Source organism: Leucoraja erinacea, chromosome 26, assembly GCF_028641065.1.
Source record: "Leucoraja erinacea ecotype New England chromosome 26, Leri_hhj_1, whole genome shotgun sequence".
NCBI classification, from domain to species: domain Eukaryota; kingdom Metazoa; phylum Chordata; class Chondrichthyes; order Rajiformes; family Rajidae; genus Leucoraja; species Leucoraja erinaceus.
Window position 1 is genome coordinate 28549459 of NC_073402.1, and position 139186 is coordinate 28688644.

The following is a 139186-nucleotide window of genomic DNA, read 5'->3' on the forward strand; positions in this document are numbered from 1 at the left end:
TCTTCTGACGTACGTTGTGACCCTCTACACTTAAGTCACAAGAGCTTCCAGTTTAATCAAAAAATATTTAGCTTAAAAAATAGATTTAAATTCAAACAGGAACAATAATCTGTTGTAACAGCAATGACAGATATGTGAAGTATAAATAAACAAATAACACACAGTCATGGCCAGGATATTAAGGTCTGAATCCAGCTCTTTTCCCCTTATCTTTAGTTTGGTTTAATTTAGAGACACAGGGCGGAAACAGGCCCTTCTGCCACCGAGTCCGTGCCAACCAGCAACACGCTGACTAGTGCTATCCTACACACAAGGGACAATTTACAATCTTTACCAAAGCCAATTAACTTACAAACCTGTACTTTTTTTTGGAGTGTGAGAGGAAACAGGAGCACCCGGAGAAAACCCATGTGGTCACAGGGAGACGTACAAGCTCCATACAGACAGCACACAAGTATATTGGGGGGTCCATGGTGAGGACTGGGAGATGGAGGAGAGGCAGGGAACTGAAGGACCATGCAGACAGCTTGACTTGGAGGGATTTGAATAAATGAATGCATGCATGAATGTATGATTGAATGAATGAATGGATGATTGAATGAATGAATGAATGGATGAATGATGAATGAATGATATTTTACTCAGTTGGAGGGATTTGAATGAATGAATGAATGAATGGATGAATGAATGATGATGATTGAATGATTGAATGTGAATGAATGAATGAATGAATGATTGAATTAATGAATGGATGAATTAATGCATGAATGAATGATATTTTACTCAGTTGGAGGGATTTGAATGAATGAATGAATGAATGATATTTTACTCAGTTGGAGGGATTTGTTAACATTATAGTTTAAACATGTGAATGAAATAAAATACCAGAGCTAAAGGAGGCTACAGACTTTTGGTTATTGAGTAGAGTTACTGCTCGTGGAAAAAAACTGTTTTACTTCACTTTTACTTCACTGATACAAAGAAATAGTTTTATACAAATGATAATTGGCCATAGATGTTTATGGGGAAAATTCTATCCCATTCTGAAATTTCATTGACATCACAATTCAAACAAAAGACAAAATGTTCTTCTAGTTTCAAGATAAGTACTGCTGTGTCAAATAAATTACTCCACCAGATAGCTAATCAATTGCGAACAATGCATAAGTGAATTAGAGATGAACAGGGTCACAGTACTACATATGCTTTATGCTGGATGATGGAAACTGCAGCTGAATGAGTGGCCATGGGCAGTGCTGTAGGAAGCAGCATAACCTCAGATAGACAGAAAATGCTGGGGTAACTGAGCGGGACAAGCAGCATCTCTGGAGAGAAGGAATGGGTGACGTTTCAGGCCACTTGGTCCAGTAACTTTTAAGAGCCAATTGAACTGTCCGTCTGTGGAATTCTGTGGAATTCTCTGCCTGAGGAGGCCGGTTCTCTGGATGCTTTCAAGAGAGAGCTAGATAGGGCTCTTAAAAATAGCGGAGTCAGGGGATATGGGGTGAAGGCAGGAGCGGGGTACTGATTGGGGATGATCAGCCATGATCACATTGAATGGCAGTGCTGGCTCAAAGGGCCGATTGGCCTACTCCTGCACCTATTGTCTATTATCTATTGAACAGGTACTTGGATTGGAGAGGTTTAGTGGGATATGGGCCAAGCACGGGCAGGTGGGACTAGTGTAGATGGGGCATGTTGGTTAGCATGAGCAAGTTGGGCTGAAGGGCCTGTTTCCACGCTGTATGACTCAATGACACCATAAATAGTCGCTGTAAATTGCCTCCAGGTTGTGTAGAGGTGTGATAGAATCTGGGGGTAATTAAAAAAAAAATTAGATTAGTGTAAAAAAGTGGACTGAGTGATCAGTGTGGGCATGGTGGGCAGAGAGTTCATGTTCCTTCCAGCTCTCTACGACTGTTACTTTTAGTTTTAGTTTCGTGATACGTCCCGTAAACCAGCCCTTCGGCCCACTGGGTCCGCGCCGACCAGCGATCCCCGCGTATTAACACTCTCATACACACACCAGGGACAATTTTCACAATTACACCAAGTCAATTTACCTACATATCTGTACGTCTTTGGGGTGTGGGAGGAAACCGAAGATCTCGGAGAAAACCCCACGCAGGTCACGGGGAGAATGTTACAAACTCCGCACAGACAGCGCCCGTAGTCGGGATCGAACCCGGATCTCCGGCCCTGCAAGCTCTGTAAGGCAGCAACTCTACCGCTGCGCCACCGTGCCGCATTACTTGTGGGGAGGAGGGGAGATTGGGGAGAGGGGGGGGGGGGGGGGAGGGGGACAATGAGGGTGCGTCCGAATGGCAGGGGTAGAGATGGGAGGGGGGGTTGGTAGTGGCAGGGGAGCAGATTCGAGTACGAGGGCCAAGACTGATAGAAGGGCTACCGGGAAAATATTTGTCACAAATGGCTTTATGTCCAACACAAAAGATGAAAAGCCTTATCCGATTAAAACCAGAAAAGCAAATCGCTTAACACTTCGAACGTTAGCAAATTGCAACCTGCACATTTTCCCAAGGATATGTCAACGGCGTAAAAGTAAACAGGTTTACACGGACAACATGTGTTAGAGGAATTCTGCCCCGTGGAGTGAAATGTGTCGGTCAATGAATGATGCATTTACGTAAGTAAAATAGGAAACGGTGGAAAGAAACTATGGCCAGCAAGTCTTTGTGGAGAGACAAACTGCGCTAACATTTCATGGTGATAATCTATGGTGAGATCTGGTCAAATAGGATCTGTAACGTTGACTCAGACCCGGCCCATTCAACACTCCATTATATTTTGTTTTCCAGCAGCTGCAACTCTTTCTGATTCATTCAGCTACTGTGAAATGATGTTAAAATTACATACAGATAAGATTTCCAGTGGATAAAACATAGATAAAATGTGCTTTCAATTTTTCAAGCAGGCTGGGAAGCAGGTCACGTGAAGATAATTATGCAGTGTTAACCAGATGCACCATCGAGTTGAGGGCATGGCACAAAGCTCCTTGCCAGGACTGTGGGAGCACAGGGTGGAACCTTGCACTGAAGTGCTCTCCACTGTATTGGGTGGCATGACCAATATGCTTGAGGGAATTGATTCAGATTGGGCATCCATGAAGAGCTGCGGGCTATTTCAACAGAATTATTCACGGCATACAGTTATAAATCAGGCATTCGCCCAACCCTTCCATTTCACCCAAAGATCCAAAATAGATCATAGCGCTTCTGGATATAGGAGAGAAAACCGGACCAAATAATGTTCACATCCAGATGTGGAGGATAGATCTGCAGATGTTGGTTTAAATCGAAGATAGACACAAAATGCTGGAGTAACTCAGCGGGGCAGGCAGCATCTCTGGAGAGAAGGAACGGGTGACGTTTTGCGTCGAGACCCTTTTAGTTTAGTTTAGAGATACAGCACGGAAACAGGCCCTTCGGCCCACCGGGTCCGCGCCGACCAGGGATCGCCACACATTAACACCATCCTACACCCACTAGGGACAATTTTTTACATTTACCAAATGTAATTTGGTGAGGCTGCATTTGGAATATTGTGTTCAGTTTTGGGCCCCATATCTGAGGAAGGATGTGCTGGCTCTGGAGGGGGTCCAGAGGAGGTTTACAAGAATGATCCCAGGAATGAGTGGGTTAACCTATGCTGAGCGTTTGTCGGCACTGGGCCTGTACTCGCTGGGATTTGTGAAGAATGCACAGAATAGTGAAAGACTTGGATAGAGTGGGAGAGGATGTTTCCACTAGTGGGAGAGTCCGGGACTGGAGGTCTCATCCTCAAAATTAAAGGATGTTCTTTTAGGAAGGAAATGAGGAGGAATTTCTTTAGTCAGAGGGTGGTGAATCTGTGGAATTCTTTGCCACAAACGGATGTGGAGGCCAAGTCGGTGGATATATTTAAGGCAGAGATAGATAGATTCTTGTTTAATGCGAGTGTCAGAGGTTATGGGGAGAAGGCAGGAGAATGGGGTTAGGAGGGAGAGGTAGATCAGCCATGATTGAATGGCGGAGTAGACTTGATGGGCCGAATAGCCTAATTGTGCTCCTATCACGTATGATTTTAAGCTCTTAAACTCTATTCACCATTACTCAGCCCACCTGCACAATGCACAATAAGTGTAACTCCATTGGAACTGCTGAGTCAGACGGACTGTTGAAATAGCTGGGTGCTCTCCAGGTATTCTGGGCTGTATCATTGCTTCTCCATTTACCAAAGAGTTCCAGGAAAATCTTTTGTGAAGCAATATTTCATAAATCAGAAAGGCCGGGCAAGGAAAGGACATTGAGGGTGATTTCTATCGTATCAGGGGCAAAAAGTGTCATATCATCTGACATAGTGAAAAATAGATTTATATATTATTCCAAACATTATGATTTTATGGAGTAAATGGAGGAATATTGGCTTTTATCCACCAGGCAACATCCAAACCAGATAGAACACAGAGTGCCAGCGTAACCAGTGGTAGAGCTGCTGCCTCACAGCGCCAGAGACCCAGGTTCGATCCTGACTACAGGTGCATGTCTGGGTGGACTTTGTACATTCTCCCCGTGACCTGCGTGGGTTTTCACCAAGGTCTTCGGTTTCCTCCCACACTCCAAAGATGTACATGTTTGTAGGTTAATTGGCTTGGTGTATATGTAACACTAGTCCCCAGTGTGTGCGGGGGGAGTGTTAACATGCGGGGATCGCTGGTCGGTGTGGATTTAGTGGGCCTGTGTCTCTAAACTAAACTAAACCCAGTGGGTCAGGCAGCATCTCTGGAAGACATGGACAGGTAACGTTTCCAGTCAGGGCCCTTCTTCTGTTCTCCCTAGTCTACCCCCTTCCCCCATTTTCCCTGCAACATAAATTCTGCTTCATTTTTTACTTTTGCCAGCTCGGACAAAAGAAATGTTAACGCTGCTTCTATCTCCTCAGCTCTTGTCTGACCATTTGCTGCGTTTATTTCAGGTGGCCACCTTGTCAGTTTTTTTTTGGATGCCATCTTAGGGTCCCGATCCGGAATGTCACCTGTCCATGCCCTCCTGAAATTTTGTGTAAACCAGCATCTGCAGTTCTTTATTTCTAGATCTAGAAGTGGCTTGACGGGTCAAATGCCCCAAACCTTGCACTTGGTTTGTATGTTGGTGTGAAATTTCGGTTCTCATAGAAACATAGAAAATAGGTGCAGGAGTAGGCCATTCGGCCCTTCGAGCCTGCACCGCCATTCAATAAGATTGTTCCCGATGTTGGGGAAGTCCAGGACAAGGGGTCACAGCTTAAGGATAAGGGGGAAATCCTGTAAAACCGAGATGAGAAGAACTTTTTTCACACAGAGAGTGGTGAATCTCTGGAACCCTCTGCCACAGAGGGTAGTTGAGGCCAGTTCATTGGCTATATTTAAGAGGGAGTTAGATGTGGCCCTTGTGGCTAAGGGGATCAGGGGGTATGGAGAGAAGGCAGGTACGGGATACTGAGTTGGATGATCTGCCATGATCATATTGAATGGCTGTGCAGGCTCGAAGGGCCGAATGGCCTACTCCTGCACCTAATTTATATATTTCTATGTTTCTATGTTCAGTATGATCATTGCTGATCATCCAACTCAGTATCCTGTACCTGCCTTCTCTCCATACCCACTGATCCCTTTATCCACAAGGGCCACATCTAACTCCCTTAAATATAACCAATGAACTGGCCTCAACTACCTTCTGTGGCAGAGAATTGCACAGATTCACCACTCTCTGTGTAAAAATCACAACTCGCTGTTGGCCCCTCAGTGCAGTAGTGAGGCCAACCTGACCTGGCGAGCTGCCAAGATCATTTTCCTTTCTCACGTCATATTATCACCCATTCACATTCACTCTGGCCAAAGCTGTACTATTTATAAATATAAATTAGCTACTTATCTGTGACGATCATGTGCGAGTCAAGAGATTAGCTGTTTCAAAAATAAAACTGATTGAGACAGTTAGAGGGGAGGAGGAGGGTGTGGGGGGGGGGGGGGGGGGGGGGGGCGGGGGGAGGGGGCAGGGGGGGGGGAGAGAGGAGAGAGAGAGAGAAAATAACGAGAAAGAGGGAACAATGGGACAAGAGAGCAAGATTGGATCGAGAGTGATAGAAAGAGAGAGCAAGGGAGATATAGAGAGAGGGAGCAATAGAAAGAGGAAGAGAGGGGGGAAGAAGGAGGGAGAGGGAGAGAGGGGAGATAGAGGGAGGGAGGGAGGGAGTGAGGGAGGAGGGAGAGAGGGAGGGAGGGGGAGGGAGAGGGAGGGAGGGAGGGAGAGGGAGGGAGGGAGGGAGGGAGGGAGGGAGGGAGGGAGGAGGAGAGAGAGGGGAGAGGGGAGAGGGGAGAGAGGGAGGGAGGGGATAGTGAGAGGGAGGGAGGGAGGGAGGGAGGGGGAGGGAGGGATGGAGGAAGAGGAGGTGGCCCTTGTGGCTAGGGGGATCAGGGGGAGGGAGGGAGAAGGGAGTTGGATGATCAGGGATGATCATAGAATGGAGGTGCAGGGAGGGAGAATGGAGGGCACCTAATTTCTATGTTTCTATGTTTCTATGTAGAGAGGGAGAGAGGGAGGGAGAGGGAGAGAGGGATAGACAGAGAGAGAGAGGGAGGGAGGGAGAGAGAGGAGGGAGGGAGAGAGAGGAGGAGGGAGAGAGGGAGAGAGAGAGAGAGAGGAGAGAGAGAGAGAGAGAGAGAGAGAGAGAGGGAGAGAGAGAGAGAGAGAGAGAGAGAGAGAGAGAGAGAGAGAGAGAGAGGGAGAGGGAGGGAGAGAGGAGGGAGAGGGAGGGGAGAGAGAGAGAGAGAGGGAGAGAGAGAGGGAGAGGGAGGGAGAGAAAGAGAAAATATAAAATAAATAAATATCAAAAGAGGGAGAGAGAGAGAGAGAGATGCCCACGTAGCAACCAAGGTAAATGCCAAGCAAGTTGTTTTAATCTTCAGTTAGACTAGCTCTTGTGTGTTTTCAAAGTCTTCATATGTGGGACACAACTTTTGAAGAACAATCATTGTCTGGCTGTTGTTCAAGAAGGAACTGCAGATGCTGGAAGATCGAAGGTACACAAAATTGCTGGAGAAACTCAGCAGGTGCAGCAGCAGCATCTATGGAGCGAAGGAAATAGGCAACGTTTCGGGACGAAACCCCTTGGGTTTCGGCCCGAAACGTTACCTATTTCCTACCTGAAGGGTTTCGGCCCGAAACGTTACCTATTTCCTTCCTGAAGGGTTTCAGCCCGAAACTTTGAAGGGTTTCGGCCCGAAACGTTACCTATTTCCTTCCTGAAGGGTTTCGGCCCGAAACTTTGCCTATTTCCTACCTGAAGGGTTTCGCTCCATAGATGCTGCTGCACCCGCTGAGTTTCTCCAGCAATTTTATGTACCTTTCATTGTCTGGCTGTTGATGTTTCTGCATTGGTCAGTGACAGGACCATTGGCTGAGTAACTAAATGGCCCTGTCCCACTTAGGCGCTTATTTCGGCGACTGCCAGCACCTGTCACAGTCGTAGCAAGTGGCCGAAAAAACTGGCGACTTGACCCCCCCCCCCCCCCCCCCCCCCCCCCCCCCCCCCCCCCCCCACGACAATGTCTACAACAACCTACCACCCAGTGGACGTTAGCTACGGCAAGCTACCGACAACCGGCGACCCATTAGGACGTCCACCTACAAACACACCTACGACAACCTACATCCACCCACGACACACTACGACAAGCTACAACCCTGTTGGTGACAACTGAAGGCAATTCAGTCGCCGGTCCCTGTCGCCGGTTGATGTACGTTGACCCAGGTAGTTGCCAATGGAATTCACCAGTCAGCACCGGCCACAACCTACGTCATCCTGGTGACAACTTAAGACAAGCCGACTGTCACCGACTGTCGCTGAAACGTTTTGAACATTTCAAAATCCAGCGGCGTCCAGAAAAACGCTACGATTCCTTCGGCGACTGAGGAGACGACTCACGACCGTACAGGCGACACCCCGGTGACCATATGGCGACAGCCTAGTCTCCGGCAGTCGCCTAAAAAATCACCTACGTGCAGCAGGGGCATATGTAGATCCATTTTTGACTGGCATGGACATGTGGGCCAAATGGCCTTTCCTCTGCAGCAGACAAAACCAATAATAATAATAATAATAATATAATAATGTTTATTTATATAGCACTTTTCAACAAAACCAGTATTTGAACCAAAGTGCTTTACAGAGATTGATTAAATTAATTGAACAGATCAAATGTCAATAAATCCATACAAAACAAAAAAGAGAAAAAGAAAAAAAGACACAGAACAGTACACTATAGAAATCAACATGAAACGTCCCCCCACAGCAGAATTCACTGTGAGGGAAGGCACTAAAAATATCCAGTTCTCCCCCTCATAGTCCACCCGAGGTCGGGGCCTATATCTGGCCTCTTCAGCCAACCCGGTGTTTTCAGGCCCTCTGCCGCGAAGCTGGATCATCGGCGTCTGGTGAACATCCTTCAGCGGCTTGGACTGAAGCGGCCGCTTCCTCCCCGAAGACTGCAATGACCAAAGTTCACAGGCCGCGCCGGCCGAACCTCCGACTCTGGCGATCTCGGATCCCAGGCTCCGCGGTGTTGTAAATCCAGTGCCGCCCGCCCGCGGCTGGACGCTCTGTAGCCGCAGCTCAACAATGTCGCAGTCTTATATGTTACAGTCTGCCTTCAGTAATGGGTGCAGGGATGCTGCCAAAATGGGCAGGTGAGGTTTACCTGGAGGGGTTTACCAGAAATCCAGCTGCCTGGATTCGAGAATATTAGCTGTACGGAGAGATTGAACAAATTGGATTGTTTACTCTGGAGGCTGAGGGGAGATGTAGATAGGGTAGACAGTCAGAATTTTTCCAGGTGGATATATCATAGAGTGTTTAGCTTTAAGATGAGAGGGGGGAAACCATAACAAGGGAACAATCCTGAACTACTATCTAGCTCATTGGTGACCCTCTGACTATCCTTGTTGGCTTTACCTTGCGCTAGACGTTATTCCCCTCTCATGTATCTGTACACTGTAAATGGCTCGATTTGTAATCATGTATTGTCTTTCCGCTGACTGGTTGGCACGAAACAAAAGCTTGTCACTGTACCACGGTGTACGTGACAATAAACTAGACTGAAACTGAAACTTAAAGGCGATAAAATTAGAACAAAATCCTCACCAATCGCTTAAGGGAATGGAGCGGTATGTGGAATGGGGAGAAAAGAGCAATATTGGATCAACCATCATCCAAATAAATGGAGCCCATGTCGATGGGCTGAATGGCCTACATCTGCTCCTACTTTTTATGGTCTTATGATCTGAATAATTCTTGAAGTAATGTCTAAAGGTTGATAGACAAAAAAATGTCAAGACCCGAAATATCACCCATTCCTTTTCTCCAGAGATGCTGCCTGACCCGCTGAGTTACTCCAGCATTTTGCGTCTATCTTCGGTTTAAACCAGCATCTGCAGTTCCTTCCTGCACGTTATGGCTAAAGGTTGTTTTCTGTAGTCCAACTGTTGCCTGAGCTCTAGTTCTTCGATGGCTTTCTAGCCAAACAATACTTACTGAAATTGTGCTCTGATAAAATTATACAGCGCACAAAGAGGCACTTCAGCCTGACATCCATGCCGACAGTTGCCCAACCCTCTTGCAGTATCTCCATCGGTGGTGCTGGCATGCAGGACCCATTCTTATCTCATGCATATACGTCAGACAAAGATAGCATGGTGCCATTCGTGGGGCATTGCACTTTCATATAAGATCAATCATACAATTTGAAAGGCTGACATATGAGAGCAGTACTTTACATTTCAATGCTTGTCACGTAATCGCAGCGAAGGAGCTAAGGATACCTACTGAAATAATAATGAGGGTTCCTGTAACACTTCTTTCTGGAGAATGAATGAGTCTTGCATAATAGAATTGCATATTGGTTACAGCACAGAAATAGGCCATTTGATTTACTGGAAGCTGGAAGTCAAACAGGGCAGGATCTGCACAGCAGGGCCCTGGGGAGTGTTGTGGAGCACAACAAGTATGTTTCAGAAAGAACCGCAGATGCTGGAGAAATTGAAGGTAGACAAAAATGCTGGAGAAACTCAGCTGGTGAAGCAGCATCTATAGAGCGAAGGAACAGGTGATGTTTTCGGGTCGAGACCCTTCTTCAGTCTGAAGAAGGGTCTCGACCCAAAACGTCACCTATTCCTTCGCTCCATCGATGCTGCCTCACCCACTGAGTTTTTCTCCAGCATTTTTGTCTACCTGGGAGTACAAGTACATCGTTCTCTGAAAGTGGCATCACAGGTAGATAGGATGGGTCCCTTCATCAGTCAGGGTATTGAGTACAGACGTTGGGACGTGACATTGCAGTTATACAAGATGTCAGGTCAAGAGTCAAGAGCGTTTTATTGTCATATGTCGCAGATAGAAGAATGAAATTCTTACTTGCTGCAGCACAACGGAATATGTAAACATCGTACACTGTAAACAATATGATAGAGAGAGAAAGAAAAGTAGTGTGTATTTACAGTATACACATACTCACAAGTACACACATACATTAAAAAAATATATATATATACACACATACACATCCTCAAAAAACAATAGTATAATAGTGCAACAATAATAATAATAATAATAATAATAATAATAATAATAATAATATTGTAGTTCAGAGATTATTTGAGGTTAGTGTTTAATAGCCCGATGGCTGTAGGGAAGAAGCTGTACTTTCTTCCTGATTCCTGATGGCAGGGGTGAAATGAGTGTGTGGCCAGGATGGTGTGGGTTTCTGATGATGCTGGCTGCCTTTTACATAGAAAATAGGGGCAGGAGCAGGCCATTCGGCCCTTCGAGCCTGTACTGCCATTCAATATGATCATAGCTGAGGCAGCGACTGTGATAAATCCCTTCGATGGTGGGGAGGTCAGAGCCGGTGACGGACTGGGCAGTGTTCACAATATTTTGCAGTCTTTTCCGCTGCACTTGGAGTATTGTGTTCATTTTTTGTCACCCAGCCATAGGAAATATGCTATTAAACTGGAAGGAGTGCAGAGAAGATTTATAAGGATGTTGCCAGGACCTGAGGGCCTGAACTAAAGGGAGAGGTTGGGCAGGTTAGGACTTTATTCCATGGAGCACAGGGGTGATCTGATAGAGGTGTATGAAATGATGAGGGGGATTGTTAGGGTGAATGCAGAGACTTTTACCCAGAGCAGGGGAATCCAGAACTAGAGGGCATGGGTTTAAGGCGGGTGGTGAAAGATTTAGTACAAGCTGTGGGGTGACTTTTTTGCACGGAGGCTGATGGGTTTATGGAACGAGCTGCCATGGAAGAGATGGGTGGAATAACAACATTTAAAATAAAATTTTAACATTACATAGGAGAAGTTTAGGTGGATATGGGCCAAAAGTGAGCAAAAGGAAGTAGGCTTGATGAGCATGGATGAGTTAGGTCAAAGGGATTGTTTCCATGCTGAATAACTCTGGAATGAGGGAATTCCGCCTGCACTGGGGTTGGTAGGATTATTCCTCTTGGAGTAAAGAAGGTTGAGAGGAAATGTGATGACGTGCAAGATCGCGACGAGGTAAAAGGGAGAAGCTATTTCCGTTCATGAATAGTACACTGACTGAGGTGAGATGATTTAATGTTTGGGGCAAAAGACACAACAAGCATGTGAGCCAAAAATAATTCACGCTGAACGGCTCTGATCTTGAAGCCACTCCAGATAGGGATAGTGAAAATGGAGTCTTTAAAGATTTTCAAAAGAGAAATATAAATAGAAGGCACTTGAGGAAAAATAGCTGGTGGGGTTATGGATAAGACTGATTGAATTGCTCCATAAAGAGATGGCATTAACTCAATGGGCCAAATGGCCTCCTCTGCCTTTGATCCTATCATTATATGCCTTGATCCAATCAATTTTGTCCGAGCCTCCTTCTGCCCATTTCACCTCAATCTATCTATTCCCCTCATCTTTGTACACTTATATTAAAGATTACCCTTCTTGTGGCATGGTCTTCACATCCTCACTGCTTGCTGAGGATAGTTTTCACGTAGGGAACTGCAGATGTTGGTTTACAAAAAAAAAAAGACACAAGTGCTGGAGTAACTTAACGGGTCAGGCAGGATCTCTAGAGGACATGGATAGGCCTGGTTTTGGGTCGGGAGCCTCCAGAAATATCCATTGAATTCTGCACTGAATTTATCTGTGACTCTCCTTCCATTTATGTTCTACTTTTGATCGCTACTACAGAAGACAAATACCTCACTTCATCCACTCTATTAAACCTCTTCATGGGTTTAAAGATTTTTCAGCAAGTCATCTTTCAGATTTGCCAGAACAAGAAGCCCCACCTCTAAATCCCGCCAAAATTATTGACAGGATTGGTTTATCGTTTCCAGAACTGGTTGTAACCATTTTACAGTACTGTAGCTTCATTATTTTAGATTACACTTCCTTCCAGTTATATGTGGTCAATTGAGAACATATTACTGCTCAGCCTTAGAGTATACTCCTCCTGCTGCATTAAAATATAGGTTCACATCATGTTTGTTCACTGTTTAATTTGTGCCTGTTGATTTTTTGCCCTAATTTTCAATAACTGTTTCTAGACAAAAGTGCTGGAGAAACTCAGCGGGTGCAGCAGCATCGATGGAACGAAGGAAATAGGCAACGTTTCGGGCCAAAACCTTTTCTTCTGAAGCTTCATGTGTTCTTGGAAATGTTCAACTATCTGTCTTTCTGACCACTTGCTGTTTGATTCTGACTAGCTTGGTGTTCATAAATTCTAGGAGCGGAATGAGACCATTCGGCCCATCACGTCTACACCGCCGTTCAATCATGGTTGATCTATCTCTCCCTCTCAGCCCCATTCTCCTGCCTTCTCCCCATAAACCCCCCGACACGCGTACTAATCAAGAATCTGTCAATCTCTGCCTTAAAAATATCCCATGTCTTGGCCTCTGCGGCAATGAATTCCACAGATTCGCCACCATCTGAATAATGAAATTCCTCCTCATCTCCTTTTATTCTGAGGCTATGGCCTCGGGTCCTAGACTCTCCCACTAGTGGAAACATCCTCTCCACGTCCACTCTATCCAAGCCCTTCACTATTCGGTACGTTTCAACTTTCAGCATTCTCCTCCCACACAGCACTGGGACTGCACATCCTAAACCCATGCTCAGCTTCGATGATACTAAACTCCAGAACACCTTCCACTTTTCCACATCTCTCCCATCTTTAAGGACACTAACTTTCTCTCGGACCACACTGCTAATCTTTCCTCCCTACCTCAGTTTCTGGCAGTCTGGGTCTTCGTCAGGAGACATTCATGAGAAGACCTCGGTGATTTCTCACTGCATTGGAGTTGCGCTGTTAAGCAGGCCATTCATCAGTGCCAGCTCCCAGGAGATCAATGCCATCAGCTCCCTTCGCCTGCTCATTTCCCTGGGCCCCCACCATTAATTTCCCTTCGCACATGCCCATTAAATCTGAAGAAGGGTATCGGCCCGAAACGTTGCCTATTTCCTTCGCTCCATAGATACTGCTGCACCCGCTGAGTTTCTCCAGCTTTTTTGTGTACCTCCCATTAAATCCTCTTTCTTTTGGCCATTTTGCCTAAGGAGTCATTTACATTTGCCAATTCTGCTAATAGTACATCTTTGGGATATGTGAGGAAATAGACAGAGCAGCTTTCTTATATGGCCCAGAGAGTTCTGTCAGTATAACAGTGAGGCCAGTGGAACTCACTCTAATTTGAAAATGAATTACATTGTTGTTTCTGGCGAGGGAATGATGCAGCCTTACAATCTACAGCCTTACTACTAATGAGTGGGGCGACCCGACGTGGGGGCGCCATCGAGAACTAAAGGGGACCCAGCCCGAAGGGGGGGGGGGACATTGGGTACTAAGGGGGGGGGGGGGGGGGGGGGGGACCATTGGAACAAAAAAAGAGTACTTTGTAACTTTGTAGGAAGGAACTGCAGATGCTGCTTTAAACTGAAGATAGACACAAAGAGCTGGAGTAACTCAGCGGGACAGGCAACATCTTCGGAGAGAAGCAATGGGTGACGTTTCAGGTCGAGACCCTTCTTCAGACGTTGCCCAAATTAACCTGAAGAATGGCCTTGACTCAAAACGTCACCCATTGCTTCTCTCCAGAGATGCTGCCTGTCCCGCTGATTTTGTGCCAATTTGTAACTGTCAGCTTTGGCCCCTATGTGCTGACTCTTTCTATGCCTAGGTACGCAAAAAAACATCTCACTACTGTGACTTGTCACATGTGACAATAAAGGTATCTCAAATCCTAAAGCTGCTTCCAGCATCACAGAGCTTACCACTAGCTGTATAACAATTCCCTCTTGCTATGCACCCCAGCATTGTAATGCATTGACCGGTGTGCGATTGCTGAATTGGTCTGGTAAATAATGTCCCCCCAATTCATTCTCCAAGAAGCTGGAAATGATCCGCAACTTAAACTAGCACCAAAGGTACATTATTCATACATGGAATCAGCCAGCTTCCTTTCTTCACAACCAGACTTGTGTGGAAACTTTCGTCACCAAAGACTGTTGCGACATCAGCATTCTCATGAAACAATCCTTAAAGAGATGACAACATTTAGGAAGCAAATCTTTCCCACAGAATAATGTTACACTAAAGGCACACTTGTTGCAGATAGGAAATGTGCCGCAGGGAATTAATGTTAGTTTAGGAATACAGCGCGGAACATGTTGCCCTTCGGCCCAGCATGTCCATGGCAACCAGCGATCCCCGCACATTAACACTATCCTACAACACACTAAGGACAATTTACACTTATACCAACCCAATTAACCTGCAAACCTGTACGTCTTTGGAGTGTGGGAGGAAACCGAAGATCTCGGTGAAAGCCCACGCAGGTCACGGTGGGGAACGTACAAACTCCGTACAGACAGCCAGCCCCATTTGGCAGGTTCGAACCCGGGTCTCCGGCGCTGCAAGCACAGTAAGGCAGCAACTCTACCGCTGCGCCACCGTGCCGCCCTTGTAAATCAAGAATGTAAATCAAAAGAAAATCTGCCGATGCTGGAAATCTGAAACAAAACCAAGGCACATGCAATTAAATGCTGGCACAGCCTGCAGAGTCTACATCCCTTGAATGGATTTATAAAAGAAAACTTAAGTTACTGAAACATAAATATCGCAGGTTGTGAGGAGAGAGCACTAACTCAAAATGTTTTTTGTTTCTTCCACAGATGCTGCTTGACTGGCTGAGTTCTTCCATCATTTCTATTTTTTGTTCACCATTACTTGTGCGGTAACTCATCCCAGTGTCATTAATTATTGGCACCTTTCGGTCTCTTAATTAATCTTCCTTTACCGTTCATCTATTCAACTTTCATCTATTTCTTTCCGCCATCCTCCTGTCTGTGTTACACGATTAAAAGAGAATTGGTTAAGGAAAAGTAATTGTACAGAGAGATCTTGGGGTGCAAGTTGATAGCTCTTATTGGACATTGATTGGGTCGAATATGGAGTGTTTTGTGCAGTTCTAGTGGCCCCTTCGCAGGAACGGTGACGAGGCTTTGGAGAGGGGGTGCGGAGAAGGTTTACTAGAATGCTGCCCGAATTGGAGGGATTATACAAACTTGGATTGTTTTCTCTGGAGCATCGGACGCCGAGGGCAGTCACGGTGGCGCAGCGGTAGAGTTGCTGCCTTACAGCGAATGCAGCGCCAGAGACCCGGGTTCGATCCCGACTACGGGCGCTGTCTGTACGGAGTTTGTACGTTCTCCCCGTTACCTGCGTGGGGTTTTCTCCGAGATCTTCGGTTTCCTCCCACACTCCAAAGGCGTACAGGTTTGCAGGTTGATTGGTAAATGTAAACATTGTCCCTAGTGTGTGTAGGGTAGTGTTAACGTGCGGGGAACGCTGGTCGGCGCAGACCCGATGGGCCGAAGGGCCTGTTTCCATGCTGTATCTCTAAACTAAACTAAACTAAACCTTGAGAGAAGGATATGAAATGATGAGAGACAGAGATCGGGTAGACACATAACCTTATTCCCATGGTGGAAATGTCAAAGACTAGAGGGCAAAGCTTTAAGTTGAGAGGGTCAATATTTAAAGATGTGTGGGGCAAGATTTTTTTACATGCTGCCAGGGGAGGTGGTGGAGGCAGATATGACAGTGGCATTTAAGAGGCTATAAATAGGCACTTGGATATGCAGAGATTGGAGAGATATGCAACACATATAGGCAGAGGAGATTAGTTTAATGCAACATTGTATTCAGCACGAACATTGAGGGCCGAAGGGCCTGTTCCCCTGCTGAACTATTTTAAGTCCCGTTGGCCTCACTCTATCACACATAAATAATTGCTATTTCAAATGATATAAAATGTTAATAAGGGCAAATCTGATCAATGGCCAATGTAACAAAATCCAGGTCAATGTACTGAGCTAGCTAAGCTCCATTTCATTGTTATTTGTGAGCTGCAAGCAGATTTGGCCAGCATATTGTTGCTGCCCAAGGAATTTATTTCTGAGCGTGATTAAATCTTAGTGAATACCTTCTGTTAGATGGTTCATAAAAAAAAAGGGTGCACCGATTGTATGAGGAAATTATATCTTCATTTCACTTCCTCCACACCTTCTACAGACAAGACTTTCATTGTCACTTGATAATGGAGAGCGCCACAGCTTAAAGGGAACATGGGCAACGCTGTTATCGGAAACTTGCCCAATGTCTTTGTTATTCTTCCCTGAATGCTCAAGGTGGGAAATCCCCAAGTCCCGTCCCTACTCCCCAAAACACCGATGTTCCCGATGTTGGGGAAGTCCAGAACAAGGGGTCACAGTTTAAGGATAAGGGCAAAGTCTTTTAGGACTGAGATGAGAATTTTTTTTTTCACACAGAGAGTGGTGAATCTGTGGAATTCTCTGCCACAGGATGTAGTTGAGGCCAGTTCATTGGCTATATTTAAGAGGGAGTTAGATGTGGCCATTGTGGCTAAAGAGATCAGGGGGTATGGAGAGAAGGCAGGTACAGGATACTGAGTTGGATACTGAGTTAACGCTGCTTCTATCTCCTCAGCTCTTGTCTGACCATTTGCTGCGTTTATTTCAGGTGGCCACCTTGTCAGTTTTTTTTTGGATGCCATCTTAGGGTCCCGATCCGAAAGGTCACCTGTTCATGCCCTCCTGAAATTTTGTGTAAACCAGCATCTGCAGTTCCTTATTTCTAGATCTAGAAGTGGCTTGACGGGTCAAATGCCCCAAACCTTGCACTTGGTTTGTATGTTGGTGTGAAATTTCTGTTCTCATAGAAACATAGAAAATAAGTGCAGGAGTAGGCCATTCGGCCCTTCGAGCCTGCACCGCCATTCAATAAGATTGTTCCCGATGTTGGGGAAGTCCAGGAGAAGGGATCACAGTTTAAGGATAAGGGGGAAATCCTTTAAAACCGAGATGAGAAGAACATTTTTCACACAGGTGAATCTCTGGAACCCTCTGCCACAGAGGGTAGTTGAGGCCAGTTCATTGGCTATATTTAAGAGGGAGTTAGATGTGGCCCTTGTGGCTAAGGGGATCAGAGGGTATGGAGAGAAGGCAGGTACGGGATACTGAGTTGGATGATCAGCCATGATCATATTGAATGGCGGTGCAGGCTCGAAGGGCCGAATGGCCTACTCCTGCACCTATTTTCTATGTAAAACACCGAATAATTAGATTAAATGTAAGTCTAGATGCTAAAAGTGCTGGTGAAACTCAGCGACTCAGGTGGCATCCCTGCAGATAAAGGATTGGTGACGTTTCGGGCCGAGACACAGTGGGTCAGGCAGCATCTCTGGAGAAAAAGGAGGAGCGACGTTTCATTTCAGACTGCTGACGAAGGGTCCCGACCCGAAACGTCACCCATCCTTTTTCTCCAGAGATGCTTCCTAACCCGCTGAGTTACTCCAGCACTTTATGCCTCTCTTTGGTATAAACCAGTATCTGCATTTCTTCGAGGAGAAGGGTTTCGGTCCGAGACATTGCCTATTTCCTTCGCTCCATAGATGCTGCCTCATCTGCTGAGTTTCTCCAGCATTTGTGTCTATCTATAGTTCATGTTCATATGTTCATAAACGATAGGAGCTGAATTAGGCCATTCCGTCCATCAAGTCTACTCCACCATTCAATCATGGCTGATCTATCTCTCCCTCCTAACCCCATTCTCCTGCCTTCCTTTCCCCCATAACCCCGACACCCAGCTTCCTCATCCAGCCTCCCCTTATATCCATCGCTACTCATCGCCTCAACCATTCCTTGAGGTGGAAACTTCTATGTAGAGGTCTCTCCTTGAGTAACAGTTTCTCGTGAGTTGCCCGTTTCATTCACGGAAAACTCTCTTATAATGATGGGCGACATAATCTTGTTCTGAACCTTCTCCGAAAGAGGTAATATCTTCAGTATGTCCAACCTTGTCATTTTGCCATCAGCTAAATGATTGTTTTTTCGCATGCAAAACAAAATAGTGATGTCAGCGGGAAAGTTGCTGACCATCCCAAATCTTACTGTCGTTACTACTTAGTGCATGGAAGAACCTTGCCCTTTTCTTGCTCCCGAGGCAGTGGATGTAATCCAGGAGGCGCTGAGAACATTAGTGACTCAGGCACACACGCTCAGTTATGACAGGATGTCATATAGGTGCGCCATCAGATGGGACAAGAACAGTCTTGAAATGATAACAAAATGGACATGCAAACTGACTTTAAACATATGAATTCAATTTGTAGGAAGGAACTGCAGATGCTGGTTTAAACCGGAGAAAGACACAAAATGCTGGAGTAACTCAGCGGGAGAGGCAGCATCTCTGGAGAGAAAGAATGGGTGACGCTTCGGGTCGAGACCCTTCTTCAGACGGACTAATATTTGAACTAAAATCCTTACAGCTAACAGGCGACACGGCGGTGCAGTGGTAGAGTTGCTGCCTTACAGCGCCAGAGACCCAGGTTCGATCCTGACCAGGGGTGTAGTCTGTATGGAGCTTGCACGTTCTCCCTGTGACCTCGTGGGTTTTCTCCAGGTGCTCTAGTTTCCTCCCACATTCAAAAGACATGCAGGGGTGTACAGTAGGTTCATTTGCTGCTTTAAATTGTCTCTGGTGTGTAGAATAGAACTAGTGTATGGGATTGCTGGTCGGCACGGATTGTATTGGTTGAAGAGCCTATTTCTAAACTAAACTAAACTAAACTAAAAACAATGATCAAGTCCATCAAGTTGCGGCATTGGGATAAAAAATGTCCTAAAATGTCACTAATGTCCTTTTGCTGTTTCCCAAGCTGGGTTTTATGAGATTCCAGACACAGCAATTTAACTGAGTCCTAACACCACTCTGAAATGGTGTTTAAAGGCATTTAATTGAACAGATATTTAAAGATGGACTATAAATATCAATGATTCTGATCTTGTGGATATTTGCAAAGCAAACCACTGGTCAGCAGAAGTGATAGGTGAAAGTTGACTGTAGACAAAAAAGCTGGAGAAACTCAGCGGGTGAGGCAGCATCTGTGGAGCAAAGGAATAAGTTGGCTAATGCCTCACGAACTACGACTTGCAGTGGAAAATGAGCGGGGTTGTGGGTCAATACCTGGATTCCAATGCGGCTTTAATACAAACAAGCATTTGTTTTCTTAAAGCTGCTGAGTGTTTCTCAGAAGAAGGCAGGATTTCATGGAGCTATTCATCACGCTGTGTAGGATTTCAATGATTCGAGGAACATTCCTGAAGTGTTTACAAATGTACCTTTGTGTCTCGTTTCACCAGAGCTGCTAACGTTTTGGCTTTGAAGACCAGGCACCCAGTTCCGCTCACTCACCATGCACTCTGCTAAAAGCCCTGTCCCACTTAATTCAAGAGTTCTCCCGAGTTTGCCCTGATTCGAACTCAGAGATTTACGGTAATGGCCGCTCGTCGGTACTCGGGGCTCTCGTGGACATTTTTCAACGCGTTGAAAAATCTTCACGAGTCTTCCCGAGCTTACCGCGTTCCCCGAGTACCTACCGTTAACGTTACGAGCCGCTAAGAGACGTCCCCGAGCTCCGACGTACCCGCTACGTGCTTCCACGAGTTAGATTTTTTTTTAAACTCGGGAGAGCTCTTGAATGAACACGTACAGTGGGACAGGGCCATGTTGATACAATTTCCTCTGAGCAGAATCACACGTCTTATTATGGATTCAAAATGCTGGAGTAACTCAGCGGGTCAGGCAGCATCTCTGGATGGAAGGAATAGGTGATATTTCGGGTCGAGACCCTTCTTCCAACTGAGAGTCAGGGGAAAGGGAGACACAGAGATATGGAAGGCGAAGGTGTGAAAATGAGACATCAAAGGGGACGATGTTTCAAGGAAGATGTAGAATAGTCATTGTTAGCTTGGGGGAACTTGACAACAAAACACACAAAGATAACATTTTCATAACGCATCTGCAGTTCCTTCCTACACACTTCCTTTTGCCAGCTTTGGGAAGAAGTTACAGAGGGCAATGTCCCGAGAGAATAGTTTGTTCAAATCTGTACATATATCTTGAAATTAAAGTCAACCAAAACAAAACCCATGCTGATTGTTCCCCTGATAAAAAGCAACAATAATTGAAGGTAGAATGCTGAAATAAGGAACTGCAGATGTGGATCAGGCAGCATCCCTGGAGAACATGGATAGGTGATGTTCTGGGGTTCCACGGTGTTGCCTTGGCCAGAACTTATCTTCACTAAACTTAAAAACAACTGATCTTGTCATTACCCCGGCCACTCCCTCTTCACCCCTCTCTCATCAGCCCAGAGGTACAGAAGTGTGAAAACACACACCTCCAGATTCAGGGACAGTTTCTTCCCAGCTGTTATCAGGCAACTGAACCATCCCACCACAACCAGGGAGCAGTGCTGAACTACTATCTACCTCATTGGTGACCCTCGGACTATCTTTAACTGGACTTTACTGGACTTTATCTTGCACTAAAGGTTATTCATGTTATTCCCTTTATCATGTATCTACACACAGTGGACGGCTCGATTGTAATCATGTATTGTCCTTCCTCTGACTGGTTGAGGGCCTGTCCTACTTTCCCGAGTAATTCGCAAATTCTCCCGAGTTTTCAAACTCGCAGAATGTTCGTAACGAGGCCGTAGGAGTTCGTGGATGTATCGTAGCGGCTCGTTATGCCAGCCGTAGGTACTCGGGGCTATTTTTTTTACTCGTGGACGTTTTTCATCGGGCTGGAAAAATCGCCCCGACTTACCTGATGCCCTGAATACCTACAGCTGGCATAACGAGCCGCTACGATATATATACACAAACTCCAATGGCCTCCTACAGACACGTTACAAACATTCTGCGAGTTTGAAAACTCGGGAGAATTCGTGAATAACTCAGGAGACTTCGTGAATAACTCGGGAATGTGGGACAGGCCCTTTTGCAGAAAACCTTTTCACTGTATTTCAATACACATGATAAACTAAACTAAACTAAACCAAACCACCATAATGTTTTCTTCATCTTGCAGATAGATTTCCACGCCATTCTTCTATGAAATATTATTTTATGTCACCAATCTCATCGTGTAAGCCTCATTACCCCGACACGTTCACTCCCACGCAAGAGTGTGTGTATGATTTCCCGAACTGTATCTGCTTTCACTCTCTGACTCATCCGTTGCCAGTGGCATTGCCTGGGAAGACCATTGTCGCACAGAAAAATCTCATGGAAGCATGAAAGGCTGCCCTTATGAAATTTATTCACAAAATATCCTATTGTCCTGCTATAAGCTCTGGTAACAGTCTCCCGTGTATCTACATAATAAGAAAGAGGCAAATTCTCGAAGAACAATACAGGCTCGCCCTGATTCTCACCATTGCTCTCAGCAGAAATATTTAGCAGAGGGGTGGGAACATTTTTGTTGCACGTGGCTGCCATTGACTGAATGTGTCTCTCTCTCAAACGTAGTCTACACCCATGCCTTTAGGACAGGTATTTGTACATGGGCGTTTCTGTAAATACAGCACTCAGTAGAATATTATCTAAATGGTGGCCGATTGGGAAAGGGGGAGATACAGCGAGACCTGGGTGTCATGGTACACCAGTCATTGAAGGTAGGCATGCAGGTGCAGCAGGCAGTAAAGAAAGCGAATGGTATGTTAGCTTTCATTGCAAAAGGATTTGAGTATAGGAGCAGGGAGGTTCTACTGCAGTTGTACAGGGTCTTGGTGAGACCACACCTGGAGTATTGCGTACAGTTTTGGTCTCCAAATCTGAGGAAGGACATTATTGCCATAGAGGAAGTGCAGAGAAGGTTCACCAGACTGATCCCTGGGATGTCAGGAGTGTCTTATGAAGAAAGACTGGATAGACTTGGTTTATACTCTCTAGAATTTAGGAGATTGAGAGGGGATCTTATAGAAACTTACAAAATTCTTAAGAGGTTGGTCAGGCTAGATGCAGGAAGATTGTTCCCGATGTTGGGGAAGTCCAGGACAAGGGGTCACAGCTTAAGGATAACGGGGAAAATCCTTTAAAACCGAGATGAGAAGAACTTTTTTCACACAGAGAGTGGTGAATCTCTGGAACTCTCTGCCACAGAGGGTAGTTGAGGCCAGTTAATTGGCTATATTTAAGAGGGGGTTGGATGTGGCCCTTGGGGCTAAGGGGATCAGGGGGTATGGAGAGAAGGCAGGTACGGGATACTGAGTTGGATGATCAGCCATGATCATATTGAATGGCGGTGCAGGCTCGAAGGGCCGAATGGCCTACTCCTGCACCTAATTTCTATGTTTCTATGTTTCTATGAAACTGAAATTCTTCAAACTTCCAAGTTATTTTCATGTTTTTTATTTTATTTATTTTTTGTTAGAAGTACAATAATATGGTACCATAGATACCTAGTATATATTGACATGTTACAGTTCATGTACAGCTTCTTCTTATTTTATTTATTTTTAACAAGAAAAAGGAGACAGAAAAAGAATAGAAATGAAATAGAGACGTGTGTGATATCAGAAAGTGAGAAAAGAAAGAAAATGAAGAGAAAAGAAGCAGAGGTAAAAAGCAGAAGAATAAAGGAGAGATAGCTATTTGTTATTCTTTGCCACCGTTCACCCAGTCCTGAAATGGATCATTTCTACGTTTGTGTTGCACCGTATGCTTGTAAGAAGTCAACAAATGGAGACCAAATCCTTAGGAATTGTCGGTTAGGAGGAATCCTACTTTATCGATTAGGAGGAATCGCATTTCTTCAAGATGTGAGGTTTCCAATATGTTTGAGATCCACATTTTAAGCGTTGATATCACTGTATTTATTTTCATGTCTTTTTAACGTAATATTCCCATTGTTTCATATCCTGTATTATGTTTGTGTTCAATTTTTATTGTGTTTTTAATGTGTTCTTTATCATTGTACCGCTGCTGGCAAATTCATTTCACTTGCACTTTATGTGCAATGTGGCGAATAAAACTGATTGATTGATTGATTGATTGATTGATTGATTGAAGTAGTATAGATCATGATGTACAGGTTCACAATCTCTTATCCGAAAACCTTGGGACCAGACACTTTTCGGATTTCGGAATTTTTCGGTTTTCGGAATGGAAGATTTTTAGCGTAGATTTTAACCTTTAACGGGTGGCTCCGTGGTAGAGTGCTCGGCTCGTGGCCCCAAGGTCGCGAGTTTGCGCCTTGATCCCGGCAGTTAAAAATGTTCGGTTTTCGGAGCTTTTCGGTTTTCGGAATTTCGGATAAAAGATTGTGAACCTGTATAGCCAAAACAATGAGATGAAGCAAAAATAAAATGGTATATGGACACACTGATCTGTTCTGTAGTCAATGCCTACTATGTTCTGTTGTGCTGAAGCAAAGCAAGAATTTCATTTTCCTTATCAGGGACCCATGACAATAAACTCTCTTGAATCTTGAAATAAATAAATCTGTTTTTACCAAGAAAAATATCAGATGTGTCCCTGTATTTTCTTGCCTATTTTTGGTGACATTTGTCAAGCAGGATTTCATCAAATCCTTCGGCTAACTTATACCAGAAAGATGACATTAATTTTGCAATTAAACAACTCCACACGCCAAATTCTGATTATGCTTATGATTTGTTTTTGTCATTTACCACCCGATAAGATGGTATACTGATGCCCCAAGATTTTGCAGCAGAACGCGAATGGCAGTGTCCATTTGGTCACATGTGTGAAATGTGTGATGAATGAAAAGCAGAGTAACTGTTTTTATAGCTAGACAGCAGCATCTATGGAGCGAAGGAAATAGGCAACGTTTCGGGCCGAAACCCTTCAGGGTTTCGGCCCGAAACGTTGCCTATTTCCTTCCTGAAAGGTTTCGGCCCGAAACGTCACCTATTTCCTTCGCTCCATAGATGCTGCTGCACCCACTGAGTTTCTCCAGCATTTTTGTCTACCTTCCATTTTCCAGCATCTGCAGTTCCTTCTTGAACACAACATGTTTTTATAGTTGCTGGTTCTTTTTTTTAAAATTATTTATATTTTGTGTTTAAACTTTCCATTGACTTAATAATGAATAGGACGAAAGATAATGAAATATAAATCAAGTTTGCTCACATATTTTAGCGATATCTAATTCTGTAGACCCACCCGTTGTCTAATGTTGTCAGTGCAATCTATAGCTCTATAACATGGGGTTTTTTTTCTTTTTGCATTCGTCGCGATTTTATTAAAAATTCAAACAACGTGATTATAATTACCCTGGTGTGAACTACGGGCCTCGTGGTGGGTTAAGGGCCTGTCCCACGAGCATGCGGCAAGCACGACCAAACCGGAAGCGGGGGCCGCGCGGAGGTTGAGCGAGTGACGTGAAGTTCGAGCGAAGTTCGCGGGAAGTTCGCGCATGACGTACGCCGTCAAGACGCTGCGTCCGGCGTTGAGTCGCTGCTTATGCCCGTCGAGTCAGCTGTTTAGGTGCCGACATTTTGTAAGGGAGCTTAAACATCAGTAAGTGTCCCATATGTCTTATAAATATTTTGTTTTTCTAATGCCGTGGCATTTCATTATGTTTCCAGTTTGATGACCTCGAAAAGATCATCCAACACATTCATCTCCTCCCGCCTAGATTACTGCAACTCTCTTTACACTGGCATCAGCCAATCTTCCCTGTGCCGCCTGCAACTGGTCCAAAACGCCACAGCCAGACTTCTGACGGGCACCCGAAAAAAAAAGGGACCACATCACCCCGATCCTGGCCTCTCTTCACTGGCTCCCTGTGCGGTTCCGAATAAATTTCAAGATCCTCCTTTATGTCTACAAAGCCCTTAACGGGCTTGCCCCCACCTACAACAAAAGTCTGCCTACCCACCACACCACCTCCAGGTCCCTCAGATCGGCCGACTTGGGGTTACTGAACATCTAGGCATAAGCTCAGGGGCGACCGTGCCTTTGCGGTTGCAGCTCCTAGACTGTGGAACAGCATCCCCCTTCCCATCAGAACTGCCCCCTCCATCGACTCCTTTAAGTCGAGACTAAAAACTCATCTTTACTCTCAAGCCTTTCTTGACGTCCTCTGAGTGAGGACTATATGTATGTATTTATGTATGTACTTAATCTATGAACCACTGTTGTATAACATTGGTACCTCCACCAAGTAAAGCACTTTGGCCAACGAGAGTTGTTTTTTAAATGTGCTATAGAAATAAAAATGACTTGACTTGACTAATAACTTTCAAGTTTGGTCACACATGTCACAGGCTGGTAACCTTATTTACGGAAACACCCACATTTACTAGATTCAAAAGCCACCGCCTTTCCTGATAGAATCGTCCGTACCCTCTTGTTTACATTCACTTCATATTTCTTTGCATTTCGTTATTCGTCACTTGCCTGGCAGCTCTTGGGGAAACTTTTGAGACACTATCTGCAGGAAATCCTTGAGTTCAGTCAACCTGTGCTCACAAACATACCGTGACAAAACCACAATTATAGAATATTTCTAAGAATATATTTGCATATCATTCTCTGCCAATCTTCAAAGATATTTATGTTGTAGGAAGGAACTCCAGGAGCTGGTTTAAACTGAAGTTAGACACCAAATGCTGGAGTAACTCAGCGGGTCATGCAGCATCTCTGGATAGAAGGAATGTTTGACGTTTTGGGTCGAGAGCCTTCTTCAGACAAAGAAGATTGGAGATGCTGCCTGTCCCACTGAGTTACTCCAGCATTTGGTGTCTAACTTCAGTTTAAACCAGCTCCTGGAGTGACTATCTTCAGATATTTCTGTTCCTCTAATTCTAACCTCTTGGCATCCTCCACTGGCAGTTGTGTCTTCATATACCAAGCGTCTACAATCTGCATACCTCCAATTTTTTTCCACTGCTCTCTCTACTTTACAAAGATGCAAAGTGCTGGAGTAACTCAACAGGTCAGGTGGCATCCCTGGAGTACATGGATAGGTAACGTTTCGAGTCACAAAACCATTTTCTTTCTCCTTTAAGATACTTCATAAGACCCATATTTTTGAACAACATTTTTTGTCCTAATCATCATTGTCAATGTTATTCCCAGAAGAACGTTGGAAAGCAAACCAGCAACTGCAGCTCCTACCTACACAATCCAGAGTTTGCCAGGTTGGCACTACCAAAATTTTGAGTATGCTGGACTATCTGAATTTTCCTTATAATTTGGTACTGGCATTCATTTATTATTGTCACGTGCACCAAGATACAATGAAACTCATCGCTTTGCATGTATGTGTTTGTACCATCGCCCGGTGGGGAATTGCCTCAGCGCAGAGGGAGAAGAGGGAAGAGACTGCAGCCCTAAGATTTTTGCCTCCACCACAGTGAGGAGGTGTTTGGAGGATTCACTGTGGTGGATGTTAATTTGTGTTTATTGTTGTTTATTATCGTATCATTGTATGTATGACTGCAGGCACGAAATTTCGTTCAGACCGTAAGGTCTGAATGACAATAAAGGAAATTCAATTCAAATTCAATTCAATTCAATTCAATTCAAAAGTTATGAAGGTAAATCATACCATACAAAATTGATAATCAACTGGGCACCCATGATCCCAGCGTACGATGTACGATTAGAGGATGTACGATGGTACATGATTCTGAAACTTGGAAGAACTACATAAAGGCATCTCAACACACTGAAAAAAACACCACCAACACTGTCTCCATAAAATCATCCAAATTCACTGGAAGGCAAAGCGAACTGACATCAGTATCCTCATCCAGGCCAACATCTCCAATATCGAGGCTCCAGTTAGACTCAGGCAGCTACATTGAAGTACTTTGGAGGTTTTCGCCACAGCCCATCTAGATTTGGCAAGTTCCCAGGTACAAGAATTTGACAATCAGTACATTGTTTCAGTGATGTTGCCTGAAGGTTAAACATCTTCCCTGCTTGTCTTCAAAATAATTCCATGAGATCTTAGCTAACAGGTGAACTCCTGTGGCCTGATGCAGAAGATAACAAGAATTCCGTAATGGGTTCAGAATAGTTATATTAAATACTTAATTTATTAACAGTTTACAATGTGTTTTGTTACTGTTATGCAAATAAGTGCATTAAACAGATTAATTCAATTTGGTTTGCTACAGTGATTTGTCACATGACGGGAAATTGCTTGACCATGTATATTAAATCATGAGAGGAATAGATCAGGCAGACGGATAGTCTCATGCCAAGAGTAGGGGAATCGAGAACCCGGAGGGCATCGGTTTGTGAAGGGGGAAAGACTTAAGAGGAATCTGAGGGGTAACTTTTTCACACAAAGGGTGCTTGGTGTATGGAACGAGCTGCCGGGGGAGGTAGTTGAGGCTGGGACTATGACAACGTTTAAGAAACAATTGGACAGGTACATGGATAGGACAGGTTTGGAGGGATATGGGCCAAAGGCAGACAGGTGGGACCAGTGTCGATGGGACATGTTGGCCAGTGTAGGCAAGTCGGCCGAAGGGCCTGTTTCCACACTCTATGCCTCTATGTGTATAACAGATTTTTCACTGATGCAGCAGACTTCACATTTCAATTGGGATTGTGCGTGGGGCCAGGGCAATAAAGTGAAGATACGATTATATTTGCTGTTGCAAGTTGCAAGGCCAGCAAAAGGGATGTGGGAATATTTTTGCTTGAGAACAGTTGGGTTAATTGAGCAGACTTCCCATTTGAAGTGGTATTAAAGGCTATTGACACTTTGCTCCTTTATGATTCTGAATGGGTTAATAGACAATAGGTGCAGGAGTAGGCCATTCGGCCCTTTGAGTCAGTACCGCCAAGTCTACCTCTACTATCAAAGATAAACGTCTGAAGGGTCCCGAACTGAAACACCACCTATCCATTCCCTCCACAGATGCTGCCTGTCTGGCTAAGTTCTCTTGTTTTTAACTCAAGATCCAGCATTAGCAGCATTACCCCTCTGATCTATTACACTATGATTTAAATACAGAAAGACACAAGAAACTGCAAATGCTGGAATCTTGAACAAAACGCTGACAGGACTCAGCCAGTCAGACGGCATCAGTGGAGGGACCGGCCAGACGACATTTCAGCTCGAGACCCTTCTTAAGACTGTAGAAGGGTCCCAAACTGCAACGTCAACTGCCTGTTCCCTCTGCACATGGTGCCTGACCCACTGAGTTATTCTGGCATTTTGTAAATCGCAATAAACCTGTGTTTTGCAACACGTCTTCATTCCGCATATTATAAAACAATGAGGTCGGTTGGATCATCTGACCTGCAGTACAACAGTACCCTCCCTCATTTCCCAGTCAAAAAGACTTTGAATAGATTCCCAGGTGACAGTTGAAACACCAACCTTCCACCCATTGGCAACTCAATGGTGATCCAAGAGCTGCTGAGTATTCTTTTGAACGAGGGCACATCGGCGAGACCAAACGTAGACTGGGCGATCGTTTTGCTGAACCTACCTGATCTCCCGATTGCTAAACACTTTAATTCTCCTTCCCATTCCCACACTGACCTTTCTGTCCTAGGTCTCCTCCATTGTCAGAGTGGGGCTAAATGCAAATTGGAGGAACAGCATATCATGTTCCCCTTGGGCAGCTTACAACCCAGCGGCATATTGATTTATCCAACTTCAAGTAACCCCTGCATTCCCTCTCTCTATCCCTCACCCGCCCAAGTTGCACCAACTTCATGTTTTCATCCAGCAGCTAACAATGGCCGGTTTCCTTTATCATCGTTACTTGTTTGCATATCTTTCATTCATTGTTCTTTATCTCTCTACATCATCGTCAATCAATGTCTCTCATTTCCCTTTTCCCTGAAGAAGGGTCTCGACCCGAATCCTTCTCTCCAGAGATGCTGCCTGTCCTGCTGATTTACTCCAGCTTTTTATGCCAATCTTCGAGTATTTATTTGATGCAGATAAATGACGCATTGGCACGGGTACGGCTCAATTTTCACCCTGGAGGTGGAGGGAGAGCACGAACACGGAGCATTGACCCATTTTAGAATTAAAGGCAAACTATTTATTTGACGTTTGAAAAATATTGTAGCTATTTTATACTCTTTGATGTTGATTTCACATCACACCGCAGGACTCCTCGTAGAAAATCACAACAGCTTTGGGTTTTGACCCAAAATAGCCCGTAAAATTATTTCATCCTTTGAAACCAAATTAGTCTTCCACGGTGTGGAAACAAGGAACTACAGACACCGGTTTACTTAGAAGGGCACAAAGTGCTGGCGTAACTCAGCAGGTCCTGCATCTCTGGAGAACATGGATAGGTGATGATTCAAGGCAGGACCCTTCTTCAGTCTGTAGAGTGGGTTATGGGGTAATATCATTATTATCGTCCATCTATTTAGAGATGCCACATAAAAGACACGTTAATGGGATCAGTATTTATTTCAATCACCCTTTTTTTTTTAAATAGTAAGTTACACATTCTAAACGCATTGGGTAGAGAAACGTGGCAAACATTCAATATTAGGTTTGTAAAGTAATTGATATACTAAATACAAAACTACTTATCATTAATATAATTGGCTTGAGGCATCTGGAACGATTAGTTTGAATGGGATTGTTTGATTAATTCCTGCTCCCAATACCCTGACAATCCTGCCACAAAAATAATTTATGAGATTTATTAACGGAAGGTCTACAGTATATCAGTTTAGTTACAATGCAGAATATTTGCAATGAATAATTCCAATTGATTTCAATTTAATTTAGTTTTAACCATGAGTTTTATTTCAGTTAGAATAGAATTGAATTTCAGGCTTCCAGTTTTTATGCACAAATATTTCCCATTAACTAGCCCGAAGCTCTTTTTTAGTTTTATACCCCAAATGAATGCGTTTGGGACTTAAGACAACTGGACATTTATTGTGGGTCTGACTGAAGAATGTCTGGATATTGATAGTAATTCTACTATTTAGTATTACTGACAATGTTCCTTTTGTTCAAGTTTGTTGACTAACCCTATCGACTGCATCTACACTTCATTCTGCCCCAGGAAAGCGGCCATTAGAATCAAGGACGATTTTCTGCTTGTTCATCACTTCTGCTCCCATCCCCCATCAGGCAAAAAGATACAAAAAGTTGAAAGTATCTTGTACCAGATTCAGGAATAATTTCTTCTCCACCGCTATCATTCTAACATCGCTAACAGTCTTCCCTTAAGCTCGGGTGTAGTCTTGATCTTCCAACCTACCTCATTGCGGCCCTTGCACTTTATCTGCAACTTAGAAGCTACAAGACTGTACCACTATATTCTGCACACTGGTGTTTTTCTCTTTGCACTTTGTTGTACTACGGGGTAAATTTCACCTACCCAGGGGGTAAATTTGTTGATACTGGACTTGTACATATTTTTTCTCATGTGTTTGGTTTTGATATTTCATCATTAGTTGTTCAAAAATAAGTGAAATAACATTGTTATGTGCTATTAAAGTTGCCTGGGGGTAAACGGGACAAAAAAAGGTTGGGAACCCCTGTACTAGTGTATGGTTGGATTTCAGTCTTGTATAATATGATTTGATCGGATAGCATGCAAAACAAAGGTGTTTCACTGCATCTCAGTACACATGGCCACAATAAACTAATACCAATGTTATTTTGATAGAATGTCTATCGCTTGTTGGTGCAAGATTGTCAAGTCAGGTTTATTGTCACATGCACAAACACGGTGAGGTTCAGGTACAAAGAAAACCTTGCAGCAACATCACAAATAAACACCCAGGAACAAATCATACATACATTCACACAACATTTCTAAAACTGTGCAAAAAGGACATTAGAGCAAAACATAATAAGAAAAAACCCCAAAACCATGGTTGTGCAAGAGTGGGCGGTCGTGTTCTGTTGTCCAAATAGATACTTCAACAACAGGAAGTAACACCAGAACACACAATGTTCTATAGAATGAAAAGCAGGGAGGGAGGAAAAAAAACCCTACAAAAAATGTAAAAGGTAAAACAAAAATGCTTGAACTACTCAGCAGGACTGCCAGCATATGTAAAGGCGGAAACAAACCTAATGCTTTAGGCCAATTTGTCATTTCTAAGACCTTTGTCTTGAAATATTTTCTCCTCTCAACCTCCTCTTACCAAGGAAGGCAACCACAACTTCTTCAATCTATGCAAGTGATTAAGAATCGCCCATCCCTGGATTTGTTTTTGTAAATATCTTCTGTCCGCGAGCAAAATTGGACACCATATCTGAATTCTTTGAACCAATTAGCTAAACAATCGGATTCAAAATTGGCCTGGAGGAAGGAATCAGAGGAGAATTATGGGGGGTTACATTTCTGATTGGCGGTCTGTCTAGTGGACTGCCTCAAGAGTGGGTGCTGGGTCCACTATTTGTATATATAACTAAATGAAATGGATGACAATGCAGTTAGCGTTGCTAGTGAATTTGCAGGTGACATCGTAATAGCAGCGATAGTAGACAGTCAGGACTGTTTACAAGTGGACAACAAGATCTAGATCAGTTGGGAAAGTAATGCCCCTGTCCCACTTAGGAAACCTCTGGAGACTTGGCGCCCCACCCAAGGTTTCCGTGCAGTTCCCGGAGGTTTTTGTCACTCTCCCTACCTGCTTCCACTACCTGCAACCTCCGGGAACCGCACGGAAACCTCCGGTGGGGCGCAAAGTCTCCAGAGGTTTCCGTTCAGGTTTCCTAAGTGAGACGGGGGCATTACTTTCAATTTCAACTCTGGCAAGTGCGAGCTGCTGCACTTTGGTACGTCAAACCAGGGCAGGACATGCACAGTAAATGGTGGGGCCCTGGAGAGTGTTGTAGAACTGGGAGGACAGGTTCATGATTCCCTAAAAGACTCAGGTGGGCGGTGTGGAGGAGAAGGCTTCTGGCATGCTTGCCTTCATTGGGAAGGGTATTGAGTACAAAGGTTGGGACATCATGATGCAGCTGCACAAATCGTGGTGAGACCACACTAAGGGTACGTACAGCGTGCCGTTTTGGTCACCCAGTTACAAGAAGGATGTCATTAAGTCATGTGTAGTATGATTTGACTGGATAGCATGAAAAACAAAATATCTCCCAGCTGCATGCATATCAGAACTGTGGCTGAACCAAAGTCTTGTGGCTTCCTTCCTTTTGAACTCTAACTGTTTTTTCCAATCTGCTTTGCTACTTTCGACAGTACATGCAGTTTACTGACACGTCCGTTTCCAAAGATCATAGGATCTTGCCACATCTCTTCATTTTGTCAAATGCAACATTTAACATTTTTCTGCATTCACCCACCTATCAATATCTTTCACATCTTAGAATCTTAGGGGCCACAGTCTTAGAATAAAGGGGAGGCCATTTAAGACTGAGGTGAGAAAAAAGCTTTTTCACCCAGAGAGTTGTGAATTTGTGGAATTCCCTGCCACAGAGGGCAGTGGAGGCCAAATCACTGGATGGATTTAAGAGAGAGTTAAATAGAGATCTAGGGGCTGGTGGAATCAAGGGATATGGGGAGAAGGCAGGCACGGGTTATTGATTGGGGACGATCAGCCATGCTAGCTCGAAGAGCCGAATGGCCTCCTGAATGTATTTTCTATGTTTCTACACCCATTACTAAACTTTTCATAGTTCATTACCTTCAAATAGTGAAACACCCATGTCAGATTGCAAATGTTTTTTACCCCTGAGAAAACAATTTCAAACACCAAACCATCTGAAGCCTCTATATCACTTTCCACTGGAAATTCCCAAAGAGGAACTAGTATTCTGGTCAGATGACATTCTCTACTATAAAGTTACCATGATGTACAGGAAATAAAATAATTTATCTCTGCGATTAGAAATGCAGACCTAAATTTAGCACTACGGAGTTTTGAGATTTGTGCAATATTATTCAACAAGAACACAAATTCACAATCAATGAAATTCATAAAGTGGGTGTTTGTACATTTCAAAACTAGATGATTCATCCTCTGTGTCAGGGTAGAACAAAGATACGGTACAATGAGCTAGTGCATTACAGCTGCAGATTATATTAACTCTGGTTTCACTTAACAGTGCAAAGAAGTTCATTTATAACAATTAGATCAAACCGTGTCGGGCAAATCTATTCACAAATGAGAAGAAAACAAACTGCTGCAGGAACTCAGTGGGTCATGCAGTGTTTGTGGAGGGGAATGGACAGCCAACATCTTGGGTTGATTCCGTTCTTCACATACAACCTGCTTTTACTATCTCCATCCATGATGGTGAACAATCTGCTGGAAATAATTCATCCTCTTGCTAGAAGGAAGCCGACTATCCTCAATGCCTAATTGTATAATGAGTTAAATGCTCTCGTTGGCCATCATTTTAAACCACTATGTGATAGTAAAAACAGTTGGGATATAACTTTTAGACATGTACACAGACATTTATAACATGCCAATTAACCTACAAACCTGTATGCCTTTGGAGCGGGGCGACGCCTGTATGGTCGTCCCCAAAGAGTCGTACCCATTTCTGGTCGCTGCTGGATTTTCAACATTTTCGGCAACCTGCTGCGACTATGACGGGTGCCGGCAGTGGCCGAAAAAATCGTGTAAGTGGGACAGGCCCTTTACCCTCTGATTATTAACTTTTCTGTTTAAAGCATCAAAACTCTTCATCTCATCAAAAATGATAACTTCTGCAGCAAGTCACATAAAGGCAGCATCCTATAAGGGCGGCACGGTGGCGTAGTAGTAGAGCTACTGCCTTACAACGCCAGAGACAGGGGTTCGATCCTGACTACGGGTGATTAGATTAGATTCGATTCGATTTTATTTGTTGTCATTTGAACCCAGAAGTTCAAACGAAATTTGGTTTCTGCTGTCATACAAACAAGAAGAAGAACCAAGATGCAACACAATTTACACAAACATCCATCACAGCGAATCTCCTTCTCACTGTGATGGAAGGCAACGTATTATCTCTCCCCTGCACTCCCCATTCTCCTCCCGATGACAGTCAAACCCCATGGCAGGCGATGGTAAACAAGTCCCGCGGCCATTAAAGCTGCGCCGGGTCGATGCAAGGCCGCGCTCCGGGTCTTGATGTTGGAGCCCCCGGCGGGCGCTAGCAAGTCCCGCAGCAATTTGAAGCCGCACCGGGCGATGTAAGGCCCCGCTCCAGGTCATCCTCAACCCCGGGGGGGAGAAGTCGCCGTTGCGGAAGCTCCGAAAAGCGGTCACCCACCAGGATGCTTGTCTGTACGGAGTTTGTACGTCATACACCATTGTTGATTAACTCTTAATTCCTGTTTTTATTATTGAATTCCAGTGCCCATCTGCCCCGTTAGCATTTCAACTCAGCTCCAGAACTTTAGTGTGCCTCTCAAAGCCAGTGGTTGACTTACTGGACTCGTCTTGCTGTGTAAATGAATAGGACCAGAATGAGATACTCTCCTTCACGTTCAAATAGCTGCTAACCTACCGTATCAGCTGAAAGGCAAGTAACCACATTGATAACCAGTGGCTATACAAAATGACAATTCTTTCAGTCTGCAGGAGTGTTCCTAAGCTTCTGGCTGTTTGCTATTTTGATTCACCATCCCACTCTGATCTCTCTCTCTGCACCATTACAATGAGGCCCAAATAAGCTCAAAGAATGACACCTCATTTCTCATCAGGACAACCTGCAGAACCCAATACCCTTTGCACCCACCCTCCCTCTCTCCATCTCCCCCCCACCCAAGTTTTAGTAGCTTCAAAGTCTTGTTGAGTCTCATTGTCTGTAACTCGTTTTCACCAAGACCCAAACAAGGGCCTGTTTCCTTTGTCATCGTTACTATTTTGCATATCTTTCATATATCTATATCTCCCGTTTCCTTTTCCCCTGCCTGAAGAAGAGCCTCGACCTGAAACGTCACCCGTTCCTTTTCTCTAGAGACGCTGTATTTCGTTGTCTCTGTACTGTACACTGACAATGACAATTAAAGTTGAATCTGAATCTGACCCGCTGAGTTACTCCAGCTTTTTGTGTCTATCTTCGAACCCAATACTGAGTTCTTCAACTTCAGGTCACTTGGTCTGTTTTTGCCCGTCTCAGGATCGGTTATTTGGGCGTGCCATTCCACAACCCCGCTCCTTGCCGCTAATTTTTCTTTCCTTTTTTTTCTATTCTGGCCAACTCAGCACATCCCTGTAGGCTTTACATCGCCGCCCAGGCTTCACAACATTAGCAACACAATACACTGACAAAACAGCGCAACTCTCCATTCAATAGCAGCTTTGTGTCTCTCTATTACTGACAATCCATCGACTTGCCCAAGAACAACTTGCTTTCTTCTCTTGTAGAAACCAGGAACTGCAGATGCTGGTTTACAACAAAAAAAGACAAAGTGCTGGAGTAGGTCAGGCAACATTCCTGGAGAACATGAATATCTCTTTCTCAGCTCAGATGGGCTAGTTTCTTCTTCCACAGAAGGTAGGCAAAAATGCTGGAGAACCTCACTGAGTTTGTCTTTTTTTTACTACCTTTGATTTTTCCAGCATCTGCAGTTCTTTCTTAAACATCTCCTTCCACAGATGCTGCTTGGGTGACTGAGTCCCTCCAGGTTTTCTGTTTGTGTTTCAAATTCGAGCAACTCCTGTTTTGCTTGTTTTCCATTTCTAAATTCAATAACTGTTTTAATCCATTTTTCCTTGACACAGTTGATTCTGTAAGCTGCCTGCAGGCCTAAATTCACAACTTTAATTAGTAACAGAAGAGGATTACAAATTAAAAATGCATTTTTTTTCAAATGTTTCCAAAACAGTTTAAAATCCCGTCAAATTACTAGGAAACATTCATGGTGTAAAATGAATCACCTGCTCAATCATATAATCTTTTTCCATCCATTAGGACAAGTTGTTTATAATTACAAGACTGACTTGTAAACAGCCTTCGCAGTCTGTGAAATCGCTTGATACAAGGCAAAATACAGAATTGGGCCATATGGGCAAAAGACTGCAGAGGTTACGGGTAGAGTTGCTGCCTCACAGCGTCAGAGACCTGGGTTCGATCCTGACTACGGGTGCTGTCTGTACGGTTTGTACGTTCTCCCCATGACCTGCGTGGGTTTTCTCCAAGATCTTCGATTTCCTCCACACACTCCGAAGACGTACAGATTTGTAGGTTAATTGGCTTGGTGTAAACGTAAAATTCTCCCTAGTGTGTGTAGGATAGTGTTAATGTGTGGGAATCACTGGTCGGTGCGGTCTCAGTGGGCCGAAGGGCCTGTTTCCGCGCTCTATCTCAAAATTAAAAAAGTCAACTAAAAGTTATAGCAGGCAGCTCACCACTCTCTTCATGGGCCTGTGACACAGACTGTTCTCATACCTTGAAGTCAGGATACTTAGGGTTGGGAACAAATGACCAGCTGTACATAGTCACTGTACTAGCGACTTTGATTGCAACTAATGACATCCATGAACTCAACCCTCCAAGGGAAAAATGTAAATATAAGCCTGAAGGGAGCGGTAGGAAACAAAGATAAAAAAGCTGTTGCTGTGCCAACCTTTCAATCAACACCTGAAAATGAAAATATCAGCATTACTGCAGACGAGATTCCTTCAATACCAGCAAGACAAAGGAGATTGTGATCGTCTTCAGGAAATGAAGAGGTACACATACCACGGTTAACATTGGACGGAGCCCAGGTCGAGATGGTTGAAAGCTTCAAGTTTCTAGGAATAAATATCACCAGCAACTTTTCCCAGAACAGCCATATCGAAGCAATGGCCAAGAAAACACACCAACAACGCCTTTACTTCTTTAGAAGGCTTAGGAAGTTTGGCGTGCCCCCAACAATTCTCACTAACTTCTACAGATGCGACTTCGTAGAAAGCATTTTATCAAGATGCATCAGAGCATGGTTTGAGAACAGCTCCATCCACGACCGCAAAAATTACAGAGAATTGTGGACGCAGCCCAGACCTTCATGCAAACCAATCTCCCTTCCATTGACTTCCTCTACATTTCACATTGCCTCAGCGAGGCCACCAGCATAATCAAGGCCGAGTCTTACCCTTCTTCTTCCCTCTACGATCAGGCAAGAGATACAGAAGTGTGAAAACACATACCTCTAGATTCAGGGCCAGTTTCTTTTCAGCTGTTATCAGGCAACGGAAACATTCCATCACCACGAGGGAATGGTCCTGACCTACCATCTACCTCATTGGAGACCCTCGGACTATCTTTAATCGGACTTTAGCTTGCACTAAACATTATTCCCTTGTATTCCCTTGGATCATGTATAGTCTTTCCATTGAGTGGATAGCATGCAACACAACAGCTTTTCACTGAACCTCAGTACATGTGACAATAATCTAAACTAATAATCTCTAATAAAACTAAGAAAGACAAAGGTAGTATTTATGACTCAAGGAAATAATCGCTGGTTGGAGCCCCACTCTGTGCAAGGCAAACAGTAGCCCGTGATAGAAGTGTAGATGAAATGGTGGTGACACTGAATTGTAACTCTGCAGGTAACACCCATGCCTCTATATCACAAGGGCCATGGGTGCGAATCACACTCCAGAAATCCGAGCACAAAGATCTTGGCTGATACTCAGAATAGAACTGAAGGGAGTGCAACACAGGACGTGCCATCATTCAAATGAGACATTAAAGCAAGGGCCTGCCTGTTGCTTCAGGTGAACGTATAGATCCCATTCTGCACTTCTGATATGAAGAAAACTAGCAAAGTTACTTCCTATGGTCTGACAAATATCTATTCCTCAACTCACATTGTCAAAACAGATTATTTGGTCACTATCCCCTTGGTTGTGGGAGTTTGTGCTTAACCAGTCACATAATTTGGCATTGCTGTCCAAGCTGACTTGCTTGTGGGTTACGGCTACTTGAAGTTGGCAGACATAAAAATAAATAAGCAAAATTATTTAAGTAGAGCAAGGCAGCAAAGGTATGGAAGAGGAAGTCCTAGCACATGCAACAAAAAAAGCGTGCAGATACTGTAAGTAATCATAGACACTAAAACAGTAAGGCAGGGGAACAGGCCCTTTGGCCTACAATGTCAGTGCTAATCGTGGTGCCATCCATCTGCACAGGGTCCATATCTCTGCATTCCGTCTGTTTTGTTTTGTCTGTCTAAATGCAGCTGTCGTATCTGTTTCCACCACCTCCCCGTTAGTGTATTCCAGGAATCAATCACACTAAAAAAAGTATTGCTTCATAAACCTCCTTTAAACTTACTATCTCTCACCATAAAGCTACGCCCTATGGTCCGACATTTTTCTCGAAAGAAATGCTACCTACGCCATCTACCTGACCAGGACGGCTAATGAAATGATGCCTGTTGCAATAGTCAGTGCAGAGATGGCTCACCACCTCCTGGGCTTAATTGGACGATGTAGAGAGAGATTGAGTAGGCCAAGCCTTTGCTCACTAGAGTTTAAGAGAATGAGAAATGATCTTTTTGAGTCAGATACAGTTCTGAAGTTCCCCTCGGAGTTGTTATCTAAAATGAGGGGTTACTGTTTCAGAACAAGTGGTTCTCTTTTATTACTGATGGAAAAGGGGTTCTCGAGGGTTTTAGACTTCTGGATTTCTGGATTCCAGGGTTGTAGGGATGAAACAATTGAAAACATCCAAAGTAAAGATGGACATACACTTAAACTAGAGTGAATCAGCTAGTATGTGGTGAAAGCAAACCAGAGGAATGACAAATGATTTTACATTTCCTTTGTCATTCTTTTAGAAAGATAAACAGAAAATAGGTGCAGGAGTAGGCCATTCAGCCCTTTGAGCCAGCACCACCATTCAACCATGGCTGATCACCCAAACTCAGTACCCCATTCCTGCGTTTCCCCATATCCCTCGATTCCGTTAGCCCTAAGAGCTATATCTAATTTTTTTTTAAATATGCAAATAATATTTCAAATGAGACTTCAAAACCTGGCCAGATCTGATGCACAGTTTCCTGTTATCATAGATATGTTGGTGTTGTCATAGGTTTTCCAGGCATTCACTTTACTTCAGAATTACTGCAACTGCCATGTTCAGTATCGCTCAGTCTCAGCTGGTTTCTTCCCTGCTCAGTCCCCTCCCTTCCTCTATTGCTGGTGAACAGATTAGCTGCTTTTTCTTTTCTCGTGAAGCCAAACCTTCACCATCCCCTCTCAATCAATAGCGATTTATCGTCCATTTTCGTGATCCCCACTGTAGCGCAGACATTCCCTCAATTCAACAAACTTTCCTCAGCTTAAAACATCACCATTTGCTGAGCTGCTTCCCAGTTCTAACAAAAAGCAATTGATCCAAAATGTTCACTCGGTCTCTCTGGATACTGCCTGCCCTGCTGAGCATCTGCAGCACTTGTTATTTTCATTTTAGATTAATCCATGGAACAGCGTGGCCCTTCGACCCACAATATTTGTACCGACCCTAATGCCAATTTAAACACCAGGTCTAGGTGCGAGTGGTCTATCTCCCTAAATTCCCTGCTTGTTCACGTCTGTCTAAACATAGAAACATAGAAATTAGGTGCAGGAGTAGGCCATTCGGCCCTTCGAGCCTGCACCGCCATTCAATATGATCATGGCTGATCATCCAACTCAGTATCCTGTACCTGCCTTCTCTCCATACCCTCTAATCCCCTTAGCCACAAGGGCCACATCTAACTCCCTCTTAAATATAGCAAATGCTGCTTTAACATTGCTATCGTACTTGCTTCTACCACTTCCCTCGGCAGTGCGTCTCAGCCACCTACCACACACTGTGTTTGAAAAAAACGTACCTCCCATTTCTCCTTTAAGCTTTCCCACTCTCACCACTAAACCAACATTCCGAGCCCGATATAAAGTCTCTGACTATCTACCCTTTCTATTCCGCTCATTTTTATACACTTCTCAGATCTTCCCTCAGCCTCTGGCACTCCAGAGAAAACAATCAAAGTTTGTCCAACTATTCCTTACTGCCAATACACTCACCCGTTTGTTGTTTTTGTTGCACCTCCTCAGTGGGAGAATGAAATCTGAAATAAAAACAGTAAATGCTGGAAATGTTCAGCATCGAGCAGGAGTTACTATTACAGATTGACGATAATTGTGCTTTGCAGCTTGAAAGATTTTGTTCAAACTATTGTGTAATGCTGCCCTCAGCTGGCTCACAATTTATTACAGATTTTTTTAATAAAAAATTAAATCCCATTTTAATACTCGTCAGTCCCCACGCAACAAATTACACCTCACTACTTATGATCTGAAGAACCAAATTTTTAATTATGGAAATGAATACCTTGTGAAAACATCTAAATGTAAAAATCTCTAAACTTAATAATGAATACATTCACATGCAACGCACATCTGCCTTCCCCACGCACCCCATGGGAAGGCAGTTGGAAGAGTAGCTGCGAGTCTGTGCTTTGTCTTTCAGAGGTCCCATCCATCATCAAGGAGGACCAACCTTGTATAATTCTGCCCTTCCCCCAACCTGTATTGCCGAGGCCATTTGCAGCTGCCTCAACTTCACCTATACTGAGTAACGTAGTTTTACATTCCTTGTTCACTGGATAAGCTTACCGTGTTGTTCTGCAAACAGGCTGAACTTGCAAGCATTCTTATCTTAGATACATTAGATAACAAAACCCTTCTGCAAACTCAGGCAGACTTATGGTTCATATCAAATGATTAGGTGGGTGGAAAAGGAGATGGCATTACTAACCACTCATAATAGTTAGTTCAGAAGTCTCAAAATATGAGATTTTTTATTTTATTGTTATTTTCGGAAATATCAATGTTTTAAAAAAAAATGTTTTACACAGGTTGAAAACCATTTCAATAGATCCCCCTCATAAATGTAATCGTTAAACAATCATGCTGATATCTTTATTGCTTTCAACATTGTGTGAAATGAACACTTACAGATAAACATTCAATAATGCAGTTTATCACTTGAATATTAACACAGTTTTGAATAAATACATCAACTCTCACCCACCAGGTCCAAAGTAGTACATGCAGGATGAGCTTGCAGCTGAATGAGCATGTCCATAGTGCACAATTTAAGTACTTAGGCCCCAAAATGTTCACTCCCCAAACCAAAGCTTTCCTTATTTACCACTTTAATTAGTTTAAGGCAGAGATAGATAGTTTATTGATTAGTACGGGTGTCAGGGGTTATGGGCAGAAGTTAGGAGAATGGGGTTAGGAGGGAGGGATAGATCAGCCACGATTGAATGGCGGGCTGGACTCGATGGGCCGAATGACATAATTCTGCTCCCATCACTTATGACCTAACACAGAAGAAGCAGTCTGAAGAGTGTTTGGCTCCCTGCCAGAAACAGCAATTTAGAAAGCCCACTGAAAATGAAGATGCTGTTACTCGCAAAAAGGTTCTGCAGTTACCACAAAACATGTGTGGGGAGTTAGGGTTGGTGGTGGGTGGACGGCAGAGAGAAAAAGAAAAAAACATGTTAGGAAGTTATTCCAGCTCTGTTGTGTTCCAAAGCTGCAAACACATTACTTGGGTTGATGAGGTTCATGATGAGTAACATTTCCAAAATATTTTAACAAAGTAATTAAAATACACTGAATAATTAAAATGTATTGCATATGTGAATGGAGGTGCAAATTGAACAATGGCAGTGAAATTGATGCAATTGTGTGATATCTACAAAATAGTTGCACAAGAGAAAAACATTCCTTCCAATTTTAACCTAATTTTAGGGCTCAGCAAATATAAGAGGGGCAAAGTGTTGCTGGGAACCAACTTCTCCTCTATAAACAAATACCTGCATTATTAAATATTAATATTAGGGAATATTAAAAGTATACCACAAAACAAATTTAATTCCTTTCTCTCTCCCCTCTCCCCCCAAACAGAGAGATAAGACTTTGTGTGGACAAGAAACAAATAAATGAGGCAATAATACGAGACACCCCATAGCTACTGTCGACGAGGTCCTACAAGAGCTATCTACAAGCAAAGTATTTTCAAAGCTAGACCTAAAGTGGGGCTATCATCAGTTGGTGATTAGATAGAGAGTCAACGAAAATAACTACTTTTGTCAAACATTGCGGACTCTACCGATATAGGAAGTTGTTGTTTGGAGATTTGCCAATAGGAAATTCACAAGGTAGCTCAAGAGATTCCTGGAACTGCAAACATCTCAGAAGAGATCACTATTCATGGTACCACACTTGAGGAACAAGATGATGAGAGACTCAGGCAGACACTAGCTTGATTGAAGGCTGCTGGATTGATAGTGAATGCAGACAAATGTTTGCTTGGTGTTTCAGGAATTGGTGTTTGTGGGCCACAAGGTGACCAGTAATGGCATCAATCCAGCTGAGGACAAGATTGAACCCGAGAAAGAAGTTTGAAAACCAAGCGATACGAGGACTATGAGACGTGTTAACATGTGAAAATGATGCGTTATCGATGTAACGAACGCCATATCCCAAATAGGTGTTAGAATGTTCAGTTTACAATATGATGCTGCGGAAATCCTTTTTGTTTGACAAGGGAGTGATGTCATGGTAACTGATGTTGCTTTTAAATGTGTTACTATGAGTCAGAAAGGGCACATGGTGCCAGGATGTAAGGAATGGAGGGGAATTAAACAGCATGTTCTGTGTTCAGTGTCCAAGGAGTGTGTTTATAATATTCGGATCAAGGCGAGGATTTGACAACAGCCAACAGAGCTATGAGACTTTCTACTCAATGCATCAATCATCATTTCTACACACAAAATCATTAGTATAGTAGTGAATGACAAGCATGAAAATAAATGCTTTCAGTAATTTCTACCACACCTAGGTTTTAATTCGTTTCACAATTAGATTACTGAATACTTGATTATCGTTATTTCTTTAATAGCAAAAATGGATAAACAACTGGAAACATACAAAGCTATTATATTTCTTTGGAAATGAAAATCAATCTTGATTAAACATGTCAAATAAGCCACATGTTTCCTTATGCGCTGCATGCACCTGGTCTCAAATTTAAAAAAAATTAAAATCTACATATGTGCCTCTTTTGTTTTTCAGAGCCCTAGGACTATGGTTTGGATTTTGGGTGGGGTGGGTGAGGGGAATGGGGAAACCAACATCGGAAGGTCTAAAAGCCAAGGTAACCTGCAGCACAATTAAACAGGAAAATCCAGGCTAAATGCCAGGTTAAATCTGACTTTGTAAAGCACGAGCCAGGCTGGTCCATTTTCATTAATCTTGCATTTTCACACAGATACCAATCACTTAATGACAACACTTCCTATTCCGCCTACACTTGGGTAAAGGGAGGTTTGACTGCAGGAGGAACGTGCAATAGTTTAACAATCTCTATTAGGGATGGAGATGGATTCCCTGTCACTTAAACTGTAACTTCCCTACAATGATCCAAAGTTATTAATAAAGTAGTTTTACAGAGGAATGTTTTCTGATAAATCAATCTAAGTATTTTCAAGACATTGCACAAGAGGTAAAATATGTATTGTTACACTGCCAAAAATTAAGAGCTTCATTTGGTTTTAGACCTATAACACAAGCCTTGAGCACAGTGTACAATAATATAAAGGCCTATTTGCCCAGCCTTACACATTATTTTCTAGTTCAGAGTAATTGCATTATGTTGCAGATTCCAGCATCTGCAGTCTCATGTCTCTATCTTCTATCATGTCCAACAGCCTTACGGTCGGTGCCACTGTCAAAAGGAACTCATCTTTTCAATAATTGCACCCACAGTTCATGCATTGACTGCTACAACTGGTTGTTGCAATACTTTCACCCTCACTGTAACATACAAACTACAGAGTTGCTGAGAACACATGTCAAGTAAGTGACAATCTATAACCTCTACCAAAACAGTAACTTACCATTATGCTTTACAACTTTCGATGCGTCTTAACCCTAAGTTAGGTATCCATTTTACAATCCAATACCATGCAACAAATAAAATTTAAATTTCACACACGGTCGCCATGGTTCTAAACCAACAATAATAAAAATATTCTAAAAATGAAACAGCACAAATTCAAAAAAATCGACATGAAGTTAAAGATCAAAACTGGAAATATGACATTAGCATCAAACTATCAGATTTCTCTTCTTGCTGCTTAATGGTTGTGTGTGCGCATCCCTTAAACAATGATAAATCGGACTGCTGTCCACATACTGGAACTGCATTGTGCTTTCAAGGATTTTATCTTTGGGGGAGGTAGGAGAGAGGTGGTGGAAGGAAGCTGAGCATGAAGAAAATATACTTCAACTACAGCTTTTTGAATGAAAAAGTAATATCATCCCTAACACTTCCCTAAACATTTGCAACTCAGCAGCGAAATTCTGCACTGTTGCTTACAATCACAAATTATGAATGAAAGAATTTATCCGACTTCAGTGGTGGGGGGGGGGGGGGGGGGGGGGGGGAAACAGACACCAACGAGGTCACAAGAGCTTGTTTGCACATTTGGATGCAAAAATCGGGGGTCTCAGAGGAACTACTGTTTAAACATTATATTAAGGAAACTGCAGAGCCTTTAGCTCATGAAATTTGTCTGGACATTCCAGTGCTGAGGAGCACTGTGCAAGTGGAGAGAAAGTAAACTAGACGAGGGAAAATAAATAAAATAATTATCCATTAATTCAAATACAAACCAACAATGTATGCATTTAACCAGCCCCATCCCTACCACTATCTCAGCCCACTATCCCACCCCCCCCCCCCAAAAAAAAAAACTGAGGTAAGGAAGTTATTCCTCCATATGAAATTTTGCAACAGTCAAGGCACAGATACAAGTTTGCTCCAATTATAACCTTGTTTCCACAACCTGTAATATTGCAGTGCAAAATGAACAGGAGTTGTCCTGATCAACTTAGCATTTTGCTCCGAGTTCATTATATATTAGAAGTAGCAGGGTCCACAGGGCATACTGAACTGCCCAAGAGTACAGCAGTTCCTTCCAAAATAACTGCAGTTTTCCATCAACAGTTTGTGTTTTAAACCTAATGGGGAGAAAAAAAAGACAAACCCATCAAATGCAGTTTAATTCTAATGTTTAACTAACTGGAGAGATATGTGCTTATTGGGCAGATATTTCTTCCAGCATCACAAAAGCTATAGAGACTTCACCAGAATTCTCCCCTTCTCTCCACTCTCTCAATGACACCCCACTCCACCCCCCGTAACACTGTAAATTTTACTGGCTGAGGAAATAGGAAGCGGAAAGATGAGATGAGAATCAAGGCTTACAGTCTTTTTCTTGCAGAGAATCATGTAGTCTTATTGCAAGAATTTCATTGTCCTATCTGGGACACATGACAATAAACTCTCTTGAATATTGAATCTAGCAATATCATTAGTAAAAGAACAATGGACCAAATATTCTCTCAGTATATTTAATTAAGAGACTTACTTTCGTTGGAGTACTATGTCATGTTTGAGGAAATTGCAAAATCAGTCTTCCTTCATAAAAATAGTGTCCGATACAGTAAACTTGCGCTTCAATGCTTCTGATATGAGTACTGATGGGTCATTCTCTCTCAAAAGCTGTGAGCCTCTCCTGGACCTAAACCAATAGTTTCAGTCGTTAAAATGCGCCCTTCCAATTACATTTAAGCATTTGTAAAATAGACTTTGTAAAATAAAAACAATAAATGCTGGACCACTCAGCAGGTCACAAAGTTTCTTTGAAATCCAAGATGGTGCTTGGCCTGCTGAGTGCCTCCAGCATTTTTTTTAAATTCTGCTTAGTTATGATATTAGATCTGTTAAGAAGCAAACACTCAGATCAGGCAGCACCCAAGTGAAGCAGAAATAATGCATCAGATTGTTGACCTTTCAATTTGTTCTGATTAACACTGTCGCTCATAAGTTATAGGAGCAGAATGAGACCATTCGGCCCATCATGCCTACTCCACCATTCAATCATAGCTGATCTATCCTTCCCTCTCAACCCCATTCTAGCAAAATGCTAGCTCTTTCCATACACATATTTGCCCTGTTGAGCCACAGATAACAACCATAATTTTCCACTTTTATTCCATTTTTTCAGCAACTGGCGTTTTTATTTTTATTATATTCCAACTTTTGTGGGGTTATGGTTTTCTTCTAAGCTGCCAGTAATGTCAATTAATATAGAAACATTTCTCTTTGGTCACATAGTATTGTTAGCATTGTTAAATTCAGATTCAGGTCATTATCCACTCATGTTACCTTTCCTTCCAACTCACCCTTGTAAGGAGTTCAATTTGACTCTGTTCATGTCTTTCAGGATATCCATCATATCTGCAAAGCTTGTGGACTTTGATAGACAGGAGGTTTCATCATCTTCGTCGATGGTTATATCCTGTCGTTTATTTTCAAAATCTAGGTCAAAGTTTGATGAAGCAGCCATGGAAAATGATGCGATGCTTAAAGAGTCAACTGGATCAGTTTCTGGAACATCATCATTGAGTATAAATGATGCTAAAGGAGGGCATGCTGCTTCAAAATCTGGTAAAGAGCAGGCAACACTTGATGTGTCAGGAGAACCAAGTTCTGGTGTAAAAGGAGCAGATGCTGAAACACAGGAGGAAAATATTAGACTCTCTTTTAATCCAGCGCAGTTGACTTTTTCCATATATACAGACATTCCACAATTTACGCAATAGGTGACTTGTGTAAACTCGCACTTACGTAAAAAATTCTGTACTCAGTCCCCAATGCAATCAAGGCAGTTTGTAATTTCCACAACACTGTACAATCACTCAAGTTTACATCGGCAACAAGCCGGCAGTGCTTACCCAGAAGGACGCGCACCTCAGCGAGATGGAACTCAAGCCTGCAATAGCAGCGGGTGTTTACCCTGAAGCCACACGCTGGAGGAAGTGCCCCGAACGCAGCTGAACCAGTTAATACACTCAGTGAGCTATTTCGGGAGGGGTTGATGATGATTCTGATTTATGTAACATCTGACTTAAGTAAGGGTTCACATAATGTAACCCTTACATACATTGGGGAGTGCCTATAAACACGAATGTAACAAGCATGGAATGTTTAAGACTAGTTAATAACAGAGAATGTGTAGGAAGGAATTGCAGATGCTGGTTTAAACCTAAGATAGACACAAATGCTGGAGTAACTCAGTGGGACAGGCAGCATGTCTGGAGAGAAGGAATGGATGATGTATTGGGTCGAGACCCTTTACTTACTGAGACATTAGGCTGTCCTTATTCTATATCCACAAACTAAAAATCCACATATGTATAACAACCAATTCCACATATTAAAAAAAATCATTTACACTCAATCCCCAAATACTTTGGCCCCACAGTTCTGTCAATTGCACTCATGTTCAAACACACCAAAAGGTAGTCATTGCCACTTATGCAACCTGCATTAATTAAAGATGCTCCTCACAGGTATTCCAAAAACAAATCACCAATTTCACTATTTGACTTCCCATTCATCATATTTGACTGGCTCCAAGTCTTCATGCCTTCAACAATCTTTACCAACTCTATAGGCTTATGCCTATAAGCGGCCGATTCGGAAACTCCAAGCCGCTGAGTGTGTTCTTCCGTTCCGATGCCGGAGTTCCGATCATCCTGGCGAGAGGGCCTGCGTAGCGGCGACTGTGGAGGGCTCAAAGGCCCCGTCCACGGGTGAACAATGAGGAAGATGACTGAACTTTATTGCCTTCCCTCACAGTGGGAACGTTGATTCCGCTGTGTGGGGATGTTTATGTTAAATTCTATCGAGTATTGTGTTCTTTTTTATTCGTATGGCTGTATGGTAACTCAAATCTCACTGTACCAATTGGTGCAAGTGACAATGAATGTAACTTGAACTTGAACAATGGCACGATAATCTTCAGTCACCATGACATTTTGAACTGTATCCCCAAACTTTCCAATCTCCTCCATATAAACAAACTCAATGTTATTTCTTTTCAATTTTCAACCACACAAATTTACCCCCCAAAACGTGGGTCAGATAGAAACATAGAAAATAGGTGCAGGAGCAGGCCATTCGGCCCTTCGAGCCAGCACCGCAATCATTCAATTGCAATCATTCAATTGCAATCATAATTTCCAAGTTATTAACCTTTCCTGAATTGTTGTTTTAGGGCTGAGACAATATTTTCACCAACTTACTAATTTCCATTTTACTTTCTGGTACAGCAACTATTTTAGCAATCTGTTCTCGCAAGCGGCTAAGTTCATCCTGAAGTGCAACCGTGTGATTCAGAGCAGTCAGCGCAGGCTTCTTCAGAGTTTCATATTTCTTCCCTTCCCTTCGGAAGTTAGGGACGGATGAATTTCTGTGCATTATCAGCAGAGGAGTAGGATGCCAGTCATCCCGGTAGGGTCTGGCATCAGCTCTGTAATACAAACCAGATAGATTAAAAATATCATTCAGAGGTGATTTTTCACAATAAAGTCTTAAAATACAAACCAAAAATGACCCATAATTCAAGACTCAAATGTTAGGTTTATTATTATTGTCACTTCTACCGAGGAACAGTGAAAAAACTGTGTTTTACATGCGATCCAAACAGATTAGATATACCATGAATAAATACAATCAACTCAAAAACAATAGAGTAAAGGGGAAGATACAGCACGCAGACTACAGCTCTCAACATTGTAGCGCATTAGTTCCATAGACAAAGTCCAATGTCCTCAATGAGGTAGAGTTGCATTGGATAGTACCCTAGCTTATAGAAGGACTATTCAGAACCATGATAACAGAGGGAAACAGGCTGTTCCTGAGTCTGGTGGGGCGTGCTTTCAAGTTTCTATACCTTCTGCCGGACGGAAGCAGGGAGTAGAAGAAATGACACTGGGTGAACTAAGTCTTTAGTTTTGTTGCCTATTTTTCTAAGGTTGCGTGGTGAAAATGGAGTCAATGGTGGGAAATCTGATGTGTATGATCGATTACATTCACAACTCTCCGCAATTTCTCGTTAAAACTACATTTACGTATGCAGATCAAAAAACTACCATGAATCTTTGCTCCACGTATAATAGTTAAACTTTTGATTCCAGTAACCGGAAAAAAGGATTATCTTTATTTTATGTTGTAAATAATTAAGATGTTTAATCAAAGAACAGGTTTAGAACAAATTATTAAAAGCATCTTTCGTATGAAAATGTATATCAAAGCAATGGGGGTGGGAAATCCAAGATATTTTCAATGTCCATCAAGATCACAAATTATTCCATTCACTAGTTAAAATTAGACAAACTGGAAAGTGCACTTTTTCAGGAAAATACAGAATGTATTGTAGTGGAATGCAATTTAGTACTAAACTAGGCAATGTTTATATCAGCAAACTTTTGTCACTGCAATTGCACCCATGCAAATGGAGGAGTTAGGTATTGGTTAGTAAAGTGATAAGCTATTGTGATGACAGAAATGTGGAAGATCGAGTTTCACATATAGCCGCAGAATTTAACCTCAAGGCTCCTTTAAATGGAAATCCTGCTCACAACTAGCCTGGTACACAGAAACCCTTTAGGCAGAAAGCCTATTTCTTTGATGCAGCCTCCCTATCCCCATTGACTATGAAGCAAGAGTGGTTGTAGGGCAAATAATTGAAACGTCATCAGGTGACATTTATGAAATGTAATTTTCCTTTCACAAGGCCAATTTATTGGTGTTCTTTGAAGTAACATGGACTAAGTATAAAGTGAATGCACTATACTTAATAAACAAATACTTACTAGAAAATGTGCTGCTACAAAGGTTATTGCAGATAATAAAAAACACATGGTTTAGAAAGTACCAACGCCCTGGATGGAATATTTCGTAACTAAAAGAGCTTTTTGTTCTGACTGCCAAGTTGTATTATGTGGCGTGATACTGCGATCAGTGCTATTTATAATTATATAAATGACTTGGAGGCAATGTTATTGTTGCCGAATTTGCAGATGCCACAGAAATGAAGCCAAGCAAGTTGTGGAAAAGAAGAGAAAAATAGATAAAGGGATAAAAATAGGTTGTCAGACCTGACGCATACATATAATGCGGGAAATGATAAGTCTGCCTATTTTGATTGGAATAATAAAAAAAACATTTTACTTAATTGAGACTAGAGAACTCTGAGATGCAGAGAATTTGGGTGTCCGAGTGCATGCTTCACAAAGCCTTTTTGCAGTTAGTTAGTAATTAAGAAAATAAATTTCTGCTGGGAAAATAATATAAATATAGGGAGTTTATGTCTCAGTTGTACACTTTGGTGCAACACGTCTGTAATTTTGTGTACAGTATTGAGCTTATTTAAGGATGGATGTTAATAGTTAGGAAGCACTTCAAAGAAGATTTAACAGATTAATATGTGTGATGGTCTATCAGGCCTTATGCGGAAAGACCGGACAGGTTCTTGGCTTATATTCACTGGAGAAGAGCAAGAGGCAACCTGATGGAAAGATAAAAGAGCCTAAAAGATCTTGACAAGGAGGAAGTGAACAAGATGTTTACTCTCATCCAAAAAAACTCAAACTATGAGTCACTGATTAAAAATAAGGTAGCAGCCCATTTAAGTCCTATGCGGTGATATAATTCCTCGGAAGGTTGCAAGTTTTTGGAACTCTGCTTATTGTGCTCAACAGGCCACAATTGTCCCAGTAGTTCTCAGTAGTTACCGCATGGACAGTCTCAGCTGGTAAGGTTTATTATTAAAATCAACAGTAACCTGAAAACAGTTTGTCAGCAATCACCAAATCTCAGGCCATTGTATCTGATAGGTGACACTGGAATCACCAATGCTATGATGAGTGCAAAGTTCCCAGCATCATTACAAGGATCATATTTAACCCGACACTCAAATGCATTAACCACCCGTATATGGCAGCTACGCAACATCAGGTCGCAGGGGGGAAGGGGGGGGGGGGGGGGGGAAATCCTGTGACAATTAACTAGTCACATGCCACCAAGAAAACCTTTCCTGACCCGTGCTTGTAAATGGTACTTTCCCAAAATGCCTGATGGGAATGCAGCTCCAACAACTATCATGCAGTGTGATATCACCCTGGCCAAACAACCGGGTTAGTTGGCATGTATAAACATTAATTCCTTGTCCTAATGTGGCTGCATGTGCCATCTTCTATGGCTTTGACAGAGTAGATGTGGGAATGTTACCTCCTCTAGCTGAAGTATTGGAAACTGGGGTCACAGTCACAAAATTAGAAATGGCTATGTGGATAAATGAGAAGATGGCAAATCTTTGGGGTTTCTCTACCAAATAGGATTGTGATGAATTAGAGAAAGGATTTTTAGACACAAGTCAATCGATGCCAAGATAAAATGATGAATAATCTTGGCCTATTTTACTTCTATTTATTTTCTTGTTTGCAAAATGCACTGCAGTTACTCACCTGAGCTACTCTAAATTCATGACCTTGCCACTAATAGAACAAGAGCAGCAGGAGCGTGGGACCTCCACCATCGGCGGTTTCCCTTTTCAAGTTGCACACATCCTGATTCGGAAATATTTTGGTGTTAATTTATTATCACTTGGTCCTAGTCCTATAACTCCCTACCCAGTTATTTACCAAAAGGACTGCACTGTTTCAAAGAGATAATTTACCACTATCATTTATTACTATTATCATCTTATTATGAATTATGAACAAGCAATAAATTCTAGTCAAGTGATACCACGTCTAGAAAATAAAAATTCAGCTTAAGACTGGTCCACGTTTTTTTGTGTTTTAAGATAGCCACCCCATCTCTGTCAAAAGCAGAATTAACTGGGTTCTGTTCCTGTTCCTAATTTCTTGCCAACATTAGAGACAACCCCAATCTGCTGGTCCCATTGGCGAATACCTCATCCTGGTAAAAGCTTCTCCTTCATCTGCAGCTATCCATGCAATGTCCGCCAGAGTTGGCACAGCTGGTTTATCACCATGGACTGAATTTAAAGACTCAGCCGCAGTGAGCCCAGGAACAAGCTGAGGGAAACAAAACAAAGATTACATAAGGTAGCAACATAATAGAAACATTTGGCTAGATAAAATGAGCCAAAGAAAATATAGCATTTTACTTTCCTTTTTAAAAGTTATATTCAGCTTATCATGTATTTAAATTAAAAATCCAGTTAATAATTGCCTGTTAGAGAGTGAAGAAGAGATATGAAGAAGGGTAGAAATGCTTGAATGAATAAAAAGCTGCAAATTTAGAACATAAACATAGAACAGTACAGCATGGAAACAGGCCCTTTGGCCCACAATGTCTGTGCCGAACATGATGCCAAGACTTAGTCTTATCAACCTGCATTTAATCCATACCATCCATTCACTGCGTATCCAATTAATTTACAGAGTTTTATTTTTATTCTTTCATTCCATACCGCAGTCACCATACTCTTGCATGAGACTTACAGGCACTGTGACATTCAATTATAGTACGTTAATATTTATATTCCTTAAAGAGGAGATGTAGTGATTCAGCAGGTAGTGCTGCTGTTTCAACTTAAGTGACCTGGGTTCTGGGTGAGCTAGCCAATTGGATTAAACATTTGACACAAGAAACGTGCCACAGAGATCTGTGTTGTGTGCTCTGTTATTTTACATCTACATAAATAATTTGGACGACAATGTAGTTGATGTTAGTAAATTTGCAGATGGCACCAAAAATGGTGGTATAGTGGACAATGAGGAGGGCTACCTAAGTTTACAAAATGATCTAGATCAGTTAGGAAGGTGGGCTAAGAAATGGCAAGGAAATTTAACTCCGAAAAGTGTGAGATGTTGTACTTTGGTATGTCACCCAGGGCAGGAGTTACACAGTGAATGGTAGAGTCCTGGAAAGCTTTGTAGAGCAGAGGCCCAAGGTTATAGGTATTCCATTCCCTGAAGACACAGGTAAACAGGGTGATAAAGGTGGCTTCTGGCACTCTTGCCTTCATTGGTAAGGGTAAAAAGTATAGGATTTGGGTCATTATGCTACAGCTGCACAAGAGATGAGTGAGACCAGAAATCAAAGTACTGATTTGAGGGTTTGTGTTACAAGGAGTGGATGGGACTTTTTTTTGTTTGAAGCATAGGAGGCTGGGTGACGACTGACCTTAAAGGAATATACAGATTAATTAAAGACAAGGATAAAGTTAAGAGTCACCACCTTTTTCGGGGTGGAAGATTGCAACCTTCACATGGTCCGCCCTGTTTCGACGAATGCAATCAACCTGGCGTGCACAAGGAAATAAGATCAAATCGAAAAGTTGTCCTACAACTTTAGGCTGTGCACGCCAAAATGCAAGAAGAAGACAGCCTTTTTCCTAGGAAAGAGGAGTCCCAAACCAGAAGGCACACGTTTAAATTAAGAGGGGAGAAATTTAAAAGAGACTAGAGGGTACATTTCTTCACACAGAAGGTAGTGAGTGCATATATGGAACCAGCTGCTAGAGGAACCTATAGAGCAGGGTGCAATGGCAGTTTAAAAACATTGAGGTATGTATACGTATAGAGGGATACGAGCTAAATGCAGGAAAATGAGAGTAGCTCAGCTCTAAAATGGGTTGGCACGAATGTTGAGTTGCAGGTCTTGTTTCCACACTGTATGAATCTATCTTTTATTATCCCACTTACTAAATCTGGCTCATTTCAGAACCGAATGAAACCTTCTCACTTGCTAGTTGTAGGATGCAAAACTATCTTGCACACAAAAAATTATCTACCTTTGAGACATGAGCTTCTTCACAAACCATCTACAGTTGTACACTTTGAATTACTGCTATGAAATAGGATTAAAAATCATTTTTTGTCATACGTGTATGGGAAAATTTGATTATGTTTGACTATTTTTCTTAAAACAACCAAATGAGAAAATAAGCAAGATGCATATTTAACACAATCTGATCACTTTCAGTGCTAGAAAAACTTTAAAGCACTCAAAGGAATTATTTGAAATCCCCATTCTAACATACAAAAAGTAGTCAGCTACCCAAAGAAAACGTTCAGCATTTTAGAATCCTGTACTTTACATTGCAACACCACATAGAAAAATCTGTATGGATGAACATGGTGTTGTTTTGGTTGTGTTGTGTGTGGTTTCATAGAATTCATAATGGTGTGGTAAATCATGTGCTTTAAACAAGATTGTTTAATAACTATAATTGAGTACCATGGCCACAATTATTTAGTTCACTCAAGGACCAATATGGAAAATAAAACAAGCCCAAATATAAATTTGCATCTTGTCAAATGCAATAGCCACAAAATAAAATTGAATGTATAACTACTCCATATAATAGCATTACCTGGAAACAAACTCTAGGACATGGCCTCAATGGGAGGTTTGACCCAATCATTCGAACAACACTGCGGGACGATCCATAAGGCTTATTCTGCCATATTGGAATCATCTGTAAAATATGAATTGCCACAACATTTGCTTAGAAAGTGGGAAAACATCCACAGTTGCTTGAACAATTATAACACATTGTAATAAGCTTAAACACAAGGCAATTAACTTTAAATATAACATGCATGCGTTTGGACAAAGGTCACCTGTATGATTGGACGCTAATAGTCAGCAGGAGGTAGAGGAGGAAATATACAGTGACCTCCGTAATGTTTGGGAGAAAGACTCATCATTTATTTATTTGCCTCTACTCCACAATTTTAAATTTGTAATAGAAAAAAAATCATATGTGGTTAAAGTGCACATTGTCAGATTTTAATAAAGGGTATTTTTATACATTTTGGTTTCACCATGTAGAAATTACAGCAGTGTTTATACATAATCCCCCAAGTTCAGGGCACCATAATGTTTAGGACACAGCAATGTCATGTAAATGAAAGTAGTCACGTTTAGTATTTTGTTGCATATCCTTTGCATGCAATGACTGCTAGAAATCTGCAATTCATGGACATCACCAGTTGCTGGGTGTCTTCTGCCAGACATGTATTGCAGCCATCTTTAGCGTATGCTTGTTTTGGGAGCTAGTCCCCTTCAGTTTTTTCTTCAGCATATAAAAGGCATGCTCAATTGGGTTCAGATCAGGTGATTGACTTGGCCACTCAAGAATTGACCATTTTTTAGCTTTGTAAAACTCGCTTTAGCAGTATTTTGGGATCATTGTCTTGCTATAGAATTAACCACTGTCCAATGGGTTTTGATGCTTGTGTTTGAACTTGAGCAGATAGGATATGTCTCTACACTTCAGAATTCATTATGCTACTACTATCAGCAGTTGTATCATCAATGGAGATTAGTGAGCCAGTACCTTCAGCAGCCATACATGCCCAGGCCATAACACCCCCACCACCGTGTTTCACAGATGAGGTGGTATGCTTTGGGTCTTGGGCAGTTCCTTCTCCTCCATACTTTGCTCTTGCCATCACTCTGATATAGGTTCATCTTCTTCTCATCTGTCCACAAGACCTTTTTTTCCAGAACTGTGGTTGTTCTTTTAAGTACTTCGTGACAAACTGTAACCTGGCCATCCTATGTTTGAGGCTAACCAGTAGTTTGCATCTGTATTTCTGTTCATGAAGTCTTCTATGGACAGTGATCATTGAAAAATCCACACCTGACTCCTGAAGTGTTGTTTCTGATCTGTCAGACAGGTGTTTGGGGATTTTTCTTTATTATGAAGAGAATTCTTCTGTCATCCGTTGTGGAGGTCTTCCTTGGCCTGCCAGACCCTTTGCGGTTAGTAGGCTCACCAGTGCTCTCTTTCTTCTTAATAATGTTCCAAACAGTTGATTTTTGTATGCCTAAGGTTTCGCTTAAGTCTCTAACAGTTTTATTCTTGTTTCTCAGTCTCATAATGGTTTCTTTGACTTTCATTGGCACAACTTTGGTCCTCATGTTGATAAACAGTAATAAAAGTTTCCAAATGTGATGGAAAGACTAGGTGCTGAGAGCTCTCTTATACCTGCATTAAAGAGGCAATTAAACACACCTGAGCAATTGCAAACACCTGTGAAGCATGTGTCCCAAACATTATGGTGCCCTGAAATGGGGGAACTATGTCAGTGAGGGAGTAATTTAGGACCATTGAGCATAATTCTATTAGGTTTTAAATAGTTATGGAAATGGATGGTTTTGGTCCAAAAGTTGAACTCCTAAATTGGGACAAGGTCAATTTTCATGGTATTAGACAAAAAACATTCAGATGATTATATGGGAGGCTGAAAAAAAAGGAATGTCTGGTAAGTGGAAGGCCTTTAGATTATAGTTTAAAATGATTTGTACAGTTCTGAAGAATACAAGGCCAAAACACTTTCCCGTTTTCTTTCCTTTTTACCTCCCTTACGTTATCTTACAATTGGCTAACTTCAAGATTAAAGTGCACACAAATTGTGGCTGCGTGAAAGTAAAGTTTTAATTTGGTTCAAAATGAGACAAAGTACATGAGCACAAGGAAAATAGCATGCACAAGAATAAGGGGTAGGCCATTTAGGACTGAAATGAGGGAATTGTTCTTCACCCAGAGAGTTGTAAATCTGTGGAATTCTCTGCCACAGAAGGCAGTGGAGGTCAATTCACTGGATATTTTCAAGAGAGTTAGATTTAGCTCTTAGGGCTAAAGGAATCAAGGGATATTGGGATAAAGCAAGAATAGGGTACTGATTTTAGATGATCAGCCATGATCATATTGAATGGCGGTGCAGGCTCGAAGGGCCGAAAGGCCTACTCCTGCACCTAATTTTCTATCCACTTGGTTCCTCAAGCCTATCAATCTGATCCCAGCTAATCTCATCCAGATCTCAACCCTTCTCTTTTTAATAATCATATAGGCCTCAACCTTTATGTACCTGCAGTTTAAATAAATTATTAATGTAATTCTATCAATGTCATTCTATTTGAAATGAAATTGAAGAAATACTATAGATCGCTAGTATAAATACTAGTATAGTAAAATGTGAAATCAAACGTTTTCTGTATTCCAAAACATTTGAATTCAAGTCAATATTTTTTCAATACATACAAAGATGTGTCATTTTTGAACAGTGTAACTTTAACCACTGGGTATTTCTATCACCATTTGGATGCAAAAATATTTTTATTTCAGTAAGAAAAACTGGACATCTATGTATGATATTTCAATTAATCATAAACATTTCTTAAATGTCAACTGGGATAGTATGTAAAATGTTACTTGATCTCTAATATGTGGAGTTGCTAGATAAATAAATTACATTTTGGACATTCAGATATGTACAATTTTATAATAGCTTTCTGGCAGTGTTAACAATCTGGCAATCATGTCTCACAAACCAAGAATTTGCTGGAATTTGGGACAGCCTGTTTTCGGCACTGTTATTACCCAAACAGAACATCAAGGTCAATTAACACCAACAGTTTTCTGACAGCTTGCACAAATGATAATGCACCATTCCTAAAGGCCTACTGAATTTTACTTTATGACAGTAGAGGGTGAATATAGTGCCCAGAATATATATGTATACACATATATTCGAATATATATATATATATATTGATATATATCTCACACACACACATATATATATATATATATATGAGAGAGAGAGAGAGAAAGAGAGAGAGAAAGAAAGGCCACCTCTAGTTTAAAAAGTTTCTTGTGTACATATTAATTATTAAGCAGCCGTACAATTACCCTTTTTTTAGGGACGACAGCGCAGCTAAATTGAACAATGTTTACATTCCGCAGTGATCTCCGATGTTGAGACAGGCAGGGAATATTAACGTTTTTGTATAAGTACCTTGCCAACTGGTAATTGGCGGTGGGTCGTTCAGGACACGGACACATTCGGGGAGTCGGAGTCCGCCGTCGCCGTCGCCGCCGCAACTCCAGGCTCGTCCAGGCCGCTCGCCGGGGAAGGCCTCGTGGTTACCATGGGCGTTTCAACAACCTCGCCTCCTATTGGCCCTCCGTCGGGTTCCCGACCGCTCGCAGCCAATGGGGTAACGGGGATGGGAGGAGGTGACGCCCTTGGACCGGGAGGAGGAGGAGGAGGAGGAGGTACCAAGATGGCGGCCACTGCTTTTAATCTCCATTACGTCTTTAAAGGGCTTCCTGGTCTGACTCAGCGGTGTAGAAACTCGCTCGGATGCATGGAATAATCACAGCTAATAACATTCATTCCTGATCTGCCTCAGCGGCGCAAAGCCTTGTTTGAGTGCATGGAATGATCACAGCAAGAGTCTGAACAGGGTGTCAGACTCTACCCAAAACGTCTCCAGAGATGCTGCCTGTCCCGCTGAGTAACTGCAGCATGTTTGCGTCCATCTTTGGTGTAAACCAACATCTGCAGTTCCTTCCTACACTGAACACCGACATTAATTCCTGGGCTGGCTCAGTGGTGCAGAGTTTTGTTAGAGTGTATGGAATGGTCACAGCAAGAGAATGAAGGGTCTCAGACTCTACCCAAAACGTCTCCCATTCCTTTCCCCCAGAGAGATGCTGCCTGTCCTGCTGAGTAACTGCAGCATGTTGCGTTCATCTTCGGTGTAAACCAGCATCTGCAGTTCCTTCCTACACTCAACACCGACATTAATTCCTGGCCTGGCTCAGTGATGCAGAGTTTTGTTATAGTGTATGGAATGTTCACAGCAACATTCACCTTTTGTTTATTTAAGAAGGAACTGCAGATGCTGGAAAATCGAAGGTGGACAAAAATGCCGGAGAAACTCAGCGGGTGCAGCAGCATCTATGGGGCGAAGGAAATAGGCAACGTAGGCGAAACGTTGCCTATTTCCTTCGCCCCATAGATGCTGCTGCACCCGCTGAGTTTCTCCAGCATTTTTGTCAACATTCACCCCTTGCTTGATTCGGCGGTGTGGATCCTCAATAGACTGCTCGGAACGATCACACCAACATTAATTCGCTCCATAGATGCTGCTGCACCCGCTGAGTTTCTCCAACATTTTTGTGTACCTTCGATTTTCCAGCATCTGCAGTTCCTTCTTGAACACAACATTAATTCCTAGTCTGGCTCAGCGGCGCAGAACCTCGTTAGCGAGTATGGAATGATCACCCCAACATTCAAGTGGAGGAAGGAACTGCAGATGCTGGTTTAAACCGAAGATAGACGCAAAAAAGCTGGCGCAACTCAATGAGTCAGGCAGCTTCTCTGCAGAGAAGGCATAGGTTCGGGATCTGAAGAAGGGTATCGACCCGAAACGACACCAACATTAATTCTGGTCTGGCTCGTTGGCGAACCAGCTTTCTTTGTGTAAATACAGGTGCGAACACTACTCAGTATAACACCATTGACACTAGGAACGTATGAATAATTTTTTGCATGATATTTGATTGATGGTGTGATTGCATGACATATGTTTTATATATTTCATATTAAGAATAATGTTTATTTTTAAGAGAATAATATCTCATAAATACCCCCTCGCTGCTTTCTGCCCCATGTTTATACCTCAGTATTTACCTAATGGTGTTTCAATTATCTTTGTGGGTAATTTGCGATTATATTGCCCACTAGCTGTCAATACGTAAAGCGTTGGAGCTGGGCGGTGCATAGAATGACGTTTCATTAAGTGGATGGTTTGTTGTGGTAGGTGATTTGTTAACGCTTAAAACTATTCACATCAGTATTTTCGTTTCCTTTCCGATTTGTGTCACCTAAAATTAGGTGGCGTGTGATAAAATGCAGTAATTCCCGGGATGGTCTGAGAATTCATCTGATTGGACTTGAGAAACCATGTAAATGCTAATCGTTGCATTTGTTGAAGATCGCAATAGCTAAAACGCGACATGATACAGGTGAGCACAATAACAGTATTTTTTAAATGTATCTTTGTGGCTTTTATCATGAAGTGTTCTATATGTAGTGGTTTTAAATGCTGTGTATCTCAATGCTTATTTGGAAATGGTATGTGATTGCTGAATCATAGCATCAGATCCATGAATCTGTGCTGCTGATTTTGAAATAGAATCTAATCTTGCATGCAAATCGTGATTTTATAACAGTAATCATGCTTCTGAGACCATATGCTGTGGGTTCAAATCTCACTTCAGACACATGGAAACACAATTCAAATGCATTACTGAGGATATGCCGCATCAAAGGAGGTACTGACATATTTGACTCGAAAATCAATGTGCTGCATTGTTGAAGAAAAACTAGAGGTTTTGCTGCCGTCCTGATAAGTTTTGTATCCCTTGGCAATATCACAGAAGTAGATTGTTTACTTATTATTAAATTAGATTAACGATTGCATGATGAAACATTAATCATTTCTCCAGGTATTCTATCAAAACTGGTAGAAATATCCCCAACATAATCTCCAAAAGTATTTTCCTTAATTTCCTATTTTTATTTCAGTTTTCCAACATCTGTGTGTTTATACACACACACACACACTCTATATATATGTATATGTATGTATATATATATATGTGTGTATATATATATATACACACATATATATACATATATATATATATATATATATATATATATATATATATATATATATATATATATATGTATATATATATGTGTGTGTGTGTGTATATATATATATACACATATATATATATACACATATATATATACATATATATATGTATATACATATATATATGTGTGTATATATATATATATATATATATATATATACACATATATATATATATATGTGTGTGTATGTGTATATATATACATACATATATATATATATATATATATATATATACATACATATATATATACACACCTACATATATACAGGTGTGTATATATACACGTGTATATATACACACCTATATACATATATATATATACATGTTTATACATATATACATACATGTATATATACATACATATATATATGTGTGTGTATATATATATATATATACATGTGTGTATATATATATATATATATATATATATATATAACATATGCATATATATATACATACACATGCATATATATATATATACATACGCATGCATGTGTATATATATATATGTGCATATATATATATTGTATATATATTTGCTTTTCAATCTGCTCATTATCACTTTGCTTTCTGTATCTTACCATGTACAAATTATCTATTGGACTTCTACCTTCATAAATATGTATTATCATGGCTGTAAGGTACATTGAACCTTTGGAGTTACTGTTGATGAGCTTTTAATACATTTTCCAGCTTAATATTTAACTCGCGTATAAAAATGGTTTGTGGTAGAAATGTCTGCATTTCCACTACTATGTGCAAAGGAATTTGTTTACTGCATGCTACTGTCCTGCTGATCGGGTGAAATAATCTTGTCAAAATATCATAGAATTTCATAATTTTGCAGCACTTCATTTTATCAGCTATGTGCTACATCTGAACAAAATTGGAATCTTTCATTCTGCTAATATCCATAATGTGATGTATCATCTGATTAATAAAGAGCAGATTACAGCTGAGATAGACACAAAATGCTAGAGTAACCCAGGCAGCATCTCTGGAGAGGAATGGGTGACGGTTCGGGTCGAGACCCACCCTCAGACTATCTGAAGAAGGGTCGCAACCCGAAATGTCATTCCTTCTCTCCAGAGATGCTGTGTGACCCATTGAGTTACAATGGCATTTTAGGTATAAACAACATCTGCAGTTACTTCCTACACAGATCACATTCTTGGTCTTGGAGTTATATAGATGTGCAGTATGGAAACGGGTCCTGTGGTCCACATAGTCACACAACCATCAAACACCCAATTTCATACACCAATCTAGGTAGTAAGGAGTGAAATCACATTGACATCTTTATTCTATGCAAATAGTGACATCAACTTGGACGTATGCTTTATGGTAGTTGAACTCAAATGCTGGGACGTATGCTTTATGGTAGTTGAACTCAAATTAGTTGGACTTTGTTACAGGTGCCATTAGCACAGATATTCTGCCATTATAGACAGCTCTGACACCAGCATATCTTTGATCTTTTTGAAGGTTGTTTGCCCATGAGTAATACTGCTGGCATATTCAAATTTCAGGGTAAATGGGGAAAGGATGAATTGTACATTCAGCATGACGTAGAAGATGGTAATTTGGACCAAAGAGCAATCCTGGAGAAAATTTGAAATGGTAAAAAGGAGGAAGCTATGCAGAAAGTAATAAATAGATTAGCAGTCCCAGATTTTCATGTCTCATAAAAATAAGGTGGTCCAGGGCTGATGTTACACGTGGTAGAATGCAGTTGACAGCATTTTGAAAGCGTTGAAGAGAATATAGTTTCGGGTGACTTTTGATGAGGCATTGAAAATGTCTAATTTTCTCCTTTATGTTGGAAAACCCAAATTCATATTTCTACAGCTTCAACGCCATGCACCTCGATTCCATAAAAAAATACCTGGCTATCACTTGAGTTGAACATGGAACCATGTAACAGTGGGGTGGGGATGGAAGGGAATGTGAGGAAATGTAACATATACTTGTAGCCTGCTCCCTAGATTCCAGGGATGAAATATGGGGGGGAAGGCTAAAGGCCCTGTCCCACTTTCCTGAGTTACTTACGAATTCTCCCGAGTTTTCGCCTTGATTCAAACTGGGAGAATGTCCGTAGCGAGTCCGTAGATATTTCGTAGCGGCTCGTAATGCCAGCCGTAGTTACTCGGGGCATCAGGTAAGTCAGGATGTTTTTTCAGCATGTTGTAAAATGTCCATGAGTTAAAAAAATAACCCTGAGTACCTACGGCTAGCTATTAACGTAATTCTCCGAGTTTGAATCAAGGGGAAAACACGGGAGAATTCGTGAATAACTCGGGAAAGTGGGACAGGCCCTAAATGGATAATTTTCTTCAACATTTCAATTTTGATGAATTAAAGGGATAGTCAGATTATTTCTGTTACTTGAGGCATTTACGACTAGAGGATATAATCTCAATCCCAAATATAATGAAGACACACAATAAATGTAGAGACACAAAAGACACACCATAAATGTATAGATCTACCATAATTTTACTGAATGTTATAACGAGTTTAAGGATCAAGTAATAACCTCCTGATAATCCCTAAATTTATATTTGGCCTTTATCCCCATTGCCAGCTTTTTATCTTTGCTTGATCTTTCATTATTCCACCCAAGGAGCTCCATATCTTCTGAGGCCTACTTATTTTGCTTTCAGAGCTGCATAGCTTTTGACTATATAGTTTGTGCAGTCCTTGGGATAATTTGTAAGTATTGTTTCGCCAGTACGACAAATTAGGTCAACATACCTGGGGATTTTGCAATGTTTCTTAGAATGCAAGATCCAGAAGATTATTTGTTATTCTTGCTGTTATAACTTCATTACTAACCAACAGAACAATAAGAGGTGTGTTGTGGTATGCCAATAACCCTTTTGCTAAAATAATATCTTTCTTATGTAGTTGACTAATTTTAGAAGCATTGTACAAAAATTACAGCTGCATTCACAATGGCAAATGGGTTGGAAATGTTATTGACTAACCCACGAGGCGTAATGTATAACAAGGCCTCTCCAACTGTATCCTCGTTTTGTGAGAAGCTAGGAAAGAAATTGCTGAGATCCCAGTAGAGATATTTACACCATTAGCTATGGAAGAGGTAGCAGAAGATTGGATTTTGACTAATATTGTACTGTATATGGATTTAAGAAAGACTACAAAAAGTAGTAAACACTAGCCAGTCCATCATCGGCTCGGACCTTCCTTCCATCAAGGGGATTTATCGCAGTCGCTGCCTCAAAAAGGCTGGCAGTATCATCAAAGACCTACACCATCCTGGCCACACATTCATCTTCCTGCTATCTTCAGGTAGAAGGTACAAGAGCCTGAACACTGCAACAACCAGGTTCAGGAATAGCTACTTCCCCACAGCCATTAGGCTATTAAACCTGGCTCGGACAAAACTTTGATTATTAATAACCAATTATCTGTTATTTACACTTTATAATTTTATTTATTCATGTGTGTATATATTTATATTATAGGATATGGACACATTGATTTGTTTTGTAGTAAATGTCTACTATGTTCTGTTGTGCTGAAGCAAAGTACGAATTTAATTGTCCTATCAGGGACACATGACAATAAACTCACTTGAACTTGAAGGAATGTAAGGACAAGTAATAAAACCTGGTCGGCATGGATACGTTTGGTCAAAGAGCATGTTTTGGTGCTGTACGGTTCTACGACTCTGAGCTACGCAATGGGATTTAATCAGAAAACTACTTGCGACATAGGACATAAAACTTACCATGTTGATTGTGAAGTTTGTGGTTTCTTTCTGGGTCCTCTGTCTATATGACATGATAATGGGGATTCAAGTCTCATCTACTTAACTACATTTTAAAAGCCTTTCTTATGAAAGAGTAGTCTGATCTTTGAGAAATTAAAAGATTATTCAACATCTAAACCTCTCCTCTAATCTAAAATTGGTAAAAGGCTCATCTTAACCAAGCCCGAACACATCAGCACAGATCATGATATTCTTGTGAACATAAGAGATAGGAGAAAAAATAATCTATTCAGTCCTTCCCAAGAGAACAGGACTGAACTTTTGCATCAACTGTACTTTCCTGCTCCTAATTGCCATAGTTTCAAAATGTTTTATTTTAGTGTTGAGTATATAAGGCTATGTGGGATTGATAATCCTTTGAATGTAGAATCTTTTTTCCATCTCAGTCCTAAATGGTCAATCTATTATCAAAAATCTTTTATTGAATATCCAGCCGGAAGAAAGAGTCCGTTAGCATTAACCCTGTCAAGCACTTTAAGACTTTTGTTGCCTAGAATGTCCAGTGCACCCTAAGGGGTGTGCACGAGATCAGTGTAGTTATGCTCCCACTAGATCAAAGTGATCAAATACCAGCAGATCAATTGAGATACAGGAACTGTGAATGGCAATCCAATGGGAAGAGGGGAATTGGAGATCGGGTGGGTGTGTAAAATTGAATTCCAATGTTTGAGTTGGTGGCAGGGAAGGGAGGGGTTGAAGACCAATAGTCCATTCAGGGTGAAGGGACTGGAGACTGGTATTGGGTTGGGAGGGATTGGGGACTGATAGTACAGCCAGTTGGGCTCAGTGGTGTATTCGGAGAATGACGGTTGAACAAACTAGGGAACCAAGGTGACATTTCCACTGAGGTGGATTACTGAATCTGGATGGTGGGGGAGGGGGGGGGGATCATAGATCAGGAGCAGGCTGAAGATTAGGTGTGAGGGGGGAGATTGGGCATGGGCAGATGGTGTGAAAGAATGATATATTAAAAAATAACTCGAATGTGTATGCTTCCTTTTAAACCATTATGATTGGATATGAAGGAACTGCAGATGCTGATTTAAACAGAAGATAGACACAAAAAGCTGGAGTAACTCAGCGGGTCAAACAGCATCTCTGGATTGAAGGAATAGGTGACATTTCAGGTCGAGCCCCTTCCTCAGACAGAATTCTGGGGGGAAAGGGAAACGAGAGATATAGATGATGAAGTAGAGATATGTAGAAAAATGAATGAAAGAATGCAAATAAGTAATGACAAATAAAATGTGTTACTCCTTCGTGCTGCTATTGGCAACCAAATCCTTCTCCCTCTCAGCCCTCCAGCCCTCCCCCTTACGAGGAACAGTTAGTGTGGTGATGGGGGGGGAGGGGCTGAAAATGGGCCTTTTCATCTCCCTCAACCCTTTCACCGAGCACCAGGTGTTTCATCCTCTTGAGCTTTTTGTTCATTTTAGATAATTCAAAATAGAGAATGGCTTTCACATCTCTTTCTCAAAGTGAGTTACAGCCATTGAAGTATCCAGATGGCATTGCAATCTTTCTTCACTCCAGACTTAGCCAGTTTTCACATGCACGGAACTAAAACAAAAGAGTGATACATTTACTAATTTATATTTCTTTACCTTTTTAGTTAATCATAATTTTGTTTTGAATGTTTCCTAACTTGTTGAATTCTTTTTCTTTCCTGTGCAGTATTTTTACAAAATGTACACATCGGCACCACGGCACCAAGTCACTTCCTATTAATAATGAAGCTTACACTGAAGACGGAAGTGAAACCGTGTGCCCTTTAAAATAACTAACATTTTCACTCAGACGCATTGGTATAACCATGGATAACAATGTCCGAGGAGGGTGAAACGGTAAGATTATTCTTCTAACGTGAGCATTCAACTTTTAGCATTCTTGGAAGTCTGAGAAACTGGTTAGTTTACAAACCTGTTGTGCTGCTGCTAGTAAGAATTTCAGTTTTTAGTTTTGATGGATATGGCAATTAAACACTCTTGACCCGTGGGACGACAACATTTTAGTACATTGGGCAATGAATTATTTCCAGAATCCAGGCTTAAGGGCCTGTCCCACTGACGTGACCTTTCAGCGACTGTCTTCGACCTTCAAGCTCAAAGACACTCGCCTGAAAAACTTCGAGCTGATCGACCGTCAGCGATGAAACCCCGAGCCGGATCGGCCGTCTGTGACACAGACACACACCGCAAAGGCGGGGGCCGGGGAAAGCAGGGGAGCGCTGTCTGAAATTCACACCCACGATGAACAGAAAGGTAAAAGACACAGTGTATGGTAAGTCCTTTAGAGAGCGAGGGGGGGTGGGGGCGGAGGAGTGGAGACACTTTTAAGAAGCCAGACAACACAATAAAGCATTTAACTACTACTGGTCAGTTTTCCTTGGTCTTGAAAACTCCAATGAACCAATTAAAATGCCCAGTCAGCGAAGGAGATTGCCTGCGGCTGCACTCGACTGCCTGTAACTACATAGCGACCCCACTCCACTGCACTACGAGTTCAAAAGAATCATGCCGACCAATTTCTACTTGCGGAAATTTTTTCAACATGCTGAAAATCTTTCCTCGACCAAACTGAGGCCACGAGTATGCGGGAACTTCCCACGAGCATAAAGGAGAGTTCCAATGACCTCATAGGACCTCCTGGGACCATGTGTCGACCATGCTGCGAGTTTGATTCAAGGGCAAACTCTTCTAAACTTTATTGTCTGAAGGAATATTGTTAGGATTGAATTTAGTCCTCGAATCTCAACTAAAAGAAAAATGGATAAAACTGTCTTTTGTGCTAGAGTTGAACATCCTCTTTCCTATCACAATAGAAAAGGAGACAAAAATGCTGGAGAAACTCAGCGGGTGAGGCAGCATCTATGGAGCTAAGGAATAGGTGACGTTTCGGGTCGAGACCCTTCTTCAGACCGAGGTGGGGGGGGTGCGGGAAGAAGAAAGGAAGAGGCGGAGACAGTAGGCTGAGGGAGAGCTGGGAAGGGGAGGGGAAGAAGGGAGAAAGCAAGGACTACCTGAAATTGGAGAAGTCAATGTTCATACCGCTGCGGTGTAAACTGCCCAAGCAAAATATGAGGTGCTGCTCCTCCAATTTGCGGTGGGACTCACTCTGGCCATGGAGGAGGCCCTGGACAGAAAGGTCGGATTCGGAATGGGAGGGGGAGTTGAAGTGCTGGACCACCAGGAGATCAGGTTGGTTATTGCGAATCGAGCGGAGGTGTTGGGTAGTGTGAACCGAGCGGAGGTGTTGGGCAGGTATTGTATTCTTAAACAATACAAAAGGAGATAATTTGGCCCATCAAATCTGTACCAGCTCTCTCGGGAACAATCCCATTAGTCCCATTCACCTTCTTTATTCACTACCGCAAGCCCACCATGTCGCCTTTTATTCTTTTTGATATAACTCTATGTTGCAGGCAATTTAGAACAGCCAGTTATTCCAAGAAGAGTCTCGACCTGAAACATCACACATTCCTTCTCTCCAGAGATGCCACCTGTCCCGCTGAGTTACTCCAGCATTTAATGTCTATCTTCAGTTATTCTAACAACATATCTTTGGGATATGGAACGAAACGGGAACACCGGGAGAATGAGCACACATAGCACCTGAGGTCAGATTGAACTGGGTATCTGGAGCTTTATTCTCTTTTAGTCAAGAAGTAGTGACTGAGAGTAGAGAAAACATTATGATTGGCAGATGTTTACGTGTTGATGTAGTAAGTCAACTTATCCCCTCCCCAAAAAATACTAAAGTACTTAACAGAAATTATTTGAGGCATCTGAATACAGTAAATTTTTATAATGGACCATTGGGGGGAGGGGGGGGTGGAGTTTGAGAGTGAATGGTCTCCGCTGTAGCCAAATATATGGTATTATCATTGTATGTAGATGAAACTAACAACTGCAGATGATGGCTAATACACAAAGTGCTGGAGTAACTTAGCAGGTCAGGCAGTATCTCTGAAGAACATCAATAGGTGTTACTCCAGCACCTTGTGTCGATTCACCTTATAACTGGGCGCCGATGCCACTGGTCTGCACCAGTTAGCCCTTCTTCACCAGCTACACACTCCGGTTGGCACAGCTGCTGTTGTAGATCATGTTGTAGACCCTGGCCATCAGCTCTCTCTTCAGGCCACTGCCACTGGCAGGATGCACTCGGTCCCTGTGGGCCCGTGGGGGCTCCTTCCCTTTTCACCAACTGCCACTTCTTCCTGTCGGCCATTTCTATGTCTACTCGGCCTCCCCATGATCCACCGCCGCTTCCTCTTCCTCCCTTGCAGTCACCAACATCTTTGTTGGCGCAATGGGCTAAGTGTTCGGCTGGCAACCGGAAGGTAGCCGGTTCGAATCCCGCTTGGAGTGCATACTGTCGTTGTGTCCTTGGGGCAAGACACTTCACCCACCTTTGCCTGTGTGTAAATGTAATGTAATTATGTGAAGCACTTCGGGGTCAATGCAAGTTGACTAAAAATGTGCTATATAAATAAGATTATTTCTTATTCTTATTTGAAGGTGGAGTATGTCAGTGACTCCAGGGAAGGAGGAGGAGGAGGTAGTGGAGTGTTGGGGGACCGGCTGAGTGGGCAGAGCAGGAGGAGGAGGAGGCAGCAGTGGAGTGCGGAGCTGACAAAGTGACAGAAAGTGTAGGAGGACAAGTCATTAAATGTATTTAAATGAGAGTTAGATAGTCAGGATCATTTTAAATGGTGGGGCAGGTTTGAAATGAGGAATTGTGTATTCCTGTTTTCTGTGTTTGTTTGTTTTCTATATTTTGCTGTGAAAAACCATGACTATTGAGGCAAAAATAGTATTTATCCAACATCTTTGAATCTAATTACTTTCATCCTAAAATACTTGTGTGTTCTAATTTCATAGAATGTCCCGTGTCCTTTATTTCAGGTCACAGCCCTCTTCTGGTGAGTTAATCTTTAGTGGTAAGATCTTCATGTCACCACAGGGTGTCCTTGCTGTTCAAAGATGCAGAGTCAACATTAAAGCTGTTGGAATAAATATGGCCAGTCCTTTTACATTTTCATCGTGGCAGAGTTTTTAAATAGCCATCAAGCAAATATTCTATCTTGTAGACTTACTGACATTTGGAGGATTCTATGGTGGAGTTATAAGAGCAGAATTTGCTCGAAGAGTTTTAATGGCACAATTTCTTTTGACAAGATCAAAGAAGAAATTTAAGCAAACTTAAGTCACCACAATAAAGTCTCCAAGGACAGAGCAGAAGAACGAGATGGCCTCCGCAATTAACAAAGCCATCGTATTAAATGTAGCTTATTCCACACCAGTATTGAATCCATCAGGAAGGCAGAAAACTGATCTTCAGCAATTCTACGCAACAGGTATTTATATATATACATATTTACACTTGTATGTATTCATGTGTGTGACACATACTATATTTAAAAAAATAAAATAGCAGTTATGGAGACCGGTTTTAAATGTCACCAAGTTTTTGCCATATCTTTTTGAAGACATTGATTCCAATATCCCGCTAGCTCCCCGGCCTACATGGAAATAACTTTTTAATCTTAAACTTACCTTATGTGGTTCCTTTGGCTTCTGTTTCAGCAGAGTTTGGTTGTGTAGCAAAGGCCCTCGCTTGTGCTTTGGTTAAATTAGTTTGGTTGTTTAAATAAGACCTCACCAGCTCAGGCAGGTGTCCTTATTGCAGACAACCATATTAGGAAATAAAATGTATGGATTTGTGTGGTGTTGCATTTTATTTTAACCCCTCCCTCCTCCCCATCAGGCTGGGAGAATTAAATGCACTCCTTCAACTCTATTTCATTTGTAGTTGAGACTTGGACATTGTATTCATATTGTGCTGCTGCAAGTAAGTATTTTGTTGTCCTATCTGGGACATGAAACAATAACTCACTCTTGACTCGAGGAAAAATTCCCAGATCACCTCCTCACCTGCCAGACATCTTACCCAGGGGCAAGAGTAAAGTAATTCAGTTGCATTTACTGTCTTTGGAGAGGTCATTAAAGAGGCAAAACTGTTCATACTTCCTGCTCCTAGTCCGACATTTACCTCTGCAGTGCTTTGATATTGGGCGAGAACAAGATTGGGTCTGTATGCTCTTTCTATTTAAAGTTTCCCAGGTAACCACTGTCAACTTGTGCAAGGTAATGTAAGTAAATATTGCTGATGAATCCACACTTATTTATTTTACAATTTAAAAGAAAATTGAAAATAATGAGAGTATTTTAGAATGTTGGTGCTTGAAGGGGTTTGTTTTGTTCCTGTTATGCCAGATTTACAACCTGCAAGAACTGGTGAAATAAGGTGATTCTCTTATTTTATTAATGACTGATGCAATTCCCCATACATCTTCCTCCATCCTCTCGATTACAATTCATTTCGGATCATGTACATGCCTGAAAATAAGACATTTCATAGCTTCAGCCACACGACTTATATCAATAGTAATAGCTAGGTCCCAAGTATCAATTACTACAGACACAAGCAACTGCAGATGCTAGTTTATGAAATAAAAACCACAGTGCTGGATTAACTCGGCATGTCTGCCAGCATCTCTGGAGAACATGGATAGGTGGTGATTTGGATCTGAAACAGAGATGCTGCCTGACCCGCTGAATTATTCCTGGACTTTGTGTCATCAATTACAGAAACTACAGTTCCCAATAGTCACAACCTGTCAGTGTGAGAAGGATATATACATTTCCACTCTTTGGTCTGCTCAATAGGTAATTCTGTTTCCATGGCAATATATTACTCACAATTCCACATACAAGAGTATCTGGAACTGAGAGAATGCCTCTGAAATCCAAAACACATTCAGAAGTTCTTCATTATCTATTCAAAGGTTTCAAAGGTCTTTTATTGTCACGTGTATCAATTAAAGTACAGATATGCAAATTATCATACAACCATACTAAAAAAGCAGCAAGACACACAACTACATGAAGCTTAACATAAATATCCACCACAGCAAATTCCCCACATTCCTCACTGCGCTTGAAGGCATATAGGCATTTTTCTCCCACGGTCGGGGCAGTCAAACCATCCGTCAGGACGATCGAAGCTCCTGCGTCGGAGCGTTCAAAGATCCGCGTTGGGGCGGTCGAAGCTCCTGTGGCTTGGAGTTCCCGAAGTCGGTCTCTGACCAGAGACCGCGAGCTCCGTGATGTTAAAGTCCACAGGCACCCATGGTATAGCTCGGAGGTCGAGCCCCGGTAAAGGGATCGCGGGCTCCCCGATGTTAAAGTCCCGTAGGCTCCCCGTGGTGGAGCTCTCAAAATCAGTCTCCAGCATAGGCCGGCAATCCTTGATGTTAGGCCGCAGTGCGGACGGAGATACGACATGGAAAAAAATCGCATCTCCGTCGAGGTAAGAGATTAGAAAAAAGTTCCCCCCAAAAGTTCTACTCGTTACATCCTCAAAGAACTCCAGTGGATTAGTCAAACATGATATGCCTTTCGCATTGAATCCATTTTTACCTCCCCTACCATGTTCTGTTATTAAATCTTTTATTGAGGATTCCAGCATTTCTTGTAATTCTGACATTAGACTAACCGGCTCCCGTTTAAGAAAAAACGAAGTGCTGGAGCAATTCAGTAAGTTGGGTAGGAAGTGTGGAAGTGTTGGACAGATGATGTTTTGCATTGGGATCCTTCAGACATTTATTTAATAAAAGGAAGACTCATCAGTCCCAGAGATGCTGCTTGACCCGCTGAGTTACTCCAGCACTTTGTGTCTATCTTCGGTGTATACCAGCATCTGTACATTTAGGAAATGATTGCTGGCTTTAAATAATCACCTTGCTCCCCTTCAATATAGCACAGTCTGGCACGCAAATCATTGTATATAATCAGCCAGCTCAACCAGAAACCAAACACCACATTTCACACACATTTCAATTTCCATTTCAGTGAGTTAATTCATAATGATGAAAAATGGACAAAATAACCTCTAGGTAAAATATTTTGATTGCTTTTGATCCAGAAATATTAAGTGGAAAATTTGCCATGATCTGTACAAGCATGAATGAATTCAATGATTTCAGGGAGTTAATCTTGATTGCTGATTATTCAGATGGAAAACATTGAGTTGACAGTATCAATGTACTGAACACAAAATTATTGTATGTTTCCAAATGAGTTGGCTGTTGCCATCAAACAGGTTACTTCCGACCACTCAGAAATACGAACAAGCAGGATAGTGACCCAAAATAAATACTTGAAAGAAAAGAAAACCAAATGATTCTGAAACTAGAACCATGTGATTACTGTAATATTTTGGCATGTTGATTTTGTTGGTAGTGTGAAGACAGTTCGATTTTTCTTTTTTGCAGTTCACTGTGTATTTGTTCTCGGTGTTATATTTTTTAAAGCATTACCTCAGTTGGATAAGCATTGCAGTGTTGGCCGTAGCTCCTGGATTCACCCAACCATTCATCTTAGAGTGACAAAGCACATGTCAGGGTGTGGATGGGCAGATGGAGAAAGCAAGCTATGCTGTGGGGATGGGAGCGTGGTTGATGATGGTGAAAAGCAAGTTACGACGACAATCTAACGAAACCAATACTATCTATTGACAGTAGAAACAGAAACCAATGAATGAGATAAAACAAGAGTGAAATCCATCGACAATTCTTTAGAAGTGATAAGATGATAAGAGAAAGGGAAAAAAGAAATAGCTGACAGGATATCAGATATTTCTTTTAAGTGGGTACTCAAAAATGCTGGAGAAACTCAGCGGGTGCAGCAGCATCTATGGAGCGAAGGAGATAGGCATCGTTTCGGACCGAAACCCTTCTTCAGACTCAGACTTTTAAGTGGGCTGGTTATAATTGTATACACAACAGAACAGTATTATTTGTACTAATTGAATTTTGTACTGCAGTTTGTTCATCCTGTATATTATTAAATAATTGTTAATTCAAACAGCCTGTTAGTGTGAGATACGAGTACAGTATTTGGAGTGATTCTGTTTGTCAGAGTTGAAACATTTCAGCCTTGGGATATTACTCCTGGAGTTTTCTGGACAGAGCCATTGACCATCTTCAGCTCAATCACATTTCTTCCATTGTAAAGTCATACAGCAATACAGCACAGAAACAGGCCCTTCAGCCCATCTGGTCCATGCCAACCAAGTTGGTATTTTATGCTAGTCCCATTTGCCTGCATTTAGCATTTGGCCCATATCCCTCTCGGCCCTTCGACTGTTCATATGATCTGATCCAAATATTTTACCTGCCTTCTCTCCATACCCTCGATAACAAGGGCCACATCTAACTCTCTTAAATATAGCTCTACCGACTACCCTCTGGCAGCTTATTCCACAGATTCACCACTCCTCTTTGAGTGAAAAAGGATTTCCCCCTTGGGATGTCTCTCTTAAACATCTCTCTCCTCGTATTTGCCTTAAGCCTATGTCCAAATCTTTTGAGTCGTAATATATCCTCTACCCTGGGCAGCTTAGACATGAACCTCTTTGATCATTTCTCTTAAATCCTCCTGTCCTTCATGATGCCCTCTAGTCTTACACTGCAAATAAAGTCATTTTATTCATCCTTCATGATGCTACAAAGGTGCTACAAAAAAAAATCTTGATGCAATTTCTCCTTAAAGTCAGTTACCATCCTGGTTAATCTCTTTTCCAACATAATGACATCCCACTTTCAGTCCGGCGCCCAGTACTCCAAGTCTGGTCAAAATTAATTATATTCACTGATGTTTGCATAATGGGGTATCAACTCAGATTGTTATCAATGTTTGCACATTTTCTTTCAGAAAATAAAGGAGCAGAGAGCAATACTAGAAAACTAATCCAAGGGAAACTGGAAGGCACTATGGAATATATAGTAAGTGCATTCCAAATATATCTAATTATTTACATATCTTAAGTAACATTACAAATCGAGATAAAGTGTGAAATTCTTTTTACAGGCAGGAATAGCGGATACACTCTGCAGCATAGCCCTGAAATTTAACAGTACACCAAATAAACTGGTTCATGTAAACAAACTCTATTCACAAAGTATTATTCCTGGGCAGGTATGTAAAAAAAACCCTGTAATCTTATGTATTCAAAAAAAAGAACTGCTGAAAGAATATTGCAGGTTTGTTATCATCTAACAATAAAAAAGTTCATATTTCCTCTGAGATATTTTGAGCATTTTGTGTAATAGCACAGAGAGCATACTAGAGCCAACTAGGTTCTGATACCTGTTTTTTCTAATAGTAACTCCAAAATGTAATCTATAATATATAAGGTTGCAAGTTGATTAGAATTTAAATTTAAACAAATTCAATTGGAGAAATTTTAAAAATGGTAGGTAGACACAAAATGCTGGAGTAACTCAGCGGGACAGGCAGTATATCTGGAGAGAAGGAATGGGTGATGTTTCGGGTTGACACCCTTATTCCGACTGACCCGAAACGTCACCCATTCCTTATCTCCAGAGATGCTGCCTGTCCCGCTGAGTTACTCCAGCATTGTGTGTCTACCTTTGATTTAAACCAGCATATGCAGTTCTTTCCTGCGAAGTTTTAAAAAATGATGAATTATGAGGCTATGTATACACAGATACAATTTTATTAATTTATAATTTATGAAGGGAGTAGTTACAGTAAAAACTACCCTTTCAAGAACATGGAACGTGGGTGGTTGACAAAAAAGTATCTAGAAGTTGAATAGGGGACATAACATTAGCACCAATCCTTACATTGAGGATAAATAGTGAGTTGGCTGGGGTGACCCAATGGAAATTCCAAAATGGAAATAAGTCTGTGCAATTCTAATCTTGGAAGAATCTTCATCCAAAATATACTCAAAAGGCCATAAAATGCTGGAGTGACTTAGTGGGTCAGGCAGTATCTCTAGAGAATATGGATAGGTAACGTTTCGGTTGGATCGGGATCTCTGGATCCTTCTTTAGACTGATTGGGGGGGGAAGAGAACTGGGAGAGAGGAGAGGCAGGACAAAGCATTGTAGGTAATAGGTGGGCACTGATGAGGGAGGGTTTGATAGGCAGATGGTTGGGACAAAGGCCAGATATTAAAACAGGTGTGAGACAGACTGATTGAAAAGTTGCAAATTGTGAAGCCAGTGGAAGGAATGAAGGAGAGGGGGGTGGGGAGGAAATGGGTGCAAGTCCAGGTGGGCACGGGGGGAGGGGGGGGGAGGAAATGGGTGCCAATTGGGGCACGGGGGGTGTGGGGGGGGGGGGGGGGGGAATGGGCGCAAGCCCAGGTGTGGCACAGGGGATGGGGTTGGGGGGGGGGGGGGGGTGGTGGGGGAGAAATAAAGGGAAAATACACTCTTTGGCTTCTGCCCAAGATTCCCATTATCATGTATATAACGGCTGAAATCATTTTAATGCAGCAAAGGTTATGAATGGCTGATAGAGTAAATTGAAACAATCTCTGTGGGTACATTTCTCATTTGCCAGGAGTGGAAAATGTGGCTAGGATAGTGCAGTTACATGTACATCAGATCAGCAAGAAAGCAATGTTTTGCATAAATGAACAAACTCTGAATTTTCCCCCACAGCGATTGTGCATTCCTTATCCAGCCCGTGCAGAGAGTGAAGACAGTCCTTTATCCTCGAGTCCAAACCAGTCTCCAAGTGTGTCTTCATCAGATGCTGAATATGACAAACTCCTGGTACGTTCTGCCAAGACCAGTATGCCATTGGGACATCCTATTAACTTCCCACATCCTCCACTCCACACCTGGCTTTAACCCAGGCCTCTAAAAATAATCATTTTAGGCTTCTTAGTGATTGCAGTTAAAAAGACGCCTTGTAAACGTTAAGCTTGGACAGTGTAAAATAATATTTAGCTATCATAAGCATTGTGTAAGGAGTGGAGAAACAGAAAACATAGCAATGTTACTTAAGAAGTACTAAATTAATTTAAAGTAAGAAAATGGATGGACAATTACTAGTCCAAGAATCACACCAAGAAAACTAATGGCATTAATGACATTGTGCCCAAATTATTACAAGGTTAATTAAATAATTAAAGGTTAATTAAAAAGTTAATTATTACTGATTAAAACATGATGTTAATAAAAAATAGGTGCAGGAGTAGGCCATTCGGCCCTTCGAGCCAATACAGCCATTCAATATGATCATGGCTGATCATCCACAATCAGTACCCAGTCCATGCCTTCTCCCCATATCCCTTGACTCCGCTATCTTTAAGAGCTCTGTCTAGCTCTCTCTTGAAAGCATCCAGAGAGCCAGCCTCCACTGCCCTCTGAGGCAGAGAATTCCACAGACTCACAACTCTGTGTGAAAAAGTATTTCCTCATCTCTGTTCTAAATGGCATTCCCCTTATTGTTAAACTGTGGCCCCTGGTTCTGGAACCCCCAACATTGGGAACATGTTTCCTTCCTCTAGCGTATCCAAACCCTTAATAATCTTATATGTTTCAATAAGATTCCCTCACATCCTTCTAAATTCCAGAGTGTATAAGCCCAGCCACTTCATTCTATCAACATATGGCAGTCCAATAAGATTTGCAGTAGTAAATATATAGTTCCAATAATGCTATCTCCAGAAAAGTTGCAGAATCATAAACATTACAGACAAATCTGTCATGCACAGTGAGACGTGCATTATCGTGGTATAGACAAAAATGATTTTAAATCATAATTGGAGATTGTTACAGTAGACACCAGAAATTTGGCTCATCAAGTGTGTGCCATCTTTCTTTCCTGTATAGAGGAAATATTCATGGACATGTTTGATGAAGTGAAGCCACAAAAACAAAATGGGAGAATCCGAGCAAAGAATGGTCAGGAGATTAGCAAACAGGCACGCAAAGCTTTTTTTTTTTTATACAAACTTTTAGTGACCTGAACTATGAGCTTTGGCCCTTCAACCAGAAATCTTAATTAAAATCCTTCAGCTAAGCCGTCTGCAATTGAAATAAAAAACCTGAACAGCTGTGCTACATTTATATTTGCTTGTACTATGCATCCAGGAAAACAACGTATTTTTATGCTACCTTTCATGACAGCTGTTAATAAAGTTCAATGTTTACTGGTTGAATTTAGAAAGCACAGCTGCTCATTTACTACAGTAAGATCCAAAGATCCACAATGTGAAAATTACAAAATAATCATTTTTTAAATTGAGGGTTAAATATTGGCCGGGGCATAAAATGAGAGGAAGATGACTAGTACAGGTATTGACATTATATCACTTCAGAAACAGGATAAAATGTGTATAATGAGCAGCTTTCAGAGCATTTGCTGTTTTCTTTGAAATTTACAGGTGAAAACTGTTCATCCAAAATATCATTTATATAAAGACATGGTGGTAATATTCTTGTGCAGACAGGTCTAGGTGTTCATAGCACAAATGCATATCTTCTCATTGAAAATAAAACGCAATTCATTATGTTAGCAGTCATGATTACATTGTAATCTTGACAGACTGGCCATTTTAGCATAGAATTCTGCTTCAAGGCAAGATGTAAAGATGAAAAAGGCCCAGGCTATTGACTTTCACAGTGATTTTCATGTAAGAAATTGATATACGTTTGCATACCACCTTTCGTGACCCACCTCCTGGTTAGTCTGTGCTGAAATGTAGAAAGCATGGGTGCCAATTTTCTCACTTTGAGATCTGAAATAAAATATCTCATGTCTGCCAGCAAATCTGGGCCCCATAATCGGAGGAAGGATGTGCTGGCTCTGGAGAAGGTCCAGAGGAGGTTTACAAGAATGATTCCAGGAATGAGTGGGTCAGCATATGATTAGCATTTGACAGCACTGGGCCCCTACTCGCTGGAATTTAGAAGGTTGAGGGGGGGACCTAATTGAAACTTACAGAATAATGAAAGGCCATAGATAAAGTGGATGTGGAAAGGATGTTTCCACTGGTGGGAGAGTCTAGGACCAGAGTTCATAGCCTCAGAATTGAAGGGCGCTCTTTTTGAAAGGTGAGGAGGAACTTCTTTAGTCAGAATATTTTAATCTGTGAAACTCATTGTCACAGAGGGCTGTGGGGACCAAGTCAGTGGATATTTTTAAGGCAGAGATAGACAAATTCCTGATTAGAACAGGTGTCAAGGGTTATGTGAAGAAGGTAGGAAAATGGGATTAGGAGACTGAGATCAGCCATACTTGAATGGCAGAGTAGACTCGATGGGCCGAATGGCCTAATTCTACTCCTATAACTTGTGAATGTCCTTGCCAATATGTAGTCCTCCATCAACATAAATAAAACCATTCTCACCAAAAGATTTTTTTTTAAGTAAGTTGTGCATTCGTTTGGTAGGAATAATTAAATACCAAAGCCATGGTTTTCAAACAGGTGAGAGAACTAATGGATATGTTACTGCTTCACATACTTCCTAAAGATGTAGAAGGAGACATTGAATCAATGCCGGTGTGTTATAGTGTTGGTAACAATCACTCTAATTTGCAGGATGCTGATTCTGCAGAAATACCCAGTGTACAGTGGTGCAGCTCACAAAACATCATCAGCTCCTCATGTCCAAATAGGGATGAAATACCTATTTCTGAAAGATTCTTGAAAATCTGTTGCAAGTATTTCACAGACAGAAAGGTAAAATCCTTTAATTGCAACAACAGAATTAAGGTTACAAACGTTTAATTTAAATTATATATTATAAAAATATTATCTATCTTCTATCTATTCTTCTATATCTATCTCTATTACTAAAACTGTCATTTTATTTGTACATATATTTGTGCTTGAAACTCCACCAAAACGGTACACGATAGTGCTACAATTTTAGGCCCACCTTACTCACCATTGTCCTGTGATGTGCAGTAGCAAGTTTCATTCAGATTGATGTTATATTTTACAAATTATTGACATTTAAAACTTAAATTAACTTAAAACAGCACCCCAGTCACGCCTGCGCAGTTGGGGGAAGGTTTTTTTGTGCATCACAACGGGGATCTCTGCCGTCACAACGGGAACCCTTCAGTTGCGCCTGCACAGTTGGGGCCTTTCCCGATTTTCAGATGAGCATTTTTTTTCCCCTTTTGTCTGTACTAGCCAGCCCTCACAACGGGGATTAAGTTTTGTTCCATTTTACAAATGCCTCCACGGGTCTTCTCTTCACTTTATTAACTTGAACTTAATTTCTTGTTCAACGGCACAAATTTGAATGGGACAGTCGTGTCTGCACAGTGCGGGTCCGTCAGCCGCACATGCGCAGTTTGGTGAAATATTGCATTGGGGGAAACAGGATCCAACGAGTCCACACTTGGTCTAGTTGTACATTAAAAATAATAGCTCTTACTGATCTAACAGCCAGAAAAGTTTCAGCAGATTTTACACAATTCATTTTGTATGACTATCGCCCGTGGAACATAGCAATGTACGTCACAGGAACAAAATCCCTTGGCCCACAATGTCTGTGCTGAACATGATGGCAAAATAAATTAATTTCCCCCATTCATTAGGATTGAAGTCATGGTACGAGGGCATATGGGGCATTTTTCAAATGTTATGCTGTATGCACCAGTTTCAGAATGTGTGCCAGCATAAATTAGTTTACATTATCTGCATTGAAATCCCACCCACCCAGCAGTTTTCAACAGCGGAGTACAGAGTTTAACTCCATATGTACACATACTGTATATTTAGGTGCCTGAAATGCATAAAAAATAGGATAATTGCCCAATCCATATTTCTCAGCTATGTATACTCAAGACTTATATCATCATGATATTGCGGTCTGAGCAAAAATAATTAGTCATCCTCATTCAAAAACCATGTCTGTATCAAAATGAGTTTTCTGTAAGTGAGTTTAAACAAGATTGTTTTTGTTTAAATATGAATGAACTATTTTAATGGTCAAATTATGTAATAATGTTATGATTTCACGGTAATTCTGGTATCTAGCTATCGAAAGTAAATTAATTATATTGTAGATTTGTGTTTTAATCTTTTACCAAATTACAAGATTGTTTGTCAGTAATCATTTTTCATTTGGTTGTGCTTTTTAATCTGTCTGCAGGGTGTTGTAACAGGAGTCCTATTTGTCACACCAAAAAAGATCTTTTTTGACCCATACAAATCTCATCCTCTTATCATTGAAAATGGCTGTGAAGATTATTTTTTTGCCTGCAGCACACAATCAATCATTTCAGCAGAGTCACACAAAGATATTTCTCAAATGAAGCTTTATACGTCTTCTCCCTTGTGAGTATGTAAGAGCAATCCACTTGAACCAGAATGTTTATGTCAAGATTATCTTCATTCATTCATTCATTCATTCATTCATTCATTCATTCATTCATAAGAGCTCTGGCAAGACCAGCATTTGTGGAGAAGATGATACAGATGGAGATAATGTCATGTACCTGTTGCCCATTTCCATTTGAGTGGTAGACTCTATGAACTTGTCAAGGAAGATTGGCAAGTTGCAACAGTGCATTTTGTCTATGGCACCCGCTGCTGACATTGGAAATTCGCAATTTGAGTCCATGGTGCAGTTAATCATCTATCCCATGCCATATTCTTCTACATTTTAAATAGCACTTCTATTCATAAAATAATATTTGCTTGGACTGCTGGGAACGGCAAACTCTGATGCAGTCCTGTGCAATATTTATTATACATCGACAATGTTCCACATGGTAGGCTGCTCTGGAACGCATGGAATCCAAAGAGAGATAGCCGAATCAATAGAGATTCAAAGATAAGAGAGATCACATGGGATCCAAAGAGAGATAGCTGAATCGATAGAAAATTGGCTTAATGGATGGAAGCAGAGGGTGATGGTGGAAAGTTCTCAGACTGGAGGGTTCAGTGCTGGGCCCATTACTGTTTGTCATCTATATCAATAATTTGGATGAGAACATACATGGCAAGATTAGCAAGTTTGCTGATGATACAAAAGTGGGTTGTTTTGCATAGTGATAGACAATTGTTTTTTTTAATCTTCTAGTTAAAACACACTGCTGGTTTAATTCGAATGTTTCATATCAACACTCGTAGCTTTAATGTCAAATCCATCCTAGGCCATAAAATAGATAAACTGGCTTCAAAGTGATAGTTACATTTATTTTTTTTAACTTAATACTTCTTCCAAATACTTAATCCAGTAAAAATAAGTGAAGCCTCAATTCCTCAGCATTTTCACAATGAAAGAGGCTAGTCAACAGATCTGCATCGAAGAAGTAATTACAATGCTAGGATAACTGAACAGGCAACATGCAAACATAGGTTCAGTTTACTCTGACCTCTGTGAAGGTTTTCATTCACCACAATCATGTTTAAATGTTTACACTTGTTCAAAATAAAGTTCAAATTGCAATCAACAATCTATTTATCATGTCAAATGCAATAAATAATATAAAAGTCTTCAAATTGTGCTTTGCAATTTCATTAAAAAATGTTAAACCAACCACTCCCATAGCACAAACACCACAGAGTAAAGGGCCTGTCCCACTGTACAAGGTAATTCAAGAGCTCTCCCGAGTTTTAAAAAAAAAATCAAACTTGTGGTAAGCACGTAGAATGTACGTGGCGGGTACATCGGAGCTCAGAACGTCTCTTAGCGGCTCGTAGCGCTAACGGCAGGTACTCGGGAAACGCGGTAAGCTCGTGAAGATTTTTCAACATGTTTCAACCGTTGAAAAATGTCCACAAGAGCCCCAAGTACCGACGAGCGGCTATTACCGTAATTCTCCGAGTTCGAATCGGGGGAAACTCGGGAGAACTCTTGAATTAGCTCGTACAGTGGGACAAGCCCTTAACAGCAAATGAAAACTGGAAGAGTATTGCTAAATTAGAACGAATGGACCCATCTAATATCCAGTTGTCTTTCCCCAAATTAATACAGAGATGAAACAAAAGCATCAGAAAAAGAAAGGCCTGAAATCCTGGAACAAAGAAAGAGGGAAGGAAGTAGAAACCCAAAATTGAGCGGTCTGACAAATTGTGGTGGTTAGGCAAACCTGGGTTATGGTTAAACTAAACCAAAAAGAAAATGTAGCAAAGGTGGAAGTGGAGTGAGTGGCATAATTAGAAATTAAATCAAAAAAGCAAACCTATTATAAAGGCAGTCATTACGATGTTGTCAAAGTCCAACTTTGATAGCCATTGCCCCTCGCGGATAGTTACCAGGTATATTTTACGCACTCATGACACACTTAAGATAGTAAAAACAAATCTTCCAAACATTGTTTCTTGATTAATTGGTCTTTTATTGAAGTAGTACACAGCAAAGAAATAATCCGTTCTTAATCGCTGTTCCATTCATGTCATATAAATCATATGAAAATTTCTCCTTATAAAAGTATGTCGTCTCATCAACTTTGTGTATCGTGATCATGTCATGTATGTGAATGGTAAAAAACTATTCTCACCATCCTTCCGAGACCTTATTGACTCCTAATATATGAGTCTGTGTTAGTCTCCCCTAGAAATAGACACACCCCTTCTACGTATCAAATCCCACCTACAAAAATACAGACAGATACCCTTAGCCAGGGTAGGGGAATCATAAACAAGAGGACATGTGTTTTTGGGTGAGAGGAGCAAGATTTAATACTAAACTGAGGGGCACCATTTTCACTCGGGGAGTAGTTGGTATATGGAATGAGGTACTTGAGGCAGATACTATAACAGCATTTCAAAGACACTTGGACAGGTACATGGATAGGAAAGGTTTAGAGGGCTAAACAAGGGCAAATTGGACTAACCTAGGTTAGGTTTCTCGCTCGGATTGGACAAGTTGGGCTGAAGGGCCCTTTTCCATGATACACGACTATGATTAAACTAAGAAAGTTAGGTAGAGTTGTTGGAATAAAAGAGATGAAAAGATAATTACTGAAGACAGTTTTGTCATTAAATTTCCTTCTAATTCTCGATTGTTGCATGTTAAATACCTTAACATTGCTTTTTGCCTGCATAGAATATAAGGATTATTTTTCTCTCTCTCTCATTTCTAGAAGAAAAGTTCCTATCCAAAGTAAAGTACAAACAGAAAGAGAAACTGTAAACGCCGGCCACAAGAACAGTCGAGCAGCTCGGATCAAAGGCAGAGGACTGTGTGCAGAGTTCAAAAAAACCGATTCATATCCTGCTGATGAGGAACCTACAACGTTGACAAAACTTACACCCATTCCGTACTCCTGTCTGGATTCTTCATGTCCGGTTAATGTGATTTCATCCAATTATATTATGGAATTACAAGAGAATGTAATGTGTTTGAGCCTGAAAGAAAATCATGAACTTGAGAATGAAGAAACATTTCCCTTCTCAATCAGAGTGAAACACAGAGGGGAAAATGTACTGTCAGAGAACCAAGAGCGTTACTGTTCTGAAAATTGTACAAGAGAAAGAATATTGGAACCAGAGACAAATTATGATGGCAATCAGTACTCTTTATCCCATATATTGACAGAGCATCAGTTGTACAAGAAAAACAAGGTAGAGACACCCTGTGATTCCCGCAACGACACAGATGATAAAACGACATCGTTTTGTGAGATAAATCTATCAGATCAAGGATGTAAATATCCGTGGTCTCCGATGGTGGAGAACACAAGAGAGAAAATCATTTCTGCTGAGTTGTCAAGTTTGAAGGCTGAAGATGTTTGCTGTAACATAAACAAAGCCAAAGATGATCAGTGTGGATTATGTAATAAACAAGATAATAAAGCAAATGATACATTACCCGTATTTATGAAGAAACGTGAATGCGATCAAGGTAGGAGATAATTGCTCCTATATTCAGCAACTTTGCCACCTTCAATTTTTTTTTTTCCTCCCAGATTTGTTTACTTATGAAATCATTACAAACATGTTTCCAATCTGAGAGAAGGCCCTACACCTAGCTCCCAGAATTTCTCCCATCAATGTTGCCTGTTTTCGTGCTGTATGACTCTGTGACTGTGATTGAAAGATGCAGCATGAAAGGCCCTTCAGTCCAGCGAATCCAAGCTGACCATCGTTCACTCATTCACGCTAGTTCCCACTTTTGCATCAACTCCCTACACATTAGCGACAATTTACAGGGGCTAATTAACCTACAAACCTGCACATCTTTTGGATGTGGGAGGAAACCCGAGCACTGGCAGGAAACCCACACAATCACAGGGAGGATGTACAAACTCCACACAGACAGCACCCAAGGTTAGGATCGAGCCCAGGTCTCTGGTGCAGCGAGGCAGCAGCTCGACAAAATGGTGAATTCTCCCTGAACGCAATGGTCCTGCTTTATCTTATTGATTTTCTAGTTGCAAAATAAAATTCTGTATCGGTTTTAAATAATTCTCCCTTGAAGGTGTTGGCCAAATCAGGTTTGCTCCGACTAAAAGATACTGCTATCATTGAACTGCCCCACAAACATGAGACGCAGGCACATATGTCACTGCTCCATCCCTCAATTCTCTGCCTTCTGAAATTTCCCTACATTGTGCTGAGGAGTCCATCTCTCTGAACCTACAGCAGACATATCCAGCAGAGCACTGGAGACTGTTCATTTCATTGAGGTTTACAACCTGGAGATTAGTGGGGAAAGGGTGCATTAACTTTTATTTAAAATATATATATTTGTATTAACTTTGTGTTTAATTTATTGTTAATTTAATTTTGAATTTTAAAGTGTAATTAATTGCTATGTTTTTAATACTTTTTTAAACTCTTCAGTCAGTTACTATAGAAACAAGGAACAGCATATGCTGGTTTACCAAAAATAGACAAAGTGTTGGATTAACTCAGCAGGCCAGGCAGCTTCTTTGGTGAACATATGGATAGGTGAAGTAGGGCCATCATTGAAGTGATAGACTGAATGGCCGCCACTAGTGTCATGTTTTCTATTAATCCGTTTTATTCTTTGTGGGTTTTTTTGTTTTCATAGTATATTTCATACAGAAAGGAACAATCTCTTGCTAGTTCAGTGACCTAGTTCATTTAGCCTCTTTGTTTAAATGTTCATTCACCATGTTAATCTCCCTTTGCTAAGAAAAGGCATTTTTCAGCAGGTATGAATGCACAATGACTGAAAGCGAGCAACCCAGCTAAATTTTACCTTTCTTCAGCGAGAGCTGCTGAGAGCAATTGCTAACATGTGACCTTCCGCCTGGCCTGAAGCCAGGCAAGCAATTAGGCGCAGGAACTTTCACGTCTCTGATATGATGCTAATTGTTTTGACTTCTAAACCAGCTGTGGAAAAGAAACTTTCGCAACGTTACTGTCCTTCCTCCTTCTTACAGATCAGATTCATAAAGTCATGCAGCGTTGAAACAGGTCTTCCAGCCCAACTTAGCCTTGTCAACTAATACTCCCCATTAACACTAGTCCCACCTGCCTGCATTTGGCCCATATCCCCCTAACTCTATCCTATTCATGTACTTGTCCAAGTGTCCCTTAAATGTGATGATAGTACATGCCTGAACTACCTCCTCCAGCAGTTCATTCCATATACCCACCACCCTTTATATAAAAAATGGTGCCCCTCAGGTTCCTATTAAATTTTTCCTCCCCCTCACCTTAAACCTATGTCCTCTGGTTCTTGATTCCCCTACTCAGGATAAATGATTCTGTCTATTCCTCTCATAATCATATACATTGTTGTATTAGTATTTATTTAGTCACAACTATTCTACATCCCTGCTCTTTATTTGTTGAATCATTCATCTTGTCACATCCGGAATATGGCTGTTCCACATCAGCCCCCTTTACGTGCTGTAAGTGAAAATGCGTCATGGTGCCTATATAATAGTCTCCTACATAATTACATTCATAAAAAAATCCCAGACTTGGTCAATCAGCAAGTCGTTCCCAGCTTGAACATGTCGTGACTGATCATCTACACGTGTATTTCCACTGGGCAGAATGGAACAAGAATGTTGCTCACAGGGGAACTGCCTACCTGTGTGACTATCCTCATCTGCAATCATCTGACTCAATGCTGACCAAAGATCAAACCAGGATCTTTCCTGTTCTTTCATCGATGAAACCAGTTTGATCTGACATTGGAAACCTATCATCACCAGGAATTAAATAAACATGATAGCTGGCTTAACAATATTTCAGAACATCAGATAACACAGTTACTACAAGACATTGTAGCTTTCTAGAATTTCTGATCCAATCCCACTGTTTTTTAATCAGCTAAAACTCTTAATAAGTAACCATATGCAAAGGGATGTACAAATAAAAGGATTTTATCACAAAATAATAATTATAAATACAAACAAATATACTCAACTGAATTTCTGGACACAATTTATTCCATTTGCATTAATTACACAAGAACAATTCAACATTAGAACCTGTTTTAACGATATAGTACAGTAAGTGGACAGCTGAATTATAAATGCAGTCAAGTGAAATCATTGCAAATTGATCATCCTTCAAAAAGCATGTGGGCAAAATGTCAACTCTGAAAATGGGAAACCAGTTGTGGACTGAAACTGGTGACGACTGAGGTATACTCATTCAGGCTGGATGAAGTAGTTCTGAACATGTTCCAGTTCATTGGCTCAAGGCAGTGCTTCATTCGACCACTGCTCCATTTTGCTCCCCGTTGGTGCCTCTCCGGATAAACAACAATGACGAGACAGAGTTCAGGAAAGATATCAGAAACCTGGTGTCAGTGTCAAAACAGCAACCCAGCCCTTTAGGTATGCAAGATGAACAGGTTGGTTGTTGACCTAAAGGAGATGGTCAATAGTTTCAAGTACCCAGGTATCATGTCACCAGCAACCCAACCTGGTCTTTTAATACTGATGTAGTGATCAAGACAGAACATCAGTTGTATTTATTTTCTTTGATGTCTGAGAAGATGGGACATGTCCCCAAGGATTCTCTTGAACATCTATAGGTGTGCTATAGAAAGTATTCTGACAGGATGCATCTTGGCCTGTTGTGGCAAGTGCTCTGATCTTGATCACCTGAACCTGCAGCGAGCACAGCCCAGTCCATCACACGTATGTCGTACGTCACTTCCTTCCATCCAGTCCATCTTCATGCGATGCATCAGGAAGGCTGGAAGAATTGCCAAGGATGCCTGCTACCCTGGCCACATTCCTTTTCTCTATTTGACCTTCAGGCAGATGTTAAACCCCAAACATCCAGACTCAAGAACAACTTGATCTCTATTGCTATCACATTCCTGAACCAACCCCTCTTTCACAACCCATTCGTGAGGTACTGGCTCGTATTCTTACACTTTACCTCATTCACTTATTGCACTTTAGTCTTTTATTTTGCACTACTTCAGCGTTGCAATTAAAAACAAGCAATCCAGGTTGCACTATCTGATCTGATGCACAAATATTTGCATCGGTTTACTGTTTTGCATTTGTCATTGTATTTATTGTATGTTTGGTACTCTATGAGCTTCATGCGAATAATGTCATGACAATAAACTAATCTGAATCTGAATCTTAAACATAGTACTAACTAAATAATTCTCTTTTTTTAAATTGCAGACCTGTATCGTTCTAAAGATGAAGACAAACATAGATTGATGTTTTTATGCCTGAAGGTTAAACATCCTGTGAAAAGGATGCACATGCTTAAGTTAGGAGTGGCTGCATCTCTGGATATGAACAAATCTGAGGAATACTGGTTTGCAATGTCCCAAGAAAAGTAAGTTCATTAACGGGAATCCTTGTCTCTGAACGTTATCTATGGAACCACTGCACTTGAGGGAGTGCAGCGTAGGTTTACAAGGTTAATTCCCAGGATGTCGGGACTGTCATATACTGAGACAATGGAGCAGCTGGGCTTGTACACTCTGGAGTTTAGAAGAATGAGAGGGGATCTCATTGAAACGTGTAAGATTGTTGAGGGTTTGGACACACTTGAGGCAGGACACATGTTCCCGATGTTGGGGGAGTCCAGAACCAGGGGCTACAGTTTAAGAATAAGGAGTAAGCCATTTAGAACAGAGACGAGGAAACACTTTTTCTCACACAGAGTTGCGAGTCTGTGGAATTCTCTTCCTCGGAGGGCGGTGGAGGCAGGTTCTCTGGATGCTTTTAAGAGAGAGCTAGATAGGGCTCTTAAAAATAGCGGAGTCAGCGGATATGGGGAGAAGGCAGGAACGGGGTACTGATTGGGGATGATCAGCCATGATCACATTGAATGGCGGTGCTGGCTCGAAGGGCTGAATGGCCTAATCCTGCACCTACTGTCTATTGTCTAAATCAAAGAGTGCTGTTAAGGCAGCAGGCACTCTGAAGATGATGCACGTGACTCCAGCCCTTGAGCCATCAAGAAAGAAAGAAAACAACATTAACCATCAAACTAAATAACCAATGGCAAGTTGAAGCAGCACAATTTCTCCCCATTGAGACAGGGTAGATAAGGAGGGCAAGGGTTCAGCATAATCAATATACAATAGGTGTAGGAGTAGGCCATTCGGTCCTTCGAGCCAGCACTGCCATTCAATGTGATCATGGCTGATCATCCCCAATCAGTATCCTGCTCCTGCCTTCTCCCCTGACTCTGCTATCTTTAACAGCCCTATCTAGCTCTCTCTTGATAGTATCCTGAGAACTGGCCTCCATCGGCCTCCGAGACAGAGAATTCCACAGACTCCCAACTCTCTGTGTGGTCTCTTAATCATAACTTGGGAGTGGGAATGGAGGCTGGGGCAAAGGTAAGAGGAACCAGACATTGTTCTTAGTGCAGGCGTTGGTCCGCGGTTTCATGCAGTAAGTGGGGAATGCAATGGGGGGGGGGGGGGGGCCTGAAGCCCTTGAATGAAAATTAGTTTCACTGAATCCACCGTCAAAAAGGGATGGCAGAAAAATGGCCAGAATGAGGAGAGAACATGTAGTTTCCTCAGTTCATCTTTGCAAGGCAAAGCAGGGAAAATAAATATTGCTTTGACAGACGATAAGCAGAGATAATAGGAGCGAGGAAACAGATTACAAGCAGCAACCTGGTAACAAGAAAATGCTCTTCTTATCAATAATATAATAATTCAAGCAGTTAATGAGTGTGATGGTTAATACTGTTTTATGTGTTTGGTCTTCAAGTTTGTTTTGTAAAATGGGACAGAACTACTTTGGACACGCAAGCCACAAAGAATAAATTACTTGATATCAGCAATTAAAACCTAATCATTAACTTGGGTTACATCAGAGATTATAACTGAGGTTTAACTATGTACGTAAACTGGCCTATACTGGCACAATGGTTACTCTAAACCTGTTCTATCCAAGAATACTTTTGTTCATTGCCGCAGTTTAAAGATTGACTATTCAAGGTCAACAGAACTTGCTATGATATACAACCCTCATTTTAAAAGGAAAATCCTAAATAAAAATCATGGGTTGGTAAATGAGGAACAGACCCTCCCAAAAGAAAAAGCGGGGAGCGCTAGAACAGAAAATATGAGAAATAAGGAAGGCTTAGGAAGGGAGTCCGAGGAAAGGTCCCGACCCAAAATGTCTCCTATTCCTTTTCTCCAGAGATGCTGCTGAGTTACTCCAGCATTTTGTGTCTATCTTCGGTGTAATCCAGCATCTGCAGTTCCTTCCTGCACATTTAGGAAAGTAAATGTTCACTTGGTGAGCAGCATGATGGCATGGCTGGAAGAGTTTCTGCCTCACAGAAACCTCAGTTCGATCCTGACCTCAGGTGCTGTCTGTGCAGAGTTTGCATGTTCTCCATGCGACTGCAAGGGTTTAATCTGGGTGCAGTTTCCTCCAACGTCACAAAGGCATGCAGAAGAGTAGATTAATTGGCCTTTTTAAATTGCCCCTAGAAACATAGAAAATAGGTGCAGGAGGAGGCCATTCGGCCCTTCGAACACAGCACCTAGTGTGTCAGGAGTGAGAAATTGGGAATAATATAGAACTAGTGTGAACGGGTGATTGAAGGTCAGCATGGACTTGGGATGGGGTGGGGGAAGAAGGAATGCTGGAGTTACTTCAAATTAGGGAAATCTATATTCATACGGTATAGTGAGATCAGCTTAGCTTGACATCCTGTTCGGCACAAACATTGTGGGCCGAATGGCCTATTCCTGTGCGTTAATGTTCTATGTTCCTTGTTCTAAAAACGGTGAAAAAAACTCCATACATTCTCAGTGTCTATACCTTAAATGGTGTCAATACTCGGTAAAGAAAGCACTATTGCCACTCATGCGGTCTATCGCATGGATTGGAATCTGCCTTTCATTCCACATTACTTAATCAAGCTTTGAATGCAAAGAAAATCTCTTACCATAAACATTCAGCATTTTTGTCTTCTTTAAGAATTTAAATCTAACGGCCTTGTTGGTAAAAGTAGAATGATTGTCAAATGAAGGTAATCAGTCTCATTATCATAATTAAATGTCCCACCCATATCATGAGAGTAGATTGGTCAACTGGTCACCCTTGTCAAATCCACAAGTAGGTGGATTTGCATCTTCTTCCAGAGATTTTTGAATCATTCATTTTTGATGCAGCCTCAACATATCTACATTTAGGATTTAAGTTGGAGCTCTATGTTTTAAAAAATGTAGTGGCTTTTCTAAATATCTCAGCTGCTGATTTATTTAAGCAGTTGGTATGCCATGCTGAGAACTGCGAATGTAAGCTGTATATGATTACCACCATTATCTCTATGTTAACTGGAGCAGGCTCCTGATTAGCCAGTGGAAGATTTATCTTTGTGTGTATAGCCAAATGAGGCAGAGTTTGTTCGGAGGTTGTTTCAGTTGCAAGCCAGGAGTGGTTTGGATTAGAAGAGTCTTGTTTTGTAAGTATAGATCTTTTGAGTGAAGAGACGAATGAGATTTTTAATTAATGTTTCTGGCATATTTCATTTGCGTTAATGTAGACAAAGTGAATCATTGGGAGTAATGGAGTTGCATTGATTATAAATGATTAATTCATCGACATGGTGATTCTTCACTTCTTAATTAACTTTTAAAATGGTTGTTTTGCTATAGCTTCCAAATATTGTTAAGAATTTTATTTTTTTTGGCATATGGTCTTAAAAACCAATTTTTTTTGGAAGAACCAGTCTGTAATTAAAAAGGACACAAAATGCTTGAGTAACTCAGCAGGTTGGGCAGCATTTCCGGTGAACATGGATAGGTGATGTTTCAGGTTGAGACCCTTCTTCAGGCAATTAATTGAGTTGTATCATATAACTTCTATTAAGTGATCATCTTGGTATTGTATGTAAGCTCTGGGTCTTGAATTCTCATCTGATTTGGTTAAAAAGAACAGAAATCCTGTTGAGTCATCTATATACAAAATTCACAATTTGAACACAAACAGTTGTACAAGTCTAGACACGAGCTGAATTTTACATGATCAGTCTCTCACCACAAATGACTGTTCAAACACTCCTGGCGTTGCTTGATGTTTAATGAAATGTATACTGTCTGCTTCCTGTGTCGATTGAAGAAATTATTAGCTTTCTCTTTTGCAAATTCAGCAAAGATATGTTCAGTTTTGGACTTGTTTTTAAGAACTATTTGTAAGATGAGAGGAGGCAGGTCAATTATAAAAGTTTTCCAAATCATAATTTAAAATAGATAATAAACTTGCATTTTGCAAGATGTGAAATTCTTCAAAAGTGTAAAAGGGAAAGTCAAAACTTTTATCTTCCTATTTCTGAGTATACAAAAAAAATCTATTTGATCTAATTGAATAAATGGATTGATTGAGAATAAATGCTCAAAACATTATTTATCTTGTGTTTAGTATTTATGATATTTTCCTTAATTTATAGCAGGGGCCTAAAACATTATTTCTTCATGTAGATTTTTTTTATTAATCAGTTTTTATACAAGTGTTGAAACCCACCAAAATACCTGTTGTTATTTGTATTAAAATTGGATGAATATTTAGACGGATTGTCAGTGCAAAGCCAAAAAGGTTGAGACTTCCAATTATGGACTCTGTAACTTTAAATCTTTCTTCAACAAATACTCGCCTGGCCCCTCGGGTGGACAAATCGATGTTGAATACTGAGGATGTTTTCCAGTACATTTCCCAATATTAACCCTTTCAATTACCCGATAATTGGTGGGTTATTTTGATTGATTCCCATTTCAAAAGCTCTTCATTTGTTGTGATGCATTTTGATCTGAGGTCATGAAATGAGTCTGTATAAAAGCAAATGTATGATATATTTCCTGTTCTATCATTGCAGACTGATTGAATTCCACACGTACCTCAACCATTGGAGACCTGGTATTTATTTATTTGAAGAAATGGGTGACACTCATGTAGATGACTTTGTCCTCTTGGGTGAAAAGTGCCCATTCTCTTTGAACGAGAAGCTTTTCGATAGACTGTTTGATGATTGGGAGGTGAGTTAAATCATTTTAATTAAATAATTGATGTTGATCCACTGATGTTAAAAATGTTTTCACTGATTGCTCAAGGCAACAGTAAAATACTGAACTGTACACCAGGTACTGGGTATAAAAGCAAGGAAAATGTGGACACTAATCGCACCTTCAGGTCAATAGGCAAAGGATCAAATTCACTTGGATTCCCATTGTTGAAGCAGTATTTTCTAGCCCATCTTGAAACCCTGACTTGGGTCAAGCTTTTACTTTGATGCACATTAGCTCAATGTTCCTGCTGTGTTCCAAATAAATCTGACTGCTTTTTAAGGGTCAAAGTCAATAATGTCCCTCTACCCACGTGACTTTTCTTTGTTCAAGCACCGCATTCCCATGGGTTATGGTTGACATCTTAATGTCCCTGCCCCACTTAGGAAACCGGAACGGAAACCTCTGGAGACTTTGCGCCCCACCCAAGGTTTCCGTGCGGTTCCCGGAGGTTTTTGTCAGTCTCCCTACCTGCTTCCAATACCTGCAACCTCCGGGAACCGCACGGAAACCTTGGGTGGGGCGCATAGTCTCCAGAGGTTTCCGTTCAGGTTTCCTAAGTGGGACTGGGGCATTAGACTTCTTACAGTCAATGGGAGTGTTATGGTGCGTTGTCAGTTTTTTTGCTCTCCTGAAGTGCCTCCAGTTTTAAATTGGCAACGAAAGCTTGGGGTGGAAAAGGTCTGTAAGTTGTTTAAATATCGGTTACAGTGGAGGAGAACAACATTACTGCTGCTGAACTGTGATGTGGGACGCCTGAGGGAGAATAAACATTGTCCTTCTGAATTTCACATCAACCAGGGACTTAAATATTAAATCTGTGCACAAGTATAATCATAGTGCATAGGAGCAGAATTAGGCCACTCGCATCATTGAGTCTGCTCTGCCATTCGATTGTGGCTGATCTATTTTTCTCCCTCGATCCCATTCTCCTGCCTTCTCCCCCATAACGTATACTAATCTATTAATCGCAACTTTAAAAATACCCAGAAATGGCTTCCACAGCCATCTGTGACAATGAATTCCACGGATTCACCACTCTCTGGCTGAAGAAATTCATCCTCATCGCCATTCTAAAGGTATGTCCCTTTGATTTGAAGGTGTGCCCTCTGGTCCTGGACTCTCCTGCTACTAGAAACTTCCCCTACACTCTATCTAGGCCTACCTGTAAAGTATAGTCTTGCACAGATGACCTTTTCCAAAAATAAACTTTATTGAGAATATTAAAAAATGTACAAAACGAGAACCGTGCAAAAACTCAGCGTTTTCAAACATTCTGAGCGTTGTTATATTTGGTGGTGTTTACAATCTATCCTTATACCAAGCACCCTTGTTTCTCCCCCCCCCCCCCCCCCCCCCCCCCCCCCCCCCCCCCCCCCCCCCCCCCCCCACTGGGTTGATATCCCTTCCCTTGTTTGAGGGGGTGTCTCCACCAGACCCTGCCCACCAATGTCCTGCTGTGAATGGACTCTAGACTGTGGTCCTCCCCCACCGAGCCTTGGCGTTAGCTGCACCAAGCTTAACTTTTAATGTTAAAGTGCTGGGATGTGGGTCATTTTTTTTGGTTGTTGTCATTTTAACTGTATGTTGCCCTAGACCTAGATTTGTGATCTTATAATATTAGAATGCCTTTGACAAAGGAAATTAGTTCACAGTGTGAGTCATTGCATAACTCTTATTTAAAATGGAATATAATGGTAGGCTATCAAATTACAAGCTGGTCTGAAAATGGAAAATGTATTTTGGATTTTCGTCACGTAGCGTACATAACATTTTCTGTCTGGTTGTAAATTTAGTGGATATCGGGAACTGCAGATACCATATAACCATATAACAATTACAGCACTGAAACAGGCCATCTCGGCCCTACAAGTCCTTGCCAAACAATTATTTTCCCATACGGGTTTACAAAAATGTTTCAATTTAATATTAAGGATGAGGGGATACCTCATTGAAACACACTGAATAGTGAAAGCCCTAGATAAAATGAATGTGGAGAGGATGTTTCCACTAGTGGGAGTGTCTAGGACTTAGAGGCCATAGCCTCAGAATAAAAGGAATTTATTTATTTAGTTAAAGTGTGGTGAATCAGTGGAATTCATGCAACAGACATCTTTGGAGGGCAAGTCAATGGATATTTTTAAGCGGAGGTTGACAGATTCTTGATTAGTAAGGATGTCGGGGTTATGGGGCGAAGGCAGGAGAATGGGGTTGAGGGGGAAAGATAGATCAACCATGATTGAAAGGCGGAGTAGACTTGATGGGCTGAATTCTGCTCCTGGAACTTATGAAGTCCAAAGGACTACATGCACCCATATGAAGATGTGGTGCTGTTCTTCAAGCTTACATTGGTCATGTTTGGAGTAACGTAGCAAGCTGAAGGCAGGTCAAGGTGAAAGTGGGACAATGAGTTAAAATGATGGATGACTAGAAGCTCAGGGTTGTCAGACTTTGTGTAGTGCTCCACATAGTGGTTGGCTATGTCTTTTTTCTAATGTGGAGACCACATTATTAGCAACAAATGAAAGGCACCAAACTGGGTGAAGTGCAAGTGAAATGTTGCTTGTTGCGACCCTGAATGTTGGAAGAAATTTTTAATTTAAAATATTTTGTGTGAGTATCGATGTCTGCAGTGCTGAACATATTATGTATGTAGTATAAGTGAACTCTGAACCTAAATTGTAACTGAAAACGACAGAGTGATGGAGTAACTCGGTGGGTCAGTCAGCATCAATGGAGAACATGGATAGATTACCTGAAATAACACCCCTTGTTCTCTGAGGGTGCTGTCTGACCTGCTGAGTTACTCCAGCACTTTGTTTGTTTTGTAAACCAGCATCTGCAGTTCCTTGTTTAGTTTTGAGATAAAGCACAGAAACCGGCCCTTCGGCCCAACGAGTCCGCACCAACTAGTGATTCCCGCACATTAACACTATCCTACACACACTAGAGACAATTTACTATTTTGCCAAACCAATTAACCTACAAACCTGGAGTTTGGGAGGAAACTGAAGTTCTCGGACAAAACTTACGCAGGTCATGGGGAGATCGTACAAACTTTGTATAGACAAGCACCCGTAGCCAGGATCGAACCCTGGCCTCTGGCGCTGTAAGGCATCAACTCTACCGCTGAGCCTATCCCCCTAGTATCCCATCTAATTTGTAACTGAGTCTTTCTGGATTAAAAGGCAAATTGCTCCGCTGGTTGGTTTTTCCATTCATTGTGCTTTTGGTAAGGATTTGTGGCAATCTTAAGATTGTAAAACTAATTAGCTATTTCCTGCCCTTCACAGATTATAACGGAGGACGATGACCCTTTGAAACATTACAAAGATGCTTTTGATGCAGAATTTGGGAACATTGCACCTGTTCTTCAGGGGAACAGCTGTATCATGGAATCTTTCCACATTGAGAAGGTATGGCTCAGTATGATTATCCATAGGAAACGAGCCCTTCGGCCCACCAAATCTGTGCTGACCAGTGATCACCTGTACATTAGTTGCAGTAATAAACACTAGGGACAATTTACAGAGGTCAATTGGTCTACAAACCTGCAAGTCTTTGGAATGTGGGAGGAAACTGGTGCACCTGGAGAAAACCCACGCGATCACAAGAAGAATGTACAGTACAGACATCACCCATAGTCAGGATCAAACCCGGGTCTCTGGCACTGTGAAGCAGCAACTCTACCGCTGTACCACCGTGTTGCCCCTTGTTCTTTTGCAGTACCTTGGCCATCTCCCTAAGAGTGCATTGTTGAAACAAGGAAACAATTAACATAACCAAAACAGAAAATGCTGGCAGCATCATTGAGGAGAGAAATGGTTGACATAGAAACATAGAAAAATGGTGCAGGAGTAGGCCATTCTGCCCTTTGAGCCAATCATGGCTGATCATCTAAAATCTGTACCCCATTCCTTCTTTCCCCCCATATCTCTTGATTCCTTTAGCCCTAAGATCTAAATTGAACCCTCTGTTGAAAACATCCAGTGATTTGGCCTCCACTGCCTTCTGTGGTAGAGAATTCCACAGATTGACAACTCTCTGGATGAAGAAGTTTTTCTTCATCTCAGTCTTAGTCCTATATGGCATTAAGATTGTCGGAATTTTAAGAAGCAATGAATGCATTTTTAAGGGGGATGAAACTTGCACGTGGGAACCAAACTGTGTTACCTAATTTAGTTAAGAAACATTGCAGAACCTTAATTCCTTATTCTACACAGCTTGAGTAGTGCCTAAAATGGGTAGTTTACGTCTATTAGTGGTGAGAATGTGTAGTTAAATGGTTGATAAAGTTCATGAAAATAAAACTAGATACAGCAAATGTAAAATTAAAATGGCGTTGAAACACTTGGGTTAGGTGGCATCTGTGGGGGCAAAACATAATCAATTGAGCCTTTAACCTGATCTATTAATTCTGTTTCTAATTCTAAAGATCCTGCCAGAGCTGCAAAGTATTGCCAGCATTTATTGTTTCTGACATAAGATGGTAAAGAGAGCACTTTAAATTTTGGGTCAGTGAACACTTTATAGTGAGAGGGGTTGAGGCAGAGAATGAGACATCTGGCTGAAATGAAGTGTTGGAATTAAATTGTTTGTATATTAGGATTATAAACTTGTTGGGGATCTTAACACAACTGTTAAAAGAGCCGTGGGGGGGCTGAGGCTCCCTGTGCTACCTATTGTTGGCACCCTGATGTTGTCTTTAACATTGACCGATGGGAGAATAATCTACAGGACTTCCCAAAAAAATAATGAATTGGTAGTTTTTTGTCATGATTGTCACTTTAATTTAAAAAGAAAAAAAAAAAAAAAAAAACTTCCTTGGCATTTGGGTTTGGCAAATCTGCTGTTTCCTTTCGTGTCTGGCTTTTCATTAAGACCAAGTCTGCTCTTCCAAAATCAAAACTCTGCTCCAGCTCTTCCCCGGTGGCTTGTACCAGGTCCAGGGAAGATGATGCACAGTAGTCGCAGGCCGATTCCACTCACTCTTGATAATTGGTTTCTAAATTTGTTCAACATCCAAAGATTACATTTGCAAGATATTCTGGAGCTTTGAAACCTCAGAATAAATGTAGTGCGTTGGAGATGGCGCCAACGACAGATGGCGCAATGGGCTAAGTGTTCGGCTGGCGACCGGAAGGTAGCCGGTTCGAATCCTGCTTGGAGTGCATAATGTCGTTGTGTCCTTGGGGCAAGACACTTCACCCACCTTTGCCTGTGTGTAAATGTAATGTAATTATGTGAAGCACTTTGGGGTCAATGCAAGTTGACTAAAAATGTGCTATATAAATAAGATTATTATTATTATTATTATAGATGATAGAAAGCCCTACCAAAATCCGTAAATTGTATTTGATAGTTGAGCAATGAAAACAAATTGTTTCCCACAAAAGCTCTAAAATTGTTCCAAACTACCAGAAACTACTTTGCTGACATTCTCACAGAATGCTGGTTAATAGACAAAAGGACACAAAGTGCTGGAGTAACTCTGTGGGCCAGGCACCATCTCTGGAGAACATGGATAGGTGACATTTTGGATTAAGACCCTTTGAAATGAAGAATGGGTGCGGACTTGAAACGTCACCTATCCATATACTCCACAGATGTTGCCTGACCTGTTAAGTTACTCCAGCACTTTGTGTCCTTTTGCTGCCATTCTCCTTGCATAAACTGTGCTTTAATCTATATTCCTCTCTTGCTCTGTAGATTTCAAAATATCTACCACCCAGAACAGTGGGCTATCCCTGGCGATTAGCATTCAACACCTTCGTGCATGGCTTCAGTCTGAAAACTTTGTACCGCAAAGTAGCCCACGCTGACTCAGCAGTACTGCTGGTCATAAAGGATACGTGTGGTCAGGTGAGAGAGAGGTGAAGATAGTGCAACTTCCTTCTCTGGTGTACAAGAACAGCAAATGCTTAACTACCCTGTGTCTATTACAGGTGTTTGGTGCTTTGATTTCACATCCCCCAAAACCGAGCGCCTATTATTATGGAACGGGAGAAACCTTTCTCTATACTTTTAACCTTGATTTTAAGGTATGTCTATCACAGCCTTGTTCTAAACATTTGTATCCATGGTAATGTCTATATAGATTATTTTCTTAATTGATTCTCTCCTTGATGGATACACGTACAACTGTGCAGCACAGGAACGGGATTTTTGGTCCACAATGTGTTTCAAACAGTGTGTGTGTGTGGCATCTCTCACCTTAAAATATGTCCCCTGCTCTTTGAAATTTCCACCCTGAGAATAAGCTCTGACTGTCCTATCTATTCCTCTTATTGTTTTAAGTACTTTCATTGGATTTTCCCTCTGCCTCCAATGTTCCAGAGAAAACGATCTGACTTTGTTAAACCTGTCCTTCCTAATCCAGGCAACACACTTGTGAATCTGTTTCATTCAGATCTGTGGCAACATTTTGCAATTGTGATATACACCCATGTTGGGGTTCCAACCATGGACGTGGTTATATTCGGGCAATTTAATCACGGGATGGATCGTAACTGAGCTTGTTTTTTTTGGCTGTTGGATGAGAACTCTGCCATAGCACTGCTCTCAAATTGCCTTTCTGTGGCTTTCCATGGAGACTAGAGCTGGAACAGACTAGATGCTGGTATCCGAGCTCTGTTACTGAGCATGAAAATAACAATGCATAACCCTTTGTCATGTGAGATTAACTTTATTCACAACATTTCAAATTGGGTGCAGTCTGATTTTAAATTGTCTTTTATTTTGCACATCAATCATGAGTTTAAGTAGGTGTTATTTCAGGTTGGGACCCTTTTTTTCCAGTTTGAAAGATGGTCACCTATCCATTTCTCCAGAGATACACCAGCGTTTTGCATCTATCTTTGGTATAAACCAGCATTTGCAATTCCTTGTAATTACATTATGATTTTTAAGTGTCACTCTTCTGAAGCGAGACTCTAGAAGATAGGGTTATAATTTTCTTGGGTTTTGATTACTTGTTTTGTGTTGAAAATGAAGTTGTAGCATACATTGGTAACAGTGTTAATACACTTGGAATAATTATCAATTACACAATACTTTTAGAGGTGCTTTGTGACCTTAATGAGGCAAAAGTTGATGCCAACCAAAAAGAGCAAGCTGCAACAGGCATCAACCGATCCATCTGGAACCTTTCCAGTGTTGGGGATACAGACTTTGAAGGGTGGCCATGTGTGGTAAAATAACTGCATGGGTACCGGAGAACAGAATTTGTGTTCTGGAGAATGTTACACAGAGATGTAGAGTGAGACCGGGTGGGGATATGTATACAAGGGTGAGTATTTTGTAAGCATCAAGGTGTGTTTCGGCCCGAAACGTTGCCTATTTCCTTCGCTCCATAGATGCTGCTGCACCCGCTGAGTTTCTCCAGCTTTTTTGTGTACCTTCGATTCTCCAGCATCTGCAGTTCCTTCTTAAACAAGGTGTGTTCTCCAGTTCACAGTATTGATGGGCGAATTGCATGGTGTTGGGTAGGATGCAACCAATAGACTTTTAGGTTGGGCTCAAATGATCCACTTGATCCTATTTGCAGGAATGTTGTTCGGTGGCCTGACGTCAGTGTATCAGTTTACACTCACACTTTATTTACTAAGTGTTATTAGTGTTGTAAAAATGTGAAGGTCTTTACCCTGTCATAGCAAGATGATTGGTTGCATCTTTATCTTTTTCATCTCTTTAAATTAAAGATCCAATGGCAGCTAGATTAAAAATCTGTAAAATAAGGGTCCCAATTTGAACAGTTGCTTGCTTTGAAGAACCTGGGAGTAAAACTCCACCCCACATTTGCTTGCACACACACATTTACTGACCATGTAAGAAGTGTGTCTCAAGAGGTCTCCGTTTGATTGGTACAAGTGGTTTTGGCGAAATAGATTGGTTTGAGATGTAGATTGATCAAGAAAGTAGAAGCCGGTGTGGTCCAAAAGTGGCAAACTCTTTTAAATTTTGGCTCGGTAGGGGAAAAGCAAAAGCTAACAGTTGACCAGAAATTTGGTAAGTGGAACTCTAATCCTTTGTGATTTTATGCACGTACTTAACTGGGGCATATGGGCCACATTTAATTTGTTGCTGATTTTTGTCAAAGTATAATTGAAAAAGGAAGTTCATGGTTACAGGAAGCTATCAAAGGGCTAATTTGGTAGGCACAAAAGGGGCAAATATAGAAGATTAGAGGGCTGACAAAACTAAGTGGTTTGGAAGAACACAAGATCTTGAGTATTCAAGAAGGAACTGCAGATGCTGGAAAATCGAAGGTATACACAAAAAGCTGGAGGAACTCAGCGGGTGCAGCAGCATCTATGGAGCGAAGGAAATAGGCAACGTTTCAGGCCGAAACCCTTCTTTAGACTGTACCCACAAGATCTTGAGTGTATGGCCCTACAATATGAGCACATTAAAAAAATAATTATTATTATTATTGTAACGTATTTGGCTTGAGTTCCTTTCATGAAATAACAGACTTCATTTTATTATTTTTCTTTTCCCAGATCTTCCAATGGACTGGAGAGAATTCTTTCTTCATTAAAGGAAGTTTGGACTCGCTGGCATTGGGAGGTGGAAGGTATCTTGGAAAATAATTTCTGCCTTTTGGGTGGTAGGGAGTTGTCTAATAGTTCAATGTGCCTGCAATTGCAATTAAGTTGGAGGAAGGGTAGGGTAGTATCTCAGAGGCTAAAACTGGGGATGACCAAGGGAATAAGCTGTAAATAAGATGATCTGCAGATGCTGGAAAATCGATGGTAGACAAATTTGCTGGAGAAACTCGGAAGGTGTGGCAGCATCTATGGAGCGAAGGAAATGGGCAACGTTTCGGCCCGAAACATTGCCTATTTCCTTCGCTCCATAGATGCTGCTGCTCCCGCTGAGTTTCTCCAGCAATTTTGTCTACCTAAATAAGATGTTCTGATCAATGAGTGAAATGGGAGCAGTTGGAGAGCAGGAACTGTCAGAAACGTTGCAGTTGCAAAATGTAGCGCTTGTATAGCTGCTGCCGCGGCACCAGACCAGGTTTGATCCTGACCTCTGGTGCTGTCTCTATGAAGTTTGCATGATCTCCCTGTGAACACACGGGTTTCCTCCGGGTGCTCCAGTTTTCTCCCACATCCCAAAGACATATGGGTATGTAGGTTAATTGGACCATGTAGACGACCACTAGTGTGTAGAATGGTGAGAAAGTGGGATAACATAGAACTAGTGTGAACAGGTTATTGGTCGATGTGGACTGAAAGGCCTAAAAGATAATTAATTCAAAGATGTGCCCGGTAAGTCACACTGGGCATCTCCTGCCCTCCCACAGGAGGGTTGAGGAACAAGCTGAGCCAATATCTTCATTAAGATTTTATTATTTTTTAAACCCAGTTGATTGGGGAATCTTTAAAGAATGGTGAAAGCTTTGGTGATAAGTTTAATGTTTCTCTTCTGTTAAGTGGACATTTTGGCTTGTGGTTGGATGAAGATCTCAATCATGGAAGAAGCAATCCTTGTACAACATTCAACAACTCCATTCTGTCCAAAACTGAAGATTTCATGGTGCAGGATCTTGAAGTGTGGACATTTCGATAATTTTGTGTTAATGTCCCGTGTTTACCAGCTGAGTATGTGCTTGAGTATTGCTTGCCCGAAGCATCTGGGGAGGGTGGGGGATGATGCAGCAAATGGTCTAAGGTCCATTTCCCCCACTTGTGGACTAATTCAGTTATAAAGGACAGGACCTGCCATTCTGATTTTACACAAGGTACAGTATCTTGTGTGCAGCTGGGCGTATTAATATAGTGAGGAAGGCGAGCCTAGAAAATGGCAAATTAACCAAGTATGTGAGGTGATGAAACCTTGCCACCAGTAGCTGAGGGCTCCCTGATACTGTTCTGAAAATAATGCTTTGCACTGCCAAAGTTAAGGTGGTTGTAATTTTAAATGCTGAAGCATTAGCTTGCTTCTGGAATACCAATCTGCTCGCGTAATATCCCGATGTATTCCAAGCAAAGCATGGGGATAAAACCAAGTTTACTTACTTGCACTTTGCTACTACCTTGTCACTGTGTATCTGCAGTTTGTACAGGAACATTTATTTAATACACTGGAATGATAGTCTATGTTTATTGCAGCCTTGACTGCTGCTGCTGCCTTGAAAACTGTGGATTATCAATTGTGGATGTCTGTGGTGATGTTAATAACTTCATAGTAAATACCTTATTGTAGTCACAAGTATAACTGGATTGCATAAGATCTAAAGTGTAGGTGATTTTAATGTTTTGAACTGCAGTCATGACAAAGCTGCAGAAAAATAAAATTCTGGCATTAAGTACTATAACCATACTGTGGATTAATATGCTGCCTTTCTGATGCAAATTGGGCGAATAATCTTGCTGTCACCATTTTTAAATGTTGAGTCCATTGCCAACATCTGGTAGTATTTTTTTAAAAGACAATGCTGGAGTAACTCAGCAAGTCGCACAGTATCTGTGAAAAACTATGGATGGGTAACGTTTTGGGTTGGGACTCTTCAGTCTGAAGAAGGGTTCCAACCTGAAACATCACCTTATCTATGTTCTCCAGAGATACTGCCTGACACACTGAGCTTTTTGTGTCTATTTTCAGTTTAAACCAGCACCTGCAGTTCCATCCTACACATTCTCCAGAGATGTTGCCTGACTATTAAGTTACCCCGGCATTTTGTAAACCAGCATCTGCAGTTCCTTGTGTCTCCAGCTAGTAAACATGCTTTACTAAAATAGTAACAATTGCTTGCTTCGTGACACAAACCTAGTTACTATAGTTTTGGATCAATGACTTTATATTTAAGGTAGGGACCCTCTCAATAGCTGAATTAGTTCCTATTTATATCGAGCTGCAGAGTTACTGAGCTATTGATGTACCAATCTAAGATGGTGCTTAGTCCAGTTCGGAAGCCAGCAATTAATCCTTTTGGTCTACAAGATGCTGCATAAGTGATACGGTAGTCTGTAAGATTCTACGTGTTGATGGTATTATACTGTGTTTTTTTTTAATGGCTTGAGTGAAGGACTGCAGATGTTTCAAACAAAGATCCTAGAGGACCAAGATAGACCACTCCTTCGAAATTCAATGGGCTGGCGTGTAGTACGTGACGGAACGTCACGGCCGCCATTTTTCAATGCGACACGCGACTTCCGGTATGCCGCCCGCTGTGATCCAAAGCAAAAATTATAGAGCTCCGCTATAATCTTTGATCCAAGCAAAGATCCTCGAGTATCTTGTAGCGGGAACAGCCCCCTCCTTGTGTAGTTTCCCTTGCATTGTATTGCTTTAACACACACTGCACAAAATTAAATTTAACGTATACATATTATATATATTTATATGAATGTGTGTCTGTGTGAGAGGCAAGTTAGAGATAGTTAAGTTTATTCTCATGGATCAGAAGCTACTTTGATTTAAATAATCACTATTAATTTATTTGTCTTGTAAGATGATATACATAAACCATAAAGGCAATTATATATATAATTATATAGTAATAATATATATATATGCATATATATATATTTACACACATATATACACATACATATATACACACACATATATACACATACATACATACATATACACATACATATCCACACATACAAATACACACATACATATGGATACATTTATATGCATACATACACGCATATAAACATATATATACATACATATATATATACATGCGCATATATATATATATATATATACACATACATATATATTTATACATATGATTAACATGTAGAGGAACCAACGAGAGAGCAGGCTATTTTAGACTGGGTATTGAGTAATGAGGAAGGGTTAGTTAGCAATCTTGTTGTACTGCCCCCTTGGGCAAGAGTGACCATAATATGGTTGAGTTCTTCATTAGGCAGGCAGTGACTAGTGGGGTACTGCAAGGCTCAGTGCTGGGACCCCAGCTATTTACAATATATATTAATGATCTGGATGAGGGAATTGAAGGCAATATCTCCAAGTTTGCGGATGACACTAAGCTGGGGGACAGTGTTAGCTGTGAGGAGGATGCTAGGAGACTGCAAGGTGACTTGGATAGGCTGGGTGAGTGGGCAAATGTTTGGCAGATGCAGTATAATGTGGATAAATGTGAGGTTATCCATTTTGGTGGCAAAAACAGGAAAGCAGACTATTATCTAAATGGCGGCCGACTAGGAAAAGGGGAGATGCAGCGAGACCTGGGTGTCATGGTACACCAGTCATTGAAAGTAGGCATGCAGGTGCAGCAGGCAGTGAAGAAAGCGAATGGTATGTTAGCTTTCATAGCGAAAGGATTTGAGTATAGGAGCAGGGAGTTTCTACTGCAGTTGTACAGGGTCTTGGTGAGACCACACCTGGAGTATTGCGTACAGTTTTGGTCTCCAAATCTGAGGAAGGACATTATTGCCATAGAGGGAGTGCAGAGAAGGTTCACCAGACTGATTCCTGGGATGTCAGGACTGTCTTATGAAGAAAGACTGGATACACTTGGTTTATACTCTCTAGAATTTAGGAGATTGAAAGGGGATCTTATAGAAACTTACAAAATTCTTAAGGGGTTGGACAGACTAGATGCAGGAAGATTGCTCCCGATGTTGGGGAAGTCCTGGACAAGGGGTCACAGCTTAAGGATAAGGGGGAAATCCTTTAAAACCGAGATGAGAAGAACTTTTTTCACACAGAGAGTGGTGAATCTCTGGAACTCTCTGCCGCAGAGGGTAGTCGAGGCCAGTTCATTGGCTATATTTAAGAGGGAGTTAGATGTGGCCCTTGTGGCTAAGGGGATTAGAGGGTATGGAGAGAAGGCAGGTACGGGATACTGAGTTGGATGATCAGCCATGATCATATTGAATGGCGGTGCAGGCTCGAAGGGCCGAATGTCCTACTCCTGCACCTAATTTCTATGTTTCTATGTTTCTATTATTTTCCAACGATCAATAGATTTATGATCAGTTAGAAACATAGAAACATAGAAATTTCCTGTGGATTGGAGGATAGCTAATGCTATCCCACTTTTCAAGAAAGGAGCGAGAGAGAAAACGGGGAATTACAGACCAGTTAGCCTGACTTTGGTGGTGTGAAAGATGCTGGAGTCAATTATTAAAGATGTAATAATGGGGCATTTGGATAGCAGTAAAAGCATTAGTCCAAGTCAACATGGATTTATGATTTTACAATGCATTTAAGCCTCTCCCATTTTTATGAGATGAATTCCTGGAATATGCAGGAAGTTTATTGTAACCTAGTGCTACTTGCCTGAACAATGGATGATATATCACTTAAATGCAATTGTTTTCAGTTGTGTGGAGAGACCTGTATATTGAAAATGTGTTTTGCCTCTAATATGTCAATTGAGCTTAAAATCTTCTTACAAAGACAATTAAGTATTTTCTATCTACCCTCTTTTGGACCCAAGGCATAGCAGAGCTGCCAACTCTCACGAAGAGGTAAGGGAGGGAGAGATGGAAGGGTGGGAGAGAGGGAAGGGAAGGAGATCGCGAAGAGAGGGGGAGAGAGAGAGAGATCGAGAGAAGAGAGGGGAGCGAGAGATCGAGAGGAGGGGAGAGAGAGATCGAGAGAAGAGAGGGAGAAGGGGGAGAGGGAAGGGGGGAGGGGGGGAAGAGGGGGAAAGGGGAAAAGGGGGGGGACAGGGAGAAGGGGGACAGCAACAAGGGGGAGAGAGGGAGAAGGGGGAGAGGGAGAGTGGAACGATAGCACATTATAACGCGCAGCCGTCCCATTCCGACCAAAGATTATAGAGCAGAGCTCCACATGTATCTTTGATTGCGGCCGCAGCCACCGAACCCCCCGACCCACCATTGCACCCAAAGATGATAGAGCAGAGTTATATAATATTTGATTGCACCCTTCTTCACGGCGGGCTTGTGATCTTTGCTTGTGATGTCTTGTATGTATGTGAGTGTTGTTTGCTATGTCCCTATGTTCGAGGAATATAATGGGTAACAGCCGCCCATTCTCGGACTCGAAAAATCTCCTGGTCACTGGAACTAATGTGTCCGCGGGCCATATTGTGCAGACTAATCCATTACAAAACAAAACCAAAAACGTACAGAAGTGTTAAAATTGTCTTTATTATTGTGGTGAGTAAAGAACTATTAAAAATAAGTCTAATAACTTTCTAATGTACCGACAAATGTACCGACTAATGTTTCCCAATGGCCGTTGATGGGAGAACAGAAAATAACATTTTCACGACAGAATATCGACTGAAAATAATAAAAATATTTTCTCACCTTTCTTTTTTATTGGGGAACCTAAAGAATGACAGGTTGGGATGTTTAGATTTACGATTAGAATACTTGATAGCAGAGCAGTGATGTGAGATTTAGACCAGGACGCCATGACAGTGTGGGGGAAGCCCCATAAATGCCTCGAAAAATGGCGTCGACGATCACACACGTCATACTACGCGTTTTTCGAGGAGTGGTCTATCTTGGTCCTCTAGGATCTTTGGTTTCAAAGGTCTGTTTATTGTCATGTGTGTACAAATTAAGGTACAGTGAAACCCGATTGCCATACTAAAAGAAGCAACAAGACACACAACTACATAAAAGTTAACATAAACATACACCACAGCGGATTCCTCACTGGGGTGGAAGGCAAACGTCTAATCATCTTCCCTCTCTATTCTTACCCCACAACACGCGTTGCAATAGAGGTAGCATTATTAGGAGACATCAATCATTCTAAGGTAGATAAAAATGCTGGAGAAACTCAGCGGGTGAGGCAGCATCTATGGAGCGAAGAAATCTGTGACGTTTTCGATCAAGTCTTCGCCTCCTCCTCTCTCCGACTTCTTAACTCAATCATTCTAAAGTGAGCTTTCCCAGGCTGGTCTGTCATCTGACTTTATCGTTGAAACATAGAAATTAGGTGCAGGAGTAGGCCATTCAATATGATCATGGCTGATCATCCAACTCGGTATCCTGTACCTGCCTTCTCTCCATACCCCCTAATCCCCTTAGCCACAAGGACCACATCTAACTCCCTCTTAAATATAGCCAATGAACTGGCCTCAACTACCCTCTGTGGCAGAGAGTTCCAGAGTTGAGCCCTATCCCTTTGGCACCTCCTACCGGATGTTGTGCTTTCTTCCAGATGATTCCACACAATGCAAATTAAAGGTACAGTGAAATTCTTTTTTTTTTTGCATACAGTTCAGTAAATTAAACCCAAGCACAATCTTCCGATCAAAGATCCTATAGCGGAGCAAGATAGACCACTCCTGCTAAATGCAATGGGCTGACGTGTAGTACGCAACGGAGCGGAACCCTTTTATTCCATCCATTTCAGTGACCCGACCCCACCCGCATTGTAATCAACAGTTTGAGTTAATAAATTAAAATTCTGAAAATGAGAAGATTTTTTACTATGTTTCCGTAACCGGCTTCCGTCTCCGCACTAGTATTCTATGGGGTTTAGGATAATTCCATACAAATTCAATTACCCATTACCGTACTACGTCTTTTTCGTCGAGTGGACCATCTTGCTTGCTTGCTTGCTAGCTATAGGATCTTTGTTCCCGATGAAGTAGAACGTGTATAGAAATCAAAGATTATAGAGAAATCCACTATAATCTTCGATAGAAAGAGTCTACTGTGGCGGGGGTTTTTGGCGCCATTTTCAAACGCGAGTTCGTCCACTCAGACTCAGAGCGGCGCCCGATCCAGCCAAGCCCCAGGCTTCTCACCCATGAAACTAGGCCAGCCCATGGCTTTCCGCTGCCCCATAACCATGAGACTCAGGGTTCGACACTCGGGGTTCCAACCCCCGTCCATGAAGCCCTCCTGCAAACCACGGGAGGACACCGGCCCTTGCTCCTCGCGCCGGTTATCGTCGTCGTCTCCGGTGGTCGTGGGGCGAGCAGGGGGCCGGGCTCCGCGGCTTCCAGTTTGTTTTCCTTCGAGGAAATGTCCAGATCGTAGCACAGCTCTGGATCTGTATTATTCAGACTCTGAATTAGTTTTTCAATGGCGCGAGATCCCTTTCCAGACACAATATCAATCAGGCATCTTGCCTTGTTTTTGGTTGTTTTATTTACTTGACGAATCTCTTCACATTCAGATTTGTTTATCACGTCTGCGTCCAGCATTCTATCCATCAGATCACCAATGACGCCCTCGCTGAGGCCATCCACCAAACCGGTCCTCAACCTTTCCAGCTTCTTGTTTGCAGCTTCCATCCTCTCTCAGTGGATCACCAATCACTCTGTACTGCACAGGGTAAGTACAAATCAAAATTGCGCAATTTCCGATTATTGGAAGAGAAACGAGTTCCAGTATCAAGAGTTTAAGAAGGAACTGCACTTGCTGGAAAATGGAAGGTAGACAAAAATGCTGGAGAAACTCAGTGGGTGAGTCAGCATCTATGGAGCGAGGTTTCGACGAAACCCTTTTTCAGTCTGATGTCAGGGTGGGGGCCGGGGTAAGGACCAAGGATCCTATATGCACGAAAGGTCACTGGGTCAGAGGGCTTGACGCACGGAGCCGCTAAATCCATCTGGAGGACATCGACACTTCTGGTATATGTTATTAATGCAAGAAGCGCGTACTTTCCTACCTGTTAAAAACCGCCAAAATGTTGAATTTGTGCGCTGAAAAAAATTGTGGAAGTCGGGGTAAATGTGAGAGACATGTACCCAACTTTAGAATTCCAAATGTGAAGCGAAATGAAGGTAAAGAGAAGCGAGAGCTGAAGGGACAACAGCAGCTAAAGTGCTTGGTAAACATTGGCTGTGCAGATATCGGAATTGAAAATATTGGGAATTATCGCGTTTGCTCACTGCATTTCATCAAGTAAGGCATTATTTGTGTTTTTTTTCTTGATTCCTTTGGTATCTAAAAAGTCTCAGAAGTGATAAATCAGATTAGGAGACCAAAACTGTACGTGGCAACCTTTGCGAACTGGAAGGTGTACTTAATATACTACTTTCCAATGCAATTCTTGAGCTTTCGGGAAGATGGCCCATTTCCTGCATAAAAACCCAGTTTTAATATTAGAACCTCTTGCAGTAATTTACAAGCCCGACTCGACTAAATTTGAATCAACAATTAAGCCAAAATTATGAAGGGGTTTAAGAGTAAATTAAGCTAAACTTAAGAATTAATAGCTAGAAGACCACACAAATGTAACGGGGGAAAGGATGGGAGAGCAGCATAGCATATCTGAAGGAATGGGATGGATGTTTGAAAGGCAAGGTTTGTTGGAAATAGAATTAATTGTCTTGTTGAAAGCTGGCAGCTGTGCAGCGAATGAATGGTCCTCCACTTTTATTAACTTGCACAGAATTAATCCAAAAGACAATTAATTACCCCTTAAAAATTGTTAACGAACAGTAAACCTTTGGTTATTTTGTCAGTCTTCAGAACCAAAAATCCATCCAGCTCACTGTCCCATTATAAAGCAGTAATAATGTTGTTACTGTATTGGGTCTGAAGGACCCTGACCCAAAACGAGACTAATCCACGTTCTCCAGAGATGCTGCCTGACCTGCTGAGTTATAGCCCTGTCCCACTGTACGAGTTCATTCAAGAGTTCTCCCAAGTTTGCCCCGATTCGAACTCGGAGATTTACGGTAGTGGCCGTTCGTCAGTACTCGGGGCTCTCGTGGACATTTTTCAACATGTTGAAAAATCTTCACGAGTCTTCCCGAGCTTACCGCGTTTCCCGAGTACCTACCGTTAGCGTTACGAGCCGCTAAGAGACATCCCCGAGCTCCGACGTACCCGCTACGTACATTCTACGTGCTTATGAATGTTTCGAGCAGGTTTGTAGTCTAATTGGCTTGGTATAATTGTAAATTGTCGCTAGTGGGTGTAGGATAGTGTTAGTGTGCAGGGATCACTGGTCGGCGCTGACTCAGTGGGCCGAGGGCCTGTTTCTAATCTTAAACTAAACTAAAACCTAGGCAGACTTGAAGCTAACAAGTGGTATTATAAAGGTATTTGAAAGGCAAAGTTATGACTGCACCATCCTTGGACTTGCATGAATACAAAACTGCTGTCAGACCGTCTTGCAATCTGAGCAGGGAGTTAGTTGAAAGAAATAAATGTAGATTTGCCTGTAGATTTTCTGCAGGTTGCCACTTTCAAGAGAATCATGCCCTTCGGCCCACCGAGTCTGCGTCGACCAACAATCCCCATACACTAACACTATCCTGCACACGAGGGACAATTTACAGAAGCTAATTAATGTATAAACTTGTACGTCTTGGAGTGTGGGAAGAAACCGGAGCACTCGGGGAAAACCCACGCAGCCATGGGGAGAATGTGCAAACTCCGTACAGACAGCACCCGTAGTCAGGATCGAACACGGATCTCTGGCGCTCAAGGCAGCAACTCTACCGCTGCACCACTGTGCGCTCCAAGCCATGTCATTTAATATCATGCATGTCATTTCAAACCATTGCATCTACAATCTGATCCCATTAATGTACCTATGCAAAGATGACATCTCCATTTAAAACTATTTTTATCAAGTTTACAAAATATTTATAATCAGAAGTAGATTTTTGCGCTTTGTTTTAATTTTGCACATTTACAGCCCAGCTTTTATCAGTATTATTTTTATGCCAGTGGTACCATATGTATCAAACAAATGGCTGTGGAGACAATCCAGACCTGGCCATCTGGAAGAAGAAAGGAAGAAGTGGAGCCAGGTGGCTGAGGGAGAGCTAAGGAGGGGAGGAGGCAGGAATGACTCTAATTTCAGGTTGTTCTTACCAAAGATCCTATAGCGGAGCAAGATAGACCACTCCTGCTAAATGCAATGGGCTGACGTGTAGTACGCAACGGAGTGGTATGTGGGTCTTTTTTTCCATCTATTTCCGTAACTCGACCCGACTTGACGTTGCGGGTGAACAGTTTGTGTTAATAAATTAAAATTCTGAAAATGAGAAGATTTTTACCAAATAACTTTTATTTTTACGAGGATGTTTCCGTAACCGGCTTCCGTCTCCGCACTAGTATCCTATGAGATCTTTGGTGCTAGGCATGTGCTGCCAGGGTAGGCAAGGTAGGCACTGCCTACCCTGACTAAAATTATAAAATGGTAATTACTAAATATAAATAGTAAAGGCACGGGAGAATTATGCCTATCTAAGAGATTGATCTGTTAGGTAGGCATAATTCTCCGGGCCTTTCAACCGCAGCACTTGCAACACGCGAAGGTCTGTGCAGCCCACGTGCCGTCAGTGTGCTTCCAGCTGTCAATTTCAAGGGGAGCTGTAGACAGTTGAAATTCTGCCTTTGTTGTACTGCACAGGCACAGCAGCCTACTGTGCATGCGCAGCGCTAGTTTCTTGGCGGGTTTTTCAAATATGGATTGCCATTATCTGAAGAGTATCTTAGGATCAAAGAGAGAAGAATGGAGTTTGTGTACCAATAATGTGGTAAGTACTTTTCTTGGTGCTCTATGTTTTTAAATAACGTATTTCCCGGGGTGGGGAGTTCCTTTCACAGCGTTTGGGGAGTCTGGCCCGGGGTAAAGTTGCGGGGAGGGCAGGAGCGTTGTGAAGGAGGGGATCGGGATCATGCCGCTTGCGACGCTCCTTGCACGGAGCCACCGCATTGAGGCCGGGGAGGGAAGCAGCTCGGGTGGCTGTGAGCGGCCGCCGGGCCGGACAGGGGAACCTGCCGCCACCTCAGTGTCTTCTGCCGGGCCCCCGCTCACCTCTGGCAGCTCTCCGTCTAAAAAAAACTCTACTGCCGCTCGCTGGCCTCATTCATGTCAACCGCTTCCCGCAAATCCTTCAATTCCGACAGCACGATTGAGGTTACTCGGCTGTGGGAATTTAAGGATTTGCGAGAAGCGGGAAGAGGGAAGTTGGCGAGAGGCAGGTGAGAGGTGTTCAGAGGGAGAGGACTGCCAGAGGTGAGCGGGCCGGCAGAAGCCACTGAAGTGGCGGCCAGTTCTGCTGTCGGGTCCCGGCGGCCGCTTGTAGCCACCCGAGCTGCTTCTATCCCCGGCTACAATGCGGTGGCTCCGCGTCTGGAATTCCGCAGCAGCGGGGATTGAGCGAGTTACTGGCATTATCCCCGACCCCCTCCTTTTCAACACTCCTGCTCTCCCCGCAACTTTACCCTTGGCACTGACTCTCCACACGCTGTGAAAGGAACTCTTCCCCCCCAATTGGTCCCTTGAACAAATGTCATTCAATAAGATGACAACTGATTCAACTTGTCCCAGTGTGCTCCCATTTTTCCCACTATCTCTCCACCTGCCATCACCCTTCACCCCCCCACCCACCCATTCAGCAATTCAGAATAAAGGAGACTTGGAAGCCTTGGGCAAAATGAATTGTTAGTCTTTATTTTTATTTTTATTGAGAGAACAATCTGTGCATACGCGGTTTAAGTTTTCTTTTTAAGCCGACTGACTGCCTACACTGAGTAATTACTCACGGCACGTGCCTGTATTGGTGCCGAGACAGAAGCCGGTTACAGAAATAGGGCCGAAGGGGCACGAATCTACCTCTAGTATCTTTGAATCTGCCCATGACCATACTACATATTTTTCGTTGCGTGATCTATCTTGCTATAGGGAGGTTTCACGGCAGTCGGGTCACGACCCATGACCCGTACTGTTGCAACGCTACTCCAAATGGATTACACACGATGAACTTCTATGGGAACTAAGCACTTACCATTGTTCCCAGCGTAGCGGGTCCGTTAAAACCCGCTGAAATTGTCAATTTTTGCGCTGTAAATAATTATGGAAATCGGGATAAGCGTGAGAGACATTTAGCCTACTTCAGAATTCCAAAAGTGAGGTGAAATGACGGTAGATAGAAACAAGAGCTGAAGGGACAACAACAGCCAGAGTGCTTGGCGAACATTGGCCGTTTGCTCACTGCCTTTCATCAACTAAGGCATTATTTGTGGGTTTATTTTTTAAATTCCTTTGGCATCTAAAAAGTTTCAGAAGTGATAAATCTGGCTGTAATTTTTTTTAATCGCCCATGGTTCTCGTGGGTTTTTACATACAAAATGAAAACGCATCTGAAGAAAAATTTACAGCCAGATTTATCACTTCTGAGATTTTTTAGATACCAAAGGAATCAAGAAAAAAACACAAATAATGCCTTACTTGATGAAATGCAGTGAGCAAACGCGATAATTCCCAATATTTTCAATGTTTACCAAGCACTTTAGCTGCTGTAGTCCCTTCTTTAGCTCTTTACCTTAATTTCGCTTCACGTTTGGAATTCTAAAGTTGGGTACATGTCTCTCACACTTACCCCGACTCCCACAATTTTTTTCAGCGCAAAAATTCACCATTTTGGCGGTTTTTAACAGGTAGGAAAGAACGCGTTTCTTGCATTAATAACATATACTGGAAGTGACGGATGTCCTCCAGATGGATTTAGCGGCTCCGTCCCCCAGTGACCTTTCGTGCAACCCCCTATAGGATCCTTGGTCCTTACCAAAGATCTGCTCTAAGATCTTTGCTATAGGTGACGCTTCGGGTCGATTCTAAAGTCAATCATCTTAAAGTGAGCTTCCTCATGCTGGCCTGTCATCCGACTTTATCGTTGAGCCCTACACCTTTGGCAGCTCCTACCGGGTGTTGCGCTTTCTTCCAAATGATTCCACACAATGCAAATTAAAGGTTCTTTATTTTCAAAGGTACGGCGAATTTTTTTTATTTTTTTTGCATACAGTTCAGTAAACTATACCCAAGCACAATCTCTCGATGAAGTAGGACGTGTATAGAAATAGTCCACTGTGGCGGGGTTTGCGGGCCGCAGGGTTTTGGCGCCATTTTCAAAGTCGAGCTCGTCCGTTCGCGCGTTCTGACGCCCGATCCACGCGAGCCCCTAGATCAGATCCACGCGAGCACCCAGATCAAATCCACGCGAGCACGATCCACGCGAGCCCGATCCACGCGAGCCCCCCAGATCAGATCCACGCGAGCCCCCCAGATCAGATCCACGCGAGCCCCCCAGATCAGATCCACGCGAGCCCCCAGATCAGATCCACGCGAGCCCCCAGGCTTCCAGCCGTAGCCCCCGTCGATGTAGATGCAGATGCAGCCTACCTCCAAAGCGCGGAAGGAAGGCAAGACTCCGGCGCGCACTGCCGGCCCTTGCTCGACTCCCTGCTCTCCGGTGGTCGTGGGGCGAGCAGGGGGGCGGGGGCCGGGCTCCGCGGCTTCTAGTTACAGGCGGCGGCCGGAGGCCTTCCAGGCTCCTGCCTTGCGGACGGCAGCGCTGCCCCGCGGCTTCCCCTTGCCCCGCGACCCACCGGCTTCCCTCTGCTTTGGGGCCCCGGCTTTCTTCTTTAGGACTCCAGCTTTCTTTAGGACTCCAGCGTTCTTCTTTAGGACTCCAGCTTTCTTTAGGACTCCAGCGTTCTTCTTTAGGACTCCAGCTTTCTTTAGGACTCCAGCGTTCTTCTTTAGGACTCCAGCTTTCTTTAGGACTCCAGCTTTCTTCTTTAGGACTCCAGCTTTCTTTAGGACTCCAGCTTTCTTCTTTAGGACTCCAGCTTTCTTCTTTAGGACTCCAGCGTTCTTCTTTAGGACTCCAGCTTTCTTCTTTAGGACTCCAGCGTTCTTCTTTAGGACTCCAGCTTTCTTTAGGACTCCAGCTTTCTTTAGGACTCCAGCTTTCTTTAGGACTCCAGCGTTCTTCTTTAGGACTCCAGCGTTCTTCTTTAGGACTCCAGCTTTCTTTAGGACTCCAGCTTTCTTCTTTAGGACTCCAGCGTTCTTCTTTAGGACTCCAGCTTTCTTTAGGACTCCAGCTTTCTTCTTTAGGACTCCAGCTTTCTTCTTTAGGACTCCAGCTTTCTTCTTTAGGACTCCAGCTTTCTTTAGGACTCCAGCTTTCTTCTTTAGGACTCCAGCTTTCTTCTTTAGGACTCCAGCTTTCTTCTTTAGGACTCCAGCTTTCTTCTTTAGGACTCCAGCTTTCTTCTTTGGGACTCCAGGCTTTCTTCTTTAGGACCCCGGCTTTCTTCTTTAGGACCCCGGACCCCGGCTCTCTTCTGCTTTGGGGCTCCGCGGCCCACCGGCTTCCCCTTGCCGGACTCTTTCTGCTCTGCTGCCCGCCGGGGTGTCTTTCCTCCTTGTACAGATGTGCCCATGCTGAATAGCGGCTGAATGGAGACATTTGTCTTAACAAACTGCCGGCATGACTGTGCGGCAGCTCCATGGGTGACGGTGGGTTTGGTGGGGATTATTCCGCCGTATAGATCCTGCGGCACGGCCCACCCCGATCCCACTGCTGGCCTGCCCGCCATCTGAGAAAGCTCATTATTCTGCCACTGTGGAGACGGAGTCGTCCAGTCACCAGGACTGAGGACCACTGGTGGAGTGGGTGGCTCTGGACGCGGAGTATTCCATTCTTCTATCACTGGTGCTGGTGGAGCGGTTGGGACACGTTTGTTTTCCTTCGAGGAAATGTTCAGATGGTAGCACAGCTCTGGATCTGTCTTATTCAGACTCTGAATTAGTTTTTCAATGGCGCGAGATCCCTTTCCCCATACAATACCAATAAGACATCTAGCCTTGTTTATGGTTGTTTTATTTTCTTGACGAATATCTTCATATTCAGATTTGTTTATCACTTCTGCCTCCTGCATTGCATCCGCTAGATCACCAATGACGCCCTCGCTGAGCCTATTCACCAAAGCGGCCCTCAACTGTTTCTGCTTGTCCACAGGTTCCATTTTCTCTAATGACTCACAAAACAAAGCAGTACCTGAAGAAGGGTTTCGGCCCGAAACGTTGCCTATTTCCTTCGCTCCATAGATGCTGCTGCACCCGCTGAGTTTCTCCAGCTTTTTTTTGTGTAACCCCCAGTACCTATATAAACCCGCCTTGTGCAAACCAAATTGCGCATTTCCGATCAACTGAAGGGAAAGCACCCGCAAGTAAAGATCTTGTGCAAGAAGGAACTGCAGATGCTGATTTAAACCAAACATACTAGAGGTGCATCTTTGGTTTAAACCGAAGATCGACACAAAGGGCTGGAGTAACTCAGAGGGACAGGCAGCATCTCTGGGGAGAAGGAATGGTTGACGTTTGAGCCAATTGTGCAGGGCCGGCCTTAAACCAATAGAGCTCTAAGATCTTTGATCTACACGGCTCGGGTACATCTACCCCGGGTGGAGGGGGGTGAGACGGGTGGAGAGAGTAGAGGCGTGGAGGGGGAAGAAAGGGGTAGACGGGGAGGGGGGTGTGAGGGGGGAATGGAGAGGGGGGGGGGGTGGGTCGTTTCCTTACGGTCCTGGGGTAGCGCTCCCGTCCCTCCAGTCGCCGTGCTGCACGCACACAGCCCCGGCTCCGCCCCTCTCTCCCCGGGGAGACGCGGTGAACAATACCTCACGCACAGACAATACACACACACACACATAACTAAGTTAGGATGGGGTAGAAGCCGAACATTTAATGCCTGGACTGGTTTTTCGCCAATGGTTATTGGTTTTCCAGGATCTAGTTAAATTACTTTTTTTTTCATTTCAGTCACTAAAACAAGTGGTATTGTAACTATGTACTTTTCATAGGTGATCTACACATTTTTGTTACTTGTAGGCTTACGTATGCGATTTTATATTAAAACTAGACCAAGTGCAGACCCGTTGGGTCTGCTCCCCCAATGGTGTGATCCCCCAACCCAATATTCCACCATCCACCCTCCTCGAATGGAACTGAAGCCGTTCCCAAAAGTAAGATTCCAGCACTGCCCTGCCTCCCTCAGCAGTGGATTAAAAAAAAATCCAATGGCACCTCCCTGCCTGCTGCAGCAGTGAAAAGTTCAGAGTGTTCCTGTCTTGCAACTTTGTTTCGAAGTGTGCTGGAAGCTGACATGTAAATGGAGAAGGCAGTTTATTTTTAAAATACTAGGGGGTGGGGGGGAGAAGGATTGGATTAAGAACGTGTACTTCAACACGACGAAATGTAATGAGGAGCGGGTACTTAGAAAGAAAAGCGAAATCTCTACCGAAATGGAAAAGAAATGGATCCATTCCGATTGGACATCTGTGAGCATCGGCCATTCTGATTGGACATCTGCGAGTATCGGGCACGAATCAAAAGGCAGAAAGGGATCCGGACGGCAGCCGGACGGATAGCCCCAGAGTTTTATAGATATACTAGACCAAGTGCAGACCCGTTGGGTCTGTTTCCCCAACAGCGTTTGCGGGGGGGGGGGGGGGGGGGGGGGGGGGGGAGTAGGGGCTGCGGCATCACACTCAAATTAACCACCCCCCAAACTCACAGGTGGGGGGTGGTGGGTGAGAAGAGGGGGAGGGAGGGAGGAGGAGGAAACATGACAGATTAGGGAGGGAAAGGAGAGCGGGGTAGGGGGTGAGAGGGGGATGGGGAGAGAGATGTGGGGGGGGAGGGAGGGGGAGAGGGGTGTAGGTGGGGGAGGAGTTAGATGGGGAGGTGGGTGGAGGGGAGGAGCAAGGAGGGGGAAGGGTAGGTGGGGGGGCCGGGGGGGGGGGGGGCGGAGAGAGGGAGGGGGGAGGGGGAGGGGGGGGGGGGGGGAGAGACGGGGAAAGAGGGGAGTGAGGGGGAGGAGGAGAGGGGTAGGAGGAAGGGGGGGTTGGGTGGAGAGAGGAGAGAGGGAAGGGGTGGGGTAAAGAGGGAAGGGGGGTGAGGGAGAGGGGTGAGGAGAGGGAGAGGGGTGAGGAGAGGGAAACATAGAAATTAAGTGCAGTAGTAGGCCATTCGGCCCTTCGAGCCTGCACCACCATTCAATATGATCAAGGATGATCATCCAACTCTGTATCCTGTACCTGCCTTCTCTCCATACCCCCTGATCCCTTTAGCCACAAGGGACACATCTAACTCCCTCTTAAATATAGCCAATGAACTGGCCTCAACTACCTTCTGTGGCAGTGAATTCCAGAGATTCACCACTCTCTGTGTGAAAAATGTTTTTCCTCATCTCGGTCATAAAGGATTTCCCCCTTATCCTTAAACTGTGACCCCCTGTTCTGGACTTCCCCAACATCTGGAACAATCTTCCTGCATCTAGCCTGTCCAACCCCTTAAGAATTTTGTAAGTTTCTATAAGATCCCCCCTCAATCTTCTAAAATCTAGCGAGTACAAGCCAAGTCTATCCAGTCTTTCTTCATTTGAAAGTCCTGACATCCCAGGAATCAGTCTGTTGAACCTTCTCTGTACTCCCTCTATGGTCTGTTTCCCCAACGGCGTTTGCGGGGGGGGGGGGGGGGGGGGGGGGGGGAGAAGGGGAGGGAGGAGAGGAGGGAGAGGGAGGAAACGGAATAGATTTGGGAGGGAAAGGAGAGCGGGGTAGGGGGTGAGGGATGGGGAGAGAGCTTTGGGGGGGGGGGGAGGGGGAGGATGGCGAGAAGGGGTGGGGGAAAGAGGGGGGGGGAAAGAAGGAGAGGGGGGAGGGAGTAGGGGACGGGGAGGGGATGGACGAGGGGGGGAGCGGGAAAGGGGAAGGGGTGGGGGGAGAGAGGGGTAGGGGGGAGGGGGTAGAGAGGGAAGGGGGGGGACAGAGGGGGAGGAGAGAGGGAGGGGGAGGAGGATGGGAGAGGGGGAGGAGAGAGTGGGAGAGAAGTGGGGAGTAAGAGTGGGGAGGGAGGGAGGGGGTAGCAGGAGGTGGTAGAAGAGGGGAAGGGGGTGGTGGTAGTAGCTAGGGAAGGGGGGTGGTGGTAGAGAGGGAAGGGGGGTGGGGGATGAGAGAGATGGGGTGGGAGAGGGGGAGAGGAGAGGGACAACATAGAAAATAGAAATTAAGTGCAGTAGTAGGCCATTCGAGCCTGCACCATTCTCCATTCAATATGATCACGGCTGATCATCCAACTCAGTATCCTGTACCTGCCTTCTCTCCATACCCCCTGATCCCTTTAGCCACAAGGCCAACATCTAACTCCCTCTTAAATATAGCCAATGAACTGGCCTCAACTACCTTCTGTGGCAGAGAGTTCCAGAGACTCACCACTATCTGTGTGAAAAATTTTTTCCTCATCTCAGTACTAAAGGATTTCCCCTTTATCCTTAAACTGTGTCCCGCGTGTCCTGGACTTCCCCAACATCTGGAACAATCTTCCTGCATCAGACAAATGCAATTCAGGACTTTTCACTTCACAAGCAAAATCAGAATGACAGTTAGTGAATAATTTGAATAATCACTGAGCGTTCTCTATGGCAACAATGTATTTGAGCATTGGGCATTGTGACATCACACGATGGAACATTCACCATGGGCTGGTGCTGCTTCTATGGGTGAGAAGCCGGTTTCTTTTTGAAATATTGTGGGGGGGGGGGGGGGGGGGGAAGGGGTTGAAGGAATTGATAAAAAAGTGTACTAAGAAAAAGCGAAATCTCTACCGAAATGGAAAAGACGTCGGCGATTCTGCGTCCGGTTTCGGAGTTGCGGAGCATCAAAGGAAGAAACGCGGCCGGAAGCCGTACATGCAAATGGATCCATTCCGATTGGACTTCCGCGAGCATCGGGCATTGTGACATCGCACGGCAGGCACGAATCGAAAGGCAGGAAGGGATCCGTACTGCAGGCGGACGGATGGGTTTGAGTTTTATATATTAACTAGACCAAGTGTAGACCCGTTGGGTCTGTTTCCCCAACAGCGTTTGCGGGGGGGGGGGGGGGGGGGGGGGGGGGGGAGGGGAGAGGGGCTGCGGCATCACACTCAAATTAACCACCCCCCAAACTCACAGGGGGGGGGTTGAGAAGAGGGGAGGGAGGGGAGAGGGAGGAGGAGGAAACATGACAGATTTGGGAGGTAAAGGAGAGCGGGGTAGGGAGTGAGAGAGGGGGATGGGGAGAGAGATGTGGGGGAGGGGGAGATGGGGAGGGAGAGGAAGAAGGAAGGGGGGGAGGGGGAGAGAGAGGGAGAGAGAGGGGAGGAGTGAGAGGGAGGAGGGAGTAGGAGAGGGGTAGGAGGGAAGGGGGGCGGGTGGAGGAGAGAGGAAGGGGGTGGGGTAAAGAGGGAAGGAGGGAGAGGGGTGAGGAGAGGGAAACATAGAAATTAAGTGCAGTAGTAGGCCATTCGGCCCTTCGAGCCTGCACCACCATTCAATATGATCAAGGATGATCATCCAACTCTGTATCCTGTACCTGCCTTCTCTCCATACCCCCTGATCCCTTTAGCCACAAGGGCCACATCTAACTCCCTCTTAAATATAGCCAATGAACTGGCCTCAACTACCTTCTGTGGCAGATAATTCCAGAGATTCACCACTCTCTGTGTGAAAAATGTTTTTCTCATCTCGGTCATAAAGGATTTCCCCCTTATCCTTAAACTGTGACCCCCTGTTCTGGACTTCCCCAACATCTGGAACAATCTTCCTGCATCTAGCCTGTCCAACCCCTTAAGAATTTTGTAAGTTTCTATAAGATCCCCCCTCAATCTTCTAAAATCTAGCGAGTACAAGCCAAGTCTATCCAGTCTTTCTTCATTTGAAAGTCCTGACATCCCAGGAATCAGTCTGTTGAACCTTCTCTGTACTCCCTCTATGGTCTGTTTCCCCAACGGCGTTTGCGGGGGGGGGGGTGAGAAGAGGGGAGGGAGGAGGAGGAAACGGGATAGATTTGGGAGGGAAAGGAGAGCGGGGGGGTAGGGAGTGAGGGATGGGGAGAGAGCTTTGGGGGAGGGGGGATGGGGAGAGAGCAGGGAGGGAGGGGAGGGATGGGGGAGAGGAGAGTGGGGGGAAAGAGGGAGGAGGAGAGGGGTAGCGGGAGTGATGGAAGAGGGATAGGGGAAGGGTGTGGGGGGAGAGAAGGTAGGGGGTGGGGGAGAGAGGGATGGGAGAGGGGTGGGGTGAGGAGAGGGGAGGAGAGAGAGTGGGAGAGGGAGGGCAGGGGAGGGAGGGAGGGGTAGCGGGAGTGGTAGAAGAAGGGACAGAGGGGTAGGGGGAAGGGGGGTGGTGGTAGAGAGGGAAGGGGGTGGTGGTAGAGAGGGAAGGGGGTGGGGGAGAGAGAGATGGGTGGCAGAGGGAGAGGGGTGAGGAGAGGGACACATAGAAACATAGAAATTAAGTGCAGTAGTAGGCCATTCGGCCCTTCGAGCCTGCACCATTCTCCATTCAATATGATCACGGCTGATAGAAACATAGAAATTAGGTGCAGGAGTAGGCCATTCGGCCCTTCGAGCCTGCACCGCCATTCAATATGATCATGGATGATCATCCAACTCAGTATCCCGTACCTGCCTTCTCTCCATACCTCCTGATCCCCTTAGCCACAAGGGCCACATCTAACTCCCTCTTAAATATAGCCAATGAACTGGCCTCAACTACCCTCTGTGGCAGAGAGTTCCAGAGATTCACTACTCTCTGTGTGAAAAAAGTTCTTCTCATCTCGGTTTTAAAGGATTTCCCCCTTATCCTTAAGCTGTGACCCCTTGTCCTGGACTTCCCTAACATCGGGAACAATCTTCCTGCATCTAGCCTGTCCAACCCCTTAAGAATTTTGTAAGTTTCTATAAGATCCCCTCTCAGTCTCCTAAATTCTAGAGAGTATAAACCAAGTCTATCCAGTCTTTCTTCATAAGACAGTCCTGACATCCCAGGAATCAGTCTGGTGAACCGTCTCTGCACTCCCTCTATGGCAATAATGTCCTTCCTCAGATTTGGAGACCAAAACTGTACGCAATACTCCAGGTGTGGTCTCACCAAGACCCTGTACAACTGCAGTAGAACCTCCCTGCTCCTATACTCAAATGCTTTTGCAATGAAAGCTAACATACCATTCGCTTTCTTTACTGCCTGCTGCACCTGCATGCCTACCTTCAATGACTGGTGTACCATGACACCCAGGTCTCGCTGCATCTCCCCCTTTCCCAATCGGCCACCATTTAGATAATAGTCTGCTTTCCCGTTTTTGCCACCAAAATGGATAACATCACATTTATCCACATTATACTGCATCTGCCAAACATTTGCCCACTCACCCAGCCTATCCAAGTCACCTTGCAGTCTCCTAGCATCCTCCTCACAGCTAACATTGCCCCCCAGCTTAATGTCATCCGCAAACTTGGAGATATTGCCTTCAATTCCCTCATCCAGATCATTAATATATATTGTAAATAGCTGGGGTCCCAGCACTGAGCCTTGCGGTACCCCACTAGTCACTGCCTGCCATTGTGAAAAGGACCCGTTTACTCCTACTCTTTGCACTCTTTACTCTAATCATCCAGCTCAGTATCCCGTACCTGCCTTCTCTCCATACCCCCTGATCCCTTTAGCCACAAGGGCCACATCTAACTCCCTCTTAAATATAGCCAATGAACTGGCCTCTACTACCTTCTGTGGCAGAGAATTCCAGAGATTCACCACTCTCTGTGTGAAAAATGTTTTTTCTCATCTCGGTCATAAAGGATTTCCCCCTTATCCTTAAACTGTGACCCCTTGTCCTGGACTTCCCCAACATCTGGAACAATCTTCCTGCATCTAGCCTGTCCAACCCCTTAAGAACTTTGTAAGTTTCTATAAGATCCCCCCTCAATCTTCTAAAATCTAGCGAGTACAAGCCAAGTCTATCCAGTCTTTCTTCATTTGAAAGTCCTGACATCCCAGGAATCAGTCTGGTGAACCTTCTCTGTACTCCCTCTATGGTCTGTTTCCCCAACGGCGTTGCGGGGGGGGGGGGGGGGGGGGGGGTGAGAAGAGAGGGAGGGAGGAGGAGGAAACGGGATAGATTTGGGAGGGAAAGGAGAGCGGGGTAGGGGGTTGAGGGATGGGGGAGAGAGCTTTGGGGGAGGGGGGGATGGGGAGGGAGGGGAGCAGGAAGGGGGAAAGAAAGAGGGGAAAGAGTGGGGAGGGAGGAGGAGAGGGGTAGCGGGAGTGATGGAAGAGGGACAGAGGGATAGGGGAAGGGTGTGGGGGGAGAGAGGGTAGGGGGTGGGGTAGAGAGGGAAGGGGGTGGGGGGGAGAGAGGGATGGGAGAGGGGTGAGGAGTGGGGGAGGAGAGAGTGGGAGAGAAGTGGAAGAGGGGGAGGGAGGGAGGGGTAGCGGGAGTGGTAGAAGAGGGACAGAGGGGTAGGGGGGAAGGGGGTGGTGGTAGAGAGGGAAGGGGGTGGTGGTAGAGAAGGAGGGGGGTGGTGGAGGAGAGAGATGGGTGGCAGAGGGAGAGGGGTGAGGAGAGGGACACATAGAAACATAGAAATTAAGTGCAGTAGTAGGCCATTCGGCCCTTCGAGCCTGCACCATTCTCCATTCAATATGATCACGGCTGATAGAAACATAGAAATTAGGTGCAGGAGTAGGCCATTCGGCCCTTCGAGCCTGCACCGCCATTCAATATGATCATGGATGATCATCCAACTCAGTATCCCGTACCTGCCTTCTCTCCATACCCCCTGATCCCCTTAGCCACAAGGGCCACATCTAACTCCCTCTTAAATATAGCCAATGAATTGGCCTCAACTACCCTCTGTGGCCGAGAGTTCCAGAGATTCACCATTCTCTGTGTGAAAAAAGTTCTTCTCATCTCGGTTTTAAAGGATTTCCCCCTTATCCTTAAGCTGTGACCCCTTGTCCTGGACTTCCCTAACATCGGGAACAATCTTCCTGCATCTAGCCTGTCCAACCCCTTAAGAATTTTGTAAGTTTCTATAAGATCCCCTCTCAGTCTCCTAAATTCTAGAGAGTATAAACCAAGTCTATCCAGTCTTTCTTCATAAGACAGTCCTGACATCCCAGGAATCAGTCTGGTGAACCGTCTCTGCACTCCCTCTATGGCAATAATGTCCTTCCTCAGATTTGGAGACCAAAACTGTACGCAATACTCCAGGTGTGGTCTCACCAAGACCCTGTACAACTGCAGTAGAACCTCCCTGCTCCTATACTCAAATGCTTTTGCAATGAAAGCTAACATACCATTCGCTTTCTTTACTGCCTGCTGCACCTGCATGCCTACCTTCAATGACTGGTGTACCATGACACCCAGGTCTCGCTGCATCTCCCCCTTTCCCAATCGGCCACCATTTAGATAATAGTCTGCTTTCCCGTTTTTGCCACCAAAATGGATAACATCACATTTTATCCACATTATACTGCATCTGCCAAACATTTGCCCACTCACCCAGCCTATCCAAGTCACCTTGCAGTCTCCTAGCATCCTCCTCACAGCTAACACTGCCCCCCAGCTTAGTGTCATCCGCAAACTTGGAGATATTGCCTTCAATTCCCTCATCCAGATCATTAATATATATTGTAAATAGCTGGGGTCCCAGCACTGAGCCTTGCGGTACCCCACTAGTCACTGCCTGCCATTGTGAAAAGGACCCGTTTACTCCTACTCTTTGCACTCTTTACTCTAATCATCCAGCTCAGTATCCCGTACCTGCCTTCTCTCCATACCCCCTGATCCCTTTAGCCACAAGGGCCACATCTAACTCCCTCTTAAATATAGCCAATGAACTGGCCTCAACTACCTTCTGTGGCAGAGAGTTCCAGAGATTCACCACTCTCTGTGTGAAAAATGTTTTTCTCATCTCGGTCATAAAGGATTTCCCCCTTATCCTTAAACTGTGACCCCCTGTTCTGAACTTCCCCAACATCTGGAACAATCTTCCTGCATCTAGCCTGTCCAACCCCTTAAGAATTTTGCAAGTTTCTATAAGATCCTCCCTAAATCTTCTAAAATCTAGCGAGTACAAGCCAAGTCTATCCAGTCTTTCTTCATTTGAAAGTCCTGACATCCCAGGAATCAGTCTGTTGAACCTTCTCTGTACTCCCTCTATGGTCTGTTTCCCCAACGGCGTTTGCGAGGGGGGGGTGAGAAGAGGGGAGGGAGGAGGAGGAAACGGGATAGATTTGGGAGGGAAAGGAGAGCGGGGTAGGGGGTGAGGGATGGGGAGAGAGCTTTGGGGGAGGGGGGATGGGGAGGGAGGGGAGCAGGGTGGGATGGGGAGAGGTGTGGGGGGGAAAGAGGGGAAAAGAGTGGGGAGGGAGGAGGAGAGGGGTAGCGGGAGTGATGGAAGAGGGACAGAGGGATAGGGGAAGGGTGTGGGGGGAGAGAGAAGGTAGGAACAATCTTCCTGCATCAGACAAATGCAATTCAGGACTTTTCACTTCACAAGCAAAATCAGAATGCCAGTTAGTGAAGAATTTGAATAATCACTGAGCGTTCTCTATGGCAACAATGTATTTGAGCATTGGGCATTGTGACATCACACGATGGAACGTTCACCATGGGCTGGTGCTGCTTGTGTTGGTGAGAATCCAGTTTCTTTTTGAAATATTGAGGTGGTGGGGGGGGGGGGGGGGGGGGGTGAAGGATTTGATTAAAAAAGTGTACTCAAACACGACGAAATGTAATGAGGAGCGGATACTTAGAAAGAAAAGCGAAATCTCTACCGAAATGGAAAAGACGTCGGCGATTCTGCGTCCGGTTTCGGAGTTGCGGAGAATCAAAGGAAGAAACGCGGCCGGAAAGCCGTACATGCAAATGGATCCATTCCGATTGGACGTCCGCGAGCATCGGGCATTGTGACATCGCACGGCGGGAACGAATCGAAAGGCAGGAAGGGATCCGTACTGCAGGCGGACGGATTTGAGTTTTATATATTAACTAGACCAAGTGCAGACCCGTTGGGTCTGCTCCCCCAATGGTGTGATTCCCCCAACCCAATATTCCACCATGCACCCGTCTCCTCCAATGGAACTGAAGCCGTTGCCAAATGTAAGTTTCCAGCACTCCCCTGCCTCCCTCAATTGCACCTCCCCTGCCTGCTGCAGCAGTGAAAAGTTCAGTGTTCCTGTCTTGCAACTTTGTTTCGAAGTGTGTTGGAAGCTGATAGGAAGGAGCAGCCGTCAACGAATCAAAAGGCAGGAAGGGATCCGTACTGCAGGCGGACGGATTTGAGTTTTATATATTAAAGATAGATAGATAGATAGATAGATAAGATAGATGTAGCTTAGATCTGTTGGTCCATTAATTCGCAGGCACTTTTTAAGCGCACATTTTGATTACTTTCCATTCTACCATAAAGATACAGTCTATAATAGACTTTATTTATATTTCTACGATTCTACAGACATTGGCTGGGAACCTGGGGCTCACCAAAATTGTTCCCAATTGGGCCCCGCACCTCCTAAGGCCGGCCCTGCCGCTGAGTTACTCCAGCTTTTTGTCTCTCATTTCGTGCATCAAGAGTCTCAGCAGTTCAATGAACAATCAACATCGAACAAAGGAAAGAAGCCACACTGAAAGACCACCACGTTGGATTCATGACTTTGATTTATTCAGCAAGGGTGGCATCAGGAAATTCTTTCTGAAAAGCAGCTCCCTATCATCAGGCTGAACCCCGTCCTCTTCGGGCTTTGGGGCAGAGCCGTCACAAAATGCTGCTTGTGTGAAAAATAACCCACGCCCATCTTGACCTTGCTCCAGATGGCCAGGTCTGGATTGTCTCCACAGCCATTTGTTTGATACATATGGTACCACCAGCATAAAAATAATACTGATAAAAGCTGGGCTGTAAATGTACAAAATAAAAACAAAGCACAAAAATCTACTTCTGATTATAAATATTTTGTAAACTTGATAAAAATAGATTTAAATGGAGATGTCATCTTTGCATAGGTACAGTAATGGGATCAGATTGTAGATGCAATTGTTTGAAATGACATGCATGATATTAAATGACATGGCTTGGAGCGCACAGTGGTGCAGCAGTATTGCTGCCTTAAGCGCCAGAGACCTGTGTTCGATCCTGACTACGGGTGCTGTCTGTACGGAGTTTGCACGTTCTCTCCATGTCTGCGTGGGTTTTCCCCGAGTGCTCCGGTTTCTTCCCACACTCCAAGACGTACAAGTTTATACATTAATTAGCTTCCGTAAATTGTCCCTCGTGTGCAGGATAGTGTTAGTGTATGGGGATTGTTGGTCGGTGCAGACATGGTGGGCCGAAGGGCATGACTCTCTTGAACAAAAGAGGAAACCTACAGAAAATCTAGAGGCGGTTACATTTACCTTTTTCAACTAACGCCCTGACAGTCTGACAGCACTTTTAGCTTCATGTCTGCCTAGGTTTTAGTTTAGTTTAAGATTAGAAACAGGCTCTCGGCCCACTGAGTCAGCGCCGACCAGTGATCCCTGCACACTAACGCTATCCTACACCCACTAGCGACAATTTACAATTATACCAAGCCAATGAGCCTACAAACCCACTCGAAATCGGAGATCCCGGAGAAAACATGGTTCCAGAACCAGGGGCCACAGTTTAAGAATAAGGAGTAAGCCATTTAGAACGGAGACAAGGAAACACTTTTTCTCACAAAGAGTGGTGAGTCTGTGGAATTCTCTGCCTCAGAGGGCGGTGGAGGCCGGTTCTCTGGATGCTTTCAAGAGAGAGCTAGATTGGGCTCTTAAAAATAGCGGAGTCAGGGATATGGGGAGAAGGCAGGAACGGGGTACTGATTGGGGATGATCAGCCATGATCACATTGAATGGCGGTGCTGGCTTGAAGGGCCAAATGGTCTGCTCCTGCACCTATTGTCTATAAAACCCACGCAGGTCATGGGGAGAACGTACAAACTCCCCACGGACAGCACCCGTAGGCAGGATCAAACCCGGCTCCCTGGTCCTGTAATGCAGCAACTCTACCGCTGCGCCGCCGTGCCGGTTTTGTATGCGACTAGATGATGCTGACTTTACAACAACCCAATTCCTCTTTCCCCAATGATAAGATCACATTGGCATGTGCCAAAGTTCAGGATAGAGGAGTTGTCTGCATGGAAGGTGAAGATCCCTCCAGCATTGTGAGGCAAACACTCTCTTAGCAGAAGAAAGTGGAAACAGTTTAAAATTCTGCTATGGGCCACAGCAGTCTTCCTTGGGCAGTGGCCGAAGCATTCAATACAGATTTACCAAAATAGAACGCTGACAAGATTCATATCAAAAATAACATTTTGAGACGTGGAACATTAGATGATATGGTTGGATGCAAGCAGACTAAGGAGATACATAGGTTCACTGGTTCCTAAAGCATTCCAACCTTTGGATTCCCCTCTACTATAGGGACCTGGTGTAGAGTACTGGTAGAATCCTGACTGGATAACAACACACAACACAAAATGTTGGAATAACTCAGCAGGTCAGGCAGCATCTCTGGAGAACATGGATTGGTCTCGTTTTGAGTCAGGGCCGTTCAGACCCAATACAATAACAACATTATTGCTGCTGTATAATGGGACAGTGAGCTGGATGGATTTTTGGTTCTGAAGACTGACAAAATAACCAAAGGTTTACCGTTCATTAACAATTTTTAAGGGGTGGTTAATTGTCATTTAGGTTAATTCTGTGCGAGTTAACAAAAGTGGAGGACCATTCATTCTCTGCACAGCTGCCAGCTCTTTCAACAAGACAATTAATTCTATTTCCAACAAACCTTGCCTTTCAAACATCCATCCCATTCCTTCAGGTGACTATGCTGCTCTCCCATCCTTTCCCCCGTTACATTTGTGTGGTCTTCTAGTTATTAATTCTTCAGTCAGCGCAAACAGTTTAGCTTAATTTACTCTTAAAACCCTTCACAATTTTGGCTTAATTGTTGATTCAAATTTAGTCGAATCAGGCTTGTAAATTACTGCAAGAGGTTCTAATACCAAAACTGGGTTATTATGCAGGAAATGGGCCATCTTCCCGAAAGCTCAATAATTGCATTGGAAAGTAGTATATTAAATACACCTTCCAGTTTGCAAAAGTTGTCACAAGTCAGTCTCTCTTTTTCAAGTTGTTGTAACAGATAAAGGATGCTGCTGTGAGGCATAGTTGCTGACTTTGAGGGCCTTATATAGAGTAGTTTTCCTGCTAACTAGAATCAGTCTCATTAAAAAAAGCAAGTACAGGTTACGCCAACACAGGTTTGTGCCAATGTTTTGACTGAAACAATTTGGAGGGGGGGGAGACAAACAGAATATCTCCCTGCACTGGAGACCCGCCTTTTCTTGTCGGGTCTCAGTTGTCGTTGGGGCTGCAACGAGGAGCGGCCTCCACAGAAGAAGCCGGGGACTCTGGTGCCGACAATTCACCGTCGCGGAGCTGGCCGAGCCCAGAGCGGGTGGAGCGGTGTGAGCGCTGCTTCTGCTGCCACTGCTGCTGCTGATGCGGAGCTGCTACTGCGGGTCTGCGGACGGCGGCACCGGGAGCCCGCGGGTCCCTGGAGGGAGACCGCTTTTCCGGGCTCCCGCCACGGCGACTTCTCCCGCCCGAGTTCCGAGGTCGAAGAGCTCCTGGAGCGGGGCCTACATCACCGCCCCGCGCGGCTTGGAATGGCCGCGGGACTCTGCGAGCGCACGCCGGGGGCTCTAACACCAAGACCCGGTGTGCGACCTCGCACCACCCGGCGTGGCTTTAATGGCCGCGGGACAATCGCCATCGCCAGCCGGGGGCTTTGACTTTGACTTTGATTCTGACATCGGGGGGGGGGGGGGGGGGGGAGAGAGCAGTGGAGAGATAAGTTTTTTTTTTGGCCTTCCATCACAGCAATGTGATGGATGTTTATGTAAAATGTAAATTATGTTGTGTCTGGGGTCTATTTGTGTGTAATGTATGGCTGCAGAAACGGCATTTCGTTTGGACCTCCAGGGGTCCAAATGACAATTAAATTGACTATTGACTATTGGCTATGAGGCATAGTTGCTGACTTTGAGGGCCTTATAAAGAGTGGTTTCCCTGCAAACTAGAATCAGTCTCATTAAAAAAAAAACAAGTATACGCCAACACAGGTTTTGTGCCAATTGTTTTGACTGAAACAATTTTGAGGGGCTGGAGACAAACAGATCCTATGCCCCAAACCAGACTCTTGCATTTTTGCTCCTTATCTGAACCTTAACCTTTACAAATGAGCTTGTATTGAAAACTTTGGGGGCTAAAATCTAACAATTCACACCTAGTATTTGGACCTCTCTCCCATTTTGCCCTCCCCTCTGTTGACCTTGCAGAGCAGGTGAGAATGTACAGCATTAATGAGCTGCACATTTGCATAATGGAGGAGCAAGATCTCTTCAAAGCAGGCAATTAAAAAAAGTATTGGGACCTGAAGTTGTAACGAGGTTTCAAGCAAATCACTCAAATATCCTGATACGGGAACAAGGATGGAGAGGGCAGGGAGGCAAGGATTCAAGCTCCAATAATCAAAGTCCCTTTCAGTGAGGAACTAATTCAGCAACCGACTCTCACCAGCACTGCTTACTGAACAGGAAATATGAAATTCATTGACGTCTTGGAGCCTGCCAGGAATCATTAAAATTTTACCTGAAAAAGAGGTGAGAATGTAAAATAATACTGATTACAAGTGTTGAAATTGACTTTCTTTCTTTGACTTCCTCTTCTCCGACTATTAATGGGAGAAGGAGAGTTCGTAAAACGACAATGAAATCTTTCAGTGATAACTAGAGCAACACTAGTTTCTCACTGTAGCTCTTCATTCCGCCCAGCAATATTTACGTAGAACGATTGATTCATCATCTTAGGAGGTTGAAGAGCAACATATACCTCATACAGACTTCAGCTACAAAAGTCGTCTGCTTCAGGGTTTCCGATTTGGTTTTCTGAAGTCCGACTTACTGGGTTCCCTGGGCATTTAGTTAGCGAGATCCATGCACCAAGGCATGCAAGGGAGGAGCAGCGAGATCACTCCCCAGTTTCATTCCGATGTTATGACGGTACAAACTGCTTGGCCAATTCGAGCCCTTCCTGCAAAAACTGGACGTAAGCTGCAGTGGAAGGGTCCTCGAACCGTGAAGAGGTAAAGAGGCCTTTGTCCATCTCGTCTTGCTTCATGGAAGTAACATCCAGGAAATAGTTTGCATTGATGTGGTGAACCTGTTAATACCAATCATAAGTTGAGTTTGGTTTAGTTTAGAGATACAGCTCAGAAACAGGTCCTTTGACCCACCGAGTTTGCACTGACCAATGATACAATAGTCAATAGGTGCAGGAGTAGGCCATTTGGCCCTTCGAGCCACACCACCATTCAATGTGATCATGGCTGATCATCCCCAATCAGTACCCCGCTCCTGCCTTCTCCCCATATCCCCAGACACCGCTATTTTTAAGAGCCCTATCTAGCTCTCTCTTGAAAGCATCCAGAGAACCTGCCTCCATCGCCCTCTGAGGCAGAGAATTCCACAGACTCACCACTCTCTGTGAGAAAAAGTGTTTCCTCGTCTCCGTTCTAAATGGCTTACTCTTTATTCTTAAACTGTGGCCCCTGGTTCTGGACTCCCCAACATCGGGAACATGTTTCCTGCCTCTAGCGTGTCCATCACCCATACATTAGTTCTCTCCTACACACTAGGAACAATTTGCAGAAACCAATTATTCTACAAATCTGCACATCTTTGGAGTGTGGGAGGAAGTTGGAGCATCCGGAGAAAGCCTAGACGGTCACAGGGAGAACGCTCAAACTCCGTACAGGCAGCACCCGTAGTTCACGATCGAACCCAGGTCTCTGGCGCTGTAAGACAGCAGCTCTATCGCTAGGTCACTGTGCCGTCAAACAAACCAAGAATCATAGGGAAGTACGGTGGGAAAGAAGGCTTTTGGTATTTTGGCGTTCATCAGTTAGGGTCTCGAGTATACTAGCTGGGATGTTATATTACAGTTGTACAAACGTCAGTGAGGCTGCATTTGGAGTATTTCCATTTCCATCCTGCACTGAAATTCACTTGGGTCATCTCCGACATCTCCCGACCGTTTCTGATCTCACCGTCACCATCACAGGAGACAGACTATTGACCGACATCTACTACAAACCTACTGACTCCCATAGCTATCTGTACGACACTTCTTCCCACCCTGCTTCCTTTAAAGACTCTATCCCCTACTCCCAATTCCTCCGTCTACACCACATCTTCGTTGAGGATGAGGTTTTCCTGCACTAGATCATCGGAATGTCCTCATTCTTTAGGAAATGGGGGTTCCCCTCTTCCATTATAGATGAGGCTCTCACTAGGGTCTCCTCGATATCCCCCAGCACACTCTTGCTCCCCCTCCCCCCATTCACAACAAGGACAGAGTCCCCCTTGTCCTCACCTTCCACCCCATCAGCCGTTGCATACAGCATATAATCCTCCAACACTCCCACCACTGGCCACATCTTCCCATCTCCACCCCTTTCTGCTTTCCGCAGAGACCGTTCCCTCTGAAACTCCCTGGTCAACTCATCCCTTCCCACCCAAACCACCCCCTCCCCGGGTACTTTCCCCTGCAACCGCAGGAGATGCAACACCTGTCCCTTTACCTCCCCCCTCGGCTCCAACCAAGAACCCCGACAGTCTTTTCAGGCGAGGCAGAGGTTCACTTGCACCTCCTCCAACCTCATCCACTGTATCCGCTATCCCAGGTGTCAACTTAAGTACATTGGCAAGACCAAGCGCAGGCTCGGCGATCGTTTCGCTGAACACCTCCGCTCAGTCTGCCTGATCTCCCGGTTGCTCTGCACTTTAACTCCCCCTCCCATCCCAATCTGACCTTTCTGTCCTGGACCTCCTCCATAGTCAGAGTGATGCCCAGCGCCTCCCCCCCCCCCCCCCCCCTCCCCCACATCAGTCTGAAGAAGGGTCTCGACCCAAAATGTCACATATTCCTTCGCTCCATAGATGCTGCCTCACCCGCTGAGTTTCTCCAGCATTTCTGTCTACCTTCAATTTTCCCAGCATCTGCAGCTCTTTCTTAAACAGATAAGATGAGCAGCTGGTTTTGACTGACATCAACAGGCAAGTGGACTTACCACATTTCCATTTGGTAAAGCGATCATCATCTCAACAGGAAAGTTATAGTGTTCTAAATGCAGGCTTGCTAAACGGGCATGCTTTTCATTGCCTTGGTTGCTCTAGAGAAAATAAAACACATATCAGCCACATGTTCACATCTACAACTCACCACCTATGCTCTAGTCAAACCTCAAAAGGTGTTAGCAAGGAACTTCCTTCTCATTGGAACTTCACAGCATGTTAACACAATCAGTGCAGAATTTCCCATTTAAACAAAACCCCCATTTGCATTTCCTATAGTGCACCTTCACACACAGACTATTTTCCATCTCATTCACAATCAGTTCCCCAATCACCAACTCCATGGCAACAGACTGAAACTAAATCAGCTTTGATGTTGTTTGGCCCCGAGAGGAGCTTCCAGCTACACTTGGATTGCCTGTCCTACCTCTTGTCTCTAAAGAAGGGCACAAAATGCTTGAAAGTACACAAAGTGCTGGAGTAACTCAGCAGGTCAGGCAGCATCTCTGGAGAAAAAGAATAGGTGACATCTGAAGATGGGTCTCGACCCGAAACTTCGCCTCTTCCTTTTCTCCAGAGATGCTGCCTGACCTGCTGCGTTACTCCAGCATTTTGTGTCTATCGTTTATCTTTAATCTGGCAGCTACTGCATATAAGTATGCAATAATATCGCATCCAGGGTATACAAAGTTATGTGAAGGACAGATAGGGTAGACAGTCAGAACCTTTCTCCCAGGATGGAAACGTCAGATACTCTAGGGCAAGGCTTTAAGGGGAGACAAAGAAAAACGCAAGGCGAGATTTTTTTTTACACAGAGTGGGGTGAGTGTCTAGAACGCGTTGCCAGGGGTTGTGGTGGAGGCAGATATGATAGTAGCTTTTAGGAGACTTTTGGATAGGCACGGAATGGAGGGATATGGATTACGTGCAGGCAGTTAAGAATTGTCCTTGGCATCATATCTGGCACAAACAAGGTGAATCGAAGTTCTTGTACAGTATGTTCTATGTTCGATCCTAAATCATTCACTGAATTCACATATTTCCTGTGAACCTCCCAATGAGGTCGAGCCTGTTTAAGCCGACCGCTTCGGGATTCCAACTGATCGCTCCTTATTCCCGCGTTTACCTGAAGATCCTCCAGCTCTTTAACCAGGGCCCAGCTGCTGACAAAGCTCTCGTTCAGCAGCGAGAGAACGGGCGAACTCATCGAGAACGGTCTCTCGAAGAGTCCGCCCCGATCCTGCACAAACAAGTAAGTAAGTAAGTTTATTGGCCAAGTATTCACATACAAGGAATTTGCCTTGGTGCTCCGCCGCCCACAAGTAACAACGTGACATACAGTGACAGTTTCGAATGACTCAGAAAACACTAAACATTAATAATAATAAAACATTCATGATAAAACACTATTGATCAAGCATGTGAACCAACAAAATACCAGATCAAAGGGAGGCTACAGATTTTTGGCTGTTGAGTAGAGCAACTACTTGTGGGATAAAAACTGTTTTTCTGTCTGGCTGTGGCAGCTTTGACAGTCCGGAGTCGCCTTCCAGAGGGAGAAGGAGAAGTAAAACGGGGCGTTCAGTTTGTGGAACTTTGGGGGTTTATTATGTAATCTGAGTACTGTTATGCTGCTCCAAGTAACAATTTCATAGTTCCATTTCAGTACCTATGATAATTAAATGCTCTTGACTCTTGTCCAAGTGATGTCGCACTAACCTACCTGATCTCCCGGTGGCTCAGCACTTCTACTTCCCCTCCCATTGCGAATCTGACCTTTCTGTCCTGGGCCTCCTCCATTGCCAGAGTGAGGCCCAGCGCAAATTGGAGGAGCAGCACCTCATATTTCACTACGGTAGTTTACACTCCAGCGGTATGAACATTGACCTCTAATTTCAGATAGTCCTTGCTTTCTCCCTACTTCCCCTCCCCCTTCCCAACTCTCCCACAAGCCTGTCTCTGCCTCTTCCTTTCCTTTCCCTCCCCCCACCCCCCCGACATCAGTCTGAAGAAAGGTCTCAACCCGAAACGCCGCCTATTCCTTCTCGCCAAAGATGCTGCCTCACCCGCTAAGTTCCTCCTGCATTTTTGCCTACCTTTGAACAAAGGGAAGCTCGCATTACACAAAGCAAAAGAGCAGAATCTCGCTTTCAGTGCAATGAGCCGTGATGTGAACTAATGCAGATCCACGGCCACTGTCCCCTCTGTCCCCCCCATCCCCACAGACACTGCTCCAACCCTCACCTGGCACCAGACCCGGTTGGCACTTAGGCAAGGCTGAGGATCGCCGCATACAACAAAAGCTTTCACCGTACTCTGGTACACATGAGAATAAACTAGACTAATCACTGCACAGACTGAAGACTAGAACATACCTCAGCAGGACTGGTCATCAAGGGCCCCCCAAAGTAGTATGGAATGCACAAGCTTGTCTTCTGCCTTGGCCCGGTCGAAGGCTTCGATGAAGGGATGGTAGGAAACCTGGAAAGAAAATGATCCAAAGAGTTAACTCTTCTCTCTCGACCAGCTGAGTCACCAAAGCTAAGAAACAGAGACCCGACCTGAAACATCACCCATCCACGTCCTCCAGAGACCCAGCCTGACCCACTGAGCTACTCCGGCACTTTGTGTTCGACGTAAAATTCCACCAAAGTCAGAGTCAATTTTATTCGGCACATGCACCCGAAGGTGCAGTGAAATGAATTTGCCAGCGACGACACACCAAAGGGCCTGTCTCACTGTACAAGTGATTCACGAGTTCTCCCGAGTTTCCCCTGATTCGGACTCGGAGATTTACGGTAATGGCCGCTCGTCGGTACTCGGGGCTCTCGTGGACATTTTTCAACACGCAAAAATGCTGGAGATTTTTCAACATGTTGAAAAATCTTCACAAGTCCTCACGAGCTTACCGCGTTTCCCGAGTACCCGCCGTTAGCGTTACGAGCCGCCAAGAGACGTCCCCGATCTCCGACGTACCCGCTACGTACATTCTATCTGCTTACCACTAGTTTGATTTTTTTAAACTATGGGAGAGCTCTTGAATTAGCTCGTACAGTGGGACAGGCCCTTTAAAAATAACACACAATACACAATAAGATTGAACACAAACATCCACCACAGCATTCTTCACTGCGGTGGAAGGCAACAAAGTTCAGCCAGTCCTCCTCCTTTGTTCATTCATGGTCCGTTCCATCGTGGTTTGTTCACCCAACTGCGGTTCCTCATCTCTGCAAGTTTGGAGGCTCCTAGTTCCAATTCCCATTAGAACTGGAAGTGGCGGGATAACTCAGCAAGACAGGCAGTAAAGGAAGCTGCCGTTCCAGGTTTCCCAAACCGCTGTGAGGATTCTCCCGACGCCGGAGCACCACCATCCTGCAAGAACGGCCTGGAACATCGGGCCTCCGTAAAGGTAGGCCCGACTATGGGTGGACATGGGGATGGGGACTGGACTTTGTGCCTTCCCTCACAGTGGGGGATGTTTTTTTTATGTTTAAATTTCTTTATTGTTGTTAGGTTGTTGTCTTTTTTATGTGCTGCAATGGCAATCCACATTTCACTACGCCAATTGGTGTATGTGACTAATAAAGAACCTTTGAACATGGATAGGAGAGGTTTCAGAACGGGCCACATCTTCACACACAAGATTACAAATTTGATGCACGATTCCAGCATCTGCAGTTCCTGTTGCCTCCATTTTGAAATCTCCTCAACTTTTACCCACTTAGAGGTCTCCCCCCCAATACTGTGTGTCCATCATAAGATTCCAGCATATGCAGTCCCTCATATCTCCGCAGGAGATATGAGGGACTGCAGATGCTGGAATCTGTTTAAGAAGGAATCGCAGATGCTGGAAAATCGAAGGTAGACAAAAATGCTGGAGAAACTCAGTGGGTGCAGCAGCATCTATGGAGCGAAGGAAATAGGCAACGTTTCAGGCCGAAACCCTTCTTCAGACTGGGTGGGGGATGCTGGAATCTTATGGATTACCTTTTTGAACGGATAAAAAGTAGTCTCCAGTTTCCCGACGGCCTCTTCGAAGCTGAATTCCTGCCGCCAGACAATCTCCTCGAAAACAAACTGAATGGGCTCCCCTGCGGGGTCTACGCTGTCGATGACGTTCCCATTCTCGTCCACGATGACGCTCGGAATTGACGGACCAGCAGACTTGAGTTCCATCTGTAGAGGTCAGAGGGAAGGGCACTTTGAAGTACACGTCCGTCACTGATTTTCCGGCAACTGATCGGGGCCAGCACCACCTTTAAACTGGACAAGCGCACGCACTTGAAATTCACCCGTTGCCATGCAGTGAGAACGGAGAGGTTGAGAAGGAGTTTCTTCCCAGAGGCAATTCGGACTGTAAACGCCTTTCTCACCAGGGACTAACTCTACAGAACGTTTTTCCTTCTATTATTTATTATGTAAAATAATATGTGTGTTATGATTGTGTTTATAATTTGTTTGGTTGTTTTGTTGTTCCGCGAGCATTGCCACTTTCATTTCACTGCACATCTCGTATGTGTATGTGACAAATAAACTTGACTTGACTTGACTTCACCCGCGGAATTCTCCCGGGAAAATGTGGTGACTAGGCCGGGAGTTTTGTGTGCAGTTTTTCGTCCCCTAATTTGAGGAAGGACATTGTTGCTATTGAGGGAGTGCAGTGTAGGTTCACAAGGTTAATTCCCGGGATGGCGGGACTGTCATATGCTGAGAGAATGGAGCAGCTGGGCTTGTACACTCTGAGGTTTGGAAGGATGAGAGGGATTCTGATTGAAACATATAAGATTATTAAGGGTTTGGACACGCTAGAGGCAGGAAACATGTTCCCGATGTTGGGGGAGTCCAGCACCAGGGGCCACACAGTTTAAGAAAAAGGGTTAAGGCATTTAGAACTGAGACTTTTTCTCACAGAGAGTTGTGAGTCTGTGGAATTTTCTGCCTCGGAGGGCAGTGGAGGCCAGTTCTCCGAATGCTTTCAAGAGAGAGCTAGATAGGGCTCTTAAAGATAGCAGAGTCAGAGGATATGGGGAGAAGGCAGGAACGGGGTACTGATTGTGGATGATCAGCCATGATCACATTGAATGGTGGTGCTGGCTCGAAGGGCCGAATGGCCTACTCCTGCACCTATTGTCTATTGGGTGAGGCGGTCGATCTCGACCTCACGGGGACTTCACATCAGCGGGTCGAATTCCCCCCAGGAGGCGGGGGCTCTGGAAATCCGGCCGTCCAGAGCCGGCAGATCATTTACCGTACCCGACTTCTGAGTCTGACTGTGCGGACCGGTATCTCAGCTTCCCGGCGGCCTAGGGAGACCGCGCGATTCCTCGCGGAGGCCATGACCCCTGTTGGTCCAGAATCACGGATAACCAGGCAAGGCTCAGGAACCAAGAGTGCCAGAAAAAAATTGTTGGTTGTTCTGCACTAAGTTATGTTTTCCCGGCAAAAATCGAAAACATTTCGCGACCGAGCAAATTAATAATATTAATATAATATCAAGGGGGGTAGTTAGCATGCGTGTGGGGCGCCACATGCCGCCCCCCACTGGGGGAACACACCCAACGGGTCTGCACTTGG

At 43.2% G+C, this 139186-nt stretch overlaps 4 protein-coding genes across 7 annotated transcripts in view; 1 reads left to right on the plus strand and 3 right to left on the minus strand.

The window, feature by feature from the left end:
* Window positions 1-35273: 35273 nt before the first annotated feature.
* On the minus strand, window positions 35274-58228 carry mtfr1l (mitochondrial fission regulator 1-like). Of its 2 annotated transcripts, XR_008725590.1 has the most exons (8): window positions 58077-58228; window positions 54641-54745; window positions 52210-52334; window positions 48534-48760; window positions 46629-46956; window positions 45812-45964; window positions 40389-40432; window positions 35274-36135 (listed from the first exon to the last, which is right to left on the minus strand). XR_008725590.1 is itself a non-coding variant. In XM_055656581.1 (7 exons), exons 2-6 carry the CDS (start codon window positions 54743-54745, stop codon window positions 45853-45855), a joined length of 897 nt encoding a protein of 298 aa, XP_055512556.1. In that variant the 5' UTR covers window positions 58077-58228; the 3' UTR covers window positions 41158-45401; window positions 45812-45852. The 2 variants fall into 2 exon arrangements, 1 of the variants encoding a protein (XP_055512556.1); XM_055656581.1 differs by lacking the exons at window positions 35274-36135; window positions 40389-40432 and adding an exon at window positions 41158-45401.
* An 884-nt stretch (window positions 58229-59112) lies between these two features.
* si:ch211-15d5.11 (nuclear receptor coactivator 7) lies at window positions 59113-103206 on the plus strand. 3 transcript variants are annotated; one of them, XM_055656579.1, is made up of 17 exons: window positions 59113-59559; window positions 59964-60094; window positions 66267-66436; window positions 69500-69951; window positions 74372-74442; window positions 74528-74635; window positions 76135-76248; window positions 79026-79166; window positions 80593-80777; window positions 83534-84294; window positions 88025-88184; window positions 92700-92859; window positions 96180-96302; window positions 98596-98748; window positions 98832-98927; window positions 101388-101461; window positions 102327-103206. In XM_055656579.1, the coding sequence occupies exons 4-17, from the start codon at window positions 69843-69845 to the stop codon at window positions 102460-102462; spliced, it is 2391 nt and encodes a 796-aa protein (XP_055512554.1). In that variant the 5' UTR covers window positions 59113-59559; window positions 59964-60094; window positions 66267-66436; window positions 69500-69842; the 3' UTR covers window positions 102463-103206. The 3 variants fall into 3 exon arrangements, with proteins under 3 accessions (XP_055512554.1, XP_055512553.1, XP_055512555.1); XM_055656578.1 differs by lacking the exon at window positions 59113-59559 and having other exon boundaries at window positions 59881-60094; XM_055656580.1 differs by lacking the exons at window positions 59113-59559; window positions 59964-60094; window positions 66267-66436 and adding an exon at window positions 66624-66872.
* A 12611-nt stretch (window positions 103207-115817) lies between these two features.
* Window positions 115818-116735, minus strand: LOC129709591 (uncharacterized). The gene has a single exon (XM_055656039.1). The coding sequence runs from the start codon at window positions 116592-116594 to the stop codon at window positions 115821-115823; it is 774 nt and encodes a 257-aa protein (XP_055512014.1). The 5' UTR covers window positions 116595-116735; the 3' UTR covers window positions 115818-115820.
* Window positions 116736-131155: 14420 nt separating this feature from the next.
* selenon (selenoprotein N) overlaps window positions 131156-139186 on the minus strand; it is a 19754-nt gene continuing 11723 nt past the window's right edge. Inside the window, 6 exon segments of the mRNA XM_055656582.1 lie at window positions 131156-131699; window positions 133609-133710; window positions 134739-134816; window positions 134818-134852; window positions 135988-136093; window positions 137600-137788. Of these exon segments, the coding sequence (XP_055512557.1) occupies window positions 131532-131699; window positions 133609-133710; window positions 134739-134816; window positions 134818-134852; window positions 135988-136093; window positions 137600-137788 (678 nt within the window). The 3' untranslated portion in view covers window positions 131156-131531.

Bases quoted from the DNA above. Each gene is read 5' to 3' on its own strand.
- mtfr1l (XM_055656581.1), bottom strand. From the start codon at position 54,745: ATGATTCCAATATGGCAGAATAAGCCTTATGGATCGTCCCGCAGTGTT. The intron at 48,761-52,209 runs GTATTCGCCAAT...TTTGTATTACAG, and splicing joins GAAGCTTTTACCAGGATGAG to AGCTGATGCCAGACCCTACC. The intron at 45,965-46,628 runs GTGAGTTGGAAG...CTATTGGTTTAG, and splicing joins AAATTGAACTCCTTACAAGG to GTCCAGGAGAGGCTCACAGC.
- si:ch211-15d5.11 (XM_055656579.1), top strand. From the start codon at position 69,843: ATGGCCTCCGCAATTAACAAAGCCATCGTATTAAATGTAGCTTATTCC. The intron at 84,295-88,024 runs GTAGGAGATAAT...TTTAAATTGCAG, and splicing joins GAAACGTGAATGCGATCAAG to ACCTGTATCGTTCTAAAGAT. The intron at 101,462-102,326 runs GTATCTTGGAAA...TCTTCTGTTAAG, and splicing joins CTGGCATTGGGAGGTGGAAG to TGGACATTTTGGCTTGTGGT.
- LOC129709591 (XM_055656039.1), bottom strand. From the start codon at position 116,594: ATGGAACCTGTGGACAAGCAGAAACAGTTGAGGGCCGCTTTGGTGAAT.